This window comes from Limanda limanda, chromosome 1 (genome assembly GCF_963576545.1).
Source record: "Limanda limanda chromosome 1, fLimLim1.1, whole genome shotgun sequence".
NCBI lineage: Eukaryota > Metazoa > Chordata > Actinopteri > Pleuronectiformes > Pleuronectidae > Limanda > Limanda limanda.
Genome location: NC_083636.1, coordinates 9,931,413 through 10,071,769, shown reverse-complemented (window position 1 = coordinate 10,071,769; position 140,357 = coordinate 9,931,413). Strand labels below are relative to the sequence as shown.

Genomic DNA, 140,357 nt, shown 5'->3' with positions numbered 1-140,357 from the left:
GAGGGCTGGTTAGGTCATCAGCTAGTCACAGGGCGAACCATATACTGTGTAAATAAGCAGACATTCGAATATACTTCCAACCTGACAGTCAGACCTTTGGACTGTCTGTAAAAGCTCACACGAACACGACTTCAGGACTTCATTTATTTATTTACGTTTGGGCCCTTTACACAGCAGAGTGCCAAGAGATAAATGTTGTTTTTTTACAATGTATTATAACTGTAGTGTAACAAATCACAGAGGCCCACACCTTTTTTAACTCCTTCATTGAAATTTCTTTAATTAGAAAAACAAGAATTGATGGAATCAAGAATAATATCGCGAATAAAATGTTCATCTCATGAGGGAGTGTGGCTTTTTGTCGTGTCCAGCTCAACATCACAGAAAGCAGGATTTGTGTTGCCAATCTTTTTGACGCAATCCGTTTTGAGGTCAGGTCGTCCTGTTTGTCTCATTAGCTGAAGAGGGAAGAGCACAAAGCAGAAGTCAACTTGCAGCTCTGAGAGTCCAGAGCCTTCGATGTTGGTTCACTGCTGCAGGACATACTCTGTTTTTGATAAATCTGATCAGGTGATAAAGAGTTGTGTCCTCTTTCATTAATGTAAGTCTTGATTCCACCTTCAGACCCCAGCCTCCTGAAATGCACATTATCAATACATCAACACAATGTCAAGGGTAAATACGATGTTACTCACGTAACATTAGTGCCCTTTACTTATTATTTAACTTTATTGTGAAGTGCTGTATCAACCTTTGAGATCCACTATATGCTGCTGCAACAAATAGTCCAGGAAGGCCAGGATAGTCTCCCAAGATGTCCATCACCAAATATGGCATCAGCTGCAGAGGAGACAGATGATCACACACCGTCAGGAGGAAACTCAAAATACATCAGTGTCTACAATAGATATCATCTATTACTATGTTAATCTATTACTATCTATTAATCATAAACCTGATGTTGAATGGTTAAGGCGTACTGTATACCATATGGACATTTCCCTTAGAGCAGTGAGTCCTTGTTTCAACTCCCGGCTGGACCGTGTACAGCATGTACTTTACCTACTTTTTCTTTATTATCCCAGTCGTATAAAGGTATTCAATGCCCATCAAAATACTTAAAAGTACATAAACTTTGATGTAGTTATCTGTAAAAAAAAAAACAGGGTCCAATTTACCAAGATGTGACGATGAACCTTTTATTATCTAAGGGATTTTTACACACTGTCTGATAAAGATTCCGACAGTAAAGGCAAGTGATAGTGAGACGTCAGCTTGGAACCTCTTTATTGTCTGCATAAAAACAAGGGGATCAGGTTGGATTGCCATATAAATGATGTGTGCACGTTAATCATAAAAACATCTGTAATGGTTGAGCAGTTTGGGGTTGGGCGCTTGTGAGACGGGGACATGCAATTTCGACGCTATTTAGAGTGGATTGTAAAATTATGTTGTTTGGTTTATAAGGAATGATGTCAGCATTGTGGAAGGGCTTGTACCAACATTTTTGACTTCTTTCTGAGTGCTGGCTTTGATTTGATCTGGCTGTGTCTCTGCTTTACCTCTCTCCATCATACTGTACCTGATCAGTAGCAGAAACCAGACCAGCTGACCATGGGTCCCAGCACTTATTGTTACAGGGTTACTTTCATTTAAAAGCACAGATAAGATATGTTCTCTTTCATAATATAAGAACAACAATACTCACACTCTGGCATGAGTGATGCTCTTACAGGAGATGTATCTCTGAACCTGGGCCTGGTTCATCCCATAGATACTGACCCACACAAACGTCCCGTCAATCGTTATTGTCCAAAAGGTGTGTCTTCTCAGAGGGTTTGTGTCTCTGCTGGCGGGGTAGAGAAAGAGGACACTTTATATTTATGTGAAAACTTGAGTTATACGTTTTTTAGTTGTGGACACCAACCAAAGAAATATAGGCCTTCAATGAACCTAATGAAACAGCCCTAACCTTACATTACCAGGGTAGATTGTCCTTGGATGAAGTTGTAGGTTCAAGGACCGAAGAGTTGTTTTGTGCCTTTCATTTTAGAAGCTCAACTGACAAATACTGTACTAGGACAACTTAGTAGCATATTTGGCCATATCTACTTCATACTACATTCCGACATGCTTTAAGGTATTTCGATGTCTCTTACAAACTTTTATTGGCAGAGTGACACTAGAGCAGTTAAATATCTGCTTCTCTGGTATTTTATAGGTGTATAAAACATTCTTCATGAGTGTAAAGTAGTAAAAAAAAAAAAGATCACAACAGACCTCAATAATAACATCAAATAAAAAAATATACAGGCTGTAAAATTACTTGGCACACTGACCAGAATATGATAAACCAAAGCTCACTCACCTCATACGTTGTACTCATTGTCCCTACTGTCATGTCACTGATTCACTTGGACACTACAGTGGGACAGTGATGTATCTCAAATAATCCTCCCATCAAATAAATGTGTCCTCCTCAGGCAGACACATGATGACTTTTCGGGAGACACAGTTTGCACTTGTCCCTTGGGAATCTGCTGTAACCTTACCTCGGCTGGATTTGACAGCACCATGATGGCTGACATGAAGCTGGCAGTCAGGGACAGGGACACAGGCACGGCTGTCAGTCTGCGGCCCCCCATTGGGAAGTCCCCAGAGGTTCCCTGGCCCCTGTCCGTCCAGGCATAGTAGAACCCGACAGCAGCAGCAGCATGAGGGCAAAGACCACATAGTCTGCTGCCACAAACGAGCCGGTTGCCACAGAGTCCCTGGTCATTTTGGGAGAAGTCAGACACAACTGGAAGTAAAATTGTTCAGAAAGTTATTCAAACTGTACCATATGGCCTGCCCTCAGAAACACTACATTATAACTGTAGGCAGAATCAGAAGCGTACATTTGTCTTTTGTAATTTATTCAGTACTGCTGAAGGTTTCATACATTTCGGTGGTGTTGCAGCGGTGTTTCTAAATGAGATGTTATATTCCTAAATTATGTGTTAAACCTCGATGTCTCATTTGTATCCATCTCAGAGACTCCATTTAGGACATTATGCATGTACAACAAGAATAAAACAAAAATCACATCAAACAATAAGTTTCTTTTTATTTATTCACAAAAAAACAAATCAGATTTTGAGATTTTGCCACATGCGGCACTGTCCTAGTGTAAACAAACACGAACATGTCAGACTCTCCATCTGACAGCAGCTGCAGTGACCTTGTTGCATAATGTGGCTGAAGTTTTCACGGTGGATCAGCCTCTCCCTCTGAGCTGCTGTTTCATATTTTGCCTGCTCTTCTTTGGACATCGGCATAAATACACACAGATCCACATTAGCTGGTGCAGGTCCTGCATTGAAACCTCCCACAGTGCATTTGTGACATGAAGTGCTGGAAATCCTCTTTTCCAATTTAGTTTGGTTCACTGGTCAAGTGACAGCAAATACAAATCATTCCCAAGAACAAAACTTAGTTAGTCACAATGTCAAGAGTTACAGAGGAACATTTTAGAATTAATGTCTGACACTGCTCGATAGATGACGGCACAACGCTTGTGAATCTTTAATCAAACTCTGGTGAAGTTTGTATGACACTGACTTAAACATACAGAACAAAGCCACCTACTTCCAGTCCAAGGTCTACGTTAGTGCCCGCTGAGTCCTTCTTCTCCCCAGACAAACGCCGCAGCCTCCTTTCTTTTAAAAAAAAGATGAAGGCATCTTCGGCTTTTTTATGTAGGGCCTTGTAGGGCTCTGGCTATGTTGAACCTTTTTCTTTCTATGGGAAAACAAAAAAAACACAGGCAGAGATGCGTTTCTGTATGTGAAACTGAGCAAGGAAACAAACAATAAAATTGACATGGGTCTTGATAATAAATACATATAAATAAATATATGATATATAAGGTGAATGTGATTTGATTTTGAGTCTGGCTTTGTTGTGGTGAGACGGACTTACTCAGGAGGGGGGCAGATCGCTGGAGGAGCCTTTGATTGGTGAAATCTATAAATCACTATTCCCTGTCTACATAGACACAATCAGGGAGACACATTAGCTGAGTGAACAAGTGGGTTGGAAGATACACACAGAGGCTCACAGAGAGTTGTGTGTTTCTTTGCATTTCTGTGTGGGATACTTGCAGGGATCCAATGGGCTCTAGGATCCCCTGGCCCTGAGGGAAATTTCCAACAGGGACCTTCTTGAACTAGAGACATGAACAGACACAAGGTTTCAGTTACTGCCTGAACGAGCTGCAGTGGAGTAAACTCACTCACAGCGACACACGCAGTGAGGTCACAGCTCGTTCACGTGAAGCAGCCGGTCAGTGACTTTGTAGAAGAACAGTGGAAACACAGAGTTTCTCTGGTCTCAGCTGCTCAGTGATCAGAGCAGAAGCTGCAGTTGGTTTGCAGGGGGCTTGGTGACGTCTTCCTGCTGCCCGCTCGGAGGGGCTTCACCCTGGGGATTGGTGGGGTCTCGCTGCTGCTGCTGCTAGTGCTGTTGTTTCACCTCTTCCTCAAGATTCAGAGTCACGTAGTTCTAGGTGTAAACATCCATTTTGTTGACCGTTGAACTGAAGAGGTTCACTCTGTCTCTGACGTTATTTTAGTAAGAGATTCCCTGGAGCTTCTCTGGCCCACGTTCACCCAGGCATCAGTAAGAGAGCAAACACCACATACTCCACTGGAGCCAGCCTCCGGGGGCCCCTGAACATTTGGGTGGAAGTCAAACCAAAACTTAACAAACCTTTTTTACAAAATTTAATGTAAATCCATCAACAATGAACAATGGACTCGGATGAACTCCATCTAATTATTAGGCTCTTTCCACCTCATCCTCTTCTTCTTTTTCCCATGTAAACAAACACAAACATGTCAGACTCTCCATCTGACAGCAGCTGGAGTGACCTTGTTGCATAATGTGGCTGTAGAAATTATGTCTGTGAGCATAGTGTACAGTATTTACATAGTTGTCGGACGATGTCCAGTCAGGGAATTTGTGTTTGTGGAGCTCCTTCTCCCTTTTGGCCCTTTCAAAATATGGTTCTTTGTCCTCTTTGGACATTGACGTCCACTGTGGACACAGGACAACACACAAAAGCATAAATACACACAGATCCACATTAACTGGGGCAGGTCCTGCATTGAACCCAATCCACTGATGTGTATGAGTTGACACCCTACCTTGTTTTTGTTTATATCGTCTCCCTGATACAACAGGAATTTCTGCATCTCTATGGTGGATGGATGGAAGGATGGACCCGGGTTAGTTTTTTTTACCGCCTTCCTCCAGCTCGGAGGGGCTCCACGACAGGGCGTGATTCGGTCTCCCTGCACCCCGCTCGGAGCGGCTTCATCCGGGGATATTTCGCTGGGGTCTCGCTATTGCTGCGTTGGCACTTCCTCGAGATTCAGAATGTAGATCTTCTCTTCATCTGCCATTTTGTTGACCATTAAACCATCTATGGTTAAACCAGTGGTTCTCAAATCGGGGTGCATACCCCTGGGGGTAGCCTACTTGAAGGTACTCCAGGGGGTACTTGAGATTTTTTTTAAATATATTTAATATTTAAAGTTAAAAAAACCCTACCTTTTCTTTGCTGTAATGAGCTCCCTGGTATAACAGCTCAGCTGAATATACAATTAGGAACCCCCCCCTGGGTGATCAAATGAATAGAAGACATTAATTGTCATACATCCATGCAGGCATGTTCAAAAAATTTGCTGAAGAAATGTATTCCTCTTATGTTACATAATTAACAGCTTTTGTTTTAAGTATGTCAATAGTCCTCTATTTTATACCTTTTTGAGTGAATTCATTAAGAAATATCATAGATTCAATATTTGGTTAATTGCTTTGTGTTTTCTGAAAAACCTGAAAAAATGACTTGGGCCATTAGTTTAAGAGGGTGACGATATTTGAGATGTGCAGGAACGTTCTGCTTTGGTTGGTTAGGGTGCAGATGAAACAGACCCTGTTTAGTTGTTAATATTGTTGAAATTGTATATATGTGTAATGTATAAATTAGGGGGAAAATAAGAAAAGGGGAAACTCAAACTACAGCTTTTTATTAATTTAAAAAAAAATGTATACTATCAATGTATTATTTGAACAACATATACACAACACTGCTATACATTCAGGGGTCGGCAACCTTTTTGACTATAAGTTCCAATGTAAAATGTTCTTGTTTAATAGCGTGCCGTATCAACATTTTTTATATTAAGTTTATTATTGAACCACATTAACATTTCCTACAGACATGCCATTTTATTCCATCCATATTGGCTATATATAGAGCAACACTTTAAAGAACCATGTTTATCTCCTTATGATTGCGATAATAAGTTTGTTATTAACCCCACCAACCACACTCATATTCAGAATTGCGAAAGCTAGTTTCAGTCGCATTGTTTCCGTCAGTGTCAAAGACTGTGAGAGAGTTTGCTTGCTTCCCATACCTGGACACTTTTCGTGTGATGGATTCTCCCTCGTCTGCCTGATCCTTGAAACTTATTTCGTGCCTTGTCCCAAAGTGGCGCCAAACACTGGACGTTCGCAAACAACATGTTCGAAACACAACGTGCACACAGCCCGGTCCTTATGGAAAACAAATCCATCGTCTTCTGCCAGTGTCTTGTTTTTTTTTAGCTAGCGGGCATCCCACCACCAACCCACCTGAGCAGATGCACTTCACGGAGATTCCTGTGGGCTGGGAGGCTTCTTCTTCTTCTGATTAGTTAATGACGATTGTCATCCAGCCTATGGCGCATTACTGGCACCTAGTGGCTGGGAGGTGTTAACATCGATCAAGCTAAGTAATACAGGCTGCGTATTGCGGTCAAGGCAGCCGACACTCGCATCTCTGTGGTCAAATCAGCCGACACAGAAATTCTACTGCTCGCATATACTGACACTTATGGTAAACGCATCCAAACCTATGATCCAAACCGCCCAGAAAAGGGAAGGCAATCGAGTACTCGAAGTAAGAGAAAGAAAACATGTGGGCCTACGTCCGGTTTTCAAAATAAACTGTTGACATGCTTAATTGAAAAAAAAAATTATTGGATTAAATTCACAAGAAGTATATGTTGTCTTACCTGTGTCATCTTTATGAATAGCATTTTGAACGTATCAATTTGGAGATTTTACAAAATAAAAATCACTAATTTTTATCTTCCAGTAGGTCATTTCTGGATACTTCAAAGTACTGTAAAAACCCTTCTGTAATAAATTCAGAGCGAGACTGATATGCCTGTCTTCAGGACCTCTCTGACTACCTACATACTGAATATCAAACATTTTTAATGTATAGATTTGGACATTTTTAAGATATTAAAATATATTAAGAGTTTTGTGGATACATTTCATTACAATTCTCAAAAGTTAATATTTTCCTGTCAAATAAACAGTTACAGGTTCACAGAGCATTATTTTAACCTAAAAATACAGGTAGTACGTTTAATATCCTCATTAGGACTTTGAGCTGTTACACGCCCCGCGTCGTAGGGGGCGACATGCACCTGTAAGGACAAAAATAACCACGAAGAAGAAGGTACCTTCCCGCTATGCCCATAGATGGCTATGCCTTCCCGCCTGTTGGTGTCGTACTTACTGAAGAAGGTGAAACATTTAACGGGTTAGTTTCGCTCGGGGACCGGACCGAGGCAAGCCCACCGGACGAAGCGGGGGTTTCGCCTCTTTATCCCGCAGAGAAGAGGAAGCCGGTGGCAAGTGCTCTGGTGCGGTTAGCTTAATCTGGTGAGTGCTAGTAAGCTAACACTAGCATGACATGTTAGCTTGCCTGCTACACCGTTAGCCTTTAAGAGTTCGGTCACATGGTGGAAAGCCTGTGTTTGAATTCGAGTGGCTCTCGGTGAGACGTTAACCAGTCCACCGACATTTTTCATCTATTATACTCCTTAATTACTCTATGAGCAGTGCAAACTTTCATCAGTGACGACGTTTTATTAACTACATCCACAGTTATGAAAGAGATGGATGTGACATTTGCACTTCGGAGAAAAGAAGTTGTCAAAAACAAGCCTCCCATCGACCAGAGGTTACAGCGATGTCCAGCTCTTTTCACCGAAAGCCGGGTTTGTATGACTTGAGTGTTCTCTAAAATGATTTCATGGCTTTGTGTCTTCTGAGTGTAGTGTAGAAAAAAATATTCAGTACTAGATTTTATGTACGACCATCTGGGAGTGGTCAAACAAATCTGGTGTTAAGGGTCAATCGAACATGGGTTTATACATTGTTTGATTTGTAGATCTAAATCTCTAATTAAAAAATTGGGGGTTTTCACTTTTCAGAACTTTTATATACAGAAAAAATCATAAATAGCACATTGGCGGAAATAAACACTGGCAAAAGCATCTTAGGTCTCATTAAGATGTTTTACTTTAAAGTACATGCCTGTTTGTCTTGATTGAGAAGCCTATTAAGAGCATTTTTATTCTGTTTGGGCTTTTTTAAGCAAATATAATCAGTCTATTAGACTTCATGTAAATGTACCTATTCAAACTGTGAAAGACAATAACTGAACTTTAATATGGGCTTCTCTCTCTCTCTCAGGAAAGGCTACAGGACCCATGCCACAGTGTCTGTCCTTCTTGGCTTCCTGCTCTTCCTCATCCCTGCCAGGCGACCCTTCTCCTCTTCCTCTTCCTCCTCCTGCTGTAGAAACACAGGTCAGCACCATTCACTCATGCATTTGGCAGTTTTGGATTTACCTGCACTTTGTCTTATCTCAGGCAGGTGGACGTGCTATTTGTCATGATATCCTATGTTTGGGTGAATTGAAAAACTTTATGTGGTGTGATCATGTATTTTTGGGCTTTATGAAAAATGAATAGCCAATGTACAATGCCTATAAAAAGTATTCATCCCCCTTGGATGTGTCAACCCTTTTGTTGCTTTTATACACAAAATCATGGTCAATATAATTTAAACTTTTGACAAGAATTTGCAAAAAAAAGCTTCTTTGATGTCAAAGTGAAAACAGATTTTTACAAACTAATGTAAATTAATTAAAAATATATAGTGTAAAATAAGTGTTTGCATGAATATCAAAAGAGCCAAATTATATTGACCATGATTTCATGTATAAAAGCAACAAAAGGGTGAAACATCCAAGGGGGCAGAATACTTTTTATAGGCATTGTATCTGCCTCAGGTCCGCCAGGTCAGAGAAACCTCTGCTTCCAGAGAAAAACAGTTCAACTCCAGTAAACCTGTTGTGCAACAGTGCGTGCGTGCACCTTGATTGTTGAGCATTTAGAAATAATATATTTTTTAAATTCTGAGATTAACATATGAGTTGGAACCGCAGGCTTTTGGCCGCCATGCTCTTTTCAAAGTGTTGTAGTATTTCCTCTGGGTCATTATCGAATAACAGCATCACTGATAACTTTGCTTCCCCCTTGTGGATCACTGCTGAGCTAATGTAATGTGCATGTGTTCCCTTCTCTTTATAAGAATTCATTTTTTATCTCTTCTTTCTTCTCCCCTTTCATCTCTCTTATTCATTTATTGTCTCTTTCTCCTCCACCCCCCCTTTGTTCTCCCTCTCACCCCCTTTCCCTCATACCAGTCGGAGACTCTGCGCCTCAACCCGCTGCGCACTTTGATCCCATCCACCATGTGCATGTCCATTTGGGGTCATGCTTCCAGTCGGGAACCCACCCCCCCAACGCCATCGTCTTCAGTTACGGCCACGTGAAGATAAGCGACATGGTACGACACACACACACACACACACACACATACACACACACAAAGTCCCATGCTCTCCGTGCACCTGCAGCATCAAAAGGCTCAAGGGTACAGTGAGTCAAAGTCGCTTTACGTAACCAGAAGGTTGAAGGATTCTTTAATTTCTTAATTCTTTGCAAACTGAAACATACTTTTTTATAGCTGAAAGTTTGTAGAGTATTTCTATTTGGTTTATTTTGTCTCTACATCTTTTCCCCCCTTTTTCTCCTCCAGGTGAAAGCAGGCTTCGGGGTGAACCTGATCGGCATGGCGGTGGTAATGTTGGCCATATCCACGTGGGGTGCTCTCCTCTTTAACCGGAACGAGTTCCCAGCCTGGGCAGAGGCCAGGAACGTCACTGGGGCCCACGTACGAAGGAGAGGGGGATGAATCAGTGAGAGACAGAAGGAGAGAAAGAGATGGATGGATTTGACAAGCTAATGGTACATGTTGTGCCGAGAGAATTGTCTCACTCAGAGTCTAGCCTTTCTTAGACCGATTAGACAGGACATGGACGGAGAGAAAAGGAGAGAGAGAGGGAAAAAAACTATGCTGTTCTTTTTAAAAATTAGAAATACATTTGTATCCATGAGCTGGTGTCACAAGGAATGCAGGACGTGAAACTGGCCACTAGGTGGAGCTCTGACTTCCAGGGAAAAACTTTTCTTTGCCCTCCATTAATCTGTGTGGGCTGTCAATGGAATCTCACATTTTGAAATTCATTTATCGCGATTAAAAGTTCGTTTTTCTTCTAAAGACTAAATCTTATAAAGGAACAAAGAATCACTTCAGACAGCGTGTATTTTAGACACTGTTGTTTAATTGTATTTTTTTTTAAACACAAAACTACACACAGCTGTGTTTCCAAAGAGGCTCAGGCCTATAAATCCTGGCCTTGTTAAACTAAACTGACATTCAAATCTGTCATGTTAAAGTGCAAACAAACAAATGTAAGCAGGAAGATCTCTGCTACTTTAACTGAATTGTGACAGACAGACAAGCATGTTCACATTTTCTGGAGCCAATGCTGCTCTCCTCTTCTGGACAATATGACCTGAGAGTGACAACAGCCGCTCACAGGGCTCTGTGGTAGCTGGGGTTGACAGGCGTTTCTTTGCTATTCCTATTCCGGCTGCTGGTTCAGAGGTGCTGCACCCGGGGGCATGGGGGGGTCTGGCTGCTGCTGATAGTTGATACCCTATCTTTTCTTTGCTGAAACGCGCTTCCTGGTATAACAGGAATGGCTGCAGAACAATGGGAGGCCGGTACCTGGATGGACCCGGGGGCGTGGTGGGGTATGGCTTCTGCTGCTGTGGTAACACAACTTCCTCTAGATTCAGAGTCACGTAGTTCTAGCTGTCAACATCCATTTTGTTGACCGTTGAACTGAAGAGGTTCACTCTGTCTCCGAGGTCAACTGAAGGAAGGATGTTCTGCATTTGACTGGTTTTCTGAGCTTTCCTCTGCCCGTGCAGCATATTATTTGTTGTATGCTTCGGTTCGGAAGGCTGAAGATGTTAGATGCACTCCTGTCACTATTATGTGTATTCAGCAGGGTTTGACTCCTGCTTTTCATATTAGACACATCTGGAAAGATCATTACGAGATGATAAGGTCATGAAATCTGAGAAAGTGCTACTCACTGAACTCCTGCGTTATGCCTATTGTAATGATCTTTATCAATGAAAATTAATTTGTGCATTTGCCAGGAACAGAAAACGCTTCTCACATTTGATCATAGCTTGAGTAATTGTCATAAAAACATATATTTTAATGAAATGTAGGACAAACATGTCTCGTTCTTGTTCCCCATGGAAGTGTGATTATTCCTCAGGCAGATTTGGGAACCTGCAGAAAAAAAGTGTCTTAGAAATGCTTGATACTGTATTTTTACACAAATTTTAAATGTAATTTGTGGCTTGGCGGTGATGCAGCAGTGACCTTTGACCCAGCGCCCACACTTCTTTGTAAATACATACAGATTTGTAATATAAAGATAACGTGCCTCTGACTGTTTGAAATGAAATGTTATATTCCTAAATTATGTGTTAAACCTCGATGTCTCATTTGTATCCATCTCAGAGACTCCATTTAGGACAGGGGGTGCCCACACTTTATAGGCTTGTGAGCTACTCTTGAAATGACCAGCTCAACAAGATTCCCCCCCCCCCGGTACAAAAATGTACTGGAATAAGAACAAATGAAGGTGATGCTGCATTGTTTCAAAATTCAAAGATTTATTGATAAACTAACAGGTAACATGGAGCTACAGATGGTTGTAACTTTTACTTAAATAACTATGTACAGTAGGCTCTCTCTCAAAGTTCTCAATCAATTAACAGATTTATTAATAAACTTAAATGTAACATGGAGCTATAGTTGGTTGTCACTTTTACTTAAATAACTATCTACTTTAGGCTCTCTCAAAGTTCTCAATCAATTAAGAGATTTATTAATAAACTTAAATGTAACATGGAGCTATAGTTGGTTGTAACTTTTACTTAAATAACTATGTACAGTAGGCTCTCTCAAAGTTCTCAATCAATTAACAGATGTATTAATAAACTTAAATGTAACATGGAGCTATAGTTGGTTGTAACTTTTACTTAAATAACTATCTACTTTAGGCTCTCTCTCAAAGTTCTCAATCAATTAACAGATTTATTAATAAACTTAAATGTAACATGGAGCTATAGTTGGTTGTAACTTTTACTTAAATAACTATGTACAGTAGGCTTTCTCTCAAAGTTCTCAATCAATTAAGAGATTTATTAATAAACTTAAATGTAACATGGAGCTATAGTTGGTTGTAACTTTTACTTAAATAACTATGTACAGTAGGCTCTCTCTCAAAGTTCTTTGCTTTTAGCTGTAAAATAGTTTGTAGTTCCAGGCCATGTGTAGAAAACGCATGTGATCTCTCTGTCCCTCTCTCAGACTGTCCATTCACTTCCCTGCATGTACAAAGCACAAGAAGCAATCGAGTTAAGAAACCAAACTAACAAGTACAGCTGTACATAGTCCTGAGCACACATACACATCAGAAGCTACAGCAAAATAGAATAAATTTCAATAGATTTAGAATAGCACAGCAGCAGCACAGGCACCCATACACCAGCAGAGCTATCCGTGGTCCTGAGCACATAGCAGAAGCCACAACACATTTAGCTTACATTTCAACATATTTAGAGTAGGGTACTGTTAAGGCGTGTTTTTTTATCCTATATAATGAGAGAAGCCGATCCAAGATTTTGGTTCAATCAAATGTTTTATTTAAAGATACAATGAAAAGTTATTCATAGCTATGGACAATTATCACAGCCCATGCTAATTAAGTTAGCAGTAGGAAGATGAAAATGGCCCCGAACAGCAGGAGTCGTGTATAGTTATAACAGTAGAATTGATGTGATTGGTTATGAATATTTGGAGGGGAGTCACCGCAAATCACTTTGGATCTCCCTTATTGGTCCAGCCGCAGTCCCACGCCTCTTGTCACCGAATCCAGGAAGTGACATAGCAGCTCTCCGTCATGCACCTACGCTACTCTACCGGTTGCTAGGGCAACTCTATCTACCCTGACAGTCTGATGTTGTCTCGTAATTCAGCCTTGAGTAGAAAGTGTCTTGCTCTAGCCATCTTGGCTGCACCAACTTAACCATAACAAAACTCTCTTCGACTCTCCTATCAGGACAGCTGTTAGACTGACCATCCTCGTGACGTACAAACATTCTTAGCAAATTCCAAATATTAAATATGATAAGCGAAAGGTTGAAAATAATGATTTGTATAAGGTAATGTTATTGACCCACTGCTCCTACCTCCCCTTCCGCCTTTATGAAAAGAGTCTGTGCCATTATGGTTTGAGAACCTATTATTGTGTGTGTCTGCTCCATCAAAACAATCTTGACTGTGAATGTGTAAACATTTGCATCCTCGAAACTAAACAATGTCATACTGACTTTGCCCCAGAAAGGACAGCTCCTTGAATTCTGTCTGATGTTGAATACAGCTAATGAAAATATGCTTTAATATCCAAGAAGTTAATTATGAGGACAACTAAAAGATACATTATTGGCACTAAACAGCAACGGTTATTAAATTAATTTGTATGTGCATTATATCTAGCTAAAACTACCTCTAGCTTTATTATTAAGAGTTCTTTCAGACACAACCTATAGTTAAAAGTTTGAAATTCCTAACAGTACCTACCTTATTCTGATGATTTGCACTGAATGGAGCCAGCCAGGGATGCATAGTCTGGACAGTAGCTGCTGATAGCCAGCCTCAAGCACACTTCCAAATGATCATCAGTCAAGGTGGAACGGTATTTGGACTTAATAATCTTCATGTGTGAAAAAGCTGACTCGCATAAATAGGTGGAGCCGAATAATGCAGTCAAAGAGGTAGCACATTTCCTCATGTTGGGGTACTTTTCCTCCGTGAGTAGGTTCCAGAATTGTCCATGAGCCCTGGACTTAAGCTGAATGTCAGCTTGTAGTGTCAAAATTTCATCCTCCACTCCAGATGAGTTCAGGTCAAACAGTGTTGCAATTTCTGATGCAAGTGAATCAACCTCAGCATCTTCTCGAAAAGGGAAGCACATGAATGTAGCGACTGGCTCCAGTAAAACAAAGTCTTGAAAGCGTCTGTCAAACTCTGACAGACAGTCATCAATCTGCTCTATGTAGCGTGCACTTTCAAGTTGCACATTCGCCTTGCCTTGCATCTCCAGCTCTGATGCGAGGTTCTTGAAGTTTGCCAAATCATGGCGCTGCATCTTTGAGGACAGATGTCGCATTTTCCGTTTGAAAGCATTAACGGAGCTGATCATATTGATAACGGTTTTGTCTTTTCCTTGCAGCTCTACATTAAGGTCATTCAACATGTTGGTCAGATCAGTTAAAAATGCTAAGTCTAGCAGCCACTGATCGTCATTCAGTTTGTTATATTCTGCATGTTTAGCTTCACGGGAAAACTCTTTAATCTCCGGACAGAGGTCTCGAAATCTTTGCAGGAATTTCCCTCGACTAAGCCATCTCACGTCAGTGTGTAGCAATAACTCTGAGTACTCACAGTCAGCCTTCTCAAGATGCGCACGGAATAGCCTTCTTTGAAGAGATCTGGCACGAATAGAACAGGCGATCTTCATTGCCACATCCATTATCTCCTTCATGTTGAGCATTTTTGCGCATAATGCTTGCTGGTGTATTATGCAGTGGTAGTTGAGGAAGTTCGGGAAATCATCGTCTTCCCTGCACTTGGCAATAAATCCCTTTGAGCAGCCAACCATCGCGGGAGCTCCGTCCGTGGTGATGGACACCAATTTAAACACTGGGAGCTGGGTTTTCTCTGTAAAGTCTTTGAAAGACAGAAAAATGTCCTCTCCTCGCGTGTGTTCTTTCAAGGGCAGTAATGTTAGCAGCTCCTCTTTTGCAGTCATATCGGGAAACACCATCCGAATAAAAATGCACAACTGGGCTGTGTCACTCACGTCTGTAGATTCGTCAAATTGCAGTGAGAAACACTCGCAGTCCGCGATATCCTTCCTTAGTTGCTCGGTTAAATCCTCGGCTATGGCTTCACTACGCCGTGTAATTGTACTTCTTGAAAGCTGGAGAGCTTTGATGGAAGATAATATTTCTGATTTGTTTTTAAAGTCTCTGAACAACGTGTCAGCTGCTTCAACGAATGCCTCTTTTACCATCTCTCCATCTTGGAAGGACTTTTTGTGCTTAATGATGCAGTGATTCACCCGGAATGATGCTTCGGTGGCTGCCTTTGCTTTTGTCGTCAGCTGTGAGAAACATGACTGCTGTCCGGACAACTGGGATTTTAATTCCTTCACCTTTTTCTTTCTCAGCTCGCTTTTCGGAGGGAAGTCAGTGTCGTAGTTTTTGTGACACGTCCGAAAATGCCGCTCCACATTTCCCTTCTTCGGAATAGCAGTGGTAGACTGGCAGATGAGGCAAACGCACTTCGAATACGGTAAGGTGAAAAAAAAGTCCTCCTCCCATTCCATATGGAAGTTATAGGTTTTTGACCTCTTACTTGGTCCAGCTCCCCCACTCATTTTAATACCCTTTCTTAAGTTTTATAAGAAATACATCAACTTGGAAGATTGCCAGGCCCTAATTCAGAATTCACAGTGTGTACACCTTGTAAGTATGGTATTAAGGGCGGGTACCTCAATGGGCGCGTCGCTTCGGTGTCACTTCCGGTCCGGTTCGGACCCGGAAGTGACACCTAAGCGACGCGACGCGCTAATCCCTAGAGCGCCGGCGCTTGGCTGTCACGTACTCTCTTAATCATTTTTTTAAGCTCCAACATGAACTGCAACAGCGTCCCAACATGTGTCTTTTTTGTCTCATATGTGCTGAGGATCATACAACTCACTCTACTTCAATTATTAATTTATTCATCCATCTTCAAGAACTTCTCCGCTGTTTCCTCCGTTCAACGTCGGCCGTGGAGGGTAAATTACGTGTGTGGAGAACACGTAGCCCCCCCTCTCTCTATTTATCTATGTGAGTGCCTGTGTGGCTGTAGTCACTACAGCCACACAGGCAGTGCGCACCTCTCTTTTTTTTTTTGCCGACACGCTGGAGCGGCGCACTGACAAGCTGTCAGCCCCGGTTGACGATCGCAACATCGTCCAGTGCAGGGGGCGTGGCGGCGGCAAAAAAAAAAGGTGGGGGGTAAGAGCGCCGGAGCGTCCACGTGACTCTAGTCCAGTCGTGCGATCGACACACACTGCCTTCGCGATCGACCGGTCGATCGCGATCGACGTACTGGGCACCCCTGATTTAGGACATTGTGCATGTACAAGAAGAATAAAACAAAAATCACATCAAACAATGAGTTTCTTTTTATTTATTCACTAAAAGCAAATCCGATTTGGAGATTTTGCCACCTGCGGCACTGTCCTGGAGAAAAAACCTTGGTCACTAATTATTAAGGCTATGTATGTATTTGGCTGCACAAAAACCTCAACCCAAACAACAGAACAACACTCTCCTCTGGAGACATTATACAATTGCTGCAAAGAGACATTTTGGTTTCAATCACAGAAAAATCATGTTCTGTATTAGGATGAGTGCTGACACAGATCCAGTATGAGTGTGTTCTGTACATCCAGATATACTTAACGCCTGCATTTATCAGAAGTATTACCTTCCCTAATTTAAAGTATGTCCACCCAGACAAATTAACAAATCATTTTCAGACAACTTGACTCAGAATTAATTGTGGATCTTTTCCCTCTTCCTTTCCTGTGGTTTCCTTTCATACAAAATGTACATACATGCAGGTCCAGCTGCTTGGTTTTGGTCGTCTGGTTCATGCTTTCATCGAACATCAGAACGAACGGACCGTTGTTTACATTAGAGAGAAAAGACCGGTGAATACAGCAGAAAGCAAAACGACAATTGGAAATGTTTCCATGGGACTCAAAAAAGTGTTGAACTTGGTTGTAGTTCAATGCTTTTTGAACTGGGAGCATTTCCGGGGTGTCGTTTTGCCATATGCAGCTGAAGCGTGTTTCTGTTTATGCACGTGTTGTGACATTTTGCAGCGCACATGTCTCAAATTGCTGAAGTTGTTTTCTTGACTTGCAGTGAGTTGAGCTCCCTCGGCCACCGTACTTTTACGATTGTAAACTATAGCAGTATGTATCAAACAAATACAATTTAAGAGATATAATATAAATCATAAATGAGCCAGTTTAGCTTGAAGCAAGCTTTAAAAATATGGATAAGTTCTTGACTTCTTTTTATTAGGTTTAACTTGAAATAAGGATTCATGTATCCTGGTAAAAACACTAGTCCGATCCCACCCCGTCCATGGTCACACAAATACAAAAATAGGAATAACAAAGAAGGTGATCAATAAATCAATCAACCTCAACCTTTATATCTTTGCATCTGAGCATCTTAAATATAATATGTTGAATCTAAATTAACATACATGTACATCACATTTAACCATAATAAACCATGTCTCTATATCCAGTAACCCCAGTGAAGTGTAACAGTAGCTTTAACTAATGTATACAAGTTAAATTTGTGATTTGTTTGATCAAAGAAAAACGTATCGGATATATTTTCCTTCTGAGGAAGCCTCTATTCACAAAACACCCCTTTGTCACTGAGCTGCATGTACCCAATTTCAACAACCACCGATTGACAATATATTCACACAGGTGAATATGTGTGTGTGTGTGTGTGTGTGTGTGTGTTTGGGTGAGTGAGTCTCACACACTTGGCATGAAAATGTCTGCTGTTGATCAACTCTCTCTCTCCCTCCCTTTCTTTTTCTTCTTCCCTCGGCCACAGTGACGGAGAATAGCCCCACTGGTTGACATGGTGCGCAGCACAAATCTATCTCAGTTTGTGTGCCTGTGGTCTCTACTTGATATAGATACTGTACTTGATGAATAACTATATACATGGACCAGAATTAGATTGAAGTTGTCATTTTATTAAAAAATATAAGTTTATGTTTGTTCAAATGTGTGTGTGGTGACAATAAAGATGTTGAAAAGAACTAATTCCGTCTCCGGCTGTGTGGGAGAGCCTCCTGGCAAGCACCACTTCCACAGACATTATTTAAAAATGTTGGTATTTTGTTACCTCTGGAATAATCATCACAACTGGTTGAAAATAAATACCTATATCTGGTCACCCTTTTACTAGCAGTGTGTATTTGTACTTTTTTACCAAGTTTCAGGAATATAAATTGACAGCTAATATAACTTGTCAAAATGGCAGAAGAAACTTTTTCTCCTGTCCATGGGTAGTGGTCATATACCTCTGTTTTGATAATGATATGTAATGATTAGTGTATGTTCATATGAGAGTATCTTTAAACCTAATAACCTTATAACTCATTATGTTGACAAATAGGAATAGAAACCTGTAACTTCCTCCACTGCACAGCTGAGGAACATAATTTGGCTGTGGCTATAAGGCCTATTTTAATGTAATGGAACTGCTTGGGCTTGGTGGAGGAATGTGCTCTATCTACTGAGTGCATTTGTAGTTCCTCGTGTTACCATTTTCACTTGACCTGTTCCAAGAAAAGAAAATGACAATAAATCTCCAGGATTAGATTGAAGTTGTCATTTTATTTTGAATAAATATATATCTGTGTACGTGCAGTGAAGGTGAAGAACAATCCCAGCTGAAGGTCTTCAGATCAATCTGGAGAGTTCAAGAATCATCTTCTCCTTAGCCTCTTCCTCGCTTTTCCCTGTAAGCAAACATGGGGGGTACACACACACGCACACACACACACACACACACACACACACACCACACATACAGAAATATCCATATTAACTGTTGCAGGACCTGCGTTGAAACCTCCCTAAGTGTATTTGTGATGCAAAATGCTGGAAATCCTCTTTTCCAATTTAGATTGGTTCACTGGTCAAGTGACAGTAAATACAAATCATTCCAGGAACAAAACTAAGTGAGTCACAGAGGAACAATTTAGAAGTGCCGTCTCAGACACTGCTCGATAGATGACGGCACAACACTTGTGAATGTTTAATCAAACTCTGGTGAAGTTAGCCACCTACTTTCTGTACAATGAGCTCGGCCACAACTATTGGCCTCTGTTCCTTCGTGAATATCATGAAGGCGCTTGGCGGCTTGTTAACGTATAGCACGTCCTTGGGGCCCGGTGGTCGGTAAACCTTTCTCTTTCTATGGGAAAACAGAAAATCACACAGGCAGGGATGAGTTTCTGTGTGTGAAACTGAGAGCAAGGAAACAAAGAATAAAATTGACATAAATAAGAAATAAATATATGAAATATAAGGTGAGTTTGATTTGATTTTGAGCCTGGCTTTGTTGTGGTCAGACACAGATGATGAACCAGTCAAGTGGACTTACTCTTGAGGGGGGCGGTTCACTGGAGGATCATTAGGAACAACAGGAGCTGTATTGGATTCAAAATTGTATTTCACCATTCCATCCCTACATAGACACAATCAGGGAGACACATTAGCTGAGTGAACAACTGGGTTGGAAAATACACACAGAGGCTCACAGTTGTATGTTTGTTTGCATTTCTGCATGTGATACTTACATGGATCCAACAGGCTCCATGTTCCCCTGGCCAAGAGGGAAATTCACAACAGGGACGTTGTCGAACTAGAAACATGAACAGACACAAGGTTTCAGTTACTGCCTGAAAGAGCTGCAGTGGAGTAAAAACACAGCCTGTACAATGTATACCAAACCAGCCCTTTATATAATGTATAGCAGTGTTGTGCATATGTCGTTCATATTTTTCGTTAACAGGCCATCATGAGAAATGCCAGGAGCGAGAGAAAATGTTTGTTTGTGTGTCAGAGCAGAAGCTGCAGCTGGTTTGTACCGAGCTGGAGTTTCTGTGTCCTCCTCAACTCGGACCTGCTCTCAATGGAACTAATAAACACTTGTCACTAGTTATCAGGACCTGATCAGCACATGAAGTCACTGGTGTTTGTTTGTTCCCTCCAGAGTTGATGAGGCTGCATTTAAACATCTTGAAAACTGACTCGTCAACATGTGCTCAGTACAAAACGAGAAGCTCAGTCAGGACTCTGTTAAAGTGAGCGGAGCGACACGCAGACATGACCCGACACCATCGATTCATAACAAAACACACCATCGTACGTTTGTCACCAAAATCATCCCAATCCACTGATGTGTACTAGTTGATATCCTACCTGTTGTTCACTGCACTGAGCTGCCCCGTTGTACGACAGGAACGGCTGCAGGTTAATTTGAGGCGGACACCTGAAAGGACCAGGTGCAGCATCAAGTCCAGGTGCAGGCAGGACTGGCTGCTGCAGGCTGGGAGGTCCTGCAACCAGGGGCATGGGGGGGTCTGGCTGAGGCTGCTGGGGGCACAACACCTCCTCCGCTTCGGCATCACCAAGATGAGGAGAATCAGTCTTCTCAGCAAACAGTTCATGCACCAAGGCGTGGTCTATGTCGAACTCGACCCTTTTCTCCAGCTCTTCTATCAGTACGTTAACGTCCATTATTTTTGTAGATGATAATATTTATACCCTGTCAAAGCAAAATGAGGTTAAACTGTAGAGGTTCACTCTGCAGGTGTCTCTGAGGTCAAGTGAAGGAAGGATTTGCTGCATTTGCATCGTTTCAACGGTCTGTGCTTTAAGTATCGTCACCTTCCTGAAATAATGGCCTAAGTCATTTTTTGACAAAAAATATTTGTTGGCCTAAATCATTTCCTCATGATTCTCATCACCTCTGGCCTACATCCTCAGTTGAACAGATCATGCAATTATACCCGTGTAGAATAATGGCCTATGTCAAGAGTGTGACTAAGGCCGTTTTATTTAAGTCAAAAGACATTGAGACTTAGGTAGTTTTACAAGCTTTTCAAGACTGCAGCTGCATCACGAAGAACTAAAATCTACCTAGCCACTAAAGTTATTTCCATGATTCAGGGCTCGTTCCCTATTGATAAGTGATGAGGTTTACTATAATATAGGCTAGGCTATTAATATTGCATAGTAATTTTGTCTTTTTAGTCAGCATTTTAGTCAGCAAAATAGCTAGGTCCATGAAGCAAGCATTTGCCAAAGAGTGGAATGGCTCCAGAATCTGTGGCTGTTACAAGTGATCTTCTGTTATTGATATTCTGTTAACAATATTTCATCTACAGTTTTTATCAAATTTTTTCCACATTACAGAGCTAATTAAGAAAGATTTGAATACCGTATTGTACTTTAACAGCTAGAAATTATGTGTTTAACTAAAATATTACAAAGGATCCTCTTTACCACAGCTTGTGCACCCTTAGGGTGATCACACATTTATGACTGTACACTTCAAAGGGATGAAAGGTTTTTCCTTTTTTGTAGGAGATGCACTTGACAATTCTGACTCCAATCAGGCCTAATCCACTGAAAATGACAATGAGGCAAGCGTTGAAGCGATGAAGCAGCAGGTACCAGGCATAGACTCTGTTTCAGATGGAGCAGACAATACCTTAAACACTCCTGTTGATGTTGTTGAAGATGCCAAGCAGACACATCCACACCATGAAGAGGAAATATCTGATGATGATGAGAATGATGTCGCAAGCAGACTATACCCCATCCTTTGATGAGTCCTTTGAAGGTGTAATCAAAGACCATCAACAACTCTACAAGATCAAAGTCAAACACAGAAATACCTTGTTGCAGGGCACACACAAACACATCAGAACAGTAGGTGGCTGTAGTCAGGGTGTCAGTCACTTAAGTGGGTAAAGAAAGAAACAGGAAGCGGTTCCATTCAACGGGGGAAATGTTCTTTGAGGTTGTTTATTTTAAAATTGAAGATGTGTATCAATCCACACTTTTTTCAGTTTGATTCATCTTTGAGTCCCTTGAACTGACAGTTGAGCAATTTTTAGGAGTTAAATTAGATAAAACAGACGATTTTATTACAGCCTTTCATATGAAAATACAACATTGCATCATGGGAAATCTAACCACTCTTTCCCTGAATTCCTGTTTTTATCTGATTTATTTCCCCCTGTTTTGAGTAACATACTTAAAAAAATGAAGACAATGTGTCAATCAATCACGATGAAGGGCGCAGCAATGACAAATGACCTGAGGAGTTATTGTCAACGTGTTGTTCATACTCCAGGACAGTAGGTGGCAGCAGTCAGGAACTGTCGCTAACAAACTATTAGCAAAAAAAAAAACAGGAAGTGGTTCAATGCGGATGCGGGGATTGCTTTTTGTCGTTTTTTTCCAATTTCAGATTTGGATTAAACCACTTTTTTTCAATCTGATTCATCTTTGATTCACTTGATCTCACCGTTGAGCCGTTGTGTGTTTTTTCGGAGTTAAATAGATAAAAGAGACGATTTTAGTTCATCCTTTCGTATGTAAATGTCGAATTGCATGATGGGAAATCTATCACATGAAATAATGTGAACAATCTTTGTCAGCTTTTGTATGAAACACCTAGTTCTGTATTTGTTTCACTTGTCAGATCGTTGGATTCCCAGTGATTCAGTGACTTATTTTGTTCCAGTTTGACGGACTGTGTTTAGAACGTGTTTTCAGACCTCTGAGTGAAGGGGACTGGGAGGAGAGTGGGTTTGATTCCTCGGTCTCTTCGTCAGTATCGCTTCTCGGCCTTTTGGCTAAGATCAAGTGTAGTATCTGTTCTTATCAGTTTAATATCTGATACGTCCCCTACCCGGGGACCATATATTAAATTGATTTTTGGAACTGGGAGATGGAATAGGGGCTTGCTCCGTCCACTCCACGCATCGACCTGGTATTGCAGTACCTCCAGGAACGGTGCACCCCCCTCACTCTGTTTAAAGCAATCCAACAATTCACATTAAAGCGTGGTAACATCATTTTTATGTTAAGTTTCATATTGAGCATTGGCAGATGATTGAATGTAGGAATATTAGATCATTTAATACTATGTTATTTGTATACAAAGTGCTTTACAAATATTTTATAATTATCAATGTATTGAAAGGTCAAAGGGAATATTAATAGAAGCTTGCTGAGCCACTGCCTTTTTCTGTTTGCACAATAAGACACACTTGGATCACATATCAGTTTATAGCATAGACAATTTAATACAAATACAGACTAGATATACATAATAAACAGCCGTCACTACAGACAGAAAATATTTCTGTAAAGAAATGTTCTTGAGTAAAGTGCGTATAGGATATTGCAGAAGGACATATACATATTCTTGAAGTATATTGGCAGATGAGGGATTCAATACGAATGTTAGTAGAAAAATGACAATTGTTATTTATATATATATATAAAAAATATATATATATGTATATATAAAGGGGCATAATTTCCTACTAGTATATTATAGAGCATTACATTTGTGAAAACGTGTTTGAAAGTTAAGTTAAAGCCTTAATGCTTTTTTGGGAAGGTTTTGTGACGGGAACTTTGGGGAAGCTGTCGAAAGGAGAACTCAGGTAACAGCTGAAAAATGTGCTTTGAGTTTTTTGTCTTTTTTTTCTGAATTCCAGATTTGGATCAAACCACATTTGTTTCAGTCTGATTCAACTTCGAGTCACCTGAACTGACTGTTGAGCTGTTGTGGTTTTTTTCAGAGTTAAATTAGATAAAAGACACGATTTTAGTTCAGCCTTTCATATGTAAATGCAGAATTGCATGATGGGAAATCTACAACAAGAAATAATGTGAACAATCTTTGTCAGCCTTTGTATAAAACACCTAGTTCTGTATTTGTTTCACTTGTCAGATCGTTGGATTCCCAGTGATTCCGTGACTTATTTTGTTCCAGTTTGACGGACTGTGTGTAGAACGTGTTTTCAGACCTCTGAGTGAAGGGGACTGGGAGGAGAGTCGGTGTGATTCCTCAGTCCCTTCATCAGTATCGCTTCTCGGCCTTTTGTCTAAGATCAAGTGTAGTATCTGTTCTTATCAGTTTAATATCTGATACGTCCCCCACCCGGGGACCATATATTAAATTGATTTTTGGAACCAGGAGATGGAATAAGGGCTTGCTCTGTCCACTCCACGCATCGACCTGGTATTGCAGTACCTCCAGGAACGGTGCACCCCCCTCACTCTGTCTAAAGCAATCCAACAATATACATTAAAGCGTGGTAACATCATTTAAGTTCTCAGTTTCATAATGTAGGTATATTAGATCATTTAATATTACGTAATTTGTATACAAAGTGCTTTACAAATATTTTATAATTATCAATGTATTGAAAGGTCAAAGGGAATATTAATAGAAGCCTGCTGAGCCACTGCCTTTTTCTGTTTGCAACAATAAGACACACTTAGATCACATGTAAGTGTGGTCCCCTACCCGGGGACCATAAATTAAATTGATTTTTGGAACTGGGAGATGGAATAGATGCTTGCTCCGTCCACTCCACGCATCGACCTGGTATTGCAGTACCTCCAGGAACGGTGCACCCCCCTAACTCTGTTAAATAGTAAGCGAGGGCTGGTTAGGTCATCAGGGCGAAAGATTTACTGTGTAAATAAACAGCCACTCGAATATATTTCCAACCTGACAGTCAGACCTTTGGACTGTCTGCAAAAGCTCATACAAACTATGTCCTCAGGACTTAATTTGTTTATTTATGTTTGGGCCCTTTAAACAGCAAAGTGCCCACAGATAAATGTTGTATTGTACGATGTATTTTAATTATATTGTAACACAGAGTCACACACCTTTTTGAACTCATTGATTGAAATTTCTTTAATTAGAAAAACAAGACTTGATGCAATCTAGAATAACATCGCTAATAAAATGTTCATCTCATGAGGGAGGGCGGCTTTTTGTCGTGTCCAGCTCAACATCACAGAAAGCAGGATTTGTGTTGCCAAGTTTTTTGTCGCAATCCGTGGTGAGGTCAAGTCGTCCTGTACGTCTCATGAGCTGAAGACGGAAGAGCACAAAGCAGAAGTCAACCTGCAGCTCTGAGAGTCCAGAGCCTTCGATATTGGTTCACTGCTGCAGTACTTACTCTGTCTTTGATACACCTGATCAGGTGATAAAGAGTTGTGTCCTCTTTCATTAATGTAAGTCTTGATTCCACCTTCTGACCCCAGCCTCCTGAAATGCACATTAACAAAACATCAACACAATGTCAAGGGTAAGTACGGTGTTACTCACGTTACATTAGTGCCCTTTACTTACTTCTCATTACTTAGTTTAATAAAGTCATATAATTTGACAAATGCACTTGTTTTGCATATACCTATATGTACTGCATAAAACTTTTCATGCAGTACATATTCAGCAATTCTTTTTATAGGCGTTTTTGGTTCAGGCTGGTGATGATGATGATGAAAGTCATTCTGAAACTATTTTGCCTATCTGAATATTTCTAGATTAGATTAGTTTGACTATCCAGTTAAATCAGACAAACTAGTTTCCCTAAATCTGAAAGAACAAGTTAATTTCACTTGCCATTTTTAAGTTGGAAAAAATCAAGTAAATACAAGTTTTAGGTGAAATTAACAATCATAAATAAAGTAAACTTAACTTAAGACTAACTCACAGTTTTCCTACATTTTTTAAAAGTAAGATCAACTTGTCAAATTTAATAGAGGGTCAGTCAGAGAGATATGATTTTACAAAAATGTTATTTACCTGTGAACAGGCTGACTATCAGTCCCACACTAATTGCCACTATGGTTCCAATAGGGCTGAAGTACATGTATGACAGAGAGTACCAGTTATCTGTCGGGTCAAGTCAGGAGTGGGAGGGTATATCTGAGCTCCGATGCCCACCCACAGGGACATGACCAGCCCGGCCACAAGACCTGACAAAGCTCTCTGGAACAGATTTTAATCACTGGAAAAATTTTGTTTAAGTTGCACTTCATTTGATTTATGATACAGAGAGGTTTCAGCAAATGATTTGGGAAGTAATTAAATGCTACAAGGCTACATTATTAATAACTTAAACTATCCGAGAATGAATCGATCGCTTACTTTGGAATTGGCAAATGGACAGAGGATACCCAGTGTGAACAGACCAAGTAAAGTTCCACCGATGATCCCAAATATACTGATGGCTGCCTGCATGAAGAGGCACATATCAATTAAATTGCAGGGCTGATTCCTGAACCAAAGGTAGAACTGTTTGTATTGAATATTTAATGTACATGCATCCATCCATATGTGTGTGTATGACAATAGTTCCACTCTACCTGTAAAACCTCTCCAATCACTGAAGCCAGTCCAGCCATTCCAATGCCCCATATACAAGACCTGCAAACATGAGTGGTTTCAGCACTGAATGACCACTCAACTCACTCAGGTGAAATGTTTTGGCCGATCAACTCACTCAGTCCTTTAGAGGTGCGGGCCAACTGTTTCTCAGACATGTTAGTGTACGGTTTGATCAGGTCCTCCACTGTCACTGCAGCCAGTGCATTGATGCTGGAAGACACTGTGCTGGGAGTGATGTCAAAAATCACATGCAATTTAGTTGATATATACACACAACTCTCTGTCTTGTATTCCCATTTCATAGCACTGAACATCTAGCCTGGGTGCCAGACGAATTTAGCCCCGCCCACAACATTTGTTGTTCGGGAAGTTCGGTATGGCATCGCTCCGTTGGGGAGAAACTATGCTCGTACAGAAGCTGTACGGACCAATCAGATCGTCAGGGCGGGCTTTATACGATGATTGACAGATGATCTACAGTGACGTAATCAACCACGTCACCAGAGAGCGCTGCCTGCAGAGCTGAGATGTGTCAATGCTGCCATCGAGTCTGTTCCAGCAGACATCGACAGCGAATTCATTTTGAAAGAGGAACAGAGGAACGTGATCAAGGCATTTGTAGATCGAACAGATGTTTTTACCGTCCTCCTACGGGATTCATAAAAAGTTTAATTTATAAGCTGGCCCCGATGCTGCAGCCACACAAGCAGTCATATAAATAAAAAGAGAGTGGGGGGGGGGGGGGCGCTACGCTCCTCAGCACATATGAGACAAAAAAGACACAAGTTGGGACACTGTTGTAGTTAATGTTGGAGCAACAAGGAAGTGTAAAACGATTAGCTGCCGTTTCTCCTCCTCGCTGGCTCCTGCAGAACCATGACAGACGGATCTCTCTCAGAGCCCCGGTCCCGGGCCGGTCGCGGTCCCGGTCCCGGGCCGGTCGCGAGGCTCTGAGAGAGATCCGTAGCGGGCTTCTTCACGCCGCCGCCGGCCGGGGCTCTCACAAGCAGCCCTGGTCTCCAGCTGCTTCCTGGGGGCTTTGCCTCCGGTGGATATACGAGCGGCATTAGCAGCATTTCCATTGATTTATTTAGAGAATAAATAAACTCGTGAAACAGACAACTCACAACAACTATGCGTCGCTTGACATACGTTACATACTACGTTGCTCTGATTGGTTGTAGGTCTATCCAATTGAGCGAAGAGGCATTTTGTTTCCTGGTTCTGTTGAAACACGCCCCATAATCACAGCCCAATGGAGCGGTCTCAGACTCATATTCAGAGCAGAAGCTGCAGTTGGTTTGCAGGGGGCGTGGTGACGTCTACCTGCTGCCCGCTCAGAGGGGCTTCATCCTGGGGCATGGTGGGGTCTCGCTTCTGCTGCTAGTGCTGCTGTTGTTACACCACTTCCTCAAGATTTAGAGTCACGTACTTCTAGCTGTAAACATCCATTTTGTTGACCGTTTAACTGAAGAGGTTCACTCTGTCTCTCGCGTCAACTGAAGGAAGGATGTGCTGCATTTGTAGCATCTGTATTTGACTTGTTTTCTGAGCTTTCCTCTGCCCGTGCAGCATATTATTTGTCGTATGCTTCGGTTCGGAAGGCTGAAGAGGTTAGATGCACTCCTGTCACTATTATGTGTATTCAGCAGGGGTTGACTCCTGCTTTTCATATAAGACACATCTGGAAAGATCATTACGAGATGCTAAGGTCATGAAATCTGAGAAAATGCTACTCACTGAACTCCTGAGTTATGCCAATTTAATAATCTTTATCAATGAAAATTAATTTGTGTATTTGCCAGGAGCAGAAAACACTTTTCACATTTGATCATAGCTTGAGTAATTGTCATAAAAAGATATATTTTAATGAAATGCAGGACAAACATGTCTGGTTCTTTTTCCCCGTGGAAGTGTTACTATTCCTCAGGCAGAGGAACCTGCAGAAAAAAAGTGTCTTAGAAATTCTTGATACTGTATTTTTACACAAATATTAAATGTAATTTGTGGCTTTTTTTATATCACTACATTATAACTGTAGGCAGAATCAGAAGCGTACATTGGTCTTTTGTGATTTATTCAGTTCTGCTGATGGTTTCGTACATCTCGGTGGTGTTGCAGCGGTGACCTTTGACCCAGCGCCCACACTTCTTTGTAAATACATACAGATTTGTAATATAGATAACGTGCCTCTGACTGTTTGAAATGAAATGTTATATTCCTAAATTATGTGTTAAACCTCGATGTCTCATTTGTATCCATCTCAGAGACTCCATTTAGGACATTGTGCATGTACAAGAAGAATAAAACAAAAATCACATCAAACAATGAGTTTCTTTTTATTTATTCACAAAAAGCAAATGTGATTTGGAGATGTTGCCACCTGCGGCACTGTCCTGGAGAAAAAACCTTGATCACTAATTATTAAGGCTATGTATGTATTTGACTGCACAAAAACCTCAACCCAAACAACAGAACAACACTCTCCTCTGGAGACATTATACAATTGCTGCCAAGAGACATTTTGGTTTCAATCACAGAAAAATCATGTTCTGTATTAGGATGAGTGCTGACACAGATCCAGTATGAGTGTGTACTGTACATCCAGATATACTTAACGCCTGCATTTATCAGAAGTATTACCTTCCCTAATTTTAAGTATGTCCACGCAGACAAATTGACAAATCATTTCAGACAACTTGACTCATGGATCTTTTCCCTCTTCCTTTCCTGTGGTTTCCTTCCATACAAAATATATCAGTGTTAGTGATGCCACACGCCGCTGTCATTTAGAGTTATTTTTCTGTATGCTGTCCCGCTGCACCTTATTTCTCTATACAAATAAATAACAAAACTGCTCCCCCAGTCCTGAACCTGTGTGAATGAGGCTAAAAGCCATTCAGTCTGCAGATTTTCACCATCTGCTCTCCAGTTGTTAGGAGGGCTGTTGGGCGCCTTGGGCAGGTGTGAAGCCTTCATTGAGCATCTTCTCCTTGTATTTCAAGTAGTCTCTCCTCTAGGTGAAGTATCTGTGAAAAACAGAGAAGATGAGTCCTGCGATAAACCTGAAGCTCAGTTTTAGGTAGTGTGTGTTCTTCAATCAAACAGATTTCTAGGTGTTTGAGGGACTGCTCTCAACGCCAACGTCTAAATGTAAACCCAAGGATTACCCACTGCGCAGGGCATTTCGCCTCAAATTCGCTCTGGAAGTTCTGGCAGGATGCAGTTTTGTCATCCTTGTCATCCAGACATTTTCACAGCAGGTCCCTGGCATCCCAGCAGGCCTTTCTCTCTGAACTCGGACCCGGCATCTCTACCTGAGTCTTGGAGGGAGTTCACACACACACACACACACACACACACACACACACACACACACACAGGGTTCCTGCATGTTTCAACAAGTTAAATGTAAGACTTTTCAAGACCTGTTTAAGACCACTTTGAATATAATTTAAGACCTATTTCACGGCCATAGACGTCTCAGAAGTGTACATGCAGGTCCAGCTGCTTGGTTTTGGTCGTCTGGTTCATGCTTTCATCGAATACCAGAATGAACGGACCGTTGTTTACATTAGAGAGAAAAGACCGGTGAATACAGCAGAAAGCAAAACGACAATTGGAAATGTTTCCATGGGACTCAAAAAAGTGTTGAACTTGGTTGTAGTTCAATGCTTTTTGAACTGGGAGCATTTCCGGGGTGTCGTTTTGCCATATGCAGCTGAAGCGTGTTTCTGTTTATGCACGTGTCAAATCGCTGAAGTTGTTTTCTTGACTTGCAGTGAGTTGAGCTCCCTCGGCCACCGTACTTTTACGATTGTAAACTATAGCAGTATGTATCAAACAAATACAATTTTAGAGATATAATATAAATCATAAATGAGCCAGTTTAGCTTGAAGCCAGCTTTAAAAAAAATATTATAATGATAAAAGTTGACTTCCCCTGGTAGGTTTTTGCTATGTTATTATGGATAATGTCAAGTTCTTGACTTCTTTTTATTAGGTTTAACTTGAAATAAGGATTCATGTTTCCTGGTAAAAACACTAGTCCGATCCCACCCCGTCCATGGTCACACAAATACAAAAATAGGAATATCAAAGAAGGTGATCAATAAATCAATCAAGCTCAATCTTTGTGTCTTTGCATCTGAGCATCTTAAATATAATATGTTGAATCTAAATTAACATACATGTACATCACATTTAACCATAATAAACCATGTCTCGATATCCAGTAACCCCAGTGAAGTGTAACAGTAGCTTTAACTAATGTATACAAGTTAGATTTGTGATTTGTTTGATCAAAGAAAAACGTATCGGATATATTTTCCTTCTGAGGAAGCCTCTATTCACAAAACACCCCTTTGTCACTGAGCTGCATGTACCCAATTTCAACAACCACCGATTGACAATATATTCACACAGGTGAATATGTGTGTGTGTGTGTTTGTGTGTGTGTGTGTGTGTGTGTGTGTGTGTGTGTGTTTGGGTGAGTGAGTCTCACACACTTGGCATGAAAATGTCTGCTGTTGATCAACTCTCTCTCTCCCTCCCTTTCTTTTTCTTCTTTCCCTCGGCCACAGTGACGGAGAATAGCCCCACTGGTTGACATGGTGCCCAGCACAAATCTATCTCAGTTTGTGTGCCTGTGGTCTCTACTTGATATAGATACTGTACTTGATGAATAACTATATACATGGACCAGAATTAGATTGAAGTTGTCATTTTATTAAAAAATATAAGTTTATGTTTGTTCAAATGTGTGTGTGGTGACAATAAAGATGTTGAAAAGAACTAATTCCGTCTCCGGCTGTGTGGGAGAGCCTCCTGGCAAGCACCACTTCCACAGACATTATTTAAAAATGTTGGTATTTTGTTACCTCTGGAATAATCATCACAACTGGTTGAAAATAAATACCTATATCTGGTCACCCTTTTACTAGCAGTGTGTATTTGTACTTTTTTACCAAGTTTCAGGAATATAAATAGACAGCTAATATAACTTGTCAAAATGGCAGAAGAAACTTTTTCTCCTGTCCATGGGTAGTGGTCATATACCTCTGTTTTGATAATGATATGTAATGATTAGTGTATGTTCATATGAGAGTATCTTTAAACCTAATAACCTTATAACTCATTATGTTGACAAATAGGAATAGAAACCTGTAACTTCCTCCACTGCACAGCTAAGGAACATAATTTGGCTGTGGCTATAAGGCCTATTTTAATGTAATGGAACTGCTTGGGCTTGGTGGAGGAATGTGCTCTATCTACTGAGTGCATTTGTAGTTCCTCGTGTTACCATTTTCACTTGACCTGTTCCAAGAAAAGAAAATGACAATAAATCTCCAGCGGAACCGACAGCACATGAGACATCCGTGTGTGAGGTCTCTTCAAGTTGATTTTGATACTGTACTTTATGAATAACTATAGACATGGACCAGGATTAGATTGAAGTTGTCATTTTATTTTGAATAAATATATATCTGTGTACGTGCAGTGAAGGTGAAGAACAATCCCAGCTGAAGGTCTTCAGATCAATCTGGAGAGTTCAAGAATCATCTTCTCCTTAGCCTCTTCCTCGCTTTTCCCTGTAAGCAAACATAAACATGTCAGACTCTCCATCTGACAGCAGCTGCAGTGACCTTGTTGCATAATGTGGCTGTAAAATGATGTCTGTGAGCATAGTGTACAGTACTTACAGAATTATCCCCTGCATTTCCCTCAGGGAAGAAATCAAGGTGGAGCCTATCAGCTTCTTCGTAATATTTGGCCTTCTTATTGTTGGACAGCGACTTCCACTGTGGGGGTTCACACACACACACACACACACACACACGCACACACACACACACACACACACACACCACACATACAGAAATATCCATATTAACTGTTGCAGGACCTGCGTTGAAACCTCCCTAAGTGTATTTGTGATGCAAAATGCTGGAAATCCTCTTTTCCAATTTAGATTGGTTCACTGGTCAAGTGACAGTAAATACAAATCATTCCAGGAACAAAACTAAGTGAGTCACAGAGGAACAATTTAGAAGTGCCGTCTCAGACACTGCTCGATAGATGACGGCACAACACTTGTGAATGTTTAATCAAACTCTGGTGAAGTTAGCCACCTACTTTCTGTACAATGAGCTCGGCCACAACTATTGGCCTCTGTTCCTTCGTGAATATCATGAAGGCGCTTGGCGGCTTGTTAACGTATAGCACGTCCTTGGGGCCCGGTGGTCGGTAAACCTTTCTCTTTCTATGGGAAAACAGAAAATCACACAGGCAGGGATGAGTTTCTGTGTGTGAAACTGAGAGCAAGGAAACAAAGAATAAAATTGACATGGGTCTTGGCACATAAATAAGAAATAAATATATGAAATATAAGGTGAGTTTGATTTGATTTTGAGCCTGGCTTTGTTGTGGTCAGACACAGATGACGAACCAGTCAAGTGGACTTACTCTTGAGGGGGGCGGTTCACTGGAGGATCATTAGGAACAACAGGAGCTGTATTGGACTCAAAATTGTATTTCACCATTCCATCCCTACATAGACACAATCAGGGAGACACATTAGCTGAGTGAACAACTGGGTTGGAAAATACACACAGAGGCTCACAGTTGTATGTTTGTTTGCATTTCTGCATGTGATACTTACATGGATCCAACAGGCTCCATGTTCCCCTGGCCAAGAGGGAAATTCACAACAGGGACGTTGTCGAACTAGAAACATGAACAGACACAAGGTTTCAGTTACTGCCTGAAAGAGCTGCAGTGGAGTAAAAACACAGCCTGTACAATGTATACCAAACCAGCCCTTTATATAATGTATAGCAGTGTTGTGCATATGTCGTTCATATTTTTCGTTAACAGGCCATCATGAGAAATGCCAGGAGCGAGAGAAAATGTTTGTTTGTGTGTCAGAGCAGAAGCTGCAGCTGGTTTGTACCGAGCTGGAGTTTCTGTGTCCTCCTCAACTCGGACCTGCTCTCAATGGAACTAATAAACACTTGTCACTAGTTATCAGGACCTGATCAGCACATGAAGTCACTGGTGTTTGTTTGTTCCCTCCAGAGTTGATGAGGCTGCATTTAAACATCTTGAAAACTGACTCGTCAACATGTGCTCAGTACAAAACGAGAAGCTCAGTCAGGACTCTGTTAAAGTGAGCGGAGCGACACGCAGACATGACCCGACACCATCGATTCATAACAAAACACACCATCGTACGTTTGTCACCAAAATCATCCCAATCCACTGATGTGTACTAGTTGATATCCTACCTGTTGTTCACTGCACTGAGCTGCCCCGTTGTACGACAGGAACGGCTGCAGGTTAATTTGAGGCGGACACCTGAAAGGACCAGGTGCAGCATCAAGTCCAGGTGCAGGCAGGACTGGCTGCTGCAGGCTGGGAGGTCCTGCAACCAGGGGCATGGGGGGGTCTGGCTGAGGCTGCTGGGGGCACAACACCTCCTCCGCTTCGGCATCACCAAGATGAGGAGAATCAGTCTTCTCAGCAAACAGTTCATGCACCAAGGCGTGGTCTATGTCGAACTCGACCCTTTTCTCCAGCTCTTCTATCAGTACGTTAACGTCCATTATTTTTGTAGATGATAATATTTATACCCTGTCAAAGCAAAATGAGGTTAAACTGTAGAGGTTCACTCTGCAGGTGTCTCTGAGGTCAAGTGAAGGAAGGATTTGCTGCATTTGCATCGTTTCAACGGTCTGTGCTTTAAGTATCGTCACCTTCCTGAAATAATGGCCTAAGTCATTTTTTGACAAAAAATATTTGTTGGCCTAAATCATTTCCTCATGATTCTCATCACCTCTGGCCTACATCCTCAGTTGAACAGATCATGCAATTATACCCGTGTAGAATAATGGCCTATGTCAAGAGTGTGACTAAGGCCGTTTTATTTAAGTCAAAAGACATTGAGACTTAGGTAGTTTTACAAGCTTTTCAAGACTGCAGCTGCATCACGAAGAACTAAAATCTACCTAGCCACTAAAGTTATTTCCATGATTCAGGGCTCGTTCCCTATTGATAAGTGATGAGGTTTACTATAATATAGGCTAGGCTATTAATATTGCATAGTAATTTTGTCTTTTTAGTCAGCATTTTAGTCAGCAAAATAGCTAGGTCCATGAAGCAAGCATTTGCCAAAGAGTGGAATGGCTCCAGAATCTGTGGCTGTTACAAGTGATCTTCTGTTATTGATATTCTGTTAACAATATTTCATCTACAGTTTTTATCAAATTTTTTCCACATTACAGAGCTAATTAAGAAAGATTTGAATACCGTATTGTACTTTAACAGCTAGAAATTATGTGTTTAACTAAAATATTACAAAGGATCCTCTTTACCACAGCTTGTGCACCCTTAGGGTGATCACACATTTATGACTGTACACTTCAAAGGGATGAAAGGTTTTTCCTTTTTTGTAGGAGATGCACTTGACAATTCTGACTCCAATCAGGCCTAATCCACTGAAAATGACAATGAGGCAAGCGTTGAAGCGATGAAGCAGCAGGTACCAGGCATAGACTCTGTTTCAGATGGAGCAGACAATACCTTAAACACTCCTGTTGATGTTGTTGAAGATGCCAAGCAGACACATCCACACCATGAAGAGGAAATATCTGATGATGATGAGAATGATGTCGCAAGCAGACTATACCCCATCCTTTGATGAGTCCTTTGAAGGTGTAATCAAAGACCATCAAGAACTCTACAAGATCAAAGTCAAACACAGAAATACCTTGTTGCAGGGCACACACAAACACATCAGAACAGTAGGTGGCTGTAGTCAGGGTGTCAGTCACTTAAGTGGGTAAAGAAAGAAACAGGAAGCGGTTCCATTCAACGGGGGAAATGTTCTTTGAGGTTGTTTATTTTAAAATTGAAGATGTGTATCAATCCACACTTTTTTCAGTTTGATTCATCTTTGAGTCCCTTGAACTGACAGTTGAGCAATTTTTAGGAGTTAAATTAGATAAAACAGACGATTTTATTACAGCCTTTCATATGAAAATACAACATTGCATCATGGGAAATCTAACCACTCTTTCCCTGAATTCCTGTTTTTATCTGATTTATTTCCCCCTGTTTTGAGTAACATACTTAAAAAAATGAAGACAATGTGTCAATCAATCACGATGAAGGGCGCAGCAATGACAAATGACCTGAGGAGTTATTGTCAACGTGTTGTTCATACTCCAGGACAGTAGGTGGCAGCAGTCAGGAACTGTCGCTAACAAACTATTAGCAAAAAAAAAAACAGGAAGTGGTTCAATGCGGATGCGGGGATTGCTTTTTGTCGTTTTTTTCGAATTTCAGATTTGGATTAAACCACTTTTTTTCAATCTGATTCATCTTTGATTCACTTGATCTCACCGTTGAGCCGTTGTGTGTTTTTTCGGAGTTAAATAGATAAAAGAGACGATTTTAGTTCATCCTTTCGTATGTAAATGTCGAATTGCATGATGGGAAATCTATCACATGAAATAATGTGAACAATCTTTGTCAGCTTTTGTATGAAACACCTAGTTCTGTATTTGTTTCACTTGTCAGATCGTTGGATTCCCAGTGATTCAGTGACTTATTTTGTTCCAGTTTGACGGACTGTGTTTAGAACGTGTTTTCAGACCTCTGAGTGAAGGGGACTGGGAGGAGAGTGGGTTTGATTCCTCGGTCTCTTCGTCAGTATCGCTTCTCGGCCTTTTGGCTAAGATCAAGTGTAGTATCTGTTCTTATCAGTTTAATATCTGATACGTCCCCTACCCGGGGACCATATATTAAATTGATTTTTGGAACTGGGAGATGGAATAGGGGCTTGCTCCGTCCACTCCACGCATCGACCTGGTATTGCAGTACCTCCAGGAACGGTGCACCCCCCTCACTCTGTTTAAAGCAATCCAACAATTCACATTAAAGCGTGGTAACATCATTTTTATGTTAAGTTTCATATTGAGCATTGGCAGATGATTGAATGTAGGAATATTAGATCATTTAATACTATGTTATTTGTATACAAAGTGCTTTACAAATATTTTATAATTATCAATGTATTGAAAGGTCAAAGGGAATATTAATAGAAGCTTGCTGAGCCACTGCCTTTTTCTGTTTGCACAATAAGACACACTTGGATCACATATCAGTTTATAGCATAGACAATTTAATACAAATACAGACTAGATATACATAATAAACAGCCGTCACTACAGACAGAAAATATTTCTGTAAAGAAATGTTCTTGAGTAAAGTGCGTATAGGATATTGCAGAAGGACATATACATATTCTTGAAGTATATTGGCAGATGAGGGATTCAATACGAATGTTAGTAGAAAAATGACAATTGTTATTTATATATATATATAAAAAATATATATATATGTATATATAAAGGGGCATAATTTCCTACTAGTATATTATAGAGCATTACATTTGTGAAAACGTGTTTGAAATTTAAGTTAAAGCCTTAATGCTTTTTTGGGAAGGTTTTGTGACGGGAACTTTGGGGAAGCTGTCGAAAGGAGAACTCAGGTAACAGCTGAAAAATGTGCTTTGAGTTTTTTGTCTTTTTTTTCTGAATTCCAGATTTGGATCAAACCACATTTGTTTCAGTCTGATTCAACTTCGAGTCACCTGAACTGACTGTTGAGCTGTTGTGGTTTTTTTCAGAGTTAAATTAGATAAAAGACACGATTTTAGTTCAGCCTTTCATATGTAAATGCAGAATTGCATGATGGGAAATCTACAACAAGAAATAATGTGAACAATCTTTGTCAGCCTTTGTATGAAACACCTAGTTCTGTATTTGTTTCACTTGTCAGATTGTTGGATTCCCAGTGATTCCGTGACTTATTTTGTTCCAGTTTGACGGACTGTGTTTAGAACGTGTTTTCAGACCTCTGAGTGAAGGGGACTGGGAGGAGAGTCGGTTTGATTCCTCGGTCTCTTCATCAGTATCGCTTCTCGGCCTTTTGGCTAAGATCAAGTGTAGTATCTGTTCTTATCAGTTTAATATCTGATACGTCCCCTACCCGGGGACCATATATTAAATTGATTTTTGGAACTGGGAGATGGAATAGGGGCTTGCTCCGTCCACTCCACGCATCGACCTGGTATTGCAGTACCTCCAGGAACGGTGCACCCCCCTCACTCTGTCTAAAGCAATCCAACAATATACATTAAAGCGTGGTAACATCATTTAAGTTCTCAGTTTCATAATGTAGGTATATTAGATCATTTAATATTACGTAATTTGTATACAAAGTGCTTTACCAATTTTTTATAATTATCAATGTATTGAAAGGTCAAAGGGAATATTAATAGAAGCCTGCTGAGCCACTGCCTTTTTCTGTTTGCAACAATAAGACACACTTAGATCACATGTAAGTGTGGTCCCCTACCCGGGGACCATAAATTAAATTGATTTTTGGAACTGGGAGATGGAATAGATGCTTGCTCCGTCCACTCCACGCATCGACCTGGTATTGCAGTAACTCCAGGAACGGTGCACCCCCCCTAACTCTGTTAAATAGTAAGCGAGGGCTGGTTAGGTCATCAGGGCGAAAGATTTACTGTGTAAATAAACAGCCACTCGAATATATTTCCAACCTGACAGTCAGACCTTTGGACTGTCTGCAAAAGCTCATACAAACTATGTCCTCAGGACTTAATTTGTTTATTTATGTTTGGGCCCTTTAAACAGCAAAGTGCCCACAGATAAATGTTGTATTGTACGATGTATTTTAATTATATTGTAACACAGAGTCACACACCTTTTTGAACTCATTGATTGAAATTTCTTTAATTAGAAAAACAAGACTTGATGCAATCTAGAATAACATCGCTAATAAAATGTTCATCTCATGAGGGAGGGCGGCTTTTTGTCGTGTCCAGCTCAACATCACAGAAAGCAGGATTTGTGTTGCCAAGTTTTTTGTCGCAATCCGTGGTGAGGTCAAGTCGTCCTGTACGTCTCATGAGCTGAAGACGGAAGAGCACAAAGCAGAAGTCAACCTGCAGCTCTGAGAGTCCAGAGCCTTCGATATTGGTTCACTGCTGCAGTACTTACTCTGTCTTTGATACACCTGATCAGGTGATAAAGAGTTGTGTCCTCTTTCATTAATGTAAGTCTTGATTCCACCTTCTGACCCCAGCCTCCTGAAATGCACATTATCAACACATCAACACAATGTCAAGGGTAAGTACGGTGTTACTCACGTTACATTAGTGCCCTTTACTTACTTCTCATTACTTAGTTTAATAAAGTCATATAATTTGACAAATGCACTTGTTTTGCATATACCTATACTGCATAAAACTTTTCATGCAGTACATATTCAGCAATTCTTTTTATAGGCGTTTTTGGTCCAGGCTGGTGATGATGATGAAAGTCATTCTGAAACTATTTTGCCTATCTGAATATTTCTAGATTAGATTAGTTTGACTATCCAGTTAAATCAGACAAACTAGTTTCCCTAAATCTGAAAGAACAAGTAACTCACATTTTTTCTACATTTTTTTTAAAGTAAGATCAAATTGTCAAATTTAATAGAGGGTCAGTCAGAGAGATGTGATTTTACAAAAATGTTATTTACCTGTGAACAGGCTGACTATCAGCCCCACACTAATTGCCACTATGGTTCCAATAGGGCTGAAGTACATGTATGACAGAGAGTACCAGTTATCTGCCAGGTCAGGCCTGGAGGTGGTGGGAGAAAAAAGTACATATTGAGATAAAGTGTGCAAGGAGCCTAATCTTGGGGATGAAGACAAAAATGTGAAGAAAACATTATTTTAATTTCTCACCATGAATTTACTGTCCAAGATAGATTTTAAATAAACAAGACAAGCTGATTCAGGAATGCATATTAGGAATATTTGTAATAAAGTAAAATATTGTAAATATCAGGTCCAAGAAAAGGGCAAAAGCTGATTTCCAATGCATTTCACCTTGGACACATTTGTTTATATGTTCCTTAAACTACAACTACAGATTGTAAGACACTTCACCTGCTGTCTGGGTTGTGTGCTGGGGCTGTGGTGGAGTTTGGTTGCATTAGCAGAGCCGTGGAGGTCCAGTTCAGGCTGCCTGAGGTGGTGAGGTTACAGCCCTCCGTGGTCAGTGGCAGCGGTCGGGTCAAGTCAGGAGTGGGAGGGTATATCTGAGCTCCGATGCCCACCCACAGGGACATGACCAGCCCGGCCACAAGACCTGACAAAGCTCCCTGGAACAGATTTTAATCACTCGAAAAATTTTGTTTAAGTTGCACTTCATTTGATTTATGATACAGAGAGGTTTCAGCAAATGCTTTGGGAAGTAATTAAATGCTACAATGGTAAATTATTAATAACTCAAACTATCCGAGTATGAATCGATCGCTTACTTTGGAATTGGCAAATGGACAGAGGATACCCAGTGTGAACAGGCCAAGTAAAGGACCTCCGATGATCCCAAATATACTGATGGCTGCCTGCATGAAGAGGCACATATCAATTAAATTGCAGGGCTGATTCCTGAACCAAAGGTAGAACTGTTTGTATTGAATATTTAATGTACATGCATCCATCCATATGTGTGTGTATGACAATAGTTCCACTCTACCTGTAAAACCTCTCCCATCAGTGAAGCCAGTCCAGCCATTCCAATGCACAAAGCCCCATATACAAGACCTGCAAACATGAGAGGTTTCAACACTGAAAGACCACTCAACTCACTCAGGTGAAATGTTTTGGCCAATCCACTCACTCAGTCCTTTAGAGGTGCGGGCCAACTGTTTCTCAGACATGTTAGTGTACGGTTTGATCAGGTCCTCCACTGTCACTGCAGCCAGTGCATTGATGCTGGAAGACACTGTGCTGGGAGAGATGCAAAAAAATCACATACCATTTAGTCACACAATTTTCTGTCTTGTATTCCCATTTCATAGCACTGAACATCAGCTAATATGCTGAATAGGGGAATTATAAATGAAGAAATTAAAAAATAATCCAGTGAAATTGGTCTGGTATAGCCTAACTACTAATATAAAAGTAGTTAACACACGTTTGGTGTGTGAGTTGTATCTGTTGAGTAAATTTACTTTAATGTGAAGTGCTGTATTACCTTAACGATCCACTATATGCTGCTGCAACAAATAGTCCAGGAAGGCCAGGATAGTCTCCCAAGATGTCCATCACCAAATATGGCATCAGCTGCAGAGGAGACAGCGGATCACACACCATCAGGAGGAAACTCACAATACATCTATGTCTACAATAGATATCATCTATTACTCTATTAATCTATTACTATCTATTATTCATAAACCTGATGTTGAATGGTTAAGGCGGACTGTATATACCATATGGACATTTCCCTTAGAGCAGTGAGTCCTTGTTTCAACTCCCGGGTGGACCTTGTAAAGCATGTACTTTACCTACTCTTTCTTTATTATCCCAGTCGTATAAAGGTATTAAATGCCCATCAAAATACTTAAAAGGAAATAAACTTTGATGTAGTTATCTGTAAAAAAACAAAACAGGTTCCAATTCACCAAGATGTGACGCTCTAAACAAAATACGTTGTATTTATGGGTTCACAGCATATAAACGACAGCTTGAAACCTTTTTATTGTCTGCATAAAAACAAGGGGATCAGGTTGGATTTGCCATATAAATGATGTGTGAACATTTTTCTTTACCTCTCTCCATCATACTGTACCTGATCAGTAGCAGAAACCAGACCAGCTGACCATGGGTCGCAGCTCTTATAAAAAGAGTAGAGGCACATCCCTGCAAACACTGAGCAGAGCAAGATGGACAAGAGGCCTAACAGGTTGAGGTACAGAGATCTAGATATGAGGGGAAATGCGTATAGTGAAACACTTGAACAAAAACAAAGGAAAATAGTTTTCTGTTTTCTGATAAAGGGGTTAATACTCCAGCTAATTTAAGTGGGTTGCAGCAGCACTTATTGTTACAGGGCTACTTTCATTTAAAAGCACAGATAAGATATGTTCCCTATCATCATATAACCAGAACAACAATACTCACACTCTGGCATGAGTGATGCTTTTACAGGAGATGTATCTCTGAACCTGGGCCTGGTTGATCCCATAGATACTGACCCACACAAACGTCCCGCCAATTGTTATGGTCCAAAAAGTGTGTCTTCTCAGAGGGTTTGTGTCAAAGCTGGCAGGGTAGAGAAAGAGGACGCTTTATTTTTATGGGAAACTTGAGTTATTTTTTAGTTGTTGACACCACCAAAATAAATATATGCCTTCAAAGAACCTAATGAAACAGCCTGGCCTTACATGACCAGGGTAGATTGTCCTTGAATGAAGTGGTAGGTTCAAGGACCGAAGAGTTGTGCTTAGTCATTTCATTTCAAGGCTCGACTTACAAATACTGTTCCAGGACAACTTAGTTGTATATTCTTAACCTTGATTTTTTTCCGAGTTTATATCCTTATTGGTTAAAACATTGATGCACCTCTCCATTTTCAGACACTCTCTTTTCTCATGAATTTTGATGAGTGATTTTTTTATTTTGTTGACATGCTATGGGGACCATGCTTTTATGTTTTTGTCTTTAGTAAAGTATCTTTGAGTTTCTTGAAAAGCACAAAACAAATCAAACTTGATTTGATTTCCATTTAGCATGACTTTTTAATCAGTGTAGATCGAGTAACCTGGGGACCAACCAGGGATCAATGACCACCTGAACAAAAACAATTAACAGGGTACATTATATTTGCAGTCTATTTGTTACAACTGATCTCAAAGTATATTATTTATTGCTTGGATGCATCTGAAGAGACATGTAATGTGAAAATGTGACAGTCCTGAGTATAATATAAATATATGCTATAAATATATGGTAATGTAAGACCAAGCCTCTGACAGTTTAGGATTAAAATGTTCAGTCGAGAGATACAGACAACACGAAGGGTTTAAATGTTTTATTTTGTAGACTACTTGTTTGTTGTGGGATTTAAAGAAATAAACCTGGATTAGAGTTCACATTGAGTCTCATCAGGACCCGAGTGTAACATAACATTCATACATATAGTATAATTAGGGTTGCAAAATACCGGGAATATTCAAAGTTGGAAACTTTCCATGGGAATTAACGGGAATATACGGGAATTAACAGGAATAAACGGGAATATACAGGAATTAACGGGAATAAACGGGAATATACGGGAATTAACGGGAATAAACTGGAAATGTTGTGGGTAATTTATACTAACTGTATTTACCTTGTCATATACTGACATAAATATAAACATTTTGTTTTGTCATAGGCGGATTTGAGCCCTGAGGAAACTTTGGGCACTTGACTATATGCTTCTGCATCGTTGTGTCATTCTTAACATAGGTCTTTTCACAGTATTTGCAAATGTACACAGTCTTTCCTTCTACATCGGATGGGGTGAAATGCCTCCACACATGAGATAGATCACGTGGCATTGTTCTGTAGAATAAGATGAGAAAAAAGTTTGTAAAAAAACACTAATGCAATGCCAAAGATATAAATAGTTAGCCAACCAATTGGAATCATCTGTAAACATATTTTACAATTGATGGATAAATGAATGGAAATAGGCTAGATGAACAGATGAACAATCCTCAATAAGCATGCTAATATATTTTACCCAGTAATATCATCGAAACTTACCTGACTAGTCCTGCACACTACAGCAGGCCTCAATCAGCCCTGCTGTAGTGTGCAGGATGCTGGGAGTTATCTGTGCATGTGATGGAAGAATGCACAGTGGAGGGTTGAAACTCAACGTGCAGCGTGTGCTGCATTCCATACATCTTTAAAATTGAGTTTTGAATGATGTTTTTATTGCTCACCGTTTAATTTGCGTAGTTTTTTTGAATTCAAAATTCCCAAAATTCCCGAGCTAAACTTCCCATGGAAAGTTTCCAGAAAGTTTCCGGAAATTTACCGGAAACTTTCCGCCCCTTTGCAACCCTAAGTATAATACACCCATTAAAGTATATTCTGATGACAGTAATGCTCCTGCACCTGCTCTGTTGACTTAACTCTCACTCCACTGTGTAACAGAAGCTGAGAAAGCTAATAATTGGATTCATCGTACTCACTCCCAAAGATTGAGTCTCCCTCCGTGTTCTGAATCTGAAATGATGTTGAAGACTCCCCCTTGCATAACCACACATCTGATAATAACAGCCAGGAAGCCTGCGACCATGACGCCAAGCTGAGAGGGAACATTTACATATGTCAGAGTTGTACTTTTAGTACCAGTACTGATTCTAATATCTTCATGCATGGATAGTATATTAGGTGTGATGCATGGAAAATGGCTAATATGTACGGGGGTGTCCCTTGTGTACAGTATTGTCTTTATATGAAACTTATCTGAATGTGTAGGACCAGTCTTACCACACCAACCACTAGTAATCTTATTATTTCATCCAGGAGCCTACCTGAAAGACATCAGTCCAGACCACCGCCTTCAGACCACCCTGTAACAACATGAAGCACAAACAGACGAACATCAGAAACTCAAAGAATACAAATTCTGGAGAAAACAGACTGCGACGTCAATACTTGCCATACAAAAAAATGTGTACGTTTATTCCTTTTTATATATGGGCACAGTGGAAAACTCAGGTGAGCAGGTTGTGTTACATACCATTGTGCAGTAAAAGGTACACACCACCCCTGTGGAGATGACAGCCCCCCACAGATGCATCCCAGTTACTGCAGAGAGATAGGATAAGATCAAAATAGACAAGCTAAGATAAGATAATCCTCTAATAGTCCATCTACAGGGACATTTTGTCGTATTATGAGGAAGGTTAATAAGAAAAAGTAATATATAAGTAAACAGGCAATATACAAAGTGGAAAATATAAAGAATGAATATAATTTAAACAGAATATATACAGTGTAACAGAATTGCCATCAGTCTAGACCAGGGGTGGGTAAACATTTTGACTCGCGGGCCACAATGGGTTCTAAAATTTGACAGAGGGGCCGGGCCAGGAACAGGTGGATGGAATGTTTTGTTGAACTAATATAAATGACATGGAAAAATCATTACATGAAAGGATGTGGCCTTTACCAAGTAGCAAAGCACTTATTTGCAAGGCCATTTAACAAAAACTCGCCTTCAGAGAAAGGCTTGCTAGCCTTTGCTATTTCGAATGCCCCCCAAAAAACATGCCTTGGTAGATGACTCTTTAATCGCAGTTTGTCTGTGAAAAAAAATGTTGCTGAGTCTATAAATTAGTCGCCAACCTCTGAGCTGCAACCACCCGTTCTTGCGTTAACTGCTTGCTAGCTAGCGTAGTTAGCATGCTTCGTAGCAAAGTGACGGCTGATGTTGTACTCTATGAAAACTGCGACAGTTTCTCGGCATATCAGGCATACAGCCTTCGATTGGACTTCAGTGAAAAAGTATTTTGTTGTCGACTCCGTGTTAAACACTCGGCACTCATTATCCACTTTTCTTTTCCTTGATCCTCTCATTTTACAGAAGGGCTCACAGGGCAAAGGGAAAAAGTGAAGGGAGATCATGTGCCTTTTCAAGCCCTATACACCACACTCCCGAGTAAATTTAATTTAGCTGACACTTTTATCCAAAGCGACTTACAATAAGTGCATTCAACCTCGAGGGTACAAACCCAGAACAACAAGAATCAAGAAAGTACGATTTCTTCAAATATAAAGCAAAACTACAAAGTGCTATAAGTACGTGCCATTTAAGTGCTACTAAATTGTTTGTTTAAAAAAAAAAAAAAAAAAAATCTTTTTTTTTAATTTTTTTTTTTTAATTATTATTTTTTTTAATTATTTGGACAAGTTTGGCGGGCCGGATTAAAAAGCCCAACGGGCCGTCTACGGCCCGCTGGTCGTACTTTGCCCATGTCTGGTCTAGACATTGAATTTCACAGATATAAATAAGTACTGCACTTTTACATGAAGTTAAAGCTGAGAGAGTCTCTAGCACAGAAGGAACATTTCAGACAGTGACCACTGGACCGCACAAAGCCAGGCAGCTCTAAGTGCCCTCATGTCGGTATGTGACGTTGGCCTGACCAGCGTGGACTGAAACACACATACCGTGATTCAAGGCAAGTGCTGGGGCATAAATGACGATTCCAGTGTAGAGAATCTGTGACACAGTAAGAAACATAATTCCAACACAAATGACCCTCAGGTAGCAGATTTGTGGTTTGACTCACTAAAGGTCAGAGGCCTGTGATTATGTGTTGACTGGTTTCTCACTCACCGTCTGCACAATGAAGAGCCCAGTTCCCAACAAACGGGTGGCTCTGTTGAAACGCAGCTCCAGATACTTGGCAGAGACATGACGCAGACAGAGAAGAACAGTATAAAAAGATTAGTATCGGAGCTGTGGTACATGTGAGTCAGGACACTATGTTCAGTACAAGTTGTTTTGGCCTGAGAATTCAAGTTATTAAATCCAGTCTATGGTTGCAAACTGTAAATTTACTTCATCAAAAACACACACACAAGCACACAAACACACACACGCTCAGTAGCCATATCTACTTCAGGCTACATTCCAACATGCTTTAAGGTATTTCAATGTCTCTTACAAACTTTTATTGGCAGAGTGACACTAGAGCAGTTAAATATCTGCTTCTCTGGGATTTTACAGGTGTATAAAACATTCTTCATGCCTTGATGAGTGTAAAGTAGTAAAACAAAAAAAGATCAGAACAAACCTCAATAAAAACATCAAATTAAAAAAATATACAGGCTGTAAAGTTACCAGGCATACTGACCGGAATATGATAAACCAAAGCTCACTCACCTGATAGGTACTGGTGACAGCGAGCCGGTAGAAGACGGGAAGAAAGACCTCAGATGTGACTGCCATGGTCATAATATAGGAGAGACCATAAAATCCAATGCTGGCTCCATAGCGGTACACCTAAGGACATGGGGTTAATATCAATTAACAATGTTTTCTGGCAGATTTAAAGGATGACTGCAGAAAATAATTTATTGCTGTAAAACAATTGTAAGAGCATTTTAATTTAAACTGTGGAGTCGCACGCAAACACCATAAAGCCACTTTAAGTTCAGATGTATCCACCCACGTTCAGTAACTACTGGGGCAATGTTTGTGTTCAGTGAGCAATGAGCATGTCCTGCAAGATTTTGTACAAAGATTTATTCTCCGGCTGATACAGCTCATTGTCAGTCAGTTAAAAGCTACAGAAGAAAGAATATTAAAATATATTTGGGGATTTTGTTATATTAACACGATTTATTTAGACTTGTACATATGTGCCCTTCTACTTACCCACAGGTACAGTGAATATCCTTGCATATAGCTCAAGTTTCTGTCTCATTGTCCCTACTGTCATGTCTCTGATTCACTTGAACACTACAGTGGGACAGTGATCTATTTCAAAAAAGTTCTCCTCCCATCAAATAAATGTGTCCTCCTCAAGCAGACACAACATGACTTTTCAGGAGACACAGAGTTTGCATTTGTCCCTTGGGAATCTGCTGTAACCTTACCTCGGCTGGATTTGACAGCACCGTGATGGCTGACATGAAGCTGGCAGTCAGGGACAGGGACACAGGCACAGCCGTCAGTCTGCGGCCCCCCATTAGGAAGTCCCCAGAAGTTCCCTGGTCCCTGTCCGTCCAGGCATAGTAGACCCCGACAGCAGCGGACAACAGCAGCATGAGGGCAAAGACCACATAGTCTGCTGCCACAAACGAGCCGGTTGCCACAGAGTCCCTGGTCATTTTGGGAGAAGTCAGACACAACTGGAAGTAAAATTGTTCAGAAAGTTATTCAAACTGTGCCATATGGCCTGCCCTCAGAAAGAAAAGGTCCTCTGTGGATTCCTGACACTTCACCTTCCAACTCAATGCTGAACCGAAGTGTTTTGAGTGTGTGTGTGTGTGTGTGTGTGTGAGAGAGAGAGAGACAGAGAGAGAGACAGAGAGAGAGCCGGAGCGAGAGCAATACCAGGTACATGTGATGTCAACGAGCCAAGAGAATGAATTTCTCACCAAACCACAGGACAAAAGCTATCATCAGGTCTTCACACACACACACACACACACACACACACACACACACACACACACACACACACACACACACACACACACACACACACACATACATACATACAAAAAACTTTGTCAACTTAAAATGAGCAAATGATTAGTAATAGCACAAATAACTGCAGGTTAATTTTCTTGCATTCAATTTATTAATTATTAATTTCAGATCATATTTCATAAAAAGAAGCCTTTCGTATTTTTTACAAGGAATAAGACTTTGTTAATACGCAACATGTCGAGAGAACAGAAGGTTTTCACCCATTGCCATTGAGCTCCTATGTAAATGCCTTCGTACATATACAGTGATATCAGCTCTCACTCAGTAAACTACTCTTTATGCATTTCTATTAAACTTTTGTATGCACTTTCACAATAACCTAACTTTTATTCAAATGGAGAAATTCTCGATAATATAAGTGAAGATTAAACATATAATAAGGTATGGGAAGCTGTGAAACTGGATAATTCAGAATTTAGAATTAATAGATTGGAACGGCCGAGGTCCAAGAGCCTATTACCTGACCTGGGTTGTGTTGTAGTTCTTTTGTGGTATTTTAACTGATAAATGGTATTTGTGATGTCACATTGACCTGGGACATATTTGGCATTTTTCTGGACACAAGTAAAAAACTAAGTGTACTTTTGTGTACTTCAGATATGAAGCCAAAATATCCAGAAAATCTGTGGTAGGAAGTTTTCATGTATTTTATTTATTTTATGTACAGTCTATGGATAAAAGCTTATTGAGCTTCTTCACGGAAAAGCACAGGAGTGGTGAATGAGGGACGTGTTCCAGTTAGGCTGGTTTACCAAAGACACGTCTTAATGGAATGCAGCCCTGAATGTTACTAGTTAGCACATGTTCATTTCCTGCTCTGACACAAGATGTCTGCAAAGAAACTGAACAAGTATTTATACATTAGCCCCAATTTAACAGTTAATAATTGTCATTTTAATTAGGAATTTTTCGGATTTTAAGCTAAGATAGAAGCAGCTCATGCTAAGCTAGCCTAAGCTGGGACAACCCTTCCTTTACAATGGTTTTATCTTGTCTATATTACAATGTGTGGTTAGTAGAATACTTAAAACATAACTTCTATAGGTTGTGTTTGTTTAATTCTACCTTATTTAAACAGGTTGTTTATTCATCTTGACCCCAGGTTCTCTTGAGCAGTTATAGTTTTTTTCTCCACTTACATTTACATTTAATTTCCATCATATTCACCAGTTTAAAATAAACTGAGCTGATTTATTTGTGTTATTGTTTCCTAATGGCCGTAAACAACTCCGTAATTGAATGTCGCCGAGCCTCTAACGAAGGCGGAAGTGACGGGGGGGATTACACTCTCGCGCCGTCGCTTCACTTCTTTGCTCCCATCACCACCACGCTGGGAGAGAAAAAAAATCTCCCACAATGCATTGTTCAACATGGCCGCGTCCTGGTGTCGGCGTGTGTGTAAACAGTTGTAGCATCGGCTCGTGGAAGAAACACGTGTAGTTTTCATGAATCGCTTCGATCGCACGTCAGTCTTCGGAACATAACTTTGTATTTTGATCAGGCAACGACGCAAAGATGAAGATGAAGATCAAGTCCAAGTCTTCGTATCACAAGTCAGAGAACACGTACAGGGTGAGGGTCCACGCACACACACACACACACACACACACCCTGCAGCGTGATGTCCATACAGCTGCAGACACTCCGCTGTGCTTACCTGGTTTAAAAAGTTATTTAAAGGAGATCTGGTTAAGTTAATGGGGATTTAACTAAGATCTGGTTGTTAGATAAGTTGGTGAAAGTTCAGGAGTTCTACATGTGCCCGTAGGGAACTCATCCAAGTTGGAGTTCTTCAGGTTTCAGTCATTTAACCTCTTAGGGTCTTTCCCTACATTGAGATTCATCATGTTGAACACAGGTCGTTGGAGTCTCCTGATTCCCAATGTGTTGTCACCTGTACTAAGTTTTAGAGCCACCCTGCTGCTGGGTGAAGCACCAGAGTTGTGTTGTGGTTGTTGAGCCTGACACCACCTCCACCTTTGAGTGATGTTCATTCACGTTGTTCAAATCATCTGTCTTCTCTGGACAAAATCAACTTTACATTCAACATTACGGTCATTCAAAGAATGTTCAATTGCCGATGTATATGTACATGTGAGATACCATGACCCGGTGACCAGTCATTTGAAATAATAATATTTGATCTAAAGTCTCTTGCATTGTCATATAATAACACTTTGTACAATGAATTCAGAATACATAAATTAAATGTGGGGTGTGGTAGAAATTTTTTTGTCCAAATATAAATCTTCTGACTTTGTCACTTTCAGTTCCTCACTTTTGCTGAACGACTTTCCAATGTCAACATCGATGTCGTCCATCGCATCGACAGGACTGGATCTTATGCTGAGGTTTGTACAGTCGGGGCTGGTGACACCTTAATCAACACTCAGTGAATCATAAACATGTTTTCATGTTTTTATGGTTTGTTTTCTCTTGATGCAGGAGGTAGAAACATACTTTTCGGAAGGGCTGACAAAATGGAGAGACCTCGACTTGACCGAGCATTTCAGTACGTATACAATATCAGGAAGTGTCACATCCTTTGCTGTAGTCATCTCAACCAATCCTCTGCTAAATCTGAGAATTCCGCTGATGTGACTCTGATCCTTCTCCTCCACAGCAACATTCTCCAAAGAGGTGTCCAACAACAGCCAGTCGTTCAACATGCTGGTTTTCCACCAGAAGACGATCGTGGAGAGTCTGAAAACACACCTGGCTGTGAAGAACAGCCTGGCCTACCAGCCCCTGCTGGAGTAAGTCTTCAGCCAGAAGAACAAGTTATATTTCAAATCAATATGACTTAAACATTACCCGGCTGTAACTCAACTTCTGTCTCTACTTCTCCCTCCAGCCTGGTGGTTCAGCTGGCCAGAGACCTGCAGACTGACTTCTATCCTCACTTCCCCGACTTCTTTGTTCTCATCACGTCCCTGCTGGAGACCAAGGACACAGAGGTCCTGGAGTGGGCTTTCACCTGCCTCTCCTACCTCTACAAGTACCTGTGGAGGGTCATGGTGAAGGACATGACCAACATCTACAGGTGAGGAGTCTGACTGGTCTGATTCACTGGGGAACATGTTTGCCATTGAACCTGGTGATGTGTGGCATCTACTGCACAAATTAATTATCAGAAATCTGGCTGAAAAAATGGAACGTCGTTAACTCCTCTTTCCATCTCACAGTCTGTACAGCACACTGCTGTCACACAAGAAGGAACATATCCGCAAGTTTGCCGCAGAGAGCTTCTCTTTTTTGATGAGAAAAGTGAGTGACTTCAAACAGGAAATTCTATTGTCCTTTTTACTGTCTGAAATGTTTGATTACATATTGTCCTGTAGGTGTTTTTGTAGTGATCCATCTGTGTTCCTGTATCCAGTTGTCATCAGTAAATCTTTTCCCCCCCGCAGGTTCCAGATCTCGACGCCCTCCTCACCCATGTGTTCTCAGACCTGCAGGAGCACCCTGACAAGGCCGAGGGAGCAGGTCAGCTGCTGTTTGAGATGTGCAAAGGAGTCAGACACATGTTCCACTCTGCCGCTGCTAATGTGAGTTAGTTTTTTTGCACTGCGTGTTGATTTTTATTTAATGTTCTTGTTGCCTGGTTGGTCTCAGGAATCAAGTGTTGGTGAAGTCATAAATGAGGTGGTAATGTCATAGAAGAGAAGATTGAGGTTTTAATTTCTGGTTCTCTGCAACATTCCCCTCCAGGCTTTCCCTGTGGCCCTGCGGAAGCTCGGCCCCACAACCAACCCGGGAGTCTCTCTGCCCTGGGACACCATCAGGGACGCTCTGGATTACATGGCCCAGGTTGCAGCCGAGCACGTCGAAAGGGAACACTTCCTGGTTTTATGGGAGTCCTTACAGGTAAACATCAGCGACAAACACCACTGATGGTTATGCAGGTCATTCCATCCCTTCACTTCTGTTTCTTGTGTGAAGTTACTTCTCTTGTATCTGATGGCGCTGTCTGCACACCCAGGTCAGTGTGGTGGAGGTCCTTGGTGTGGTGGAGGCGGGGGGAGAAGAGGCAGACCAGGCGTCCGATCAGCTGGAGAGGCTGCTGTTCATTCTCCACACCCTGGTGTCCCACAGAGACGGAGCAAAGGTCACCAAGCCAGAAGCCGTCTGCCAGGTAAGAGGAGGAGATTGTTTGTGCAGTTTTATCTAAATGCTTCATCATGCAGCTGCTGCCCTTCGACTGTTTTCACCATCTCATTCTCCCGTGCATGCAGACGGTGCTGCGGTTGATTCAGAGCTCGGCTCTGTCAGTTCCCTGTTCCCGCCTCCTCCTCCAGATCATCTCGTCCCTGCTCCTCGGGGAGAACATCAGTCTGCCCAAGTCCCTCATCCAGGAGACCATTCAAAAGGTTAGAATAAAGTTCTTGCCTTCATTTTAATAGAGTGGTTCTCAACCTTTTTAAATCCAACCGACATGTATAATAAGGTTGTGCACACAACGCAACCTTGACTGATATTGTGAGTTTTCTCAATTTGTCTTGTTTTGCTTTTTCCCAACTTGTGTACACTCAGACGTCGACCTTAATAAATTCACACAGTAACGTTAATTCTAAAGCAGATCTTATCACTGGTACAGACAATTTAAAGTTAAAACAATTCCCGATTTCTCTGCAACTATCTGGCGACCGACAGAAATTATATCGTGACCCCAAGGTTGAAAATCACAGTGTTGGTAAATGTGAATGTGTGTGCACATGTTTTTCTGACTTTTACATTTTCTTTCACAGGTGTTTGGCAGCACACTGGGAGAAGACCTGATTCTGGAGTTCAGCAAGGAGATGTTCACCATGAAACAGTTTGAGCAGGTGAGTCGTCACAAGAGAGATATACTCCATGTTCAGTTTGTCTGTCTGCCTGTGTCTTTCTGGTGAAACAGCTTCCTCTTCCTCCTCCAGCTCTTCCTCCCTTGCCTGCTGCGCTTCACTGCTGGGTTGTTCAGTTGTGGAGACGCCCTGTCTCGCCACTGTGGCCTGGAGGTGCTGGTCAGCCTGATCCTGGCTAAAGCCCCGCCCCCGACAGACGGCTCCATGGCCTTTGAAACGTACCCACTGCTCTTCACCGTACAGAGCACAAGGTGAGTCGTTCAGTACACCTCAAATATTCTACCGTAGCTTTTAAAATCAAGTTAAAGGCCTGAAAAGTCTCTAGCTGTCGAACTTGCATGCATTTGTCATTGTGCTGTTTTCCAAGAAATCAATGTACACCTGTCCTCCAGCAGTAAGGAGGAGGCTCAGGAGAGCAGTACAGCCCCGGAGCAGCCGACGGTGCCGGAGCTGGTGCTGTCCCTGATTAAATTCCCTGAGGAGAAGAACCAGACTATCGATGATCTGTCTCTGCCTTGGTCTGCCCTGATGCTGCTGCCACACATCAGGTAACACACACGTTAAAAGTCCAAGAAATAAATAATCAAGTATGAGGAGGATGCCCTGACTGTTGAAGTGAACTTTGCTCGCTAACTTCCCTCCTCTAACTCACCTGTCTATGGATTGTTGAAAGATTTGTCTTTATATTTAATTTGTCCCGATCCTATTTTTTCAGACCACTGTCTCCAGCTAGCGTCGTTCCTGCTGTGAGCGCTCTCTTAAACCACCTCCTGTGTCAGATTGACACAGAGAAAATGGGAAAAGGTTTGTTATATTGTGTTTTATTCATTAAAATTCCATCTATGGTAACTGTCACAAACATAAATAGCAAAATGTAAATGTTAATTAACCAACACTGTTGATCCAGACCTGAGTATTTTCAGGTCTGGGAAACACTGTTTGAGTTTGAGAATGAATCCACAAACAATTAAATCTATTTATCTCCCGAGATTTTTTAAATTGTGTTTTGAGTTTTGTGGTTCATTAAACTGACTGGAGCCCGTCTCCCTGCTCCTCCGCCCTCCAGCCGGTCTTTTCGTAGCCAGACAGGCCCTGAGCTGCCTCCTCAGTCTGGACGGCTCCGCCCAGCTCCTCTCTCTGGTGACTGTGGACAAGGTCACCTCAATCTTCAGGTCTGCGCTGCAACACCATCACAATAAACAATGAAACCCATTGTATACTCCTGTTCCACGTTCAGTTACATTTATCATTGTTGTTACAGGAGGTTTCCCTCTGACCTGTCCGCCTTGCTGCTCGGAGACCTCTACTATACCCGCCTGTCACTCAGTGGCGTTTCAGAGCATCTATCCCACAATGCACTGCTGGAGGTCTTCCATATTCTGCACGCCAACCTCTCCTCAAACATCTCTAAGGTTTGTCTCAAGTCACACTAGTGGCAAAGAGAAACAGCTTTTTCAACTCTTATTCTGATGATTAATTGTTTGGGTTAACTCAAATTATAGAGAAATGTAAATAAAGTATTAAAGTAAGTTATTAAAATGATGATCTTTGTGTACTTCCTTCAGTTTTATCAGATAATTGTTTTCTCCCTTCAGATCCGTCTTCTGACTCTGAGGATCCTCTCTCAGTTTGAGGCGGAGCTCCCTCCACCGCCTGAGGTACAGCTGCCTGTCCACATTCTTACCAATTACATCAAACACAGTAGTTCTATGAATATTAAGCAATGAGTAAATGTGCTTGTCCAGGGTGAGGAGATCGTGGACGTGCAGCCAGTGTTTGCAGTTTGCCTGCAGGCAGAACTGGTGCCGGCGTCCGTGCAGGACTACAGAGACAAGCTGCTTCACCTCCGGAAGCTGAGACACGACCTGGTGCAGCGCAGCCTGCCACAGGGGCCGGCAGGATCCTTCCAGCAGGTACAGGGACACTACTACTCCTGGCTGTTGATTTTTGAATATCAATATAGTCTCGGAAAATGTTTTCTGTTCTTGCCCGATTCATTATCAGCTAATATGTGCTGCTGAGGCCATAAAAGTAATGTAATATATCCTGGAACATCCTTTTCTTTCAGGTGCCTCTGCGTTATCTCATCGCAATGCTGTTCGTGAACTTCAGGCCCCTGTGGGAGGCAGTCATCGAGCTTCTTGTGTGAGTAAACCTGACAAAATTCGTTCAGCTGAATTTAGATTGGAGTCGTTTTGATTTAAGTCATTCTCTTGTCGTCAGGTGTGAAATGAAGTATGGGACACAAAGTGAACATTTCTTATTTTCTACACATGAGTCGTATCATTGGTCGTTGACATTTTATTATACCTTTTTAGAACGTTTAATTAACAAAGCTTTGTCTCAAATATATATTACAATTTACAAATATTCAAGATGTGGTATTTTCTTTCCTTTCTACAGGAGTCATGCCAGAGGGATGGACAACAAGGAGTTCTGGGTGGTCTATCATGAACATCTGGAGATGGTGGCAGGGATGGCAGGTGAGGCTCCCTGCTGGGCTGCAACATATTGTCACAAGTTCATCTTAGATGCTAACTTACACAGATTGATGCTCGCTGTTTGGTATGCATTGACCAAAGTGAGAAAAATAAATCTCCTCTCTCTTGTTATAGAAAAGGAACTGCGGGACTCTGATGAAGATGAAGATGACGATAGTGATGAAGAGCAAGAGTCCAGTTCTCAGAGTGAGCCGGGCTGCAACGTCATTGAAAGTGGGGACGTGGGGGTGCTGTTCCTTGAGCAGCTGAAGTTGACCAGTGACCCCAAGGACCGGACGGACTTCCCAAACTTCCGCAGCCTGATGTGGAAAGCCATGACCCAGTTTCCTGAGAGAGTGCAGTCACGCAGCCGAGAGCTGAGTCCTCTGCTGCTCAGGTTCATCAGGTTGGTGAAAATGGCGTCCATTTAGGACGAATTTCCCCCTAGTCGATCATTCTCAAAGACAGAGTATAGATCTGTGGTATAAGAGTCCAAGTACGAAGTCCTGATGTTTTTCCTTTTGGTTGCCAGGAATGAGTTTTATCCCGCCGACCTGCTGGTAGCCCCCACTCAGGACGTGAGGAAAAGGAATGATGCTGCCCAAGAGGATACTGAGATGGCTGTGGATGAAGAGGAGGACGAAGAAGAGGGTGTGGAGGGAAAAGGCCCAAAGCAGAAGAAGGGACGTCCAAGGAGAGCTGCTTCCAAGTAAGACACCAACTACCCGTTGTGTACACACTGCTCAGCACCACATGGCAGAAAGACAAGTTAGCAGCTAACATGAGCTTGTTAGATTAATGGAGCATTTAACAGACATGTGTTTCTCTCCGGTGGTGGAGGAGACCAAAAATGAGAGCAAAAAGAAGAATGAATATTAGATTGACATTCATCAGGTGGACAGAAACATGACAATTCATGAGTGCTAATGTTGCTGGATGTTTAAATAGACCCCTACTAATTACAGCCTCCAAAATATATATTATACTTACTGTACTGTATGCATGAATAAATGGGCTGAAACCATCTTATAAACAGAACCTGATAAACAAGTTACCGTACTCCCTCAGAATGACCTGATGATGTCTCCAGGTAAACACTCACAAAGGAACAGGACCAGGAAGCCTGGATTTTACACTTTGCTAATTGTGTAATTTTTTTAAACCATGTTTAAATTTTCTCCCACAGACAGCTGATTATCCATTTGAGAGTTTTTGCCAAATTCACCAACCCTCGCTCTCTCTACCTGGAGGCCAGTCTCAGTGAGCTCTATAACCAGGTAATCCAAACTCTGCCCATCGGTTTAAATACACACACACATACATGTATTTTTAATTTCTGTCACATATCAAGTTATTTGGACCATCCGCTCTTGGATAACTAGAAATGACTAAATAGCAAACGCATATTCTACATCTTCCTCCTGTGTTACATAAACAAAACATGCAGGAATAAATAAGACACGCAGAGAAAGGAAAGAAAAACCTTTACTGGGACATCAACTTGTTTCCCCTTAAATGTTGTGACGTTTTTTTAAGTAACAGGACATGTGAATATATCTAGAGCAGCAATTCAAACTGTTAGAATGAACTGAATGTAAGGTTGAGTGTGATGTATTTCTCTCTGTGTCTGTTTTCAGTTGCTCTGCCATCAGGACCAGCAGATTCAGGGAGTGGCCCTGGAATGTGTTCTCACATACAAAGACCCAAACATTGTACCATACAAGTAAGAAAAGTACCATAATCACCCTAAAAGATGGGCAGGAAAACTCATGTACAGTAATCGGAGTTCTGTTTCTGAATCCTAGTGTATCCCCTCTTCCTCAATGGGATCATTGTGAGCTTCTTTGATAAGTCCTGACTCTCGTCATTAAACTTCTATGGTTACACACAGAGGAATGTGACCTTCCACTTCAGTCCTGACTCTCCCTGTCATTATGGCCTTGACCATCTGTTATCAAGCTATCCACTTACTGCACATCCAGCCGACCTGCAGACAGATGTGTGGTTCCAGGGAAACAGTATGAGGTTTCACGTCATTGAAACATTAAGGCCCAGTGGGAGTTTTTTTTTTTTTTTTTGCACTTTTCATAATAACACAAGAGATTTCTGGTGTTTTGCTCTGTTGCTGCACTGTGTAGCTGTTTGTCTATCGTCCATTAAGTTTTTACTGTCCCCGCAGACAGTCAGACGTCATAGTTTCAGCTACAGTTGTGAGAGTAGCCGTAAGTGGCTTCCAAAGCAGTTCTCTCTCCCGTGCGAGATCCAAATCTGTTGCGCATGAAAGCGACCTTCCTGCACTTACAACTCAACCATCGCCATATGTTTAGTGGAATTCTGACCTTTGTTTATTGTGTATTTTTATGTGTGTGTGTTCAGAGAGAATCTTGAGAGGCTTCTGCAGGACAAACATTTCAAGGAGGAGATTGTCCATTTCAACATTTCTGAGGAGACAGGAGTGGTTGAGGCTTCACACAGAGTCAAACTGATCCCTCTGCTCATGAGGTACTGTACATGTGTGTGTGCGATGCAATGATGAAGTTTTATACCACTCTCACATCTATCCGACCCAGTATCTTGCATTATATTTAATCCTATATTTTCAGTTTTTGTCTTTTTCCATGGCAAGTTTGGTCTTAAATTTGTAGTGGTATTAAAAAAGCCAAAAAGTCTCAAATTTAAGTTGTTTAAGCACCCACATGAGAGCGGAACATTTCCCTTCAACTCACAAGAGACTTAATAAGTGTGTTTCAAAAAATCTCGAGCTATTATTTGAACTGGCTTGGGACCAACTTGCTCATTTTGTCAGTAGTTTTAATGAACTTTATGAGGTTACATATTAACCAAGAAACACACAAAGACACCTCACTGTTAAATATATTTTCATCTGCTTGAAAGCCTGAAGAGGGGGGTGCTCTTACACTCACACTGTTTCCAGCCGGTCTGTCTCCCATTCTTTCAGTGTTGTTTCATTCATTCAGTCATTGACATGGAATCAGTCTTTTCCTGCTGCTCTCAACATTGGTCACGCTCTTTAATAAACAATTATTCTTCCCACTCATAAAGTAGGACAGTAGAATCATTTAAACTTTAACATTCTCTCACTCACCAGCCTTGTTTTTGCTGTTCATGATACAGGCTCCTGTACGGGCGTCTGCGCAGCAAAGCGGGCAGTAAGTTCCAGGGGAAATCCTCCACCGCCTCCCGCTCCTCCATCATCCTGCGTTTCCTGGCGGGCTGCCAGGCTGAGGAGCTGGGAATCTTCGTCGACCTGCTGCTGGAGCCCGTCTGCCATCACAGCCAAGGTTTAGAAAATACACTATTTCCTGTGACAAAAACCACAAAACAAGATAAACAAAAACATTTTCTTAGAAGAAGTGACAGGAAAGGCATCACCTTGTGTAAAGAACAGATGGTTTTTAGTTTTCACACAGGAGTTATACCTGAATTAAATCTCTATATTTCTTGAGACTCAGTCATGGAAAATCTGTGTTAGAACAGTAGAAGTTCCCTTAATGATTTATCCCCGTATCCTCAGGTTCCTGCCTGGAAGCAGTGGAGAGGGCCGTTGCTCAGACAGACATGAGTGCCATCCTGCCGCTGGGCCGTCAGCACAGCCTCCTGAACATCATCAACGTGGTGATCCAGAAGCTGGGCCACCTCATCAACATCTACCTGCCCAAAGTGCTGCAGATCCTGCTGTGCGTCACCGCCTCCGTGTCCGACGTCCTGGACAAAAGGGACCAGGTAACCAGGAAGGAGATTTAATAGAGTTGTTTGTTTGTTTGCTAAATATGTCTCTAATTCTGCCAAAAGACGACTTAAGAGCTTCCCAAAAATGCAAAATTAATTTGGTTGAAGCTGTTCTGATGCAGCTGTAGTATTACTGTGTTATTTAAAGTTGTCTTATTTTCAAATGTATCCTAAAATATACAAGTATGATTTACTTTTATGAAAAGTCAGAAGTGTGTGTGGATAAACAGCAGTTTGTTCTTAACTGTAGTTTATACCTGGTTAGGTTGTCTCTTGCTTTGTTCTTCTACCTTTAGTTTCTATGTCATGTTTGACTCATGAGTTACTGTGTCAGGAGAAATTTTTTCTAACAAGTTCCTGTGTGAATTTAAAAAACCTCTGGCTGAATTCTGCCTCCTGTTGTTTGCAGCTAAGAGCAGGTTGCATCAGTCCTCTGAAGAACCTGAGGCGACTCGGCGTCCTGAGGGTCCTGGACTTCTTTGACGTCTTTGACTCCTACAGCTACAGCCCAGAAGAGCTGGATGCTGTCTTCCAGGCTGTGGTCTGGCCTCAGGTACATATTACATAACTACTTATTGTGTTTTTGTATTCTTTGCCTCGTGAACTTTATATCTCAGGGACACAGCAAGATAATTCCCTTGGTACAATGAAATTGTTGAGGGCTTCTCTCTCCGGTCAAGATATATATCTCTAGAAATAGTTCAAAGGTCACAGGGACCTTATATGAATCTGGAAAAATTGTATGTAGATTGAAACTGCACTGATTGGCCAAGGCATCCAACCCCAGGGTGGTAATTCTAGTTTTTCTTGGGATTTGCTTGTGTTTGTGTTTTTTGAGAGTTCTGGGTCATCTAGAAGTTTGAATGTCTTGTTTTGTGCAGGTGTGTCGTCTGCCCACAGAGAGCATCCACGCTCCGACCCCTCTGCTGAAACTCATCCACGTTTGGTGCAAAAATGCCAGGTCAGAGTCCAACACTTCTCTATCTGTTCCATCACCTCTCTCATCCATCTGTCCGATCACTCATCCTCCCTCCGTGTTAACCAGCAGTTTCCTCTCTGTCTCAGGTACTTCCCCCTTCTGGCCAAGCACAGATCCGAGCATCCAGAGTGTGATGTCCTCATGAACGTCTTTGCCCTCCTCTCTGCCAAGAACGTTTCCCAACCGATCATCACCATCGTATTGGACATAGTTGAGTCTCTAGCAACAACCAAGGATTTTGTTGTCTCAGAGACGGAGGCGGAGATGGAGACGGAGCTGAGCGTGAACAACAGCGTGTTCTCGCAGCCTGCAGAGGGTGCTCTGGTCACTGCAGGTTAGGAGTTTGTGCCTTTTAATAAAAAGATAGAAATTGGTTTGCTCTTGCTGGCCAAATATTAATGAGGGTGTTGTTGTACCTTCTCCAGATTCATTAACTCAGGGCTCCAGACTGCTGCTGCCCCACATCTCCACCCTGCTGCGGTACCTCACCTCCGTCGTACGCAACAGCGACCGGCTCAAGAAGAAGAAGTTCAGAGCGCAGGTGGCCAAGGAGCTCAACATCCTCTCCAAGTGAGTGCACGCTCAATTCAGATTCCTCTGTTTGGATATAAGCAGATACAGTGGAGATCATTCTCTCGATGTGTCACTTTCTCTCTCCCAGGGTCAGTCGGTTAGTGAGCGAGACGGAGCAGAGCTCAGTGCTCATCAGCCTGCTGCTTATGTACCTGCAGAAAGGAAACAACCCTCAAGTAAGACCAACAAATCATTACAACTCTGTTGTATGAGAGCTCACGTGACTGATTTTATAGAAAAACAACGTTTAATGTGATATTAAGTGTTTATATTTACAAATGTGAGGGTCAGGGCCACGGTCAGGGCTTATGGTCTATTTCAAGTGAAAGGGGAAGTATTTGCAGATATTGAGAAAAGCATGTGTCCCTTCGAGACTCAACTTGGGGAAAATTGTTACTCCAGCCAAGTTATAGTTATAATGGATGTATTTTCATACTGCCAGTTTTTCACCTCACTTTATGTTTGTTTCAGGAGACAGAAATTGACGTCCTTGCCACTGTACAGAACCTGCTGAGACAGTGTGTGCAGCCTGCTGTCTTCCTGAGCCCGCTCAGCAAACTCTTCTCCGTCATTCACAACAAGCTGCCCCGGCAGGCCCTCACCAGCGTCTTCCAGGTACCGAAACACGAACAGCATACAATGATTACAGCAAGACAGTAAATAGATAGATTGTACACCATTAGATACTCAATTCCTTGCAGGGGACTTTCACCCTCTAAAATCATGTGAACGACATTGATCCTTGCTCAAAGCCCTTTGTTCACCACTCCTCTCTTAACTCCTTTTCTCGTCCACAGTCTCATTTTTATTATTTGTGATTCTAATTAATATTTCTACTGAAAAGTCTTATCACAATATCCAATGAATCTGTATTTATTCTGTCTGTGCTGCTCTATTTTCAGACTCTGTCAGATCTGGAACCTTCCCTCAAATATATCACTGATTTAGCAGCAAAGGTGAGATGATTTACTACCTTAACATCATGTATTATTGTTATTCACACAGTCATCAGCAGCTTCACAATGTTACACTGTGTAACAGACATAAAACTCCTGTTTCCTGCTCTCCGCCTGCAGCTCAATGCGTTTGACAGTCGACACTTGGACGAGATCCACTTTGACTTGCGTCTCACGGCGTTCCAAGACGCCACCGGACGCGTCAAAGCCATGGAGACTCTGGACCTGGACTACATCAACACCATCATTTACAACTGTTTCCACACCTACGAGGTCAGTACATGTATGATACAGATTTTCTGTTTATACTAGTCGCCATAACATCAGAAAATTGCTATTCTCTGTGGGTGCGAAGTGGAATGCGCAGGTTATTCAGCCATCTCAAGTGAGATTTCAAACTGTAGGGAGCAGTCATGCTCAGTTCATCAGTTCAGTTCAACCGGAAGTTAACAAGAAAAAATACCCATCAGTCAATGCGCCTCGCTGCTTGGAAGAAACTGCGGCTGGATCAGCCATTAAGCGATCAAAGTGATTTCAACTTGTGTGACTAAACCGACATTCCCTCAGTAGGGATATTCTGTATTCTCTGCTCACTGTGAATCTGAACGTGACTCGTCCCTCCTTCGTTGCAGATCGGTGACATGTCGTTGGCAGACAACGCCACCATGTGTCTATCTACGATCATCACCCAGCTGGCAGCAGTCGGACCTGGAGAACAGATCTACAGGGACGTCGTACAACACACCATCCTGGACGCTGTGCACAAGGGGCTCCGCAGCAAGACAGAGGTATACACACACACACACACACACACACACACACACACTTCCTATAAGAGACTGCAACACACCTTCAGTCTGATGTACGTGTGTAAAATGTTGTCTCCCTCTCTACCAGAGTGTGCAGCATGACTACACTAACGTGCTCGCCTGCCTGGTGAAGACCTTCCCCTCCAAAAAGGAGTTCAGAGACCTGGTGCAGCTCACGGACTACAATGACCTGGAGTCTGACTTCTTTGAGCACATGAAGCACATCCAGGTGAGAGAAGACCTCTGACTCCTCTCTCGGCCTTTTTAATCTGCTGCTGAGCACAAACACTGACAGGTCTCTCTGTGATTAGATCCACCGTCGGGGCCGAGCGCTGAGGAAGTTGGCCAAGCAGCTGACCGAAGGCACGGTGGTGATGACCTCTCGCTCCCTGCAGAATTACATCATGCCGTACGCCATGACCGCCCTGCACGATGAAAAGTTGGCCAAGGTGGTTTATCTAAACACAAACTTTTGTAAAGGAAACCGTTTTAAATCCAGTGGGCAGCACGATTTTTTTTTGCCTCATGAATGTGTTTCAATTTCACTGGTCAAAGGTCACAGTGACCTCCTATGACTGCACTTGTCAGCGGAGGCATCCAACCCCAAGACGATTAACTCTAGTTTGTTTGTGTGTCTGATCCTCTTCTCCCGTGCTGCAGCTTGACAATATGACGTCCGCATCGGTGGAGGTGGTGGGCGCAGTGTGTCGCAGACTGACCTGGTCCAAGTACCTGTACTACCTGAAACACTTCGTCCACATCCTGCAGACTTCGCAGGTTGAGCAGAAACTGGCTGTGAAGTAGGGACTTCCTCTTCTTTGTACCTTTTTGAATTCTTAAAGTTCTATCCATTGAAATTCATGATATAATTAAAAACTTATTGTAAAAGTACACCTCTTCTTTTCTCCCTTTCTCCACCCCTCTCTCCCTAACTACAGTTTGCTGGTCACAGTTCTGGAGGCTTTTCATTTCGACCACCAGACCTTCCTCAGAGAAATGGAGGCAGCGAAGGCCCGAGAAGGTCAGTGACCAATCAGATCTTTCCTCTATGTTCTCATATTTGAAGTGTGTCAAGTTTAAATAAAATGTCTGGAGGAGAGAGTGTAAACTTTTCATTTCTGCTGCATTTGTTGAGTTTGATTTATTTTCTATCTCTTGACCTTGTGAAAAAACTCACTAAATCAAACAATACATTTCTGAAAAGCTGTGAGTGTCTCAGCCGAGGCAGATGAGGTGGACGAAGCTGCAGCGGACGAGTCCGAGGCAAGTGATGACGAGAAGGAAATGGAGACGGACAGTAAGACTGCTCCGGGTGATGTTCCGATGGAAGTGGACAATGTTGAAGAAAGCAATGTCGTCTCAAAGGAAGCTGCCCCCGCTAAGGCCAAAGGACCAGTGGCAACTCAGCCTGTGGCAGTGACCAGCGGGCTGCCGCAGAGCAGAGAAGAGCTGGAGACTCTGATCAGCGCCATCCACAAGACTGTGAACGACAGCGTGCTGCCTCGTCTGCACAGGTGTCTCACCGCCAAGGTACACACTGCACACACAGCTGACTCATGGCACGTTCTGAAAAATAAACAGCAGGGTCATAATCCGAGCGTGGGTCCTGTAGGTGAAGAAGGACGACGAGCACAAGGCGGTGAGGTCAAAGGACGTGAAGGAGGAGGAGGTGTCGAGGATACCGATCGCCTTCGCCATGGTTAAACTGATGCAGACGCTGCCTCCGACCATCATGGAGGCCAATCTGCCCGGGTACGCCACTGTGTGTACATGCACGTGTGTTATTTGTGGAGGCTTTAAATCCTCTGATCCAGGATTGCCACATATACACTTCAATCCTTTCGACGTGTGTGACATATTCAGATTAGCGGACAGACGTTGTTTGATAGTTTGGATAGAAATATGACATTTCAGTGACGATTTGTATACTTTGTGTGCGTGTGTGTGGTATCCAGTATCCTGATCAAGGTGTGTGTGCACCTGAGGAACCGTTTCCAGGAGGTCCGTGACGTGGCAAGATCAACGCTGGTGAAGATTGTGGAGACGCTCGGGTTCAGATACCTGCATTACCTGCTCAAAGAGATGCAGAGCGTCCTGGTGAAGGGTTACCAGGCAAGAGCGTGCACACACACACACACACACACACTGCAGAGAAGAGCATACATATGTCGGTCTGTGTCTTGTTGATAACATATGTTTCCTCCACATTAAGATCTGAATCATTTGAAGTTTTTAGTTTAATGCTATTGATCTCAACACAAACCCTTATAGAGACCTTGGGTTTGAATCTGGTGGCTCATAACGCGTCTGAACCGTTTACCCTCCCTCCCTCCAGGTCCATGTTTTAACATTCACCGTGCACCGGCTGCTGTCTTCCCTCAGTCCAACCCTAAAGAGCGGCGACCTGGACCCGTGCATGAACATGCTCATCGATGTAAGAACTTCTCTTTCACTCCATATCCCTGTGTAGACTCTCATTTGTCAGATTGTAGGAATGGGTTCGCCGTAGGAAACGTGTGTCATATTTATCGTTATCGCCTCCTACACCTATTCTCTGTTCAATGCCTGTCAGATCTTCAACAATGAGCTGTTCGGGGCCGTGGCCGAGGAGAAGGAGGTGAAGGGGATCGTGTCCAAGCTGATGGAGGCTCGACACAGCAAGAGCATGGACTCGTACGAGTTTCTGGCCAAGTTCTCCAGCAAGGACAGCATCACCAAGCTCATGCTGCCACTGAAGGAGGTGAGTGGCTTCAGGGAATGGAAATAAGACCTGCAGAAGTGTGGGTTTTAATGCTCGAGTAGTTGAGAGCTCTCCTGATTCTCTCCTCCTCCTCTCTCTTGTATCATCCTCCCATCAGATTCTGGAGAATTCATCCAGTCTGAAAGTGTGTAACCGGGTGGGTGCGGTGCTGCGGCGTCTCATCCTGGGTCTGCTCGTCAACGGGGGCATGACCCCTCAGGACATCTTACTGCTGAGCCACGGCCTGGTCAGCCAGAGTCTGCCGCTGCTCACCATGAGAGACCGGTACACACACACACACAAGCTCAGATCCAACTGCTGTCAATTACTTCAAATCTTATCTCCATCGACTGTTTCAAACACCATGTATACGTGTGTGTAATTCTAGAGCGAAAGCGTCGGCTAAGCCTCCCCCCGACCCCAGACTGCCCCCTCCCAGCTGCCTGCTCCTGCCTCCGACCCCAAAGAGAGGAGGTCAGAAAGCTTCCATCAGCAGTCGAACGAACATGCACATCCTGGTGGACGCCGGCCTCAAGGTACACGTCACTCAAATTAGTCGTCACTAATGTTGTAAGTATGTAGCAGTGTGATATTACTACTTCCCATTTCCTCTGAAATGTATTTTTCCTAAGGTAGTCAAAGAAGCATAATGTTCCATATGGTTCACTTGTACACGCACTACATTTTTTTGTTCTTCTCTGTGAAATGAATGTTCGGAGCAGCAGAAAAATGTCCAGATCATTCACATGGGGGGTGACGTCCAGAGCAACTGACTCAGACATTTGCGTTTTCACATACAGCCGCTCTAGAAATATTAAGAAAAAAGTCCGGACTTCAAGTTTATTCTCTATGAATCCATCTCTCCCTCAGTTGCTCCACCTGAGTCTGAGGAAATCCATCGTGACGTCGGCCGAGGCCTCAACTCTAGAGATGCTCGATCCCTTCGTGCTGCTGCTGCTCGAATGCATCGACTCCATGCACATCAAGGTACAAGCATCTGATGTTTAAACAAGTACCAGTTGTTGATCAAACCCATTCTGATCCATCAAATAACACTTCCTCCATCTTCTCCTTCCTGTCAGGTGATCACAGAGGCTCTGACGGGCTTCAGCTGGCTGCTGAAGTTCCCTCTGCCGGCAGTGGGGCAGAACGCCGAGCAGCTGACCAAGCAGCTCTTTGTCCTGCTGAAGGATTACTCCAAGGCCGGAGCAGGCCGCGGGGAAAACTACCTCTTGGTCCAAAGCTGCTTCAAGGTAAAACAAAGAAATAAATAAATATGAATGAATAAGTGATACTATTTTTTCCAAAATCAAAACAATTAAGTTGTTTCTTTCTCCCGTCTCTCTTTGCGTTTGTCTCTCAGGCTATCACCATACTCGTGAAAAGTGTCAAAAGCAACAACATCTCTGAGACGCAACTGCAAGTGCTGCTGGGATACGCTGAGGAGGACATCTACGATCAGTCACGCCAGGCCACCGCCTTTGGTCTCCTGAAGGTGACTCTTAATGTGCAAGACTAATCAGGCGGTGGAATTTGTTAAATCTGTTTGGAGCTTTTAAAACGAATTGAGGAAGAAATATAAAACCGCTCTGTGTTGTTTTTTTTTGTCTCTTTCAGGCGATTCTGTCCAGGAAGCTCGTGGTTCCAGAGATGGAAGAGGTGCTGACGAAGGTTGCCAAGCTATCAGTTAACGGCAGCAACGCTATGATCAGAATCCACTGTCGACAGGTGATAACACACCAAGAGTGACACCTTTTTATTTGACATTGACCAATCAGTGAAATACACCAGTTACATTTGTAAAGAGATGGTATTCTTCAGCTCTGGCAGTGAGTAAACAGTGTTTGTGTCGGGCAGATCTATCTGAAGTACCTGCTGGACTACCCATTGGGCAGGAAGCTGAGGCATCACATGTCCTTCGTGGTGGCTCAGCTGCAATACGAGCATGATGTCGGCAGGGAGTCGGTGCTGGAGATGCTGGCATACATCTTCCAGACTTTCCCTGAGGTGAGTAATCTTCACCTGGAGTGCAGTGTATTGTGATTTAAACCTCACCTATATATATATATAAAGAAACACCCATATAATCCATAGTGCCCATGATCTATTCTACAACCTATTCTAGGGACCTATGTCTTTTCTATATAAAGTTTATCATTGATTCATGTCAATGGCTTTAACATGAAAAAACTAGATATTTTACTAATGCTGACTTTTGACTTTGATGCATATAAGGGCCACAGCAATATCGACAGATGACCTGATTATCTTTTCTCCCCTTTTCAGAAATTGCTGTCAAAGTACAACGGCCTGTTCTTCGCCCCCCTCGCCCTGGTCGTGGTCAACGACGACTCGGCGCGCTGTAAAAAAATGGCGGCCATGGCCATCAAGACATTGATAACCAAGCTGGAATTGAACCACAAGAACACCTTGTACTCCCTCGTCACCACATGGATGACAGCAGAAAAGGTACAAAAACGGGGATGTCAGGGGGAATATTAAAAAAAATAAGCAGCTTATCTTTATTTTTGTAATATTTTGTGTTTTTTAAACTAACTGTATAGTCCTATTGCATTTTAATTCATACGTTTAAACTGTGACTCCCCCCCCCTCCTAGGCGAGCCTGCGGCGTCTCGGGGCTCAGATTTGCGGCCTGTTTGTGGAGGTGGAGGGGGAGAAGTTTGCCCGTCGTCTGGATGACCTGCTGCTCCTGCTGGAGAAAGAGATCAACCCTGACAACTATGAAGATGTAAGTGTCAACACAGTCACAGTCACACCCTATCTGGCTTTGAAAGTAAAATCTGAAGAAAGGAAAAGCATCTTTGTGGCTGTGTGTCTTTCAGATTGAAGAGGAGCAGGATGAGAAAGGAGCCGACCGGCTGTTGTTCAGTTATCTGACTCTCCTCACCAAACTCTGCAAACACTGCGGCCTGCTGGAGCTCCGCAAACCTCACGACACACTCCTTCAGATCTGGGGTAACACACACACACACACACACACACACACACACACACACACACACACACACACACACACACACATACCTGTTGTTTCACTTACATTTGACATTGCACATTAACTGAATCAAAACTGCTTTTCCCCCTAAAATATCTGCAGGTCACATCGAAGCCCATCTGCGGTACCCTCACTGCTGGGTGTGGCTGACGGCCTCGCAGCTGTATGGCCAGATGTTCGCATCCCAGCAGGCGGAACAGCTGGTCGCCGTTTGGAGAGGAGAGGGCAAAGAGGCTGCCTCCCAGTCGTCAACCACCGCCTTCATCACCAGCAACCTCGACAAGAAGGTGAGGCCGAGGACCACTCGTTTTTTCATTTCTGGATCTTAATCTTAATTAGCTTGACCTAATTCCTTTCTTTCTTTCCCTTCCTTGCGTCTAGATGAGAGAGTTGGCGTTGTCGTTCAGCCTCCAGCTACAGTCCAAGTTCCTGGACACAGCATCAGGAGAGCAGGTGCACAAACACAACCTAAGCAGCATCTCTGACATATTTCAGCTTAATCACGCGGGTCAGAATTAACTGAGAGACACGTTCTGCTCTGCCCACAGGTGGTCAAGAACCTGCTGTTCATCGGCAAGGTGATTTACCTCATTTCCCCCGAGTCAGACGTCACGTCCGCTGAGGTAGAAGTCAAAGAGATGGAGGAGGAGCAGCCGAGAGAGAATGGAGATGAAGTGGAGGGAGAAGGAAAGGAGGAGAACGAAAAGGAAGAAGAGGAGGAGAAAGAAAAGGAAGAAGAGGAGGATGAGGACGACGAAGACGACGACAAGGACGATCGCCCTCCGTCTCTGCTGTGGTTGATGAAGAAGTTGTGTCTGATGGCCAAGAGAGAGGCAGCACACACTCCCAAAGTCCACGTGAAGGTAATCACAATAACTCCTGTTCTTTGGCTGATGAAGATTAACATCCTGGTATTTAGACACTTTCTCCAGTAACCATAGGCTGTATTTGGAGGTAGACCCCATATGCAAATGGCTTAAACCTGTAGTCTCTCAAATGACCAGCAGAGGGCGGTCCTACTGGTTGCAAAAATAAGTGTTTATGTCTATGAATGACTACCTGATGTCATTAAACATGTTCATATAGTTTCATCGTCTTAATCTCCAGTTTCATGTCTTGTTAATTATGAACTTAATCCTAGTCAAATAGACGATAGGGCATGTTATTTCATTTGTGGATACCATGTGATTGACAGCTAGCACTGTCCAATGGTCGCAGTCAGGCTCCACCCCCAGCTCATCTGATATTGTAATTTTAAATATCTATCAAATCTTAAGAGTAACATTTCAATAAATAGAATTCTGATATTCAGTGTCAGAGTTGTAATTTTCTTATCTTTCTCTCCCTTAGAGAACAAGTGTGTTTAAGTTCCTGGGAGCTATGGCCATGGACCTGGGGGAGGAACGACTGGGCCCATACCTGACCACCATCATCAGTCCTCTGTACAGAGAGCTGGACAGCACCTACGCAGAACAAGGTAACTGCTCCCACTCGTCGAAATAGAAAAATGTTGGAACACACACACTCATTGTCTGAACTCTGACCCTGGTCTCTTTCCAGACCCCACGCTGAAGAACCTGGCACAGGAGCTGATCGAGCTGATGAAGAGGAAAGTGGGGCTGGCGAAGTTCTCGCTGGCTTTCTCCGCCGTGCAGAAGGAGTTCACACAGAGGAGAGTGGCACGGAAACGACACAGAGCCATGCAGGTACGAATCAAGAAAGACAGACACTATGAAATTACACACACAGATCCCATTCAGACCTGGTACGAACATCGTCCTCCACTCCAGCTTGATCCTTGGCAGCCACCTGACATTTGTCCTCATCTCTCTCCTCTCAGGCCGTTGCCAACCCAGACATAGCCGCAAAGAAGAAAATCAAGAAGCACAAGAACAAAATCGAAGCCAAGAAGCGGAAGATCGAGTTTCTACGACCCGGATATAAGGCCAAGAAGCACCGGAGCCACGCGCTCAGAGACCTGGCCATTTTGCAGTGAGTCCCAGGACTCCTCTTCATGGAGCAGGCAGGCTTTGCCGCACATTTCCATCATGATGTTGTGACTTTTACTATTGTCAAAGAGAACAATGCATTGAGACAAGAACGTCGGAGCAGACGTCTCCGTCTGGTGATTTGCTGAAGAACAAGGAGGCGGTAAAAAGCTGTTATGACTCGATCCATCTTTTTCCTGTTTGACATGCGGCATCCTTGTGTGTAATGAGACATCCTGTCAGTGCTGTGACTCAGCAGGACGTCCATCACTGATGACATCAGTTCATATGAATTGCAGATCAGAGCTGGAATGTTCCTGCTGTGAACAGGATCGTGCTCAGATTCACATCCTCCACAGCATAATGTACGTTTTTGTAATTTAAAAAAAGATTTGACATTTTTACTGATTGTCTGTTGTGGCGTTAAAACTGTTTGATTCTTCAAATATAAAAGAGTTTTAACACAGAACTGGTACAATCACTGATAGCATTTACTGAGAATCATTGTCACTGTACAAGCAGATATAAATATGCCACCATAAAACTTTGAGCATACAATTAGTGTTCATTCAGTAACTAAATTACTAATATGCCAAAGCCGCACTCAAGGATTTCAATGGGAAAGAAGGCTTTAACCATTTAACTACATCATTTCTTGGGAACACAAATGAACAGGGAGGAAAAAAAGAAAAATCCATATCAGTGCATCTGCCTGACTAATACAAAAGCAGCCCAGGCTGCAGTAACACGTGGCTCGAGGACATGTAGCTGAAATTGAGAAATATATTTTTCTATTTTCTTGACAAAGAATGGAGCCAAATTCTTTTTATTTAGTCTTTTCAACCAAATCGGCAGAAGGTTTAAAGTCGTTATCAGTAGTGGGCTTTTTATATTTGCCACAATAAACACGGATATGGAGTTTCTCGATGATAACGTCTCTGGTTGACCAGGAGTGAGACTAACATTTGCATGCTTGAACCTCTAAAGATGTTTGTGCCTCATTGAGGAAAACGCTGCCTCCTTCTGGATCTTCACAGCATTATTTTCATTGATATTAGAGCCTAAGTAAACTGATGCAGTGTCTAGCGCTTTCAGAGACGTTACAGAGGAGTGGACGGGCTTTTCATATAGCCTCATTTATTGATTCCTATTCATTCACAATAACTTAATTCAACGTCTAAACTTTCATAAATGTAGTAACGTTTGTCCACAGGTGTTATTCAACCATCAACTGACATTTGGCGGAATTTTCCAAACCATACAAAAATGGAAAAACTGCAATATAACCATCACCGCAGTCTTAGGATTATCTGAAACGTTCACTCGTGTGTTCTCAGTCCAGATGTTACTGCAGCCCTCGCCTCTTAGTTCCAGGCTCAAGGCATTGGGAGGGCTTGGCCAAGGCTTCAGGTGGGTATGAGGTGGGTGAAGGAGGGGCAGGAGTGCAATCACTGGTCCGAAGGTAAGTGGAACATGGGAAGGAGGTGCGGGTCAGTCACAAGGCGTCATGTAGAAGGGTCAAGGGTCAGGAGTATGTACAAAGAGGGTGGGGGGGGAGATTTTTACTGCCGGCTCTTCAGGGAATCCACCAACCTACAGGGACAGACGAAGAGTAAACACAATTCAGCCTTGGCAAACTTAGGATAGATAACACGTTGTGCAATATGTGCTACATATCAGATGGACTACATCGGCTCACAGTGATGAGTAATGTAGTGGAGACAGCTTTTTATAGACCTTCCACAATCCTGTGTTGTAGTCAACACATGGCTGCTTTGCTCACTGATAAACCGGCATTCCTGATATAGTACAGTAATAGTAAAGCCTACCATTCCATTGCCTCATCCAGGCCTACGCCCTTTGTGGCCGAGGTCTTGAAGATCTGCCACTTCCTGTCTTTGAGGGCGGGGAGGCCCAGAGAGTTTGCCACCTCGGTGGGTGTCATCGACCCATCCATGTCCTGCTTGTTGGCAAACACCACCAGGATCGCCTTCTTCAGCTCCTCCTCCTGGACAAGAGATGCAAATGCCACATAATTACATTACAAATTTACAGATCTTAAAAAAAGATACCTAGATTTGCAGATTTCAGGACTAAGTAGTCAATAACTATTCATGGAATTGTTCACTCTGAACCCAAGTGCATCACTGGCACAATGATTCTGACGGTGCAGTGACTTCTGCTTGTAGTGGATAGTCGGTGCCCTTACCTCTAACATGGCCACCAGCTCAGACTTGGATATGCCCATCCTGTCGCGGTCGTTGCTGTCCACGACATAGATGACCGCGTCTGTGTTTGAGTAATAACATCGCCAGTAGGGCCTGTGGATCGGAGGGATGAGAAGAATGTGAGAAAGGAGGAGCGGTCCAACAAAGCGAGTGCTGAGTGTTAAAATAGGTTAAATTAACAAAAGTGAGTAACGTTAATGATTACATGATTGTGTACAATATAAAAAATCTAAAATATCTTGTAGGAAAACTTTATTCATCTATTTATAGCAAGACTCCTTGGTGCTGACAGAACAACCAGCTGTTTGGAGCTTATTTCTTGCTCCACATTAATTAATTTCCTCTCATTCACACACTCCTGGGAGCTGCAATCTGCCACTTCCTCCACCTACCTGATACTAGTCTGTCCTCCCAGATCCCACACCTGGAACCTCAGGTTCTTGTATGTGACTGTCTCGACGTTGAAGCCAATTGCTGTGAGGAGAGAACGTTTCCAAATGCAGTGAGGACACAGAACATGAGCCTGATTCTAATCACTGAAGGAAAAACATTGCAGATACCATATATCGCCCCATATACGTATTTTGAAGAGGAAGTTATCAAACCCTTATGACATAGAAATGAGGCTTGATATTTTACAGTTTAACCATTAAAATACATTAAAAATAACCAAATGAAAACACAAATATAATGTTTTATATAGACAAACAGAAACACAGGTACCATTGTAACTGCTAAAGGCTCATAAGTAAATATATCTAATTTAGATCCCCCACTGTAATGCATGCAGACTTTTTTCTTTGTTGTATTTTAAACAAATAATGTGTTGTGCTAAATCTTATTAATAATTTAAAATCTATAGTATTCCGTCCACAATTATATGCAAAGGAGACCTGATCGCAAGTGACACCACAACATAAAAATGTTTGTGACGCGTCAGCCGAGCCCACTGACTGGCTGGCTGAGGCCTGCAATCAAAGCAGGTAAAGCTGTCAAACCTGCCCACACACATCTTTTAGGTTTTTGTGATTTTCAGTACTCTTATTCAACATATGACCTATATTTATACATATCTCTATTCCAATCTTTACAGTGTTACGGTTCAATTATATTTGCTCGCCGATTCTATTATGTGAATGGGTTGATGTTATCACTGCAGTCTCTGAGCTGTAATTCCATTTGTTGAATTAGATCCGGTTCAACTTGTTTGTCCCTCCAGCTCATAATTGTATTGTGTTCAAACAGGAATGTGGACCCGACGAGTTATTAGTGTTTGACAAGCCTGGGAGGGTATTTAACAGCCAGTTGACTGATCAATGCAATTCATTCTTTAATAACTGTACATGCAGAGTTTGTGCTATTAAAATAATCTAGTAATATGTAAGACAAGGACAGAAAAACAGAAACCAGACTAGGGCAAAGTGCTACATACTGGGGATAGTGGTGACCACCTCTCCAACCTGTAGCCGATACAGGATGGTGGTTTTTCCTGCACCGTCCAAACCAAGGATCAGAATCCTCATCTCCCTGGTGCCGAAAAGGCCTGAGAAGAGATTAGAGAAGAAACCACCTGGAGAGGAAACACACACACACACAGACGTTCAAGGCAGAGAAAAGTAGATCCTGATTTGCGGATGGATAGACAATGCACATTAGATCATTTATGAACTAACTCATTAGGAATTACATGTGCATGCTTCAGTATTAACTAAAACGTCTGAATGACCAGTACAATTAAAGAGTGAAGGCTAACAATTCTCAGCGAGTGTCACTCAGGGGGTTGAGCAAGTTAGCCGAGGTTAGCTTAGCTACAGTAGCCATGTCAGGATGGAACCGAGTGAAAACTGTCAAGTTATTCTCTTGACAATAACGTGTTCCTGTTTAAAACCAGCTTAGAGAAACAGATGATATAGAAATGTGAAGGAAACGGTTCACACCTACACACCGGGGATGAAAGAAAACATACGACATTCACTGTAAGTTGCTAATGAAAGCTAGCTAGTTAGCAGGCTGCAGTCGAACGTCGCGTCAAGTGAAGCTAACTGAAGAAACTAGGTAGCTAATGATTCATACATGTATGATAAAGAAGAAGAACGACAAATACGCGTTTTTATCAACTATTCATTCAAGCACTGACCCATTTCGACGAGGCTGAGCTCCTTGGATCTGAAACGCAGGTGCAGGACAAACACCTTCTTCTTCTTCCGTGTGGTTGACGTGTCGCTGGACAACGTCACCAACTCTGCCTTTTATTTTGTTCCGCAACATTCGACACATTCAAAGTGACCTGTTAAACTACGAGAGAGAGCAAACAATTAATTTAATATAGTCTGATAATGCAGAACAGAATATCCATAGTCCAGGTTATTTTTATCAATGATTTCTGGGTGCAACGCTTTTATTTTATTTTTTTACCTTTTCATCGAAAGTGCGGCTCGTGAAAAATGCGACCAGCCCGACGCTGTAGTTCGGGGTGCATTCAAGAAGCTGAAACGGATCCGTGTTCAGTGATGTTCCACAGCTGCTCTTCAGTGGCGGAGGGGCCGTGACAGTGGCTTGGGGGGTGTTTTGAATGCAGCCTCCATTAGACGAAGCCTTCTCTGAGCAGCATCACATTAATGATCGCTGCACACTGGAAAGAATTAGAAGCTGGAGGAGAGAAGCTGCTCCGCTAAACGCCACATTTGATGCTTTATCCAGCCGTTCTGAACAGTTTATAGTGGTAATGCGGGACCTGGTCTGAACGGTGATCATCCACGGGTGGATCTGGCGCCCGTCAGCGGCTGAGACATCATTTACGATCCGCGGTGAGCCCGACGAGGCGGGACCGCCGACGGGATGGTGGAGCGGTCGGACCGAGCCCCGCTGCTGGACTGGGAGGAGGTTCCGTCCTCGGCTCCCGCCAAGGACCGGCTGTCGAGCCCCTCCACCGGCCGCGGCAGCCCGGGATGCTCCGCGCCGGTGTTCGGGTGGAGCAGCGGTCCGGGGGGTCCCACTCCCTGCAGGTCCGGCTCCGGCTCGGAAGGCTGCGGCACCCCACCCACGACCTCCAGGGATGAGGGGCTGCAGCCCGACGAGGAGGGGTACCTGTCGGACTCGGGACCCGGGGAGGGGTCGCTGGAGGACAGGATGGTGAAATGGGAGGAGAAGGACCAGATTGTGTCTGTTTTCGTGGTCGCGTTCAACACCAGATCAGGTGAGACACAAATGTGCATAATTTCATTACTAATGCATCATAAGAATTACATAGACAATGTAGTGAAATAATGATGTTTACACGTATAAAAGGGATCAAATAGATGGAGCCTGCCTCAGTCAGATGGGCTGTCTGATGATCGGCTGCATGTTTGTACCAAGTCTGCAGAGCCTCTCTCCTACAGGTGTGGCTCTGCCTGACCTGGCCATAAGTTAACGGACACCATTAAAGAGCCATGTCATCCTCTGGTGCCTCACTTCACATCAGACATGTCCCAATGACAGGGGGGAGTTCACCGATGCAGATCCACCAGCTCCTGGATTCTGCAGAGCTGCCCTATACATTTTTAATGAGGGGCACTTTGAGGACAGGATGAAACAGTAGACAATCAAGATACCTGCAATGTAAGAATCGTATAGGATGGTGGAGGAGAAGATGGCTGGATGGCACAGGGGATGTCCTGCAGGGTGGAGCCGGGTACTGTGTGCTGCAGCATGTCAGACTACAGGAGATCAGGATGAGGATCTGCTTTTAATGATGCTTTCTGTAAAATGTTTGTGTGTCTCTGAGAGTGTCATGAATATTCCATCATCACTGGCACTGTGTAGCCTGATCGTGGATTTGAATTCGAAGGCCTGGATTCTAAGCAAACACAGATGAGGCTGCAGGTAGATTGGCTGAATCAATTCCTGATCTGTAAACTCAATGCTGTTACCATGGAGCTTTCAGTCCGCTAACGAGCTAGTGCCACACCAAATGCCGCCCAAATGTTAATTGTAAAGGAAGGATGCGTGTCTGCTGCAGCATCGGTACATAGTTGGTAACAATAGATGCAAATGCATGTGTACGATATGATATATTGCAAGATATGGACTAATAACCTCCTTATTCCACACAGGAAGCACAAGTTCTGCTCTTTTAAATGAAAAAGACAAATTACAACTTATTTTTTAATTAGAAAGTAGATATGCGTTCCCACGAATCCTGAATAATCAGGACATTTTGAGAGGAGTTTTGATTAAACTGATTGGACTGGAAATTGATTATAATTACCAAATTAAATATTGTAATTATAATTAAAAACAAACTGTCCTGGAATTTTTTATTTTTTTTAATTATAGCCCCTTACATAAACTTCAGCTTGTATTTTATTTGAAATTCATTCCACTGTTGGAAAGAAGCTGTGCCGTATTAAAGGAAGGCCCTCTCATGTCACTCTCCTGGCTACTAGAGGTTCATGAAACAACCCATTACAATATTACCTCTTAAACAACCCTTCGATGGGGAATGTACTATATTTTTGAAACTGTTATAGAGGTAGAGCACTGTCATTTGCTCAAACTTTGAAAGTTGATATGTGTATAAGTATTTTCAAGTAAACAGAAAGAGGTGAGAAGACCTTATTGCACAGTGTAATGATGGATGATGCTATCACCTGTAATGGAACCTCTCGATCATGAACCCTGCATTATTAAAAAAAAGGAGGCAAAATGGGGATAAATGTATCAGTACTAAGATTTCTGTTAAATTCTATGATCATTTTTGAGCAATGTTTCCCTGAATTCCTGAATAGAAAGAGAGGCAACCTTGAGTAGATTTGACAGGATATGAGTAGAGAAAAGACTCATAGTTCAATCTTGAAGCTCCTTTGCACCTTTAATAATGCTTTAATAATAAGTCTCACAATATTGGTTTCAAGATCATTTCTTACAGACTTAAGTGAAGAATCCAGATGCATCACAAATCAGAGCAAATCGGCCTGTGCTTTATTTGACATCAACCCATTCTTTAACAGTGGCAGTTTAATGATGCTCTGTCTGCACAGTGAACACCTGCAGCACTGCACGATACTTTAAGCTCGACACCTCAAGTCAATCTCAGCTGTCGAATGGGCAGCAGAGCGTCTATGGTGTTCAGTGCTCATCAGTCTCAGTGGATGATTCAGACCTGCAGCCTTAATTAAGAAAAATACTAATATACTCCCATCTCTGCAGGAACTCCACAGACTGATATTTGTAGCTAATGATTAGATTGAAAAAACCGCACAGGCTGAGTCACCGTCTCCGTGTCCCTGCTCCTATCAGACCTTATTTGCTCAGCTGCCGCTCGGGCGTCACTCATCAACCGACACAATGGATTCTGAAGAAAGAATCCAGCTCCGTGAAGAACGAAATTGAATTATGATACCTTCACCGTCTGTTTGTGTAGCAGCTTGCATGTGTGTTTTATTATTATCTCTTATTCTGTGTGTGTGTGTGTGTGTGTGTGTGTGTGATAGGAAACATGCTGGAGTGGTGTCTGCCCAAAGACATGGACCTGGAGGGAGTGGAGTTCAAGGCCATCGCCAGCGGCTCCCACCGGGTCACCACAGACTTTATGTAAGTATGTGTGTGTATGCAAACAAGCAGGTGGAGGGGGCTAATTGTGAGTATTGGGATGCGGCCCCATGTTTCCCTTCTGGCAGAACAGAACGTCACATAGTGCTGCCTGCCTGGCCCAGCCATCTGGCAGGTTCGCTGCCTTTCTTGACTCATGCTTTCGTGCGTCTCTCTCTCCCCCTGCGTCCACAGATACTTCCGGAAGGGCCACTACTTCGGCCTGGCCTGCTTTGCCAACATGGCGGTGGAGAGCACGGTGGAGCGGGGGGCGAGGATGAAGTCGGTGGGGATCCTGTCTCCTTCCTACACGCTGCTCTACCGCTACATGAGCTTCCTGGAGCACCAGGTCAGGTAAGAAGATCAACAGAGTCGACTTTGCACTTTTTATTTATCACATCATATATCACATTTGATACAAATCAGATCAAGGTGATCTTTATAGGTTTGTGCCATATACGTTATATTCACTTGACCTGCACTAGTATACAATGCTTTTTTAATATATGTATGGTATTAAGGCCGAATTATAGTCGGTTTTTACGCACGCACGCACGCACGCACGCAGCTTCTACGGACTCGTTTTGGTTTATAGTTCCCTCACGGTTGCGAGTGTTGCAACGCAATTCACCGCCAGACCACTAGGCGGAGTAATGTTTTTTGTTGAAGTCGGCTCTTCTTCGTGTGTGGCACATGTTAATTTACATCGCCACGGCGGCTCCTCAGAGCCTTTTTCTGGCGGACAAATCCGCCGGTTAGTGACGGGTTATACTAGTGGACATGGTTTCGGATCTTTTCTGCCAAGTGCTCTTCTATTTGGTCCATATTCGTTCTTCTAAATCTTCCGTGGTTTCCGCAGTTTCCGGGATTGAAACCGGAAACTAGACTCCGGACGGGATGTATTAGCAGACCAATCACAAGCCTTGCGGGCTGCGTGAGGCTCGCGTCGCTTTGTCGTATAGTCAGAAAAATTGGCTGACGCACGCAAGCCGCAACACGCCCCCCGCAAGTACGCGAGGGGCGTGTTGCGTCTCTCGCGTGCGTGCGTAAAAAGCCTAGTATAAATCGGCCTTTAGTTTTATCCTTCCATCCATCCATCCATGACTGTTCATACATTTCAAATTCTATTTATCTATCTATCTATCTATCTATCTATCTATCTGTCTGTCTGTCTGTCTGTCTGTCTGTCTGTCTGTCTGTCTGTCTGTCCGTCCGTCCGTCCGTCCGTCAGTCAGATGGGCTGTCTGATGATCGGCTGCATGTTTGTACCAAGTCTGCAGAGCCTCTCTCCTACAGGTGTGGTTCTGCCTGACCTGGCCATAAGTTAACGGACACCAATAAAGAGCCATGTCATCCTCTGGTGCCTCACTTCACATCAGACATGTCCCAATGACAGGGGGGAGTTCACCGATGCAGATCCACCAGCTCCTGGATTCTGCAGAGCTGCCGTCCGTCCGTCTGTCTGTCTGTATTTGTAAAATCCTAGATTCATAGATATTTATTTGTGTTGAACATGTCAAAGGTTCAGTGTGTAAGATTTAGTTGAAATCTATTGAATTTTATATAAAATAATCCCAGTGATGTTTTCACAAGTGTGTTTTATCTAAATATACAAATTGTTGTACCCTAGAATGGGCCTTTAAACTAAACACCTTTGTTACCTTTTATGACAACTGGTTCTCTGTCATGTTCTGAAAGGGAGAGTGAAGTGAGGGGTGTTCACCTGCAACATTCAACTTCACCACTAGATGTCACTTAATTCTACACACTGAACCTTTAACTCAAAATATATGAATGAGACAACGAGAACAGAACTATAATTGTGTCTAAAAAATACGAATAAGAGTTTTTTTTGCTTTAAGCACGACTCCTGTGGCCAACAACAACTTGAAAACTTGAACGTCTAAACTGGTTGAGTTCTTTATTTGATTACACATGAACGCACCATTCTGTGTGAAAAACAAATGCGTAGATCTAATGGCTCTGCCCTCTGTGTATTTTACCTTGTACGCTGAACCTAGATTTAAAAAACTTCAATCTCTTTCTTAAACGAAGTTGAGATAATAGTGAAGATAATAGTTGTTGGGATGTTTTTCTCTTCCTGACAACATTGATCTCCTCCAGTCACAACTCACCTCCATTATCCTCTCCCCCCATTCATTCTCTTGCTGGTCTGTACACTTCAGTGCCATATCTGAAGTTTTGTCACACTTTCTCTTCAGTGGCCTTTTAAACACAGCCCTCTCTATGTCCAGTCCCCCCCCCTGTCTCGCCCTGATCCTCCTCTTTTCCCCCTTCACATAGTTCCCACTCTCTCTCACGGTCATTCTCCTCACTCATCATTCCCCGCGTGGTTCGCTCCAGATTCCCCATCTGCTGACTGCCATGCCAACGTCTGTTTCTTATATAATGGGCTCTCTGTTGCTCTCGGAGGTGATTAAGATGTTCAGGGATTTATGGAGACTTTCACCCTTTTATCTCTTCTTTGCTCTAACCCTCTTTTTTCTAAGCCTAAATATGTGTCTTCTCTTGGTATCTGCAGCTAATGGAGCTGGTTTTTACAAAGAAAGCCTCATTATGCCTGTCAGTGAACATGGAGGTGGCAGAGTTCATGACCTATACCGCAGCCAGCCACCAGGGGCCAATCAAAACACTTTGGCTTCACTTTTGAGTGATGTCGTAATCTTTTGTATTTCTGTTTTCAACTCAGTTCCTTTTGGAAGAGAGAACGTTGTAATCCATGTATTTGATGAGTTTGAATTTTATTATACAGGATGCTCTGTCCGGATGTTTTACAAAAATGACCCCTGTAGGAAATTAAACATTGAATAACTAAAGATGAAGCAAACTAAACCTGTTTTCTAATCTTTTCTATCTTTTCTTTTTTACCTCATGGCTGTTTATCCCTTTGTGGTATTACATTTATTTGAGTCGGGTGTGGATGTTGGATTTTAGTGTTTTCTTTGTTTAAATTTACATATTTAATATTAAAAGTGGCCTCAAATTGTCCCCTTATGCTTTTCAAAATTGTGTTAGAAAATTCTCATAATTTTATGACATTTTATAGACTAAACAACCAATTTGAACAATATCTCACAAGAGAATCACCGGTGGATATAATAGTTAGATAGTGTCCTACATGCAGAATTGATTATTTTGTATCATTATGCATCCATAGTCTGGGTGTAGCAGTGTTTTGCAGCTCCAGTACTTTTCTCAGTCTGTCATCCAGGCCACTGCATAGGGATGGAAGCTGAATTCAGTCCGGTCTGTTGTAACTGAACGACGGTTTCCAGGCCACAGATTCATTTGTATGACAAAGGGCTGCAGATGATGATTTGTTTCACCAAAGACTGTCTGGATTAATTAGTAACTGTTAACCACATGTACACCACATTTGTATAAAACAAACATTATGAACAATATCTTTCATTTCAAGTGTAGTGCCTCTTCTGGCTGTTTCCACTGGAGCACAGTTACCGTGCAACTGCAACTTAGGGGATGTTTAATGTGTGTTTAGTGCACCATGCAGTGTATGTTATTACATTAGGATGTGTGTGTGTTTTTTCTCTTCTCATTCTCTTTCCACGTTATCTTGTCTCTCGCCTCAGGCTCCAACTCCAGACCCCGGGCCACTACTCCCCTCTAGAGGCCTTTTATGAGGACAAGAGAGCACTCCTGCCCCCTAGTGGAGATGCTGTTGTTACTGCATGTCCAGCCATTGCCTGGGGAGCTGCACTCAACCACAGTATGCACCCTGAGATGAAGGTAGGAGGAGATTTTCCTATCTTGATTCCATGCGGCTATTGTCTCTGACCTGAGTGTGTTCGTGGATTATACAACTAATTGACCTTGAGTGCCTCTTTTTGTGTAAACGTGTGGACCAGATCACCCACCCCGCAGGCTGCATGTCCCAGTTCATCCGCTTCTTTGGCGAGCAGATCATGGTCCTGTGGAAACTGGCTCTCCTCCGCAGACGCATCCTCATCTTCTCGCCTCCTCCCGTGGGAGTAGTCTGCTACAGGGGTGAGAAACACGGATCTGTGTTTGAACAGAAGTTAAATAACATTTTTGAAACTAGAAGGGTGATTGGTGAGTGCACATATTTGTCGAGGGGGGATCCTGGATCTGCTCCAAAATGTATTGGGTTCTTTCTTGATCCATATCACATCTTTCCACACGTTCCCTGATCATCCGTCCAGTAGTTTATGTTTAATCCTGCAAACTAACAGCCCAGGTTTTTCACACATTTCCATTTTGTTTTCCTCTTTTTTTCTCTCCCACATTCGTGCATCATTTTTCTGACTTCGCTCCCCCCCCCCCCCCTCAGTGTATGGCTGCTGCTGCCTGGCGAACATCTCCATCCCTGGTGTCAGCACGGCTGTGCCCGAGTTCCGCCCCTTCTTCTACGTTAATGTGGCCGACATCAGCGCCCTGGAGAACGAGCTCTCCTATGTAGCATGTGAGTGGATGCGAGAAACATGCTCAATATTTCTGTTGATAAAGGACTTTTAATATCCATCAACTAGCATCTCCAGAGTCTGGAATCTGACAGATCCTGTGTGTGTGTCTGTTTATACGTGTAGGTACGACTGAGAAGATCTTTGAGGAGAAGAAGGATCTCTATGACGTGTATGTAGACAATCAGAATGTAAAAACCTACAGAGACGGCCTGAAGCCTCTGCTCCGCCTCAGCACCGCAGACCGGGAGAAATATCGCAAGCTCACGGAGCAGAGGTTTGTAAAACAACATTTACAGGAATTACTGGGGTTCTTTTCATTTGAACAATAACCAAATTCTAGAACAAGCAGCTTTAAATCCTTGCACAACAAAATGCTGATATACACAGATAAATACATGATCTCGACTTTTACAAAGAATGTATAACCAAGTAATTGTAGGTAGATCATCACCTATGCATCACAACTCTTAAGGGAGCTAAAATAAAGTGTGTATCTCTGTGTGTGTGTTTGTGTGTTCAGGCAGATGTTGCTGTACTCCCAGGAGGAGAATGGAGACTGTGTGTCCAGTGAAGAGGATCTCTTTATTCTGTAAGTACAACACGATTCATTAAACCAGCTGGTGAAGCAGCAACTACTGAAACAACTTGTTCTTTTTATGGAACTAAAAATTGAATCTGAGAAGTAATGAGTCAGACCGACTCCACACACCACTCTCATCCTTTGACAGTGTTCTCGGTTATTACTTCTGATCCCCTGTGCTTTTCTCAGGAAACTGAGTGGAGCGCATACCTCCGCAAACAATCTCCTTAAATTAAACTAAGCTGCACCAAATTACAAACACTCTTAGATATTAGTCTCCTGAATGTGCCAGAAGAGAAAAAAAATTCTCTTGAAATAACTAGTTTCCTATTCAAAAAAAGTTTCTGTGTAACGCAGCTAACACACCATCAACCCAACAAATAAATGGACATGGGCAAAATATTACCTCATATATATTATATACAGAAAAATTATATTAAAAAAATAACTTGACCCACCTGCTTTCTCATTCTTATCTTTCCCAGGTTCTTCCTGGAGCAGAACAACAGAATTTTCCAGACCCTGAGCGAGGTGGCAGGAAGCCCCGACCCCACCCTGACCCAGGAGAGCGTGAGGGCCATGGGTCTGGATCCTCACGGAGACAGGCTCTTCCTGCTCCACCTGCTGGAGATCTACGGCTATGACACCCTGCTGGTATCGGAACAGCTCTGCTGCAGCTGAGTCTGAGCGGACGGCTTAACTGTTTTTCTGCTTTTCATCACCGCTGGATTTAAAAGGGGAGTTGATCTGCCTCCGGACGACTCCACATGCTGCACTACTGGCGTCCTGGAGTCTTCAGGACCCTTTGAGCCTCCAGAAACGGTAGAACTGATTCTGTTCCTCGCCTCCTTGTTCTCCTTCTCATCACCCAGCTATGGAGATAAACTCACAGCGGAGATGGATTCCTTACTCCACAGCAGGAATAATTCTTTGAGGAACGAGTATTTCATTTGAAGGACAGAAGAGAAAATTTTAAGAAGACATTCTTGGACAAATTGTGTGCTGATGCTTAATGTTTGAAAGTGAAAGAGAGGCAGTCGTTATGTAAATAACATTTTTTTTTCTCCTTTGTGTTTAATGCTATTTTGCTATCCTGGTATCAAGTGCTGGATTTCGACATCCCATTTTAAGCCTCTATATCCGAATCAGGTCAAACCGCCTTCGTCTTCAAGATCCATGTCTGTAACCACTGCTGTTAAAAGTGGAAAACGACCAGTTGATGGCATTGGAGCCTCCAGTCTTTTCATGTAACGTCAAGACGAAAGAGTTTTTCTTTAACCTGTGATGAAACCAAATCAGATTTTCTAATGATGTCCAACAGGTAAAGGCAGGTAGAGATGGCTCTGTACACCCTGTCAGCCGGGATTTCAGAATTAGCTGTTACAGAGTCAGAACAATGTTTAGTGTTTTTCTCACAAGAAACCTAAATCCACTATAACCCACATTTTTTAAAGTAACTATCAAATGATAATGTGAAAACAGGAGGCAATGTGAAAGTAATCAGCTGTTGTAATTTATCAATAGAGCATTATCACCTCAATCAGCTTGTCTGAGCTTTATAGCAAGTTTCAATGGAATTTTCCGCTTGCCCTCCATCTTTAATGTCGTGTTCGGCCCTCGCTGCTCTCATGCTCCTGTTTTCATCTGCAGCAGTTTCCAGCCAAACCTTTAGAAAACCCAGACAGACAGAATAAACACTGAGGGCATAAAAATAGACTGAATAAAGAACCAGACAAGGTTGTGACCAAACAAAACTGGGTTTGTGTTATTGCAATTTTAAAAGGTGTATGAATAATTTATAGACCACTAAGGGGCCAACAAGTTGAGATTGTCAGCTACACCAGCCGCTACTAATGTTTATGGTGGAAACGCATGAGCAAACAACTGTATAATTACCACCAGCGCTCACAAGAAATATCTTCAGTGTCACATCCATCAATGTATTTTTTTTTTATCTCTTCACCAGCTCTTGACAAAAGTAGCCTCATCTTTTACCAGCTAGCCACTAACTCGTTAGGTCTGGAAAGCTTGGTTAAGGAGAGCAGCAAGCGACAGTAGATGTCCCAGAAAAATAAAACTAGCTTGGAGGCTAAAAGCACCAAATAAACCAATTAGCGATAATTCTCTCAAATGCTGACTTGAGTCAGATATTTAAAAAATAAGAAATTTCTCCTTTTTGTGAGACATCTTAAATCTCAGCCTGCGTTCATTCATTGATCAAGTTTATTCGACCAAATTAGCAGGTCAAGGCTCAGGGGGAAATTCCTCAAGACTATTCATCGTTTTGTCATTTGCACATGAAAGTTTAGTACATGTTTAAATTATGTTTTCTTTTGAAAAGGTTTCCCCTTTTTTGTGAAACAAGATGGTTTGTGATGGAGAACATCCCAAGTCATTATCTGTTTGAATCTTATCCATGTCATGTTTTCTATCTTTTGTTTTAGTTTGTTTGTTTTTAAGCTGTAAATGTTTTTGAGTGTAAATACTCCACTTGCTGTAATTATCTGTGAACAAATGGGATCAGTTGAATGTGTTTTGTAAAACAATGACGATCCCACTGAGCCTCTGTGTGTCACTGAATCCCTCACGTGTTCCACTGTAAGAGAAGAACCCCGCGTATTCTCATGCCACGTCACATGGCGCCTTACACATCCTGTACAGAATAAACAAGGGGGGAGTCCAACTCATGTTAAAACACTTTCACTTTATTTATTTTACTGCAAATCATTTCAGAAATAAAGTGCACAGCCACTTGTGAAGGAAACAGTTCTCGGGTCTGAATTTCACTTCTAGATTTTCATTCATTTAAAAACATTGGTCACAAATATAGTCTTTAATGTCAATGAGCTTTTTCATCTGTTGTGAGTATTCAGGAGTAGTTGTCCCTGCTGCCGTTGATGGTTACTTCCTCAGCACTGGAGACACTGATAACACTGAGGTCACTGATGTCACCATAGGTAGTGACGTCATGGTCGGTCGGCAAGCGTGCTGGAATCCTGCCCGTCGCAGCGTCTTTCAGAACAGCCAGCCAGCGCTGTTTCAGGTCCAACCCGTCGCAGGAGAACGTGTGGGTGGTTCTACTCTGAGTCACCCTGAAACACGTCTGACCCTGCAGCTCCTGAGGGGAATCCTCCACGCTGCAGCCCAGCAGAGGAAGACTGAACAGCTGCTTCACGTCCTGGAGACACAAGGGGGACAGAGATGCAAAGTCTGAAACTGTGCAGGGAAACGTTTATATGGAAAAACTAAACTTGTCTTTTTGAATCTGTATTGTTTTCGAGTCTCCCTGTTCAGACCTGGTGTGAACATCTGCCCTAAGTGGTCTGAGCACAGGTGGACAGCGTTAAGGTCGTCTGTTCACACCTGGTTCTAAAACCGTCCTGAATGTGTCTCATTGCTTTTGACCAGTTTAAAGACGTGTCCCATGACAGTTGAGTAGAGGCAGGAGGGACAGAATGAATGAACGTGTGCAGCTATGAAGAAAGATAAGTAAGTAACAGTATCAGTCATTATGTGGTGACCTGAACCTAGTACTGACCACATCACTCAGGACGGGTGTAAATACCAGGTTAGAAATGAGGAACTTCAATGATTACACCGGTTGTCTAAAGAGGTTTGTCAGGAGATTAGATTTGTGTACGGTCTCATTCGGAAAACTCTAGTAACATGTTTGCATGTCCTTTGTTTCAGAATCGGTCTGCTGTTGATTTCACAACTGCAATGTTTAAACCATTATTTTGGCAATTTCCCTTTTTTGTGAGTCAGGATGACAGATGCTGACTCGTTTTTCATGTTTTCCACTTAGAAGGCGTAACTGTGGCAACACCTTATCTGGGTCAGTCATACTCTCTAGAGACCAAAATAACCCAAAATAAGAGAAACACTTCTGTAGCATCATTACTGAAAGCTTGAAAGTACTATTCAATCATGTTTAAAAATGTAATTAAAAATTCTAAAATCAAATAACATTAGATATATTTCTAGTCTCAAAGATCCATACCTGGGGGACAGCGTACAGGCAGAGAACTGGAGGTTCAGTCCTGGTGATCACAGACCACAGTCGTTGCCAGGTTTTGGTGTCGTCACCAAACTGCAGGAAACCACTGATTATGTCACCCAACACGGGAGACGCTTCAGACTGGGAGGCGACGCAGGAGAAAAGAGAACACTTCAAATTCACATTGTGGTTGTATGCCTCCACCAACCAGTGGAGTCGCTGTGCCCTTTGACCACTGGAATCATTGTTGAGTCCAAGTGAATGTTTGTACCTAATTTGAAGACATTCCCTAAAGCTGATATTAAGATATCACGTTCAAGACAAACAAACACTGTGAGGCCAATGTGACCTTTGAGACTTTCGCCACCAAAATCTAATGAGTTAATCCTCGTGTCCAAGTGAATGTTTGTGTTCGATGTGTTTGGACGACCCGGCCACTAGCGCCGGCTGAGAGGCTTGAAATGTTTTTAGTTGTTATCGTCCTTTGTTGCATCTGGCACAGTTTGTTCTCGTCTCTACATTTAGTGTCATTTAAAACTATGTTTGCAAGACAGGAAAAGTATAGAAGCTTATTACGAGTTCACATGAAATAATAATGTTAAGAGAATGAATTGTCACTGATTAGAAACCCTGTCAGACTCACTTCTAGTATCCTGTCCCCCCTTCGACCGGTCAGGATGGAGTAACAGGCTTTACACACTTTGTTCAGCTTGTTCCCATCATACTCTAGAGCCGCTTTGTTGTCTGAACACTTCCAACACACCACCTGAGGATCAGAGAAACCACCACTGCTGCTGAACGGTCCTTTGGTAGAATGAGTTTGAGTTAACAGTATCGATCTGTTGGTCACTCACACAGCCACAGGCACGGCAGTGATGTCGTCTTCTCGTGAGTGCGTTGAAAGGCTCCTGGCATTTCATGCACACGGTCACCTCGTTGTCTCGGATCCAGCGGGGGGCTCGTCGGCCAAGTTCCTCCACCTGTAGAATGCACAGACGTAAGAGCTGGGGCAAGGAATGCACACAACCTCTTTCTGATCACGTTTTCCCAACAAACTTACTGGTTCTTCTGGATTGGGCTCCTTTGACGCCAATTTGAACGTTTCGTTTTTCTTCAGAAACACATCGATGGCTTCACGAACCACCTGGAGATAAGACAGATAAAGCTTAAGAAAAAAGGAAGGCGCAACCAGAAACTTGATCTGATTAATGTGTTATTTATTGTGTAGCACCAAACAAAAAAATACTTTGGTACCTTAATCCACTCTTCTTGATCTTGTTGCGAGCTTTAAAAAAGGAACATTATTTTTTAAAGCGTAAACTTGACAGAGGTAAAAGTTGTATAACATGCATTACATGTGGAGAACACACACACACACACGCCTACCTGGCTTGCAGCTCAAGGGTCTTCTCCTTTCCAGACACCTGAAAAGTATACGGGTGGTCCTCATTGGTGGTCTGCTGCACCTGCATGCCATCCACACCAATCCTGCATCGAACAGTAAAACGCTGCCCGACGAGGCTGAACTTCGGAGTGCAGCACAGTAGAAAGTTGTTGAACTGCGGAGAAAGTGGTTATGAGCTCACATTCACAGGGTTCTTTTTATGAATGTCCATATTATCGCTACGACTTAGAAAACATGCAGTTTAATATAATCCTCTGATTGAGGTAAAGAAATAAGATATTGTTAGATATGCATATACACAGGCTCTTTGATAGATTTTGGATAATTGTCTCATGATCTACGCCCACAGATGCAGTGTGTCACCATCTGTTTCTGTTTGTCAGTGTTCTCACCAGGAACAGGTGTCTCTCCATGGCGGATGTGTTCCTGGCAGCGAGTTTGAGCAGGCGCCCTTCTCTGAGAAGCTCATTGGTCGGATTGACCACTTCCTCCTCTCCAACCATCTCGTAGATTTCCAGTAGCCGCTTCCTGCTCTCCTGCAGAGAAAGATGGTGAGAAAACACAGATTACTCTATGTATTTACAGGCAGAAGCAACCGCTGTGTGACTATCAATCTCAAAATTGGCAAAGCTTCTGAATAGCCTAAAACCATGTTATTAAGGTGACTTTTGACAGCATAACACAACCAATGCGTTGTGTTATTGTGATGAAATCTTACTTAGAACAATGTTAAATGGTTTGGTATGTAATGGTAACGTACAGCTTTGTGGATGGCGCTGTTTGAGTGGGTGGCTGCCATGGAAATCGTCTGCAAGGATTCTGGAGAGAGAGACAAAGGGAGAGTTTCATGATGCTCACTACAGACATGATGAGCTCTTAGAGACAGACGAACACATTGTGAGGGACACTGGAAGTTAAACTACCCCTACAAACTGGCGCAGTGTACCTACTGTGAGCAAGCTCGTAGTCTGGATTATCCTCGGGCAGTTTCTTTAGATAATCCCTCAGCAGCATTTCAAAACGTGGAACCCTCTGGACCGGTTCCAACATGTGGTGTTGCAGGGTCAGGTTGCCACACGCCTCCTGACTCTAGTAAGGTACAGGGAATATATTTTATCCTGTTCACACCAAGCTGGATAGTATTTATAACCTGCCAAGTGTCTTTTACCTGTATGTCATGGATGATGCTTCTGAAAGCAGTGGAGCGCTCGGTCCAGGTCCTCACCAGCTCCATGGCCTGGTCAAAGTTCCTCACGTAGTCGGCATACATCCTCAGGAAGGGGGCGTGTTGCAGCATAACACGACCCAGGCCTGGCCTCCTACCCCTACATGTGGAGGAAGTGGGAAGGTAAAACATTAGATGTCTGTTCTAACAGAAAAGGTTTCCTGAAGGTTTCCCCAGTTTGTGACAAGACGACCCACCAGTGCGTGATGCAGCTTTCCAGGTCAGGGAGCAGGAACTGGCTGTGGAAGGAGTAGATGGAGGAAATGTTGGAGAAGATGTTTCTTATCACCTCGGGAGGAAATGAGCCTCGACCTGCTTCTTCTGTCAGGCGTGAGCAGAACACCTGTGTTGGGTGTCAGAGCATGTTCATTAGATTTACAGTTAAAGAAATCCAGCGTCGTTTGTATTATACCACACTGACCTGGTCGAGCAGGTGAAGGCGAGCGACGTAGGCCCTCTCTGTCTGCAGGAGCTCATTGGCGATCTTGTATAGTTTCTGCTCTGTGCTCTCTTCTTTGGGTTTGTCTCCTCCCGTCTCCCTCCACTTGTCCTCCTCATTTTGCTCACCTACACAGGCATAGTGAACCCTCCCTTCGTGTGTAGTAGCTTCATTCCACTGGCAGGAGAACTTGGAACCACACCCTGTGGGTATTTGGCCTTGTTCTACTTTGTCATTTATTTGCTTCCCATTTACTACCAGCCACTCTTTATCCTGCACTAAGCCATTCATTTTTCCAAGGGAAGGCTCTTTGCCGTTGCACGATAGATGGCCTTCACTTATGGTATGATTGAGTTTGTGGTTAGCCGGTGCTTTGACGGTGATGGCAGGTCCATTGCAGTTGGCTGATTGCAGCCGTTTCAGTGGAGAACGTTCTACTTTGTCACTGGGAATCCTGCAGAAATAAAGTTTATTCATGATTGAAAAATCTAACTTTATTAAGAAATAATCAGACTACATGCTACATGACGATGTTTAGGTAATTGAGGTACAGAAATAGAATAATTGAAAAAGTCCCACCTGCTTTCATCCAAGCAAACAATCAAGTCGGGCACACTCAGAGATTTCCCTGATTTCCTCTCTGCTCCCTCCATCTTCCAGCTTGGGACTCTGTGCAGTCCTAGCCAGGATATAGAGTTCTTGGCGGGGCTGTAGCTCCCCGTTCTCACCTGAACAGGACTGGGGGTCCGTAGTTTTCCTGCGAGAGGGCTAAGATGTCTTGGGGATAACTTGGCAGGGCTGTTCCGTCCTTGCCTCAACAGGCTACAGTTCTGGATGATCCTTTTGCCTGGACTTGGAGATCCTAAAACTGGACTGCTTGCAAGACTTGGAGTCCCCTGAGGGTGCCGGGCAGGGCTGATATATGTTCCTGACACTCCATTTAATAAAGGGCTCCCTCCACCTCTAACAGGGCTCGGGGAGCCGAGGCAGTTCTGTGCTGCGCTGACACAAGGAACAGAAAGTCCATAACTTCTGTTAAGACTCCGCTCATCCTCTGTGTTGTAAACCTGTTGTGGTGGGAATTTTCCCGGAGTGGGACTGGAGGACTGATCTTGTCCTGCCCTCACAGGGCTCTGGAGGTGAGCTGGTTTAGGAGGCACTGCAAATAGATAAACAGGGTGGTTGCCTAATTTTTGATCACAGTGTAATGTTGTGAATGAACATATTACTCAAAAGCGGGCTGTGATCTCAAAGGATAAAAGGTTATTTTGACTACTCAATAAACTTTTAGTAGTATTTTAGTAGCATTTATTGTTCAGGTTATGCACTCTTACCTTGTGGTTTGAGAGGAGATCTTTTAGCTGGGCTTGTTTTGTCTTCTTTGGACGTTGGTTCTGATTCACAGACCTGGTCAGAAGCATGGCCACAGCTGTACGAGCCACACACTCCACTACTCACTAGTAAAAGAAATACAATGTCATTATTTAAACCATAAATGCATATTTTTCCTGAACCGCATGGCTATTTGGTTGCACCATCACAATTAGGGAAGAATGTTACTTCAAACTTTGCATTTGTAAAACCACAGATGAGGGCTTAGGAGGTAGAGCGGTCAACCAGACGGTCGGTGGTCCGATCCCCAATATCATGTGCCAAAGTGTCCTGGAGCGAGACACTGAACACCCAATTGTTGACGGCTTCGCCAACAGTGTATAGGGATGTGTGATTGAGAAAGTGCTGCACATCTAGACATAGGTCTTGTTCCTCCCCAGCCATGTAATGTGCACATTAAAAAACTCAGTCCATGGTTAAGTATCACTGAACAGTTTCCATCACAGCTCGTTACACTCCTCATCAGAACATCCAGTCATTTTACCAAAGTTTGCACGAGAACATTGTTAGAGTAAAACAATGTTTTAACTTATTTCTCCCTCATCATGCAAACACACAGGTTCCAGCCATAGATAGTAATGGACAAGGCCTGATTCTTGTCCTGAAGCCCCACAGCTCATTCTGGTTTTATTCTTGGTTTGCAAAGATTTTGTATTTGATCTAAAAAGGGATGAGACACTAAATAACAGTCAAGCTCCTACACACGACACAGTATTGACTCCTATTTCATCACCCTGATTGCATGACCCACATCTTCACAACGCAACACTTTCAAATTGTGTGACAGCTTGGGTTTTTACCTGCAGTTTATTTCCATATTGTGACGGATTACTCGTACAAGAAAGTGCAAACGTCCAGTTCAGTTCACTACAGGCTTTGCTGAAGCGTGACAGAACTCAGTCATGTGGAGAGAGGCCAAAGTCAGCTTTCTCAACAGAATCATACTTCTGCTTTCTCACTTCTGTTTTCTTCTTGTGAAAGTCTAAGGTTTGCCACTCTGACTAACTTAGGTTCATTCAACACTTGTCTAACCAGATAATATTACTCTCAGGTTCGTTTCTAGAGATCACTGATGTGTATGCACATATGAAAGCAGTATTGATGTTTTCATGCGACTTTTAGCAGGAGTAGTTCTAAAGCATCTTTTTACCCCCACTGAGGTGATGTTTTCATCTGCGTTTGTTTGTTAGCAGGATTATGCAAAATATACAGGACAGATTACCACAATTTTGTGGAAGCATACGGTATGGGTCAGTGAAGAACCCATAACATTTTGGTGCAGATCAAGGATTTTTCCCCCACTTTCTTTAACATTGCAAGATAGGGTGTTTGACATTTTCACAAATTTTCACGGGAATCATTTATGGATCTTGATAATATAAAACATATATGGCATATTTAGAAGACCAATATTTATATTTTCTTAAATTTGACACAGCTTAATGGAATTTAAGGGGACTCATGTTCTCTACTGAGTGCTGTTGCGGTTTTAAACAGACTACAAAAGGCACTATGTACAGATAAACTAGAGTTTCTAAATTTTAACAACTATTGTAACTATGTCTTTTCAGCTTAGAAAATGACACATTGTCTTTGAAATTTGAAAGAATCAGTTTGCCGCATGTAACAAAAAGCCTCACATCAAGCTCAAAGAATGTTTTGTATCATGTAGCTCATAGTGATGGACGGTACTATTGAATCTTGCATCTAACAGTACCATTGGAGAAAGCACTTCTTACATCTAGTTCTGCCTCAGTGGGGGAACAGAAAGGCTTTGTGTTGTACTTGCGTGTGTGTGTGTGTATTTCAGTGTGTGTGTTTACATGTTAATGTGTGTGTGTGTGGGGGGGGGGGGGGTGGATTGACAAATGCTGGTCTCAAGACACACAAGCAAAGTCCAGGCTGAATCAGGGGAAAGAGATTTCTCTGCTGTAATCCAACAAGAGACTAGCAGGCGCCAACTGTGACTAGTAAAAATCAAATATGTGCACACATACCAAACAAAGTGCATGTAAGCCATCACAACATGGAGGGTTAAGACCCTGGTCACCTTCTTACAGTTCTTATTCTCACAGATTGCTGAATGTTAAGTCTTCCACCATTGATATAAATGGGCTGAAAATGACCATGGAGTTGAATCCACACCCTCCAAAGTACATTCAAATAACTAATAAACTGGAACTGTAATGGGACACTGTTTTGTAGACATTGACAACAAAACAATCCCAACTTGAACACGTCACAAAACACACAAAACAATAACGTATTTATTATGAATTTAGGTTGTAACCTGAAAACCTAAAATGCATGAAATATGCATGCATTTTAAGTATAATAGTTAACTTTTTATCACTTTTAATGTTTACCATGTGACCTGCATCGAATATAAAATATATAGCAGCATGGGCCTACTAAACTTTTTTTTCTAATTACCATTTTTGTTAAATTATTTTAATTAGATTGAATGCCTTTGCACTCATTGGGTTGTAGCCGATTTTATACTAACTCATAAAAAAGCAGCAGGCTAGCTTAAAGGGATAGTTCAACCAAAAAAGAAAATTCCTTCCCTATTTTACTCACCACTATGCCGGTGGAGGGTTGGTTGAAGTGTTTGAATCCTCAAAACAGTTTTGGAGTTTTAGGGGTAAAGGGCGTTGCAGCCAAATTCAATAAAATTTAAGTAAATGGTAATGATAGAATGTCTCCATACTGCTCCACTAGGTGTCATCCAAGTGTCCGTAGGCCGCGGCATTCAAATTAGTCTGCGTTTTTAGGCTAAATGTCAAAATGTCCTCTGTTAACTGTCCTCTGTTATCCTCCTCCTAGTGAGGAAGATACATTTAGGCTAAAAACATGGTGTAAATGACACCATTTGGAGTCAGACTTGACTTTCGATGGCTTCCGGGGCTTCTTCTCTTTGGTTTTTGTACATCTGAAGACTTGCTCACCATTAACTTCCATTGTATTGGATTCTGCTGCAACGCTGGTTACCCCCGAAACTCCAAAAGTGTTTTGTGGACTCAAACACTTCACCCACCCTCCATCGGCATAGTGGTGAAGAGATAATGAGTGAGGTTTAATTTTTGGGTGAACTATCCCTTTAAGAGATAAAATATTAAAAACAGAAAAAGGTCAGAAAACGTAACGACAAATTTGACATTTAAATCATTTTTTCTTCAGAAGCTTTAAATGTCATTATTCCAAAATTTGTTCCTGAATGACAAATTCAATTTATTTGTGTAGTATTACATCACAGCATCCATTAAATTTAATGTTAGATCAGATAGAATGGATTAAGAGAAAAATACTGTGGATAATGTGCAGAGATGTGAAGCTCTACACAGAACCAGAACCAGTCCCAGTGAGTTCATTCAACAGAACCAGTCCCAGTGAGATTAACAGAACCACACTCAGTCCCAGTGAGTTTAACAGAACCAGACTCAGTCCCAGTGAGTTTAACAGAACCAGTCCCAGTGAGTTTAACAGAACCAGTCCCAGTGAGTTTAACAGAACCAGTCCCAGTGAGTATGAGATTGTAAAAGCTCCTCCACCTGTTCCCGAGGCTCCTCCGTCCCCCTCAGCTCCTCTGGTCCTCCGTCTCACGGCCACTCGCCGGAACTCCTCCGTGTCTCGCTCGCAGTTGAGCCGGAGACTGTTCCTCTTCTTCAGGTCGAACATGGCGGACCCGAGCTCCAGCTGCAGACCCAGAGAGGAGAGGCCGAGTCTCCGCGCCGCTCCGCCGCTTCACCTGCTTCAATCACCGGCTGGGAACTGACCGCAGCTGCCGCAGCTCCGGCTTTGATTGACAGACTCACGCACCCGCCCACTGCAGCTCAGCGACCAATCAGAGCCCTTCCTCACACATCGAGTAGAAAATCAATAAATCAAAGACTCTTTGACAAAATCCGAGGCTAAATTCAAAATACAAATATAATCAGCTTTGAATAACTTGGAGGTAAGTTTCTCCTCAGCAGAGGAATTCGAATTTAAATTAACAAATATAAAATAAAGCTCATAAATATAATAAATATATACCTGTGAATTAATTAATTTACTTTTAATAACTTAGACAGAGTCAAATTAAGATAATTTAAATTAAAACAGTTACATATATATATACAAGTAGCCTAATGAATACAATAAATCAGTCAAATATAATAAACTCATTTATGTTTCTGTTAATATTGTCACAATAATAGCTATATTTTCACTAGTAATGGTAAGAGCTCACTTTATGTAATTATGTTTCTTTTGAATAAATTGTCTATTAGTAAGAGTTGAAGTGAACTAATGCAAGAATAACACAACTAATGCTGCACAACTTATCATTAAAGCTTTATCAGTTAGTCGGATTTTTAAAACTAACTATTTAGTTATTGTCAAAGAATAATAAATCAATCGTCAGTGTTGGATTCTTAAAGTTTCTTTAAAAATCAGGTCTCACTCAGATTCGTCCTTGTTGCTGATCATTGCTCCATGAACCACATGATGTAAATAACTCTCCTCAGCTTCACACGTGTGTTATGCTGCATTCAAATATAAAGGAAGAAAGGGACTGGTCTTTAAAGTCTTCAGAAAAAATCCTACTGCACTTCAACGTCCACAGACCAGTGAACAGCTTGGAGTTTATTGTTGACTTGATAATATACTGTGTTTACCAAAGTGTTCAGGTAATTGTAAGTAAGTGTTCGAAAGAATACTTTCAGTCATGGTAAATAGGTGTAATGGTCGGTACTCTGGACTCTGAATCCAGTCATCTGAATTCAAGTGTCGATGGAAAGTGAAGGAAAAAGAGGTACAAATATCCAGACACTTGTGCACTGTAAACTGAACGCAACGCATTCGAATACTTCTCCATCCTGACTGTATTATTTTGTAAACTTTAAAGGCTCTTCACAGACTTTTGAAGTGCAGGATCTGACAGGTTAGATGAGGCAAGACAGCAACAACTTTCTCAGCATGAGCAGAGTCACTGTGGGATTCCCCACCCGACACTGTGTGTGAATGCAGTGTGACAGGTGTGTCAAGTTGAAGCATGAAACAGAAATAGAAAGCACGTCATAGTGGTTCCATGGTGTAATGGTTAGCACTCTGGACTCTGAATCCAGTAATCCGAGTTCAAGTCTCGGTGGGACCTGATTTTGAGATAAATCAAATGTTTAACTGTCTATCAACACATTATGATACTCTCCTGAAAGACCAGGCTTGTTGACTATACTCTTTGTGTGTACTTTTAAACATAGTAAAATAACTTCAAGTAACACATGTGCACTAAAAAGGGACCTACTCAATTTCACAGATTTTGTAATATGTTTATATTGCAATCAAAACCACTATGTTTATCACATTCTCATTCAGAGCAGCAGAGGTGCATGTTTTGGATGAAATACTGATTTGCAGCATTTGCTTTAGTCTCCCCCCCCCTCAGTCTGCAGAGCTTCCCCTGGCTGCAGTCAGGGAGGGTTGTTAAGGTGATGTGGTGACACCTGTGTCGGCCTCAACTAGGCTACAAATACAAGTGGGACTTCAGAGGCTCTTTTGGTCCTTCCTCGGCTCCACATCTCTCCAGGTTTGGCGTTTGTTTTTAGCATTTTTCCAGGAGCATGCACAAGAGCGCAAATGATCTTCACCTTTTCTAGTTTCTGGGTTTTAAAGTTTCCACCACTCTTATTTCCAGAGTGGTGGAACTACTGCTACTACACTGGATTAATGATTTAACACTGCAGTTTCAGCGGTGATGACCTTAGCAGCATGATGGTTTAATGCCTTTCAGTTGTCTGGTGAAATATGTAGTTTATCTCTGTAAATTGAATGTGTTTTCAATTTGTGCTTCCAGGGGTTTGTCACACCATCTCCTTAAAGAGAAGCTCCAGCCTTGGAGGTTTCCAAGGATGCTGCAAAAGCAGTGATGTTTGAGTCCCACTTTGAGGCGTCCATTAATGCTCCTGCTATGGTACTTTGCCTGTTTTTGTTTTGTTTTTCACTTTTTAGACAATTGGCCTAAGTGCAGTCACAGTTGTTGTGTAGTATTGTGTCAATAAGAGTATACTCTGGTTCAGATATTCAAAAAGGAGGACTAGGGAGTCCTGGAAGAGTCTTTTTATTGACATTTGACATCTAATTCTGTCCTACGCCCTATGATTGTAGTGAGTGAATCTTTGTAGTTTTAAATTATCTCAAACGTACCTCTCTCGTCTCCCACTGCCCCTCTCAGGCACCTCTTCGTTGTGCAGAGGATGTGACCCGCAGGTTAGCGGATACCCTGCCACGGGATTGTCGGAGCAGGGAGCGCTGGGTCCTGGATCTGGAGAGGCTGAAGGAGGAGCTTCAGTCTGCCGGGCACTTCATTCTCCAACCCCTTAGAGCCGTTTCCAGCTACCATCACTTCTTCAACAAGGCAAGTAGTCATGTGAAGTAACTGAACAGATCAGTCGAGTTTAGCAGTTAACTACTGTAAAGCTTTTCCTTAAAAGAATGGTAGAAATGGTGCGTGTGTGACCTAAAGCTGTATAACACTATCAACCTGTGAACTGTTCTTCTTACAGGCCAACAGCTGGTACAGTCTGGTCCTCTCTGAGAACATCCTTCAGGAGCTGCTGTCAGGAGTTGATACAGCAGGTGTTCCTACAGAACAGCACAGGAGGGTGACTTGGGAGAAGATCAAACTGAGCAAACTGTCCACTTTCCTAAAGAAGAATCCTCCACCTGATACAGAGGAGCTGGTTCACCTGGCTCATCTGTCTAATGTCGTCCCAGGTGATGCAGTCCAGCAGGCGGGGAGGCAGATGTCTGAGCGGTGAGAGAATTGAGTTTGAGATAAAAGAATTTAAAGAGATGGTGTATTTGCAATTAAACATCGGCTACTGTTGCATGACCAATGTGACATTGATCTTTTCTGATTCATCAGGTGCATGACCCTGAGGAGCCTTCTAACTTCTTCAGGACCTGTAAATGTGGGTCACCTCCAGCTGGCTCTACAGTGGCAATATGAGTTGTTGCGGAGCAGCCATGTAAATCAGTTCCATGAGCACAGTGCAACAAATGGAACCACCAAAGAGTTAGAAGAGAGCCTTTTGGAATCCAACCTCACTAAATGTGAGAGAGGTAAAGAAACGGAACATCTTGGAACGAGTCCTTTGGCTGAAGTTTGTGAGATGGTGTCAGCTGCATGCAAGTCCCCCTTCCGTAGCTCATTTGTCTTTACTGATTTCAACTTAAAGATCAAAATGAAGCTCTCGGCTGCACATCCAAGTAATGTTAGGCTAAGTTTGCCGGCAGAGGATCTGGAAAACTCGGACACTGTCATTATCACTCACAGCCCCACAACGCAGAAGACGGACACCTGCACCAATGGCACCCACTGCAACAGTTCTCCTGTTCAGCCCACAAAGATGAAGGCGTCCGGGCCACGGAGCAGGGACTGGATACAACATTCTCAGACCAGTTTGGATGATCCTGGATTAAGTCCCATCCGAAATGTACTCTCCAGCACTATTACAGATGGAAGACACGAGTCCACCTCCACCACAGATGGGACTCCCAGTCTTCTCTGGGATTCTTACGACCTTCATGACCACAATCAGGATACTGTGGATGGGTAATTTTTCTTTTATTTGTCCCCATTTGAGTCATTTTTAAATTTGAACCCTGCAAAAGGTTTAAATTCTAACATATACACCTTAAGGCAACACAAGTTAAAAGACAGAGGCAAAAGCTATATATAAACATTTTACTGTAGGAAAAAAACAAAGCAGCCCATTGGTTTGATTCATGAGGACAAAGCCATGTGTTGGCAGTAATGCTATCTCAGACCCCAGTCTTCAATGGGGCTTTTCCTAAATCCATCTGTCCCCAAAAAGCAACGTCATTGGCTAATGTTGCCACCTTTGTCTTGGCAGGCACAACCTGTGGTCACTGTGGAGCAGTGAGGACCAGTTTGGTGTGGTAAGTAAATCACTGACAACAAGTATCTACATTTGATACAACCAGTGTGAACCTGTAGGACTTGTTTATCGTGGTTTATCTGCTCATGTGCTTTTTTTTTTAAAAGATGTCGTTCAGTGGGTTAACTGAAGCTGATGTTCTTGGCCTTGAAGACGACCTTGATCTGGGAGAGTATGACAACCTCAAGGAAGCCAGATCAACTGGATCTGCAAGTGAAACGAGAGTTTCTGAAGATGATGGACACTGCAATGAAGCTTCAACAGAAGCAGCATTTCACAGTTGGCCCAACCTGCTGACAGAGCTAAGGCTAGTTTACTTTCTGGACAAGGAGATCATGGAGGAGCACCTGAAGACCTTTGACATCCATTGCAGTGAAGAAACCCACAACAAGGAACTCTGTGAGAGGCCTTCAGATGAATCATTAAGTGTGAGCGAAGAGAAGGAGCTTTTCTGGTTACAACTGGAAAAGGAGAAAAAGAAGGTGAAGCTTGAGAAGACGTTTGACAAAGAGTGTAAAGTGAAGAAGCACAAGGACAAAGTTGGAGCAGATTTGGTTCCTGTTGCTGTCACAGAAGCTACAGGCTTTTGCTTCGAGGATGATCCATCTGGATGTGATCGAACTACCTTAAATAATATCTCTGATTTAAAGCAACCTGCTAAGAAAACAAAAATCAAACTTCTGGGATGTGTCTATTGGAAAGATTTGGACACATCTGGTGAAAATGCTACCGTATGCAAACCAGAAGCCTATTTAATCCCTGAAACGTGGCCAGATGATGGCTTGTTTGATCCTGGTGGAGAATCACTTCATCCTCCAATGCCAAGAAAAGCTTCACTTCCTATGAACAACAACCTTACAGGGCTTGAATCTCCTTGTTCCACAGAGTTGGCGACTCCAGCTCTGTCTTCAGTAGCTCAAGATAATGGTTTTGGGCAACTTGATCCACAAGATAAATCACTTAAATCTCACCAAGAGAATGTATCTCGAGCCATCAGTTGCCACTTAAAAGATATGTCTGAAATAACAACCAGAAGTGACGAGGGGGCACCAAACATGGAAATCCGGACTTCATCTCCCAGTGATGAGTGCCCAGTTGAACAGTCAGTACCACAGCTGCTTCCTGACCAGTGTCTGGAGTTGGACCCTGGTGGAAGAGACGACCTGACTGAAAACTTGCCCTATGGTGTTCTGGCCCTGTTTAACGTCGACATGAGAGAGGTAGAGTATGTACTACATTACACAGAGGAGCCATTCTTTAATGGAGACCTATTTATTCTTAAATTGCGGGAAATCATTTTGGTTTATTACTTCAATGTTTAATTGCTTTAATGATAAGAAAACACACGCCTTTTCTCGTACTGTCCACGATTTCACTTCAGATTTTGGATTCGTCTTTTGGTCGGAGAATACTCTGCTGCGTGGCCTGCACAGGTGTGACAAGGACGGGAGTGTCCGTCTCACCAGTGGGGGAGTGGTGTTGGCCAGCCTGTCCACCTCCACCAGGCAGGAAGAAACTGCAGAACCTAGCCTGCAAATCCTTTTCAAGCAATGACCCTCAGACGGATGCCTGTTTAACGTACAACTTACATTTATTTCACCAAATGCAATTTAAACATGGCTCCATAACTCTTTTTAATCCTGACTCTGTCTGTGGAATCAGTTTTACTTTTGTCATCAGTTAAGATCCACCACTAATGGCAACAGCAAAACTTCTGTCCGTCATATAATATTCCTGTCAGTCGATGTCTTTGGCCGTCAAAAATCGTTTTAACTGTCCCAACGTTCCTATTCTGTGTCTGTCCTGAGAATTTTAGCTTTATTTATTACATATATATTAATATAAGCTATAATTGAAACTATGGCCACAATAAATGATCACTGCACATGATGGAAGCCTTTTCAACCATTCTCTCTGTGCTCATTCCAAATATATATGTTAATTGATCTAATAACAAATGACTGTATTTATACAATAATTGAGAAGTAAATTTGATATAATGAATAATATTTTGTGTTGGACATGGTGAAGGTTGCGTTCATTTTTTAAACTTTGATCATTGTAGTCGTTCATTTCAACCAGTCTTTGTGGGGCCTTGGGGCACTGATAAGAGTCCTTTTATTATGACTTTTTAAAATGTGTCTTTTTATTGTAAGATATCACTTGTTTTTCCTTAAAATTTCAGTTTTAAGAAAACATGTTTAAGTGAACCTAATACTCAAATATCATGACTCAGGTCGAAGCAGAACATCCCTGTACATGGATGTTTGCTGATGTTGCATTAAATCATGAACTGGAGGGGAGGGAAGTGAGGAATTGGGGGAAATTAAGTTGTCTCAGTAATTTCCCCACATGTTGGTCTCCACCTGAGTTTAGTTTTGGATAGTGACAGTGTGTGTGAGGTTCGTAAGATGAAGTGGTGAACGATTTGAAGTCCAGTGTTGGTCTGGTAATACCTTTCAGCCTGAATAATGAGGTGACGTAAAATGCTACTGCTGCAGGTACTGTGTTTATCTTTTGTCTCAGGTAGAGCTTCTCGTTTGTATTTTGATTGCTGTGTTTTGCCACTTTTTAACATATCTTCTACCTTGATAACATTGGTTATGTGTTTGTTTTTTTACGCGTGCGCAGTAGTGTTTATTTTTTCGAAAGGTCTGAAAATGGTACCAAAACTGCTGGATTCTTGTTTTTACCATGAATTCTGCAAAATCTTTCATCAACCCTGTGTCTTCATTGCTTTTCCTTTGCATGAAAATTTTGTTGCATGTAACATTGGTTTGTACATTTTTTTTTTGCATTTATACCTTTTGACTGCATGTTTTCTCTTCTTTAAAGACACGGGGTTGTCATGTGACCAAAAGCTCAAGTATGTGGAGATCAATGAAATGTGACTGAACTCCAGTGTGAGTCTTGCATCAGGGTAGAAGCTGCTCAGGCTGCTTTTTAACGGCTGTACCAGGCTCTTTCTCCTAGACGTTTTTCTCCAGTAAATATACTGCAACAATCTGGACTGACTCTGAGAAACTTTTCAACTGAACCATGTTGTTTGTCATGAATGTTTTATATTAAATATTTTAATTATAACATTTTGTGTGGTCTCTTTTTTGTGGACTTTCAATAGATGATGCATCTGGAAACGCATTTGATAATTTCCAGGTCAAATGGGCATTAGTGAACAGAAGTGAGGTTATAATTAAAGGATGTTTGACTCGCATGACAATATTATTCCAAACAGAAAGGGTTAGTCTTAGTCACGAGTTACTCGCCAGTCTTAATCTTAATAACAATTTATTTGACTTTTGAATAACTTCAGGAGAGTCTTGGAATGCCTCAGTGTCTGCAAATGAGCACTAACGGGAGATTTCCTGGAGCTGAAAAGTGATGATTCTTTCTACAACTGGACAGATTATACCAACTATGGCTGAAAGGAGAATTAGGAAACTACAAGAACATGTTAAGTCCTAAGACCTAAACCCTTAAGTGCAGTTAACAATACATATCTATAGTCTTAAGCAGTGCAGTTTGTAGGGGAATGAGGTGTAAAGGGACAGGTCTTCTGGATGTAGGCAATTCCATGTGTCCATGAGGTCCAGACCAAACTTTGTTAAATCATATTTAATTTTTACCAAATCCATTTATTATTTGGATCCGCACCAAATTCCAAGTTCTCATAAATAGCAGTCCATTAAACATGTATTTTTTTCACGAAGATCCATGATTTATTCTCTGAGAAATCAATGAAATTGTTGAAAAATGCAAAATGTTAAAGAATGTTTAAAAAAAAACAATTCCTTGATTTGTCCGTGGATCGGCACCAAAATCTTATTGGTTCTTGTCTGACCCACACTACATCCTCCCCATGAAGTTTGGAGGAAGTTGGTACGAATGGGCAATTTCCCTACTCACCTTCGCTGCTCTAACATTTCTGTGTTCTGATTGGTCAAATGTTGAAAATGTTTGAGAGACGGGAAGAATCCACCGCTGCTATTGGCTGAATATTGGAGGCGCGAACGTGATTGGTCTTCTCTTCGAAATTCGCCATCGTTTCCAACATTTCCACGGACGACCCGTCGGCTGCTATAAAGTCGCAGTCTCCCCTGGAGGCGCGGGTTCGAATCCAACATCTGACGGCAGAGTTTTTCCTGCCTGTCTCATGACATCACCATATCACAATGCCTGTGTCACATGTCTATGGTGGCTGTTGTCTTCCTGTAGCTCGTCTATAACATCAGAAGTCATCTCTTCTGTGTCTCGAGAAGCTTTTAACACAACAGAGGACATTCAGGTCGCTGCGACTCATTCACACTGCATGTGTTGCTGTCTTATGATTGGGAGTCTTGCATTCGCCGTGACTTCATTCTGAACGACTGAATGGGACAGGGGGGCAGAATACATATACAAATATGATCATTAATTAGTGTCATTATTTTCCAAATAAAGTAACAAACTCTACCGTGGTGCTATGGGAAGAGGGGTGATTCTTCCAAGTTTTACAGGTTAAACTCTTGAAGTTGTACTTCATAAAAATTCAGAGGGTGAGGTGAGGGGTTTTCAGCTGCAACATGAAACTTTAACACAATATTTCACTTTATTCTACACACTGAAACTTTAAATGTTAATTGTAACAATTCTTATGGTAAATGTAATGTTGGACGGGTTTGGCATGTGTCTTCTACAGTAGTGTCCTACAGTCTTATGGTGTAGAAAGAAGTTTATATTGGTGCTAAATAGAATAGAGAATGGAGTTTGGATACATAGATAGTTAGAGAGACAGACACACAGACAGAAAGAGAGATAGAGAGAGCCTTCACAGAAAGTGGATGTTCATATATTCCCTGGTCTTTGCTGCCCTCCAGTGGATGTTGTCAGTATAAGCTCGTGTAAAATGCTTAAAACCTGGTAAGAATCTCTCTTACTGAGCTTCAATGTAACAACACAATACACGTTTACAAAGAAACAGACGCTCACACAGTCGCAGTAAATACATGAAAATAGAAAAGTTATGTCAGAAGTGGGATTCGAACCCACGCCTCCAGAGGAGACTGCGACCTGAACGCAGCGCCTTAGACCGCTCGGCCATCCTGACTGTGAGAAACAATTGGACGTACAAAACCGACATAGCCCATAGCGGGAACTACATCTTTAACAGGACATTACGAAACGAGTTCTTACAAAAGGTACCGTGATTGGTCGAAAGTTGAAAATGTTCAACGGACGGGGAGAAATCGCCACGGTGATTGGTCACTAATGTTGAAGCAACGAATGCGATTGGTCCTCAAGTCCAACATTCGTATTAAACCTGTAACAGGAAAAAAAACGCGTTTGCGCAAAAGAGGGAACATTCATACATCAAAGTGGGTCAAGGAGGAAGGAATATTACAGGACAAACCTTCTGTGTATCTCATTTTTAGAGTGAAGTGTTTTAGTCAAGTGTCAAATTAATTAACATGTAAATAACACAGGACCTCATTGTTGTATTCATCATCATTATAATCATCACTATTGTTATTATTATCGTTGTTTTCTGCTTTACAAAAACGGCCGATGCACCAGTTGTGTTTGTACACGGAACAATGAATAAAAGAAAGACACTTTTGAATAAATGAGTTAAAACATACAACAAATACAATTAGGACTTCAAATATTGAAATTGAGATTTTTGCTCCTCCAATAGTAAAGTACTCAGTGTGTCCATGTGATGGAATCCAGGGACATTCTGACACAGACTCTATCCTCATCATGCAGTGATGGAAGAGGAACTCAAATGTTTAACTTGAGCACAAAAAAGTTTGTAAAGTAAAAGTACCTTGTATTTGAGTAAGTACTTGCTTTCAAGTGAACACATTACTCAATACATAATAAAACTGTCATGAAGTATATGTAGGCAAATAAAAGTACCAAAAAATAAATCCACAAAAGAACAGATGTTAAAAATGTACTTCATCATCCCACCTCTGCCCGCTGGTACATAAACTGCAGTTCTAGAGGACAGAGTGTCAGGAGCTGGGGTGGATGTGCTGGGACCAGTAGATGGGGTGTGAATCCCAGACCGACTGTTCTCAGAGCCAGTGACCAGAGGCCAGATGTTACTGTAGAGGGACCAGGAGTCGGAGGCTGGAGCAGGTGGGATCAGCACTGTGACGTTATAGAAGCCACCATCTTCCTCCACAGTGTCCTCCATGTCATACTTATCCTGCAGTGTCTGACCAGTCTGCTGTAACAGCTACTGAGCATCAGTGAGCTCTCCTGAAACAATAGACACTAAACAAGGCTCGATAAATTCCACAAAGGTAAGAGATGTCGGACAGAGTTTAATTCCCACTGTGTTCACTAAACTAAATCATAACTCGTATGGAAAACAGGCCTTTTCCAGGGGTTAAGAAATATACAGCTTTTCTTCAACAGAAGGATTAAGCCCTAAAGGTTCAGTGTGTAAGATTTAGATGAAAGTTATCTATTGGCAGAAATTGAACATAAAATGACCCTAGTTGTATTTTCACGAGTGTGTTCCATCCAAATTATACAAATTGTTGTTTTCTTTACCCTAGAATGGGCCCTTTGTATTTAAATATTTTATAGTTACATCAGGAGAGGATCCTTTCTAGGAGGCTTCCATGTTTTTTACAGTAGCTGAAACTGGACAATCTAAACACCTTTTGAGTTTTTATGACAATTGAAGTCTGCCACAGATTCTCTTTCATCTTTGGAAGGGGAGGGTGAGGTGAGGGGTTTTCAGCTGCAACATGAAACTTCAACACTAGATTTCACTAAATTCTGCACACTGACACTTTAAATGTTAATTGTAACTATTCTTATGGTAAATGTAATGTTGGACGGGTTGGGCATGTGTCTTCTACAGTAGTGCCCTATAGTCTTATGGTGTAGAAAGAAGTTTATATTGGTGCTAAATAGAATAGAAAATGGAGTTTGGATACATAGATAGTTAGACAGACAGACAGACACAAAGAGAGATAGAGAGAGCCTTCACAGAAAGTGGACCTTCATATATTCCCTGGTCTTTGCTGCCCTCCAGTGGATGTTGTCAGTATAAGCTCGTGTAAAATGCTTAAAACCTGGTAAGAATCTCTCTTACTGAGCTTCAATGTAACAACACAATACACGTTTACAAAGAAACAGACGCTCACACAGTCGCAGTAAATACATGAAAATAGAAAAGTTATGTCAGAAGTGGGATTCGAACCCACGCCTCCAGAGGAGACTGCGACCTGAACGCAGCGCCTTAGACCGCTCGGCCATCCTGACTGTGAGAAACGGCTGAACGTACAAAACGGACATAGCCCATAGCCGGAACTACATCTTTAACAGGACATTACGAAACGAGTTCTTACAAAAGGTACCGTGATTGGTCGAAAGTTGAAAATGTTCAACGGACGGGGAGAAATCGCCACGGTGATTGGTCACTAATGTTGAAGCAACGAATGTGATTGGTCCTCAAGTCCAACATTCGTATTAAACCTGTAACAGGAAAAAAAACGCGTTTGCGCAAAAGAGGGAACATTCATACATCAAAGTGGGTCAAGGAGGAAGGAATATTACAGGACAAACCTTCTGTGTATCTCATTTTTAGAGTGAAGTGTTTTAGTCAAGTGTCAAATTAATTAACATGCAAATAACACAGGACCTCATTGTTGTATTCATCATCATTATAATCATCACTATTGTTATTATTATCGTTGTTTTCTGCTTTACAAAAACGGCCGATGCACCAGTTGTGTTTGTACACGGAACAATGAATAAAAGAAAGACACTTTTGAATAAATGAGTTAAAACATACAACAAATACAATTAGGACTTCAAATATTGAAATTGAGATTTTTGCTCCTCCAATAGTAAAGTACTCAGTGTGTCCATGTGATGGAATCCAGGGACATTCTGACACAGACTCTATCCTCATCATGCAGTGATGGAAGAGGAACTCAAATGTTTAACTTGAGCACAAAAAAGTTTGTAAAGTAAAAGTACCTTGTATTTGAGTAAGTACTTGCTTTCAAGTGAACACATTACTCAATACATAATAAAACTGTCATGAAGTATATGTAGGCAAATAAAAGTACCAAAAAATAAATCTACAAAAGAACAGATGTTAAAAATGTACTTCATCATCCCACCTCTGCCCGCTGGTACATAAACTGCAGTTCTAGAGGACAGAGTGTCAGGAGCTGGGGTGGATGTGCTGGGACCAGTAGATGGGGTGTGAATCCCAGACCGACTGTTCTCAGAGCCAGTGACCAGAGGCCAGATGTTACTGTAGAGGGACCAGGAGTCGGAGGCTGGAGCAGGTGGGATCAGCACTGTGACGTTATAGAAGCCACCATCTTCCTCCACAGTGTCCTCCATGTCATACTTATCCTGCAGTGTCTGACCAGTCTGCTGTAACAGCTACTGAGCATCAGTGAGCTCTCCTGAAACAATAGACACTAAACAAGGCTCGATAAATTCCACAAAGGTAAGAGATGTCGGACAGAGTTTAATTCCCACTGTGTTCACTAAACTAAATCATAACTCGTATGGAAAACAGGCCTTTTCCAGGGGTTAAGAAATATACAGCTTTTCTTCAACAGAAGGATTAAGCCCTAAAGGTTCAGTGTGTAAGATTTAGATGAAAGTTATCTATTGGCAGAAATTGAACATAAAATGACCCTAGTTGTATTTTCACGAGTGTGTTCCATCCAAATTATACAAATTGTTGTTTTCTTTACCCTAGAATGGGCCCTTTGTATTTAAATATTTTATAGTTACATCAGGAGAGGATCCTTTCTAGGAGGCTTCCATGTTTTTTACAGTAGCTGAAACTGGACAATCTAAACACCTTTTGAGTTTTTATGACAATTGAAGTCTGCCACAGATTCTCTTTCATCTTTGGAAGGGGAGGGTGAGGTGAGGGGTTTTCAGCTGCAACATGAAACTTCAACACTAGATTTCACTAAATTCTGCACACTGACACTTTAAATGTTAATTGTAACTATTCTTATGGTAAATGTAATGTTGGACGGGTTGGGCATGTGTCTTCTACAGTAGTGCCCTATAGTCTTATGGTGTAGAAAGAAGTTTATATTGGTGCTAAATAGAATAGAAAATGGAGTTTGGATACATAGATAGTTAGACAGACAGACAGACACAAAGAGAGATAGAGAGAGCCTTCACAGAAAGTGGACCTTCATATATGCCCTGGTCTTTGCTGCCCTCCAGTGGATGTTGTCAGTATAAGCTCGTGTAAAATGCTTAAAACCTGGTAAGAATCTCTCTTACTGAGCTTCAATGTAACAACACAATACACGTTTACAAAGAAACAGACGCTCACACAGTCGCAGTAAATACATGAAAATAGAAAAGTTATGTCAGAAGTGGGATTCGAACCCACGCCTCCAGAGGAGACTGCGACCTGAACGCAGCGCCTTAGACCGCTCGGCCATCCTGACTGTGAGAAACGGCTGAACGTACAAAACGGACATAGCCCATAGCCGGAACTACATCTTTAACAGGACATTACGAAACGAGTTCTTACAAAAGGTACCGTGATTGGTCGAAAGTTGAAAATGTTCAACGGACGGGGAGAAATCGCCACGGTGATTGGTCACTAATGTTGAAGCAACGAATGTGATTGGTCCTCAAGTCCAACATTCGTATTAAACCTGTAACAGGAAAAAAAACGCGTTTGCGCAAAAGAGGGAACATTCATACATCAAAGTGGGTCAAGGAGGAAGGAATATTACAGGACAAACCCTCTGTGTATCTCATTTTTAGAGTGAAGTGTTTTAGTCAAGTGTCAAATTAATTAACATGCAAATAACACAGGACCTCATTGTTGTATTCATCATCATTATAATCATCACTATTGTTATTATTATCGTTGTTTTCTGCTTTACAAAAACGGCCGATGCACCAGTTGTGTTTGTACACGGAACAAAGAATAAAAGAAAGACACTTTTGAATAAATGAGTTAAAACATACAACAAATACAATTAGGACTTCAAATATTGAAATTGAGATTTTTGCTCCACCAATAGTAAAGTACTCAGTGTGTCCATGTGATGGAATCCAGGGACATTCTGTTCATCAACTCATATCAATAACGACAACTGACACAAACTCTATCCTCATCATGCAGTGATGGAAGAGGAACTCAAATGTTTAATGTAACTGTCAGCACAACCAGCCAGTTTATGCATACTGTTTATTCTGCTATTTTGGGTTCGGTTTATTTTGTCGTTATGTGCAGCTAGGCCTTGGGGTATTTTCAGTTTTATTTTATTGTCTTTACACGTAGCGACTCCCCTCGCATTAATACCTGCAGCAAAGGAGCGGACGGTTTTAATCGACACACCAGATCCCTCGTTCCGTTCCGCCCCAGTGCAATAAAATACCGGCCGTACAGCCCGGCACAGATCAGGAGCGGAAACCAAACCGGACGCCAGCCTTGCGGCACTTCTCTGACCTCAGAACCATCCAAACTACAATAGCTTAACACCCCTCGCCAAGCGGAACGAGGTAAGGAAGCTGGTCCAATTTACTTTGCTGCGGGTGGTGCGGAAGGGAGTCGCTATGTCACGTTAACGAGTCGGATGTGTCTCACATGGCGATTTGTTTGTTCGTTGTATTTTAAACGTTAGTGTTTGGTTTTAATGATTAAAATCTTTGTTACTTGTAAACTGTCATTACAGTTTTACGGTGCTACTACGGCAGGCCAGATACAAAAATAAAGAGCCGTGTACATCAGTCAAGAGACTCAGAAGTTTGTATGGAGAAGCGGGGGGGCCGTTACATTTAACTTGAGCACAAAAAAGTTTGTAAAGTAAAAGTACCTTGTATTTGAGTAAGTACTTGCTTTCAAGTGAACACATTACTCAATACATAATAAAACTGTCATGAAGTATGAAGTACAGGTATTTTCTGATATATGTAGGCAAATAAAAGTACCAAAAAATAAATCTACAAAAGAACAGATGTTAAAAATGTACTTCATCATCCCACCTCTGCCCGCTGGTGCATAAACTGCAGTTCTAGAGGACAGAGTGTCAGGAGCTGGGGTGGATGTGCTGGGACCAGTAGATGGGGTGTGAATCCCAGACCGACTGTTCTCAGAGCCAGTGACCAGAGGCCAGATGTTACTGTAGAGGGACCAGGAGTCGGAGGCTGGAGCAGGTGGGATCAGCACTGTGACGTTTTAGAAGCCACCATCTTCCTCCACAGTGTCCTCCATGTCATACTTATCCTGCAGTGTCTGACCAGTCTGCTGTAACAGCTACTGAGCATCAGTGAGCTCTCCTGAAACAATAGACACTAAACAAGGCTCGATAAATTCCACAAAGGTAAGAGATGTCGGACAGAGTTTAATTCCCACTGTGTTCACTAAACTAAATCATAACTCGTATGGAAAACAGGCCTTTTCCAGGGGTTAAGAAATGTACAGCTTTTCTTCAACAGAAGGATTAAGCCCTAAAGGTTCAGTGTGTAAGATTTAGATGAAAGTTATCTATTGGCAGAAATTGAACATATAAATGACCCTAGTTGTATTTTCACGAGTGTGTTCCATCCAAATTATACAAATTGTTGTTTTCTTTACCCGAGAATGGGCCCTTTGTATTTAAATATTTTATAGTTACATCAGGAGAGGATCCTTTCTAGGAGGCTTCCATGTTTTTTACAGTAGCTGAAACTGGACAATCTAAACACCTTTTGAGTTTTTATGACAATTGAAGTCTGCCACAGATTCTCTTTCATCTTTGGAAGGGGAGGGTGAGGTGAGGGGTTTTCAGCTGCAACATGAAACTTCAACACTAGATTTCACTAAATTCTGCACACTGACACTTTAAATGTTAATTGTAACTATTCTTATGGTAAATGTAATGTTGGACGGGTTGGGCATGTGTCTTCTACAGTAGTGCCCTATAGTCTTATGGTGTAGAAAGAAGTTTATATTGGTGCAAAATAGAATAGAAAATGGAGTTTGGATACATAGATAGTTAGACAGACAGACAGACAGACAGAAAGAGAGATAGAGAGAGCCTTCACAGAAAGTGGACCTTCCTATATTCCCTGGTCTTTGCTGCCCTCCAGTGGATGTTGTCAGTATAAGCTCGTGTAAAATGCTTAAAACCTGGTAAGAATCTCTCTTACTGTATGGAGGACCATACATGACATAAGTATAAATAAATAAATAAATAAATGTAGAAATAAATACAGAAATAAATAAATAAATAAATAAATAAAAAAGGAAATAAATTAATTAATACAGAAATAAATAAATAAATACGTTACTAACAACAGAAATAAATAAATAAATGTCTTAAATATATTTGCACATTTATTTATTCCCTGATTTATATTTTTCACGTTTTCAATCACCTTATGCTAATGAGAAAGGCGGGCCTAACCGCAGTCTCATGCAGGATTGGTCACAGGAGTGTAATGATCCAGCCTTTCAATGCTGACTGGTGTCCAGTAGCTGTTTGCAGTGTTGTGCCAGTTCACGTCTCGTGTTCTCCTGAGCACAGGGAGCGAGCAGAGAGGAGGAGGAAGCAGAAACTCCTGCTCGGAAAGAAACAAGCCTGCAGCTTCTGCTCTGCCCATGAAGCAGCTGATCTCTGAGCAGATGTGACCAGAGACTGTTTTACAAAGTCACTGAGCGGCTGCATCGAGGTGACGAGCTCAAGTCTCAGTTTTTGTCTCTGTGCGAGTGTGTGGCACTGAGGGGTGCGGAGCCCGGGTGCCTGTGTGTGCGTGTGTGTATAGCTCAGTTGACCAATCCTGCTCGAGACTGAGTTTGGGACCGCCTACCTCATTTACATATGGACAATTAATTGTTGAAAAATAAAAATGTTGCAAAAAAAAATGTGGAAATAGATAAAGAAATAAATGAATACATGTGGACATAAATACAGAAGTAAATTAATCAATGTGTTAAACTTATTCCCACAATTATTTCAACTTTTATGTATTTCAACATTTATTTAATTCCACATTTAATTGTCTCATATGTAAATGAGGTAGGAGGTCCCAAACTCAGTCTCGAGCAGGATTGGTCAACTGAGCTATACACACACGCACACACAGGCCCCGTGGCTCCGCACCCCTCAGTGCCACACACTTGCACAGAGACAAAAACTGAGACTTGAGCTCGTCACCTCGATGCAGCCGCTCAGTGACTTTGTAAAACAGTGAAAACACAGAGTTTCTCTGGTCACATCTGCTCAGAGATCAGCTGCTTCATGCGCAGAGCAGAAGCTGCAGGTGGTTTGTACCGAGCTGGAGTTTCTGCTTCCTCCTCCTCTCTGCGCTCTCCTTGTGCTCAGGAGAACACGAGACGTGGCGCTCACAGTCAGGATTACTGACACCTTAATCATCCCAATAAAAAATAACCTGAACTAACCCTCTGAACTTGAACTAGTTCATTTTAAGTGTGAACCGGCTCAACACTGCAAACAGCTACTGGACACCAGTCAGCATTGAAAGGCTGGATCATTACACTCCTGTGACCAATCCTGCATGAGACTGCAGTTAGGCCCGCCTTTCTCATTAGCATATGGTGATTGAAAACGTGAAAAATATAAATCAGGGAATAAATAAATGTGCAAATATATTTAAGACATTTATTTATTTATTTCTGTTGTTAGTAACGTATTTATTTATTTCTGTATTAATTAATTTATTTCCTTTTTTATTTATTCATTTATTTATTTATTTCTGTATTTATTTCTACATGTATTTATTTATTTATTTATACTTATGTCATGTATGGTCCTCCATATTACTGAGCTTCAATGTAACAACACAACAGACGTTTACAAAGAAACAGACGCTCACACAGTCGCAGTAAATACATGAAAATGAAAAAATTATGTCAGAAGTGGGATTCGAACCTACGCCTCCAGAGGAGACTGCGACCTGAACGCAGCGCCTTAGACCGCTCGGCCATCCTGACTGTAAGAAATGACAGGTCGTACAAAGCGTCGAAATTAACCGGAACTATATATTTAACAGGAAATGACGAAGAACTCTTTCATCGGTGCCCTGATTGGTCAAAGTTGGAAATTTTAGTCGGACGGTCCGCACGTCCAACATTGTCGAACTTGTCTGTCCAGATACTGCACTTTGAAAATCCACATGTCGATTAAATCTGACACAGGACAAAACACATGTTTGCGCAAAAGAGGGAACATTCATACAACAAAGTGGGACAATGAGGAAGGAGGGAAAGTATATTTCTAAATGTGTGAACAGATTGTTTACTAGAGAATTGAGTTTGGGTCTTTTTTGCAGAGGCAGAAATATTTTTAAGATAAAGCAGTGCTTCTGGTTTGGACTTGAATTGTGAGTATTTTCACTTTCAGATTAATTGATGGGAATGTTTCCTACATCATCAAGAGGTCAATACATTCAGTTTTTTTCCAAGACAGAAGGGGAATCTAGAAAAAACTAATACAAGAGATTTTCCCATGTTCTATTTTGACTTTGTAAACATCTAACACCTCAGAATCAATTCAGGACTCCACTCTTATATTTCAATGATGCCTTCTCCTTGGCTTTTCTCTATTTGCCCTCTGTTTGTGACTTTGTAATGACATTAAGCAAAGGAAAGACGACTTGTTGTCCATTAGTTGTCCTGCACCACAGAGTTTGTGTCCAGCTGCTGTGGGTCGACTGGACGATCCTCCAGACAGAGCAGCTTCTGTCTGATAAATCTTAACAAGCAATCGGCTAAATTGGAGTCACAAGTTGTGCAGAGCTGTGTGTGGAGACTCCCAGGCTGCGGGGTGTTGTGTGGGCTCAGCTGGGAACATAATTCAAGTCAAATCCTGATCTGAGCAGCAGCGTCTGGGGAAGTATGAGCGGATTCTGAGGCAACATGGAGAGCTGGCCCTGTTTTCTGCTTCTGTGCCCACTAAGTTTAATGCTGGTCTCTGGAGAGGAGACGAAAAATGATGATGACATCGACCTTGCCAGCTTCCTGAGAGCTATCTACCCTGGGCCGCTGGTGAGAGACGAGCCGTTCATTATCAACCCACACTTTGAGATAAACTCCCCCAAGGAGCCGGGACGCCTCAAGGTCCTCTCAATCCCGGAGCAGACCAAGGACGAGCCAAGCGGTCAGGACACAGATGGGGCTCCTGGACCTGTAGTGTTAACCAAAGATGGACAGATTAAGGGGGTTACAGTGGATAAGGCCCATATATTCTATGGGGTACCATATGCAGACCCCCCTGTTGGGGCTTACCGCTGGAAGCCCCCCAGACCTGTGACTTCTTGGCCGGGGGTTTATGATGCCTCCTCTCCGAGGCCTGCATGCATGCAGGCCTGCAGCGGACCTATCGCTGCGGAGTGTCCTCATAAAGTAAGGAACAACACAACTTCTCACTTATTTGCATGATGATGTTTAAATTCAGGAAGACATAACTTGTTTGCATTGTTGGCATTGTAGTGAGAGCAACAGTAAAATAGGTTTCACCGGCATTAAAGATGACAGCTGCGCTAACAGACAAAAGAACAACAGATGAATTTTGGTTATATCATGTGTCTCATAGTCGAAGATACTTAGGAGACATCAATGTAGTTAATAATGGAAAGAACTATACCAATACCAATAATTCTGACTTGTGGACTTATAACAACAGCTTCAATGAAAGTAAAAATGTTGCTCTGGTTTGCTCCAACATTGTCTCACATACAAACTCTGCAGGGCCGTAGACAAAAGACATCAAGGCCTCAAGACCAAAAATATTTCTCTAAATTGCAGATTTTTGTTTTATTTTCTTTCCTGACATGAATGAACAACATTGCTGTGTAGAAATGTATTATCTTTTATTTTGTGTTTGTAGACAAAAATGTAAATATGCTTAGACTTAAATACCGTCATCGTAATCTACCGTGACTTGGCTTTCACTGTGAAATGTAACTTCACTCAGGCTGCAGTGACTTGACTTGCAACTGTAGCCCAGTTTTATGAGATGTACCACAGTACCACAGGTGACCAGTAGGACAATAAAATTCACTCACATATCATTCAAATATAATTATGAGCAGCAGTGTATACAAATAAGAAGCCTCATATAGTTGTAATTTAAAGCCAGATAGAGAGCTAGCTAGATAAATTGGGAATGTGGACAGCCTCAATATGTTCAACTTGGTTTAAGAACCTGCAAAACCATGTTTCTCTAAGTCAAAGATATCTTTCTCAAAAAACATAAATAAAGCTCACCCATTGACATAATAACCAAATGATATTTGTGGCCTGTCAGGATAACAAGTTACAGCTCGAGCTGTGGAGTAAAATATGAATATGAATTCCAATGAGCCTGAATAACCTGTGTAATCTCCGGTCTCAAAGGTCAGCGAGGACTGTCTCTACCTCAACATCTTCGTGCCTCTGGATGTGAACTTCCCCTCCCCACTGCAGAGCCCACTGCCCGTCATGGTGTGGATCCACGGCGGCGACTTCATCGCTGGCTCCGCCTCCAAGCCGCTGTATGACGGACGCTTCATCAGTAACTTTACCCACACTATAGTTGTAGGCATGGAGTACCGGCTGGGTAAGAACATTTATTCCAGTGTAGTAACCCGGTTATTCATGTAGTCGAGAGAGAGAGAGTGTGTGTGTGTGTGTGTGTGTGACAGGATAATTCGTGCCTGCCATTATTTTCAATGTGCCAGCCTAATAAAGGGAACGGTAATTTGGAACTGGGAGGAAATCAGTGACTTGCTGCAGTTAATTATACGCTGCTGATCATGTGAACTGATGCATTATTGAAGGGGCCTTTGGATTCCTCGTGTCGGGCAAGGACCCTCACACCTCAGCCGCAGGGAATTATGGGATCTTGGACCAGCAGGCAGCTTTCCTCTGGGTCCAGCGGAACATTGCGGTGTTTGGTGGTGATCCCAGCAAGGCAAGCGGGCGGGCAGACACACACACACACACACACACACACACACACACACACACACACACACACACACACACACACACACACACACACACACACACACACACACACACACACACACACACACACACACACACACACACACACACACACACACACACACACACACACACACACACACACTAGTTCTAGTTTCTAGTTTTGTTCTTAGTGAAAATGTTTAAATATGGAAAAACAACCCTACTTAAAATTCAAGAAAAAAAACAAAGACCATAGTTAGTTCGACAACTACTATTTTCGATAAATCATTATTATTTTTTCATCATTATTATTTTTTTTCTTCCCCAATATACAAGTAAATAGCATATTACCCAAACTATTATTAACTCAATACCCCATAATGAAGAAGTGGGAAAATCATTTTAGTGTATTTTTTGGGGGGGGGGAAAGACTGATATATTGATAATTTCAAGTGCAATGACAAAGTGTCATTGCACTTGAAATTTAACTCTAGTACCTCACTTTTCTCTAGATTAACTTCTAGATGTTTCTACACCTTCAGTGGTGTCAACATACGTGATCTGATATCAAAGCAAAGAGCACGCAATGAGGTTGAACACCCTGTAGTAACCTATCAATGCAAGTAACAGGCCCAAAGACAACTAGACTCATTATCATTCCCCATCTAATTTCAATCTGTTATTATAAACTATGACAAACAAGTTGGATCAATACTTTCCAGTTGGGTGCAGTCCACTGTTGTCCACTCGGTAGGGTATTCCTGGGTAGGAATGTTGGCTCCTCTTGTTGCTGAAGTGTAAAGTCGTCCATCGTGGCCGTTTACGGCTTCTGTGTTGTGGTGTTTGTCAGGTGACGATATTTGGAGAGAGTGCAGGCGCCCAGTCCGTGAGTCTCCACCTGATGACCCCGAGCAGCAAGCCTCTGTTTAAACAAGCTGTGCTGCAGAGTCTGCCCTTCTCCATCCCTCTGAAGACCAGGTGAGGACCTCTGAGCTGAGGGCTGACACCGGCCACTGGTGTGTTACTGATCCATCACTGCCTCAGGATAGAAGAATATTATACAAATTAATTATTTACTTTGTTTACTACAATTCAGACCTAAGCTACATCCACACCAATAGTTTGAAAACACAACAGCTCTGCTTTGGAAACACCTGGTGTCCACCCTACTAGAGCAGCTAAAACAGAGAAGTTTTGAAACGCTGTTGACCCTGTTTTAGTTTAAAAACTCCAGGGCTGCTGTTTTGTCTGGAAGAACAAAAACTGTGACAACCACATGTTGGTCATGATGTTGCCTTTGCTGATTGGTCAGGCTCATTTCACATGACCCCCTTCTGTGGAAAAAAACAATCAGCATCAGCCTTGGCCACCGGTGTAGAACGCAACATGAATAGTTGAAATGTTTGGGTGATTCTCTTTGCAAACAGATGTTTATGTTGAACTCTGAACTTAACAATGATTCAACTGTTTACATGTGTAGGAGATCAGCTATTACTACACCTGAGTACACCAGCACACACATACCCAGTGCACGAGTGGTTGTGGATGTGCGAAAACTTCAGTCTAAGTGTGTTGTTGTGTTTTCTGTGTCCCTCTCTAAGACATGATGCCCTGAGGCTGGGAAGGGACTTTTCTAAACAGACCAACTGCTCTGTGAGCGACTTCGTCTGCCTGCTCTCTCTCAGTCCACAGACCGTCCTCGACGCCCAGATGAAAACAAGTAGGATGCCCCACACACCCGCCCACGCCCCCCCGGAATTTAGGGCTGCCTGCATAGTTACATAAGAAGACAGGGGTGTAGCATGTATATCTGTGAAAGATGATGAAAGATATTATTTAATCCTGAACTGTGGCATATTGGAAAAGGAAATTGTGAAAACAAAGGTGCATCGAGACCCTGAAAGGAGCAATTAGACACAATTTTCCTGCTTCACGGAACAATATGACTGTAATATATCAGCAGGGTTGACAGGTTTATTGGTCAGTATCACTGACTCTGTTATTGCTTCGTCAGCCGCGGTTTTCTGCTTGTGTGAACATACTTTCAGGCCCAAAACACTGGAAGGAAAAGAAGCATTTCAGCTCTACTGATTAAAGAAAAGCAAAAAAAGAAAGTTCTATATAACAGGATTCAAGTTTAACTCTAAATCTCTGTTCCGAATGTTCAAAATCACTGCTCTAAAATCAGACTGTATTATTAACTGATTTGTTTGATTTTGGATGTCAGCTTCTAAGATCGTGAACCCGTTCAGGTTCCTGGAGGTTTTCGAGACGTGGGGCCCTCACATCGATGGGGAATTGATAAAGGAACAGACCATCACAGCGTTCCAGAAGGGCCACTGGCAGAAAGAGAAGCCTCTGCTGCTGGGTAAGAACCAGTGAGCGTAACCGACCAAACCACTTTGACGCTCCCTGCAATGCAGTGATGGAATAACTGATTTAGTGAAGTATTGTACAATTTCAATGCACTTAATCTTCATTTCCATTTTCTGCTGCTTTTTACTTATACTCATACATTTCCCAGTAAAACATTATATTTTTGAAGGCATTACCGACATAAATATACCAAGCAGATTCAGATTTATATGCTCAACCTCCTGGATCCAAGATCTTGAAATCTCAACAAAAGGAAAAGAAAGTTTCTTTCACAATCTTTTCAAAATCCTGATACTTGAAACTAAGGTGCTGATGAATTTCTTCATTTTTGAGACCTCTACTTAAGTATAACTTAACAAGATGCTCCATATTCCTCATTTTGATGCAGGCAACAGGCTGATCTCCTGATATCCCAACTCTAAAATTATGCATAGCATTATATTATGACTTTCATCTCGACATAATGTTTTTATTTCCCTCAAGTGGCCCAAATACTTGTTGCACATATACTAGTCTTTTTACAAAAATATGTGAAAGCTAAAGTCATAGTCACAGTGAAGCACTTGTGTTATTTCTATTCTTACCTCACAAAAGATCGGAACACACTGCTCAGATGGAAATCTTGTTTAATCTAATTAGCTCTTGTTCAGATTCAGACTGAGGTGTTCTCAATATACAGCAGAACTCTGAATTTACACAGTTGCAATTCCTGGCTGTGTGATCTGCATCTAGAAGAGAAGTAATAGTTGCTCCTCTCTGTCCTAAAAGGACTTAATCTCATCCTCGTGTCTGATTCAACACAAATTTCCATGAACATCAGTTCACTCTAGCATCACTGTGGCCGGAAAATCACCTCCGGCCAGTGAAGCCAAATTCCCTCTGGTTCTCATTAAAACCCAATTTGAAGTGGAAATTCCCAAGATCCAAAGCTGAAGGAGCGAGATCAGTAACATGTGATGTCTTGGAAACTAAGCAGCCCATTACATCAAGATGAAAGCTGCTGTAAAGACAGATTTTCAAACTTCAGGACAATCAGGGCTGTGTAAATGGGGGACAGGAAGTCTTCATGGGTATTCTTGCTTTTTGCACTGACACTGTTTTCATCCCTGCAGGTACGACCTCAGAAGAGGGGGTGATCTTTGTGTATGGCGTCTTCAATAAGCCGGTCTCAGCAGTGGAGGCCACTGTGTACATAACTGCCATCTTTAAACAACACACTCTGAAGGTCCTGCACAAGTACCTGCCTCTGTTCAGTGTAGCCGACCGCAGGGGCATGCTGGCTCAGGTAAGAGGATGAGCTCAGTTCACATTGATCTGGAACAGCATAACATCAACTGCAGGTGCAGTCAAGAAAATATGTCAGTCATTGCACAGGGGAAAATTTGAACATTTCTGCAGAGATAATTATTATTATATATTATTATTATAACATCATGATCATGTAGAATTAACACCTTCTTAGATCTCATGTGTGTAAGGCAACGAATGATCCTCTGACTTTTTCTCCAGAGCCAACATTAGGTTTACATTTATGGTTTGAGTGAAATCTCTCAACAACTCTCAGATGGATTGAGTTGAAATTCAGCACACACATCTCAGGATAAACTGAGATTCAGCAAAATCATCAGGTCAAATTGGCTTAGCACTAAAGTTAGCTGGCAATCAGGATTAGGGTTATTCCTGATAAAAAAATTTTTTTTGAATGCTTTCCATATTCTGAGGAAAGATGGAATTTTAAATTGTTTAGGAGCTGAAATGCCAAAGTTTCCTTTTGTAAAGTGGAAGTATTGTTATTTTTCATGGATCAGTTCATAGACAGATACTATATTCAGGTACTTCTAATCAGATGACATGACACTGAGAATTAGAATTAACACACTATCTGTGTTTAAAAATATTGAGTCATTTTCTTTGGTAGTTTTTGTGTAAAAAGGAAAAAAACTCCCAGAGTGAAAAAGTGAAAACTCAGACACATTCAACCCGACCCACCCAAACACACGCATGCATGGATAACTACTCATTCTTTTGCTGTCGGTTGTGTGACAAGGACCCAGCTGCGCTCTCTCCAGCGCCACCACATCTAGGGAGCCTGATGGGTAATTAGGCAACTGTTTTCTTTTGCTAATGTGATTCGTTAATTGGGGGAAAAAAAGCAACATTTGAGGCAGCTTAAGGAACGACTTGTGAATGTGTGGAAGCTCCTGAACAGTTTGAGAGCCACCAGCTCAGTGCATTCCCTTTCATCAATATCACTTCTCATCCCTTGCCTACAGAGGGAGCTATGATTCCAGTTTGTCTGGCTATTGTAGACCACATATTTTCATCCATCATCTGGATAGGTGATTAATGTGGACCACCTGGAGTCACAGAGTTAGTCTGCTTGAGATGCAGCCTGACTGCTCCCACTAAGAAGCCACTTGTCTCTCATGAACGTCTACAGTGATAGGAAGGATGGGCCGAGGAGTCACAGATGAAGTAAAGGATAGAGAAGGCCGGCAGAGGACAAAACGCTGCCTGTGTCACATGGCAACAAATTAGTCTAAATGAGGCCAGCGCCATTCTTAGTATAATGTGATACAATTTAAAAGAACCACAAAAATACCGAAATCACTTTACAGTACAAGTAGCTTTCACTCTTCTATATACAGTGTCTTTTCTGTCATGCAACATTTATACACTGTCAGCACAGCCGTCAGGGGCCATTTAGGGTTCAGTATCTGGCCCGAGGACACTTCAGCATGCACACTTAAAGAGCTGGAGGTTGAGCTACCGACCTTCAGTTAGTGGACGAACCTCTCTACCTCCTATGTCACAGCCCAATGGGTCTAATGACTTTCAGTAATGGGAAATCTGCAAAGTGACAACGCAATCATCTGACATTGGATTTCTAATGGATTCAAACTAAAACATTGAAATAAAGTAAATTCTTATTTATGTAAAACATAAATGTTATAAAAAAGTTAAAAAGAAAAAAAGAAAAACAATTCTGACAGAAAGATTTTATGAGAGCATGGAGACTGTTCACATTTACACTGTTGCACACTACTTTTGCATTTCTCTTCAATTTGTTCGTTAGCAATTTGTCTATCTATCCATCCTTTTTTTATCGATATGATGTCATGGCTACATATCATTGCGGTGGCATGGCTCATGATGACACTGAAGGAGACCGCTTTCTTCCAGCATTTCAAATGCAAAGTGCAAAGTGGCAGCCTCAGGGAGCTGCAGGGGGTCAGGAGGTGACACTCGCAGACATATTTAGCATTCAGTAACAGTTCACGGTGCAGTAGGTAGATGGTGAAGTCACAACTGTAGACCCCGCTATCCGCACACACGCTCGCTTGCACACACTCACACATGGACACACGGACACACACACACACCTCCTACATCTCTTCATAAAGGGCACTCCTCCAGAGGACTAGGGGGGTCAGCATAAATGTCAAGCAGACGTCATAGAGGTAGCTGATGTGAAAAGCTCAGTGTTAGTGTGAGCGCGGCTCCATGAGACGTCTCTCTATTAAATGTCAAACAGAATCAAAAATACCTCTTTCAAATAAAAGCACAAGGACAAATGAGAATGATGATCTAAGCTTCTCTTTGAATGGCAAGTTGAAATGATATATTCCTGAAGAGACTGGTACTCTGTCGCAGAGAGCAGCGAATAAATTAATCTCTAAAAGCTGTGTCTAGACCTGTTGGAGATATGGTGGTAATTGCAGTTTAACAAGAGGTCATACATATGTACGGTTCAAAGGGTACGCTGCTCATGGGATATGTGGTTCCACCCTGTTTGCCAGGGTAGTAGCAATGTTGTTCTTTGCAGAAAAAACTATTCCAAATAGAGCACAAGAGTGTGGTTCCGGAAGTAATAACATTGAAACCATCCAATATCAACTTACCAGAAGCTACGAGATCGTGAAACCATTTGCAAAGGTTTATGGGACACACAGTCCCTTTACTCTTAAAACAGTTAGGTACAAAATCTTGTACCTTTGCCTTTTTTCAAGTTTCCAATATGTTTTACTGTGTTATTAAAAGCGTTTTATGGTCAAGATTCATTTCGTGGGGAATTCCAGGCTTTAACCTCTTTTATGAAAACCTCAATGGAGAAAAGAAATGGGACATTTACGCTCGGAGTCATTCGAAAAGTGGTCAGTCACTATAATGCTCAACAAAACCTGTAATACTTTAATTCTAACATTCCGAGAAAATTCTGCGTTTATTTTCTAAGGTGATGCAATGATAACCAGGAATAGACATAAGACGAGAGGTCATTCTGAAGAATGTAACCAACATGCTTTCGCCTCAGCGTATTTGAGTTCGCACCAACATAAACCAGCATAAACATATTTATTGTTGACCTTTTTAACCTATGTAATGTATGTACTCTTGAAGACAAATCCGCCTTGGCACTAAAAGGCACTGCGGGGGTAGAGATCCAGTGGGTCATTCATTGTAGAGTTACCCCTGGCATGTTAGTGTGGTCCAGTGAACATAATTGTCTGTGTGCACAAGTAGAAAATCACCCACGGTTCTCGCCTTTGTTTCTTACTGGTTGGTTGAGGTGACGGCTCGTGCTGGAGCTGAAGAGGAGAGAATCAACCTCCTGTGAAGCTCAATGCTGACACATGACGAGGTGCAGGAGGTGACATGATGCATGACATCAGTGCTGCACGCTTTTCTACAGAGAGCAAAGGAAATAGAGGGAAAAAAAAGATATCCAGATGAAAATAACTTAATTCCTACATGTGCTTGTATCCACTTGGATGTGTGTTTGCGTGCTTCATGAATTTTAGGGCTCTACTTAAAGAATCTAAGCACATTGTCTCGAGAACATGGCCAATCGGGCCTGTCCAAATTGAGTTTTTACTAGTTAAATAGCAGAATAAAAAGGCCTCCGTACCATGTGCATGGCTGAAAAGGGTTGGACTTAGTCTCTTAATTAATCATGGGTGTGTGTTGGAAGAGTGCCATCTCCCATTCCCTTTACAAGCCAGGGGTACTTGCACCTTTTGCGCACTGCTGATGCGATAGTGGATTTGTCAGGTAGTTAAGAGAGAGCACTTTTCTGCAGAGGAAACAGATCTGCTTGTGAGCTTTCACGTCTCCCGTGAGTAGACCATCTGTGTGAGTAATAAGCAGCACTCACTGTGCACCCACCTCTGTAAGTACATGCTCCCATCTCGGTAATGTGGCTTTAAAATGAAATGAGGCGGAATATACTGAGATATTGACTTCAAAACTTTTTTTTTGTTGGTCAAAAGAAGCATTTTAGTGCCTCAATAAAGTAATGCATCAACAATGAACCTGACCACACCTCATTTTCAGAATAATGCAACTATGGGCACAGTAACATTCCTAATAGAAGTGGGCGCTGTACTATGTCTGTCAGTATGAAACTAAATACGACACTTCAGTGCAATGCTTTGTGTCATTTTGCATTAGCGCTGTTTAGGTAGGCTACAGTTAGGGATGCAAACATTTTTGCATGTGCCAATTTTAAAGCGACAAATGTATGTGGAAAAATAAGAAGTGTACTAAGTGTGTGTGTGTTTGTGAGTGCATGCGTGTCCATCAGCTTCCTACAGTCAGCCTGTTTGTGTTCAGGTGTCAGATGTGTGGGTGCAGGTTGTGTATTGCTGAAAAAGACAAACTGGTTTCCAGGTAACAGCCTATCTTCCTTTTCTTTTTGCTTCCTTTTAGCCAAGAGATAGCAATAGATCTTGTTTTTGTAGCTTTGGCCCCAGCCCATCTCATAATATGAAAAGCACATGCCATGTAGATGCCATACTCATTAGGTTTCTTTCTTTTCTCTTCGGCCAAGACAGTAAAACAAGAAGCTTCAACATTGCTGAACAAGTCTTAAACTTGCAAAGCAGCTTGTTTTTTACTTTATTGCCCAGGTATGTCCACAAAATGTCTGACTGCCACACAGTTTATTTCTCTACTCAGACATGGTAAACAGTAAATCCAACATTTGAACATGGCTTAAAATCCCAGATTGGGGCGGTCCTTTCTGAGCATTATAACACACAATATTAACATTAGCATGCTTACATACCCATGGAGGCAATGGTAATAAGCAGATTTACCAGGTATTAATGTTAATAAAGATCACAAATGTAGTTAAACATTTTAACATTGTAACATTTGCTTAGTAGCCATGTTAGCAGGGAGCACAACATTCTGACCGAAAACTCACTGCCATTTTTTAATCGAGTTGAAGGAATGAATTGAACTCAATGAAGTAACTGCTCTTCACGATCTAGCAGCTCCTTAGTAACACTCGCTATTGTTCTGAAGTAAACAGGGACACCGATGAAAATGTAAATAAATGGACCAGAAACCGAAAGACATTTAACACCAACATACAAACTCTATCGTGGTGTAATTACAGCGCAACTCACACACCGACACACACCTATGAATGCTTGGCCCCATGCGCAGGTTACGTGCGTAGGATGCATGTGTACGTGCGGCGTATCTTCGACACAGAAGCATGAATTGGGCTTAATGGTGGTGTTATAGCAAAGGTCATAGGATCATCAATACTGTAGTCAACAGTGTTGTAAGTGTTGTAAATGGTGAAAGTCTGGTTTAAGTCACTTTGGATGAAAGCATCTACCAAATGAGTAAAATGGAATGTAATAAATGTCTGTACAAAGAGCTGTTGAAATATTTCCTTCAAGGTTAAAAATGTCAACCTGAATGGGAAAAGTCAGGGGACGTCAGAGCTATTAGAGGTCATCTTCTTGGGAGCACAAGTGTCAGGGAGAGCGGTGAACTCCTTGGCTAACTGACTGACTGACTGACCCTAGTCACCCATTAAAGAAAAGAACTCTTGAAAAATCCAGTCTGACTTTCTCTATATTTTCTGTCAACAGATCGTTACCGACTATGTGTTCCTGTGTCCATCCAGGAGGTCGGCAAGGGCCGGCATAGCAATGGGCAGTGAGGTGTGGATGTATGTGTTCGACCACGTAGCGTCAGACCATCGCATTTGGTCAGGTCTGACTTTCTGCTACCAGCATGCCTGCCACGGTGCCGAGCTGCCCTTCCTCTTTGACTCAGCCCCAGTAACCAACTTCACCATGCTGCCGGCAGAGAAGCTGCTGTCCAATCGGATGCTATGCTATTGGGGCGCCTTCGCCCACACAGGTGACCCGTCCTCGAGAGCTCGACAGACAACTTTCTGCCGGGAGCAGCGCCTGCCCGTTTGGCCGCGCTATTCCGACACCAGCGGCTGGCTGGCCATGAACCTGACAGTGCGTTCACATGCACAAGTGGGAACCAGGAACCATATGTGTGACTTCTGGGACCAACTGGGCATCTACTAGTGTGAAGCAAGGCTGGGCTGCTGCTGTCAGCTGAACTAACATCAAGATATGCTTTTCTCTTTGTCCCTGAGGATATGAATTCAGCCAGAAAATCTTGCAAAAGCTTGCTCATTACAAAAGAAAAGATGCATTTGTCAGTATGAAGTGAACATCTAGAAATCACTTCTACGCAGCAATTGTTTTAATAAAAATTCAGCTTTTAGAAAAACTGAGTGCTATTGTGTTTTTCTAGCAAGAATTGGGCTATACCAGAAGGAATAGAAGAAGCTCCACCATTTTCCCTTTCTGATTGAACATAAGTACATTTCAAAATAAATGCACATGGATTCAGTGGGAAACTGTTTGTAGATGCAGAAAGCATACGTCCAGTGTATATACAGAAGATTAGTTCACACCAGTTAAAAATGGGTCTGTGACTCTTTATCATAAGCCCAGACAAGAGAACTAGGGAAAAGACGATATAAAGATAATTTTCAGAAAGAAACCATGAACACACAAACTGTCAGTGTGAGCTTTGGGAAGTGACCCAAAAAATGAGACCACAAATGCAAAAGATAAGATAAGGAGTGCCGACATTACAATCTTTGTGAACGTCGTTACTCCTTTGCATCTAGAAAAGAACAAGAATATTCTGAGTATTAAGTTCTAACCACTGATCTACACAGCACAGATGCACATATAACTAAAAACATGTAGTTTGAAAATAAATAGCACTTTCTACCAAATGTTTCTTTCTCTTTCCAGGTAGCCACCACTTCAGTCTTTCACTGAGAACATGCTTGGTACTAAACTGTATTTGAAGGTCCATGGTTAAATGGTACACACAAGTACTTCAAAATCACAGTTGTACCATTACCTTCCATACCATCTCCAGGGCCATGGTAATTAATGCAGTACATCCAGCCTTAGAATTATCGTCATGGCATTGGATAAAGAGACTGTGGTAATAGACTGTGTAAGAAATTTGCTGTTTGTTACAGCTGGCCCTTTTGGGGCACTCCAGCTTAAGAATGGTTTTCCATTCAATGTAACCCAAGGAAAAGAAATGGCAAAACTTTTCAATGCGGAAGAAAAGCAGCTACAATTGCACTGCTCTTGAGTCATGTCCCATCTTGAAGGGTTACTGATTCTGAAGAGAAGATGTCTGTGCCTTTGATGCCGTCGGCTCCAGTTTCAGGACAGCGTACCCTGGGTGGCTGGTTTGTTTTCTTTAGGTTTTCCACTGAGGATGTCTGAGGTGGGTACTATGCTGTTAATTTGATATTTCAATAACCACAAAGAAATCAAATAAATGCCTGTGCAGGAGAAATTTCACACTAGATACCAATCATTTAACAATGATGACAATGATTCCCATTGACCTGAAAAGCTTAACTGGCTCAGGTCATGAGCCTCCTGAGTCCAGAGATGCTTGGAGGTCATCAGGAGCGGCTTCTCTTCCACTTGACACAAAGGCCACTGTGAATTATCCTGTTTCTTCTGACATGCGTTTAAAATACAAATGCACACATACGCACACGTTCAATTATTGGCTGTTTACACATGGGCATTGATTGGCAGCGTGATGACACGTAGGGTGTGTTGAGGTCACCTCATTATCTCGACAGACATTTACTCTGCTGTCATGCAGTATCAAAGTACGGCCCGCACTGTGACTGAGCTGTCTGAGACGGCCGCACAGCTAATCAATTGCAGCTCATCCCAGCTCTGCGCCCACTGCTGGATTCTCACAGGCTCCGTCCCCCCCCCCCCCGCACTCCTACCCCACCCCAAAATCCTGCCGCTCATTATAGTGACAACTGATAGCAGAAAGACGGAGTGGGAGCCAGAGAATAGAGAGACGCTATCCTCTCTGTTGCCTGGATCATTTAGGGGAGGTTATGGAATCAATGTCTGCTCGTCATTCTTGGGCTTTAAATCATGGCTGCCGGCTTTGCATGGGCACATTCCAATAACATCTGATTATAGACACTGTGGCTGCAATTAAAAGTCAGATGACAGCTGTCACACAGTAAAAAAACAAGTGGAGTGTGAGCCGTCGGTAGAATCACTCGTGTAGGGACATGATGTGTGTGTGTTGCAAGATGCATGTAAACCAAAAGGTAATAATGCAACTGAAGACAACGAAGGCTGCAGAAACCAACTGGGTGCCTGCAGAGAAGGAGAGAGAGAGACTGTCAGAGAACATTTTATAGACTGTGGAAACCGGGCCCCAGGTGCACACAGTTGGCACTCGTGCTCCTCGCTTATCACACACACACAATGCACCCAGGATAAACTGACAGGGAGGACCAGGGGTCGCCACACAGCTCTCTGAGCCTGGAGTGCTGCTCAGGCCAGCCACAGTGCTGCAGGGGGGTTGATCGCTTTGGGCCACAGCACACTGTTTACCAGTTTATCTTTTTTCCCCTGCTTATTATTTATAGTTATTCGATTTAGACACAGAACAGTTATTTCAGTTGTGTTGATGCCTATTCAACATAACGGTCTAAATTGACAACAGTTGTGAATGTGAGCGTGACTGGTTATTTGATGATTAGCTGATGAACTGTCCAGAGTGTACATCACCTCTCCACCAAAGTCAGCTGGGATTCGCTCCAGCTCCCAAGTAACCCTCAAAGGATACGTGGTTGGATGGATGGATATTCACTAAAACGAGTTTCTGTCCTAATTAGCAATTAGGGAGTTTGGACGGGTTGATAAAGCTGAGGTACTCTGTATTGAGGACAACCTCCTATAAATGCAACACGTTGAAATGTTGTTTCCCCATATGCATACTTTCAGCTAAGCTTAGCTGAAAAAAAGTCAGACAATTCATTTTAAGAGACATTGTCAAAACAACAGGGATTTTTTTTCACGTCTTTGAAATGTCACAACCTATGAAAGCATTTTGCTTTTCCAAAGATTAACAGATTAAATCTCCAGACAGATGAGCGTTCAAATACAAACGAGGTAGTTCTTACTTTGATAGCGGAAAAACTTTTTCTTCTCTTCCTGTCTTCGCTCTTCGCCCGAGGACATGAATATAAAGCAACACAAGCTCATAGTGTGTTTGGGGTTTTGTCTCAACACATCATTGAAAGCTCTCGGGCTGATAAGTATGAGAGGCTTGATGAAATTAAGATTGCTGTTGTTTATACCCAAGCTTAGAAAGAACAGAACAGCAAGGCCTTTGCCAGAAAAATCATATTGTCTTCAGTTACAGGTCTGTTTTCAAAATACCCAAAGTGGGATTCCCTCTTATATTACACTTTATTGCAGCAGGCGAATATCACTCAAGACAAACTCCCTCGCAAAGACATTCCATTTAATGCTCTGTGAACAAAGATCTTTAGCTGTGCAGTATAATCTTTCATACGGCGATACTGCAGACTCAGCAAACGTTTCACAGAAGGCAATGAGGCAAGTCAACCCTCTCTGCCATTTTCATGGGAGGACTTTGGAGAGTCACTTTTCTTCACAAAGAGCCAGGATTCCTAAAGTGACTAACCCATGGATGTGGGACCCTGAATCCGTCAGAGAATCAGCTTTCTGCACGTCCACTACCACCAGCCATGTCACAGGCCTCCCAGTACACATAGAATCTGCTAGCCTCCAGCCTGCTTCCCATTCAGTTGGCACCAGATGCCCCTGCCCCTGTCGCCAGCTATGACCGAACGAGTGGAAACCTTTCACAGAGTGATACAATGTTTTCAAAACTGGTTTGAAGCCTGTTCTATATTTATCTAATCTGAGTAACATGAAGATGAACACTGTATCCTGCTACAGGCTTCATTTGATAGTGTGTAACATAATAAACTTGATAGAAAATAAACTATAATAACAAATATCAAATGGACTGTTCAGCATCATCATAATAAAAAAGGTGTGATCCGTGTGTGAGACAAACTTTTAATTGACATTTCTCTGCAATGTCCAGTGTTGTGCAATAGGAGTAGACTTGACGTTGGCTAATTATTAATAATCATGAAATATGATTATTAAAATAATAAAAGATTATTTATTGAAAATAATTTATCGTAGAGGGGCACCACCCTGGTTTCCAGGGACCAACGATGTCAAGCTATAATTATCAGTCTCATAATGATAAATGTCAAATTAATAATGTCAATATTTTAATATTAACGATTACTTAATAAACAGTGAAGGCTTCTAAGTTCGAGCACAGGCAATCATAATCCAGCTGTATTCACACACATATGCACAAATAATCACAGACTACAGATACTTTAATTATAAAAGTATTTATTAGAAAGGGGAAATAAAGTTATAATGTTATTCAATGATTTATCATTTTAACAAGCTCCGATATTTCAAAGATAAACACAGCAGCAGCACTTATCACAATTCAGAAAATACATGTAAAACCTGCGGTCTACCTATGTATGTCTGTCTCTGTGTGTGTGTGTGTGTGTCTGTGTCAAAGTGTCTCTCTGTGTATGTGTGTCTATGTGTGTGTATGTGAAATAAAGTAAGTGTTATTTAATGATTTATCATTTTAACAAACTCCCATATTTCAAAGATAACAACAGCAGCTTATCACAATTTAGAACACGCATGTAACCTCTGGTCCATCTATGTGTCTCTGTGTGTGTGTATCTGTCTGTGTCTATCAAAGTGTCTGTGTGTGTGTGTGTGAGTGTGTGTGTGTGTGTGTGTGTGTGTGAGAGAGCGAGAGAGAGAGAGAAAAGGAAGGGGGCGTGGCGATGACGCAGTCACATCTAAGATGGCGGCCGATCATGATTCGTGGAATCAAGGCCTAAAAACTCTCAAAATGGCGGATTGACTACAAAACAAGATGGCGGAGCCGTTATGAATTTAGAGCCAGGATGGGAGGAGAGAGAGAGAGGAGGCGTGGCAATAATAGACTCAACATGGTGGGTTAACTTGCGTTATTCAAGATGGAGTCTATGTTAATGACACCATGTGGCCGGAGCTCACACTGGTGGTCGTCACATGAATTACACAAAGGGATTTTCAGACAAAGAGAATTCTTTGTCTCTGCTTTGGCCCTGGGCCGCATGGTTTCCAGATGTGTTCAGCCTCTCTAAGTATAGAGGTAACTATGTGACATGAACTGTATTCTAAATACAGATCGGAACATATGTGTAAGCAGGTTTAGGAGAAGAGAGAGCGAGAGGGAGAGAGAGAGAGAACATGCAAGGAGAGTTCAAAGAAGCTCTTAAAAACACGCCAGAGATAGATTAACAGTAATTCACCCCTCAAGCGAACGTTGTGGGCCGAGGTTCTGATCGGTGAAATCATTGCAGACTCACACAGACGTTAACAGTGCGGCTGGAGGCTTTCCTCGCGGCGCTCACACACTAACACAAAACCCGGAAATGAACCGGAAGTAGCGGCTCGTAGTAGCCGGTTAAACAATGAGACTCAGCGGTCTCGCAACAAATACAATCAAATATTAAACAATATGCTACGTATCTGCCCAGATAATCAAGTCTCTTACTGTACAACCCTCGCGATGTGCCTGCGCGTCTGCGCGAATGTGTCGGGGGCCAGTGAATCACGTGGTCTCTCTCACGAGCGGAGCTCCGGGCTCGGCCGCTGGACCGGAAAAGGAAGCGAATTATTCGTGCTTCCCTGACGGAATGAAACTTCGTCTTCTTCTGTAACAGCGGAGATCGTGCTGCTTTACAGGAACGGAGTGGATTGTGTGGAGAAAGAATAAAAGTAAAGTCCGTGTCTCACTCGTCTCGCGAGTGAGATTCCTGTCTGGTCTTTTCAGGTTAAAACAGGAAAATGTCCTTTCAAAATAAAAACGTCAACTAAGATAAAAGAATAAATGAATGAATTGAAATGAATAAAACAAACGTCTTATCGCCTCCATTAGCTTACTGGGTCGACTAGGAAGACCCCCGGGGGGGGGGGTCTAGTGGCGACGTCAGCATCGGAGGGAAAAGAGAGAGGTTTCTGGGAGCACAGCCTTTTTAAGTCATGTTCCAGGTGACTCCCCCCTGGGAGGAGGGGTCAGGGGTCAGTGTGGCCCCCGGCCAATTGAGTTGTCAGTATTTGGCCCCCAGGGGCGGGCTTACAGTGGGGGACCCAGGAAGTGATTTTCTCTCACATGGAGATAAGATCTCCATGCTGGATTTTTAAATGTAAGGGGTCTCCTGAGGCGAGTCCCAAGTTTTACGAGCCTTTGTTCTAAGTCAGATCACTGGGCCTTCCCCAACACCAGTCACCTTTGAAAAAATGTAATGCTCATATAAATTGTTATTTCTACAAAGCCAGATGGCTGCAGGATTCACAGTTCCTTCCTCTGCAACTTCTTTGCAGATACCTCTAAATCTCTGTATTGTTTATTGAAAGATGTATACTGAAATTTAGTTTAGAAGTGTCTTTCTTTTTTAACACAACATACTCTATGTCTGGCATAGTAGACATGTTCGTCAGTGAAACTCATAGTCTCATAGAACTATCTCAACATTAGTCAATATTAACCTGTTAGCAGAGCAGAGAACTGGTTCTCTGGCCCCACAGCAGGTGTTAGAGTCTGACCTCTGGTCATGGAAGCCTCCAGAAAATGATCATGGAAACATTCTGATGAAATCTGTCATTAATTACTTGGCTTGCTGATTGGTATTTGGATTCCAGAGCTGACAGGTTATTTCTGTGAGAGAGAATGTGAGCAGGAGCCAGACGGAGACGGATGAAGTCTCTGATTATAGCGACCAGTACGAGCAGAGCTCAAGCCGGTTCCTTACCTTGAAATTTGCTTTGCCTGTCTGAGACAATCAGCAGAGTGCACAGGTGAAGCAGTGCAAAGTGGGCATTCTCACAGAAATACCAGAATAAAGCTTAAAATAAATCTAAAACTACAATTTTAATCGGACTCCTAACAGCTAATGTGTGTGTGTGTGTGTGTGTGTGTGTGTGTGTTTGAACTGGTGGTGGAGTGTTTGAAGCAGGAACACTGGTTAATATTACTTTAGGAAGCTCATTTAACCATGAAAGTCTTTTAAGCAAAACTCATCCCTTTAGATGAAGTGCTCCCTCCAGCCAACCTCTTGGTGCAGCGTAGTGAAGCTTAACATTCAGCTGGATGACAGAGAATGACTAAACCCATGGATTGCAGATTAATACCATGGGACTGAACGGTTTTCTTCAGCAGCAGTATCAGTGTGATGCTTCTAATCGATGAACCAAATACCTGATGAGAAGAGGAACTGACAAAACTGGATTATGCAACTGGAGCATAAGTGAGATACTTTATTTAATCAGGAGGGTCAACACACTTTGGAATAATGTTATTCTGCCATTTCCTTCAGAGAGCCAGACAGTTTTTCTATGTAGAAAGTACCACACTATATCCTCATTATCAAAGTCATGCCCCACCATATGGTGTGATCAACACTGGCAGAGTCTGTCCTTTAGGTATATAGGCCCATTCAAGTTGCAATTAAAAGAGAAAAAGTCACTTAATCAGCTTTTTATTATGAAACAGGAACCATGTGCATATAAATTGCTGCTTTCAGAAGATCTGGATTGTGCTGACTCGAACACCTCCGTCTCTTTCTCTGGAGATTTACCATGTAATGGGAAAGCAGCAGCCAGGGCTTTTTTTCACCCCGCTTCTCCAACTTGAATTGAATTGGTCCCAAGAGCTATCAGCGTAAATTCAGAAGGTAGAGTAAAGCACATTTTGCTCATAAATCACAAAAAAGTGCAGTAATTCTGAGCGGAAGCTTGTGTAGGGAAGAATGTGTCATTGGGGGGGGAAGAGATAGTGGAACATTCAGCCTCTGGTTTGCTAGTTTACTGTAACAATAATACTAGAGAGGGTATTTTTACTGAACGGAGCCAAACCCATTCAGCATCAGCACAGCACTGATAACAATAACAACACTTTCCCACGTGCGCTATGGATTTAACGCCGTTGCAACCTTGTGTGAACCGACTGGAGCATTTGAAAAGGAAAATAAAAAATTGCATTTAAAAAAACAAAGCGATTTGACGTATTATAAAAGCTGTTATCAAAGAGAAGGCTCTAAATCGGAGTTTCCCAATTAGTTTCCCCCAAGAGCCAAATTAAATCAAGCATGCAAAGCCAAGGGGCTGTTTTTATTAATAGCAGTTGTCGTAGTAATCTAAGCCCGGAATTTGTGCGGTGAGGGTCACACAAGAAAACATCAGAATCTGGATACATTTTAATATCTTCCCTACCCATACAGTCTAGCATGAACAAATCTAAATGCAGCAAGATTGACCTGAAGATGACTGTGTCGACTTTTCTGGAAAGGTCTGACATAATGGTCAAATTTCCATGTTTCATTTGGCCCAACAATCACACCAGAGGGGCACCTGAGCCACCAGTTAGCTCTGGTGTGACTAACAGCAGCATGTCAGCATTCACTGAAAGGTGGCCTCAAAAATTGTCTGCACATTAAAGAGTCTGCTCCCACCACAGTGCTCAGAGAATGCAAACTCCATTTGTTGAAGACAATGATATGTGGTGGAAAGTCCTGATAATCTGGTAAGTAGACATTTGAGTTGAGACTAGTTTGTCACAATCTTAACTTTGCATTCATTGAGAGAAGTGTGGAGTTTCTGTTCAGTTAAGTGCAGGCTGGAGTCCAGGGAAACTGAATTCAATGATGAAAAGGAAGAACTGAGGTCTCAGTTACGCTCCATTGTGGACAGCTGTGAAATCTGTGATGCATAGTTGTTTGTATTAAACTCTGCTTGGAGCATAAATCCCATTCATGCACTGCAGATTTGCAATATTCTGAGCATGGGCACTGAATCAGATCAAAAAGATGTCATTGTTTCTGCCTGCTGTCTATATTTTCTTATAAAGATGAATTTCGGATTCAGCGCCCATTTATCCTTTCAATGCATGTGCAAACCAAACTGGCTTGTTGCTACCGACCGCAAACAGCCAGTTTGTTGGGTGCACAGATTTCCATACACCATGAACGTACGTCACACAGACCCTCGCATACTTGATGTTGCAGAAAGTATAACACGGCCTTAAGCAATCAGAGCTCAGCTATTTTTCAGGGAGATAATCCAGATCAGATGCATTCACAACAGCAAGAACATTTTCAAAACCTTCAGGCTTGCGAGAGCACCTGGGTAGAGAATGCAGGAGGCAGCTGCTGGTCCGGTGTATAAATCCCTTCTGAGGAAATCATATGTTTTTGTTTACAGCAGATTGACAACGGTCTTGACCCTCATCAACAAAAGCTCTTGTATCTCAAATTGACATGTTATTTGGCACCTTCCACGTATACGTCACCTCTTTTTCATCCTTAGACATATATATTCTTTTAGACATTGTCTCGAGGTATTTTCATTATTACCATAGTATTGTTATGCTGCAGTAAGTGAAGTGGAGAGCTACCACAAGTTCCAGGCCTTTAACCCCTCCTGCAGGTTAGCAACAAGCATCATTAGCAACTAATCAAACCCCATCCCAGGGGCTAAACAAAACACAGCCCCCACCTGATGAACTAAGAGGTCAATGCAGCGCACGGGTTCAGCAACATTGGGTGAAATTTATCGGCGCGTCCCTGAGCCCGGGGCTGCTTCACTGACGGCACAGACAGTTCAAGGTGCACCTGGCTGCTCCTTAAGTTAACTGCACTCATCAGACACACAGGCCAGTGGTTTTATGGACTCGGAAATAAAGTTAGTTTATGAGCCCATTTTCTCTTTATGTGGAATAATGGTGTCAGTAAGCACTCAGAGCAGCACAGAATTTTAATTTGTGGTCTTAATAGCTGCATCCCACTCCTTGAGACTGCATGAAAATAACATGATGGATGAGATTCTCGGATCTTCCAACAAATACCAGTTTATTCTCTTACTGGCCGCGCCGAGGCTCCTTCATCAAGGGAAATGTAGTCACAGTACATTTATATTATTATAGTTTAATCATAAGTGGGACATGGATAATGACCAGCCCTTCTAAATTGCTTAATTTGATAAGAATCCACAACAATTTTTTGTCTTGTGAGTGTGGAGTGTCTAAAGATAAAACTGGTAATTATATTTAAAAAAAAAAGTGTGGCTGAAATTCATGGTTCCTATTGAAAAGAAAGCAGGTCAGAGAGCTGAGTTTGACTTCTATGCCAGTGAAGTAGCTTTATGATAGTAGTTGCTCTGTTGATAGTGCTGTTAGTTGGTCCAACACTTTCATTCAGGCTAAATATGTCAATTATTTCTGAATGGATCAATGTGGAAGTTGTACAGATGTAGTAGAAGTAGTAGAAGCTCTGGAGTGAAAAAAGGAGTTTAAAGCTGTCAGGCTGGACACTGTTAAACAAAAACTAAAAAACAGTGTCAATGTACTGTTGACATAGAAATACATGGTTCTGCCTCTGCCTGCAGCACCACCCCACACCTGAACGTTCAGGGTATTTCGGACAGTTTTCTGAACACATCTGAGTGAACATTCTCCTGTTGCATTGTTCATAAGATGAACTCCAGAACTCTGCAGACATCCTCCATAGTTCATGGCTGAACATGGCTCTTCTGATTCTGGGGAATCCTCTTACTTTTCAACAAGAAACTAATTGTCATTAAATTTGATCCACACACATCCTTCCTTGCAAATGGCACAAACATGTGTGAATGTTTCACATCAACGCTAGGGCTGGGAGATTAATTGAATTTCAATTATGATTATGGCTTCCAGCAATTATGAAAACAGAGTAATTGGTGTGAAACGATTTTTATCCTGTGTTTCTTTTTGTATTGAGGCCCTCTGTTGTGTTTCATCTGTGTGTGAGGTTTCTGTTAAAATAACTTTACTTCCTCGAATAAAAGTCTGGGTTATGGACTCAACTTAATGCTGGGACACTTCAGGGCCAACCCCTGCAAAATGATTGCCACCGCTGCCTCAGGATTAGGGCAGACGCACATTATAGGTCTGGTATTCTTGTACCGTGCTGAATTACTGCACTGGATTTCCTCCCACCTCACTCCCCTGCTGACCTGCACTCCCTTTACACTTTAACAATAAACACCAACACCAATCACAAGTTATTAGGACCCATACAGGACTTGAAGTTCACTTTGTGTTTGTTTGATTTTATGAGACGCACACAAGACGTAATGTGACGCGCAGAGCTGGGACATCAGGGTTAAAGTAACTAAATTAATGTGATGAAATGTGTGTGATGTGTGTGATGCTTCCAAAATCATTTGGAATGATTATGATTTTTGCCATAATCGACCAGCCCTCATCAAAGCTATTCATACTGGCAGCTCTGTGAATTTGCAGCAGGTGCAACAGTTTATCAATAAAAGCTTCAGCAGTGCATTCTTTATAAAATATGATGGATTCAGATTGCACAGGGGCTTGACCACAGCCCCCATTCCCTTTCCCCATTTAATTTTCACTCGGCTTCAATCTCATGTTTCCTTTCTTGGAATGCTTTTCCCTGAGGTATTCGTAGCTACTGTTCATTAGCATCCACCCTCTCAGCAACAACACACACACATCTCACATGCAAACTAAACCTTGATCACGTGAACATGGATATTCAGAATGGATACATCTAACCACAATAGGCTCCTTCAGTTATTAAAAAAAAAAATTATTTGGATTTACCGACTGAAATACACTTTGCATGCAAAACAGTGCACAGAGCACCTCGGCACACATAGAATTTTATGCAGTCCAATTACTGTATCACTTAACAGCTATATCAGGTGCTATTAAGTCATTAGCAGTCCCAGTGATGGAGCCGGGGACATTAATCAGTGCGTGGAAAGGTTGTAGTGAGAACATTTAGCCCAATATGCCAGTACCAACATCAGCTATAAATTAGAGGTAAATTGACAGTAAAGCAGTATTTGACTACATTTCTCAGACGATTACATTTTAAGGATTAAAACAAGAAGGCAGGACGAGTTATCAGGTAGGAAGTGATGTGCTACTCCAGAATTAAATCTGTAGCTGTGGCTCAGGTCAGGAGCTGCATCCTTCGCAGGCTGAATTTGCAAACCGATACAGTAAATACTATAAATACTTTTCATTTGGAAGGGTCCTTCAAATGTGTTGTTCCTTCCCCAAGAAGGTGGAGCCTTCTCAGGGCCAACCAATCCCAGGATTAATTGCGTTTCAGTGACAAAAAGGTAACGGTGCCAGCAAGGGACAAGATATTCAAGTATCAGACCTCAACACAACTGAACAGCTGAGGGTACAAATGCTACAAAGGGACATTAGAATTTTCTCATCACGTCCAACTGCAGCTCTGTTGCTAGGTGACAGCAATAAAAGGTGGGACAACACTGATCACGTAAATCCTCTGTAGACCAGACGGTCCAAAGTTTGGTTCGGCCTTCGTGTTCCATGCGGCCCACGAAGACTGCCATCTTTAGGTGGCCCCTGAATTTGGACACAGTTTATGATTCAGTCTTAACAGCAGGTTATTGCTGTTTCAGTGAAGGAAATGACTGCAATCATCTATTTTACAACATTTATCCATAGCCTCACAAAGGTAAGTAAAGCCTTGCCGGAGGGATGGTTTTGCGAGGATCACATTTTCATGCCAAATAGAAATTAACTCAAAACCAAAGGACATCAGACGAAATATCTTGGGTGAGCTTAAGTGAATGAGCTTGTTGAGCTGAGATTATAGTGACGGAAAAAAAGTATGAATATTAATGAATTTGAAATGAACAGCTACACATCGTAGCTGCAGCATTGTTTGATAGCTTGAAATGAGTCCCCTCTCCCACCCACTCTGAGCTGTTTTGGGCACATAATGAAAAGGTTGGTCTCAGAGAGCCAGTGAGACAGATGCTGCTCATTGCACTTTGGTTTGTTTAAGAAGAACGAGTGCCTGCCTCTAAACTAAATGCTAGGTTTTCTAGAGTGATGAGGTCATTCACCTCTATCCATGCTGTTGTAAGAACCAGGGTCTGGAGTTTTCCGTGGGAGTTGTTTATCATGTTTCGGTGTAGCAGCCCTTAGTGTGGGGAAGGTTGTCTAATTACTTGCATCACAGCGGGAGGTACACTACTGAAAGCCAGAAGGAGATTCTGACATCACTCCCAGTGTGTTTGTGTGTGTCTATGGGTTTAAGGATTTTAGATGGACATATCAAAGCAGAAGTGACCTGCCATGCTGTTTACCTTTTGCAGGGTCAGCCTGCGATGGTCGTCACGAGAGTTGGCTCTCCCACTGAACATCTTGGTGGATTAACATCAGAGTCAGTTTAAAACCTAAGTAGACACACATGCTACAGAGGAACCTTGCACATCTATGAGACGCCAGCTGGTTTGACAAAATCCCTTTTCAGACCTGGTTGTAACATCCATCCTGAGTGATCCCATCACAACTGGAAAGGTCTAAGTTAAGGTGTGAACACACATCAAAACCACTTTCAGAGATGGGACACGTGGACATTTTCTTTTAGCTTTGTGTACGCAAATAGAAGTTTCAATATGAACCTATAATACAGTATTTTTCACACTTCACAGTGTTTCACATGCATTGTTGTATTTGTGGTGTTGCACGTCGATTCACTCAGCTTTTAGTTCCTATAACTTGTGTTTTCTCAAGAAAACTTTTGTCGGACAAAATCCAGTCTGACTGCAGCTTGAAGGAGAGCATGACCCAACAGATCCTGGAACTGCCCCCTTCTTCCGTCAGGTCTGATCTCCACAAAACTCGGCCCCACAAAATCTAATTCAGCACCACCCTGAGGACGCACTTTACACACAACTGGTAAAGCTCCCAAAATAGACACTGTGCATATGAGGCAGTATCGTATTTGCCCTGTCTACCACTTTCATATAGTGTTTAATATGCATTTCCTGACATCCTGCCAGCCTTTGTTTTCCTCTCTTCATTACAACATGTAAATCAACTTGAGGGACGTTGAACTTGCTTCCAAATAATGAATATCATCCTCATTTGATTTTTTTGTCAAAGTTGAATGCAGGGTCTTCTTCTTTGATGTGTTTATGGACTGATGAGACTCAACAGCCGTCTACAAAACAGCCAAGAATTCATGAAACTCAAACGCAGGTGCTGAGAAGGCATATGGATGTCGTTGCTTCTTGCTCTAGTCCCTGTTTGGCAGCTGACTTAATTGGGATTGGATTTTGCAGCGCACATTAATTATCTGCCTCCCTGTAGTCAATTCTTAATTATTATTCCTGTCACCCTCCTGCAGATATACAGTATTAGGGGTATACTGGCAGCAAATCGCTTATTGATGGTGCCTTTCAGCTGTTTACCTCCTGAAATCCCACTGCTTTGCTGCATGCAAGCCAACTCCACTGACGGAGAGTCAAGCGGACAACTGTTCTTCCTCAAACTAGTCAACAAGTTCACTTTGGTTGCAGTGTTTCTCAGCCCCAGCTTGCCCTTCTTTTCCTTTAGCCCCGAGCGTCTATCAAAACACATTACATTCTCCTGTGTCAGCGCCGCCACAGCCCGCCTGCGTCGGCTCTCCAGAGTCTGACACGTTTGTTGTGGTGGCCTTACTTTGGGCATCATGCAGTCCGGTCGCTCTGTGCATGTGTGTGTGTGTGTGTGTGTGAGTGTGTGTGTGTGTGTGTGTGTCAGTGTGCGTATGAGTTTATTTAGACTCCCTGGCAGGCTGAGTATTGGCCACAAAGAGTAGACCTTAAGGGCTGTTGACATGACACCACACACATACTCAATCCAAATGCACGCATCCAAACACCCACACACACGCTCTAACATGCACACATATTTTAG

General features: G+C 42.2%; 7 protein-coding genes, 4 long non-coding RNA genes, 9 other non-coding genes and 3 pseudogenes across 21 annotated transcripts; 11 read left to right on the top strand and 12 right to left on the bottom strand.

Annotated features, from left to right (window-relative positions):
- Positions 1-308: 308 nt before the first annotated feature.
- On the bottom strand, positions 309-1,631 carry LOC133013171 (uncharacterized). Its single transcript, XR_009681416.1, has 4 exons — positions 1,583-1,631; positions 752-840; positions 547-635; positions 309-458 (listed from the first exon to the last, which is right to left on the bottom strand). It is a non-coding gene; the product is annotated as an uncharacterized LOC133013171 (long non-coding RNA).
- Positions 1,632-3,166: 1,535 nt separating this feature from the next.
- On the bottom strand, positions 3,167-5,425 carry LOC133010625 (uncharacterized). Of its 2 annotated transcripts, none has more exons than XR_009680687.1 (3): positions 3,961-5,425; positions 3,628-3,780; positions 3,167-3,427 (listed from the first exon to the last, which is right to left on the bottom strand). It is a non-coding gene; the product is annotated as an uncharacterized LOC133010625 (long non-coding RNA). The 2 variants fall into 2 exon arrangements; XR_009680688.1 differs by having other exon boundaries at positions 3,628-4,709; positions 4,969-5,425.
- A 2,611-nt stretch (positions 5,426-8,036) lies between these two features.
- Positions 8,037-9,641, top strand: LOC132999785 (uncharacterized). Its single transcript, XR_009678166.1, has 3 exons — positions 8,037-8,102; positions 8,581-8,696; positions 9,599-9,641. It is a non-coding gene; the product is annotated as an uncharacterized LOC132999785 (long non-coding RNA).
- A 13,259-nt stretch (positions 9,642-22,900) lies between these two features.
- Positions 22,901-23,091, top strand: LOC133014676 (U2 spliceosomal RNA). The gene has a single exon (XR_009681469.1). It is a non-coding gene; the product is annotated as a U2 spliceosomal RNA (small nuclear RNA).
- Positions 23,092-24,163: 1,072 nt separating this feature from the next.
- On the top strand, positions 24,164-24,354 carry LOC133014746 (U2 spliceosomal RNA). The gene has a single exon (XR_009681485.1). It is a non-coding gene; the product is annotated as a U2 spliceosomal RNA (small nuclear RNA).
- Positions 24,355-24,546: 192 nt separating this feature from the next.
- LOC133014770 (U2 spliceosomal RNA) lies at positions 24,547-24,723 on the top strand (annotated as a pseudogene).
- Positions 24,724-24,980: 257 nt separating this feature from the next.
- On the bottom strand, positions 24,981-25,986 carry LOC132999762 (sodium-coupled monocarboxylate transporter 1-like). The gene is made up of 3 exons (XM_061069528.1): positions 25,905-25,986; positions 25,276-25,364; positions 24,981-25,187 (listed from the first exon to the last, which is right to left on the bottom strand). Exons 1-3 carry the CDS (start codon positions 25,969-25,971, stop codon positions 25,068-25,070), a joined length of 276 nt encoding a protein of 91 aa, XP_060925511.1. The 5' UTR covers positions 25,972-25,986; the 3' UTR covers positions 24,981-25,067.
- A 291-nt stretch (positions 25,987-26,277) lies between these two features.
- LOC132999778 (uncharacterized) lies at positions 26,278-26,710 on the bottom strand. Its single transcript, XR_009678165.1, has 3 exons — positions 26,605-26,710; positions 26,468-26,528; positions 26,278-26,336 (listed from the first exon to the last, which is right to left on the bottom strand). It is a non-coding gene; the product is annotated as an uncharacterized LOC132999778 (long non-coding RNA).
- Positions 26,711-29,424: 2,714 nt separating this feature from the next.
- Positions 29,425-29,800, bottom strand: LOC132999771 (cytochrome c oxidase assembly factor 6 homolog; annotated as a pseudogene).
- Positions 29,801-36,202: 6,402 nt separating this feature from the next.
- LOC133014669 (U2 spliceosomal RNA) lies at positions 36,203-36,393 on the top strand. Its single transcript, XR_009681468.1, has one exon. It is a non-coding gene; the product is annotated as a U2 spliceosomal RNA (small nuclear RNA).
- A 1,072-nt stretch (positions 36,394-37,465) lies between these two features.
- LOC133014662 (U2 spliceosomal RNA) lies at positions 37,466-37,656 on the top strand. Its single transcript, XR_009681467.1, has one exon. It is a non-coding gene; the product is annotated as a U2 spliceosomal RNA (small nuclear RNA).
- A 192-nt stretch (positions 37,657-37,848) lies between these two features.
- Positions 37,849-38,025, top strand: LOC133014776 (U2 spliceosomal RNA; annotated as a pseudogene).
- A 258-nt stretch (positions 38,026-38,283) lies between these two features.
- slc5a8 (solute carrier family 5 member 8) lies at positions 38,284-47,419 on the bottom strand. The gene is made up of 17 exons (XM_061069515.1): positions 47,026-47,419; positions 46,310-46,429; positions 45,761-45,826; positions 45,592-45,643; positions 44,159-44,226; positions 43,950-43,988; positions 43,605-43,720; positions 41,542-41,682; positions 41,210-41,339; positions 40,613-40,701; positions 40,256-40,365; positions 40,112-40,179; positions 39,894-39,980; positions 39,520-39,734; positions 39,105-39,208; positions 38,579-38,667; positions 38,284-38,490 (listed from the first exon to the last, which is right to left on the bottom strand). The coding sequence occupies exons 1-17, from the start codon at positions 47,257-47,259 to the stop codon at positions 38,371-38,373; spliced, it is 1,848 nt and encodes a 615-aa protein (XP_060925498.1). The 5' UTR covers positions 47,260-47,419; the 3' UTR covers positions 38,284-38,370.
- Positions 47,420-49,028: 1,609 nt separating this feature from the next.
- On the top strand, positions 49,029-70,317 carry utp20 (UTP20 small subunit processome component). Its single transcript, XM_061068410.1, has 61 exons — positions 49,029-49,216; positions 49,915-49,995; positions 50,090-50,156; positions 50,268-50,400; positions 50,499-50,687; positions 50,830-50,911; positions 51,055-51,192; positions 51,356-51,511; positions 51,627-51,779; positions 51,880-52,014; positions 52,393-52,470; positions 52,561-52,739; positions 52,881-53,036; positions 53,204-53,292; positions 53,555-53,660; positions 53,750-53,900; positions 54,084-54,146; positions 54,234-54,401; positions 54,557-54,633; positions 54,892-54,971; positions 55,104-55,374; positions 55,501-55,677; positions 56,155-56,245; positions 56,606-56,691; positions 57,345-57,470; positions 58,104-58,270; positions 58,504-58,712; positions 59,128-59,271; positions 59,600-59,679; positions 59,784-60,031; positions 60,123-60,267; positions 60,359-60,446; positions 60,742-60,885; positions 61,173-61,226; positions 61,347-61,499; positions 61,859-62,014; positions 62,124-62,264; positions 62,347-62,484; positions 62,696-62,835; positions 62,974-63,056; positions 63,240-63,565; positions 63,648-63,787; positions 63,991-64,147; positions 64,371-64,469; positions 64,608-64,775; positions 64,894-65,060; positions 65,164-65,311; positions 65,646-65,762; positions 65,858-66,028; positions 66,139-66,270; positions 66,393-66,503; positions 66,633-66,782; positions 67,062-67,244; positions 67,393-67,524; positions 67,619-67,751; positions 67,894-68,078; positions 68,173-68,244; positions 68,340-68,654; positions 69,142-69,268; positions 69,352-69,497; positions 69,632-70,317. Exons 1-61 carry the CDS (start codon positions 49,160-49,162, stop codon positions 69,785-69,787), a joined length of 8,514 nt encoding a protein of 2,837 aa, XP_060924393.1. The 5' UTR covers positions 49,029-49,159; the 3' UTR covers positions 69,788-70,317.
- arl1 (ADP-ribosylation factor-like 1) lies at positions 70,253-74,226 on the bottom strand. Its single transcript, XM_061068400.1, has 6 exons — positions 74,145-74,226; positions 73,440-73,577; positions 72,400-72,481; positions 71,989-72,100; positions 71,609-71,787; positions 70,253-71,372 (listed from the first exon to the last, which is right to left on the bottom strand). The coding sequence occupies exons 1-6, from the start codon at positions 74,146-74,148 to the stop codon at positions 71,342-71,344; spliced, it is 546 nt and encodes a 181-aa protein (XP_060924383.1). The 5' UTR covers positions 74,149-74,226; the 3' UTR covers positions 70,253-71,341.
- A 619-nt stretch (positions 74,227-74,845) lies between these two features.
- LOC133012717 (DENN domain-containing protein 11-like) lies at positions 74,846-83,302 on the top strand. The gene is made up of 9 exons (XM_061080341.1): positions 74,846-75,203; positions 77,482-77,581; positions 77,774-77,932; positions 81,190-81,346; positions 81,466-81,604; positions 81,909-82,040; positions 82,165-82,315; positions 82,562-82,630; positions 83,107-83,302. The coding sequence occupies exons 1-9, from the start codon at positions 74,846-74,848 to the stop codon at positions 83,300-83,302; spliced, it is 1,461 nt and encodes a 486-aa protein (XP_060936324.1).
- A 2,003-nt stretch (positions 83,303-85,305) lies between these two features.
- Positions 85,306-94,757, bottom strand: LOC133007084 (FYVE, RhoGEF and PH domain-containing protein 4-like). The gene is made up of 15 exons (XM_061075710.1): positions 94,631-94,757; positions 90,267-90,846; positions 89,670-90,141; positions 89,446-89,591; positions 89,192-89,348; positions 88,974-89,112; positions 88,784-88,842; positions 88,416-88,559; positions 88,005-88,177; positions 87,873-87,903; positions 87,679-87,762; positions 87,473-87,592; positions 87,262-87,384; positions 86,622-86,759; positions 85,306-85,799 (listed from the first exon to the last, which is right to left on the bottom strand). Exons 1-15 carry the CDS (start codon positions 94,755-94,757, stop codon positions 85,491-85,493), a joined length of 2,802 nt encoding a protein of 933 aa, XP_060931693.1. The 3' UTR covers positions 85,306-85,490.
- Positions 94,758-96,144: 1,387 nt separating this feature from the next.
- Positions 96,145-96,216, top strand: trnaq-cug (transfer RNA glutamine (anticodon CUG)). The gene has a single exon. It is a non-coding gene; the product is annotated as a tRNA-Gln (tRNA).
- Positions 96,217-104,025: 7,809 nt separating this feature from the next.
- trnal-cag (transfer RNA leucine (anticodon CAG)) lies at positions 104,026-104,108 on the bottom strand. The gene has a single exon. It is a non-coding gene; the product is annotated as a tRNA-Leu (tRNA).
- A 2,094-nt stretch (positions 104,109-106,202) lies between these two features.
- On the bottom strand, positions 106,203-106,285 carry trnal-cag (transfer RNA leucine (anticodon CAG)). Its single transcript has one exon. It is a non-coding gene; the product is annotated as a tRNA-Leu (tRNA).
- A 2,094-nt stretch (positions 106,286-108,379) lies between these two features.
- Positions 108,380-108,462, bottom strand: trnal-cag (transfer RNA leucine (anticodon CAG)). The gene has a single exon. It is a non-coding gene; the product is annotated as a tRNA-Leu (tRNA).
- Positions 108,463-112,881: 4,419 nt separating this feature from the next.
- trnal-cag (transfer RNA leucine (anticodon CAG)) lies at positions 112,882-112,964 on the bottom strand. Its single transcript has one exon. It is a non-coding gene; the product is annotated as a tRNA-Leu (tRNA).
- Positions 112,965-113,683: 719 nt separating this feature from the next.
- On the top strand, positions 113,684-125,820 carry LOC133011462 (cAMP-regulated D2 protein). Its single transcript, XM_061079194.1, has 8 exons — positions 113,684-114,374; positions 115,368-115,569; positions 115,790-115,923; positions 116,791-116,918; positions 117,542-117,660; positions 118,168-118,308; positions 119,429-119,601; positions 125,204-125,820. The coding sequence occupies exons 1-8, from the start codon at positions 113,889-113,891 to the stop codon at positions 125,654-125,656; spliced, it is 1,836 nt and encodes a 611-aa protein (XP_060935177.1). The 5' UTR covers positions 113,684-113,888; the 3' UTR covers positions 125,657-125,820.
- Positions 125,821-140,357: the final 14,537 nt, after the last annotated feature.

What these genes read in the sequence shown, in the direction of transcription:
- LOC133011462 (XM_061079194.1), top strand. Translation starts at nt 113,889, where the DNA reads ATGGAGAGCTGGCCCTGTTTTCTGCTTCTGTGCCCACTAAGTTTAATG. An exon ending in AGGCATGGAGTACCGGCTGG is followed by an intron (nt 115,570 to 115,789) that starts GTAAGAACATTT and finishes GCATTATTGAAG; the next exon opens with GGGCCTTTGGATTCCTCGTG. An exon ending in TTGGTGGTGATCCCAGCAAG is followed by an intron (nt 115,924 to 116,790) that starts GCAAGCGGGCGG and finishes GGTGTTTGTCAG; the next exon opens with GTGACGATATTTGGAGAGAG.
- slc5a8 (XM_061069515.1), bottom strand. Translation starts at nt 47,259, where the DNA reads ATGACCAGGGACTCTGTGGCAACCGGCTCGTTTGTGGCAGCAGACTAT. An exon ending in GTACCTTTTACTGCACAATG is followed by an intron (nt 43,989 to 44,158) that starts GTATGTAACACA and finishes ATGTTGTTACAG; the next exon opens with GGTGGTCTGAAGGCGGTGGT. An exon ending in GCACACAACCCAGACAGCAG is followed by an intron (nt 39,209 to 39,519) that starts GTGAAGTGTCTT and finishes CACCACCTCCAG; the next exon opens with GCCTGACCTGGCAGATAACT.
- LOC132999762 (XM_061069528.1), bottom strand. Translation starts at nt 25,971, where the DNA reads ATGTACTTCAGCCCTATTGGAACCATAGTGGCAATTAGTGTGGGACTG. An exon ending in GATAGTCAGCCTGTTCACAG is followed by an intron (nt 25,365 to 25,904) that starts GTAAATAACATT and finishes TGTGCATTTCAG; the next exon opens with GAGGCTGGGGTCAGAAGGTG. An exon ending in TCAGGTGTATCAAAGACAGA is followed by an intron (nt 25,188 to 25,275) that starts GTAAGTACTGCA and finishes TTCCGTCTTCAG; the next exon opens with CTCATGAGACGTACAGGACG.
- LOC133007084 (XM_061075710.1), bottom strand. Translation starts at nt 94,757, where the DNA reads ATGTTCGACCTGAAGAAGAGGAACAGTCTCCGGCTCAACTGCGAGCGA. An exon ending in CGGAGGAGCCTCGGGAACAG is followed by an intron (nt 90,847 to 94,630) that starts GTGGAGGAGCTT and finishes ATCTATTTGCAG; the next exon opens with TGCCTCCTAAACCAGCTCAC. An exon ending in GCATCATCCATGACATACAG is followed by an intron (nt 89,113 to 89,191) that starts GTAAAAGACACT and finishes GTACCTTACTAG; the next exon opens with AGTCAGGAGGCGTGTGGCAA.
- LOC133012717 (XM_061080341.1), top strand. Translation starts at nt 74,846, where the DNA reads ATGGTGGAGCGGTCGGACCGAGCCCCGCTGCTGGACTGGGAGGAGGTT. An exon ending in GTATGCACCCTGAGATGAAG is followed by an intron (nt 81,347 to 81,465) that starts GTAGGAGGAGAT and finishes CGTGTGGACCAG; the next exon opens with ATCACCCACCCCGCAGGCTG. An exon ending in CGAGCTCTCCTATGTAGCAT is followed by an intron (nt 82,041 to 82,164) that starts GTGAGTGGATGC and finishes TTATACGTGTAG; the next exon opens with GTACGACTGAGAAGATCTTT.
- arl1 (XM_061068400.1), bottom strand. An exon ending in GGTGGTCACCACTATCCCCA is followed by an intron (nt 72,482 to 73,439) that starts GTATGTAGCACT and finishes CTCTCCTCACAG; the next exon opens with CAATTGGCTTCAACGTCGAG. An exon ending in CTGGATGAGGCAATGGAATG is followed by an intron (nt 71,373 to 71,608) that starts GTAGGCTTTACT and finishes CTGTCCCTGTAG; the next exon opens with GTTGGTGGATTCCCTGAAGA.
- utp20 (XM_061068410.1), top strand. Translation starts at nt 49,160, where the DNA reads ATGAAGATGAAGATCAAGTCCAAGTCTTCGTATCACAAGTCAGAGAAC. An exon ending in CTGCTGCTCAGGTTCATCAG is followed by an intron (nt 55,375 to 55,500) that starts GTTGGTGAAAAT and finishes TTTGGTTGCCAG; the next exon opens with GAATGAGTTTTATCCCGCCG. An exon ending in CGTCTGCCATCACAGCCAAG is followed by an intron (nt 58,271 to 58,503) that starts GTTTAGAAAATA and finishes CCGTATCCTCAG; the next exon opens with GTTCCTGCCTGGAAGCAGTG.